This window comes from Neltuma alba, unplaced genomic scaffold, assembly GCF_004799145.2.
Source record: "Neltuma alba isolate B1F8T4 unplaced genomic scaffold, ASM479914v2 tig00010560_pilon, whole genome shotgun sequence".
Taxonomy (NCBI): Eukaryota; Viridiplantae; Streptophyta; class Magnoliopsida; order Fabales; family Fabaceae; genus Neltuma; species Neltuma alba.
The window spans coordinates 808,664-952,842 of NW_021635427.1; the positions used below are offsets into that span (position 1 = coordinate 808,664).

At 33.9% G+C, this 144,179-nt stretch overlaps 7 protein-coding genes and 3 pseudogenes across 11 annotated transcripts in view; 6 read left to right on the top strand and 4 right to left on the bottom strand.

Annotated features, from left to right (window-relative positions):
* Positions 1-10,267: 10,267 nt before the first annotated feature.
* Positions 10,268-17,708, top strand: LOC114757081 (disease resistance protein TAO1-like; annotated as a pseudogene).
* Positions 17,709-23,245: 5,537 nt separating this feature from the next.
* On the top strand, positions 23,246-28,161 carry LOC114757098 (ribonucleoside-diphosphate reductase large subunit). Its single transcript, XM_028946084.1, has 17 exons — positions 23,246-23,671; positions 23,961-24,022; positions 24,111-24,198; positions 24,337-24,600; positions 24,745-24,985; positions 25,062-25,138; positions 25,268-25,438; positions 25,544-25,636; positions 25,720-25,869; positions 25,985-26,071; positions 26,242-26,406; positions 26,494-26,613; positions 26,751-26,953; positions 27,041-27,190; positions 27,268-27,415; positions 27,555-27,638; positions 27,717-28,161. Exons 1-17 carry the CDS (start codon positions 23,444-23,446, stop codon positions 27,822-27,824), a joined length of 2,439 nt encoding a protein of 812 aa, XP_028801917.1. The 5' UTR covers positions 23,246-23,443; the 3' UTR covers positions 27,825-28,161.
* A 1,414-nt stretch (positions 28,162-29,575) lies between these two features.
* On the top strand, positions 29,576-35,636 carry LOC114757110 (uncharacterized). 2 transcript variants are annotated; one of them, XM_028946097.1, is made up of 8 exons: positions 29,576-30,082; positions 31,331-31,390; positions 31,575-31,823; positions 32,019-32,095; positions 32,559-32,635; positions 33,309-33,441; positions 33,534-33,744; positions 35,236-35,636. In XM_028946097.1, exons 1-7 carry the CDS (start codon positions 29,599-29,601, stop codon positions 33,687-33,689), a joined length of 1,236 nt encoding a protein of 411 aa, XP_028801930.1. In that variant the 5' UTR covers positions 29,576-29,598; the 3' UTR covers positions 33,690-33,744; positions 35,236-35,636. The 2 variants fall into 2 exon arrangements, with proteins under 2 accessions (XP_028801930.1, XP_028801931.1); XM_028946098.1 differs by lacking the exon at positions 31,331-31,390.
* A 9,694-nt stretch (positions 35,637-45,330) lies between these two features.
* On the top strand, positions 45,331-45,893 carry LOC114757082 (uncharacterized). The gene is made up of 2 exons (XM_028946074.1): positions 45,331-45,522; positions 45,753-45,893. Exons 1-2 carry the CDS (start codon positions 45,331-45,333, stop codon positions 45,891-45,893), a joined length of 333 nt encoding a protein of 110 aa, XP_028801907.1.
* An 18,188-nt stretch (positions 45,894-64,081) lies between these two features.
* LOC114757107 (ATP-dependent zinc metalloprotease FTSH 12, chloroplastic) lies at positions 64,082-80,843 on the top strand. Of its 3 annotated transcripts, XR_003741535.1 has the most exons (20): positions 64,082-64,669; positions 65,341-65,525; positions 65,913-66,139; positions 66,889-67,166; positions 68,285-68,362; positions 68,676-68,918; positions 69,106-69,246; positions 69,348-69,515; positions 71,780-71,892; positions 73,467-73,683; positions 74,636-74,707; positions 76,515-76,634; positions 76,718-76,834; positions 76,924-77,100; positions 78,132-78,251; positions 78,340-78,414; positions 79,011-79,118; positions 79,446-79,526; positions 80,298-80,509; positions 80,595-80,843. XR_003741535.1 is itself a non-coding variant. In XM_028946091.1 (19 exons), exons 1-19 carry the CDS (start codon positions 64,256-64,258, stop codon positions 80,373-80,375), a joined length of 3,012 nt encoding a protein of 1,003 aa, XP_028801924.1. In that variant the 5' UTR covers positions 64,082-64,255; the 3' UTR covers positions 80,376-80,843. The 3 variants fall into 3 exon arrangements, 2 of the variants coding, with proteins under 2 accessions (XP_028801924.1, XP_028801925.1); XM_028946091.1 differs by having other exon boundaries at positions 80,298-80,843; XM_028946092.1 differs by having other exon boundaries at positions 66,892-67,166; positions 80,298-80,843.
* A 12,917-nt stretch (positions 80,844-93,760) lies between these two features.
* LOC114757095 (uncharacterized) lies at positions 93,761-94,928 on the bottom strand. Of its 2 annotated transcripts, none has more exons than XM_028946082.1 (2): positions 94,498-94,925; positions 93,761-94,023 (listed from the first exon to the last, which is right to left on the bottom strand). In XM_028946082.1, the coding sequence occupies exons 1-2, from the start codon at positions 94,782-94,784 to the stop codon at positions 94,014-94,016; spliced, it is 297 nt and encodes a 98-aa protein (XP_028801915.1). In that variant the 5' UTR covers positions 94,785-94,925; the 3' UTR covers positions 93,761-94,013. The 2 variants fall into 2 exon arrangements, with proteins under 2 accessions (XP_028801915.1, XP_028801914.1); XM_028946081.1 differs by having other exon boundaries at positions 93,762-94,016; positions 94,498-94,928.
* Positions 94,929-95,578: 650 nt separating this feature from the next.
* On the bottom strand, positions 95,579-96,418 carry LOC114757096 (histone H4-like; annotated as a pseudogene).
* A 6,069-nt stretch (positions 96,419-102,487) lies between these two features.
* Positions 102,488-107,836, top strand: LOC114757094 (DEAD-box ATP-dependent RNA helicase 36). The gene is given in 13 exon segments (XM_028946080.1): positions 102,488-102,618; positions 102,920-102,990; positions 103,382-103,888; positions 103,891-103,959; positions 103,962-104,131; positions 104,921-105,043; positions 105,046-105,117; positions 105,120-105,247; positions 105,402-105,605; positions 105,683-105,764; positions 106,671-106,678; positions 106,680-106,767; positions 107,232-107,836. Coding segments are annotated over 11 exon segments (1,479 nt in total). The 5' UTR covers positions 102,488-102,618; positions 102,920-102,990; positions 103,382-103,509; the 3' UTR covers positions 107,388-107,836.
* Positions 107,837-109,776: 1,940 nt separating this feature from the next.
* Positions 109,777-115,198, bottom strand: LOC114757084 (peptidyl-prolyl cis-trans isomerase CYP59-like; annotated as a pseudogene).
* A 16,643-nt stretch (positions 115,199-131,841) lies between these two features.
* LOC114757097 (phospholipid-transporting ATPase 3) overlaps positions 131,842-144,179 on the bottom strand; it is a 22,047-nt gene continuing 9,709 nt past the window's right edge. The window contains exons 4-27 of the mRNA XM_028946083.1: positions 143,977-144,058; positions 143,391-143,501; positions 142,303-142,380; positions 142,115-142,211; positions 141,349-141,455; positions 141,035-141,100; positions 140,422-140,543; positions 140,167-140,257; positions 140,000-140,077; positions 139,799-139,915; positions 138,650-138,796; positions 138,203-138,307; positions 137,970-138,112; positions 136,203-136,304; positions 136,050-136,113; positions 135,749-135,961; positions 134,916-135,081; positions 134,717-134,796; positions 134,387-134,626; positions 134,046-134,267; positions 133,790-133,957; positions 133,237-133,587; positions 132,976-133,082; positions 131,842-132,466 (exon numbers count right to left, since the gene is read on the bottom strand). Coding sequence (XP_028801916.1) covers positions 132,163-132,466; positions 132,976-133,082; positions 133,237-133,587; positions 133,790-133,957; positions 134,046-134,267; positions 134,387-134,626; positions 134,717-134,796; positions 134,916-135,081; positions 135,749-135,961; positions 136,050-136,113; positions 136,203-136,304; positions 137,970-138,112; positions 138,203-138,307; positions 138,650-138,796; positions 139,799-139,915; positions 140,000-140,077; positions 140,167-140,257; positions 140,422-140,543; positions 141,035-141,100; positions 141,349-141,455; positions 142,115-142,211; positions 142,303-142,380; positions 143,391-143,501; positions 143,977-144,058 — 3,361 coding nt within the window. The 3' untranslated portion in view covers positions 131,842-132,162. The remainder of the gene's footprint in view (positions 132,467-132,975; positions 133,083-133,236; positions 133,588-133,789; positions 133,958-134,045; positions 134,268-134,386; positions 134,627-134,716; positions 134,797-134,915; positions 135,082-135,748; positions 135,962-136,049; positions 136,114-136,202; positions 136,305-137,969; positions 138,113-138,202; positions 138,308-138,649; positions 138,797-139,798; positions 139,916-139,999; positions 140,078-140,166; positions 140,258-140,421; positions 140,544-141,034; positions 141,101-141,348; positions 141,456-142,114; positions 142,212-142,302; positions 142,381-143,390; positions 143,502-143,976; positions 144,059-144,179) is intronic.

Below are 144,179 nucleotides of genomic sequence, written 5' to 3' on the forward strand. Positions count from 1 at the left end.
TTGACCACGAGACAAGGCATCCTCCCAGGAATTGACATTGTCCACTGGCACTCTTTCTGTCTATCTTGTAACCTCCATGATCAGCATTTGAGTATCCCATTAGATATTCTGCTCTTTTCTTCGGATACCAGATTCCCAAATTTTGTGTTCTGACAAGATATCTGAGAATTCTCTTGACGGCTTCTTCATGTGATTCCTTGGGGACTGATTGGTATCTTACACACACTCTCACATTAAATTGAATGTCTGGTCTGCTAGCTGTTAGATAGAGTAATGACCCTATCATTCCTCTATATTTAGTCAGATTCACGTCCTTGCCCTTCTTGTCTGCGTCAAGTGAGATGGTTGAGCTCATAGGAGTCTTCACACTTTTAGCGTTTTCTAATCCATATTTCTTTAGTAACTCCTTAGGATACTTCGTTTGGGATATGAATATGCCATTTCTCTTTTGTTTGATTTGCAATCCCAGAAAGAAGTTCAATTCTCCCATCATTGACATCTTGAACTCTCCTTGTATTAACTTGGCAAACTCTTGACAGAGATCCTTATTAGTAGCTCCGAATATAATATCATCCACATAAATTTGAACAATTAGGAGTTCCTTTCTACTTCTTTTGATGAAAAGTGTAGTGTCTACTTTGCCTCTTTCAAAACCTTTTTCTATCAGGAAATTGTTAAGCTGTTCATACCAAGCTCTAGGAGCTTGTTTTAAACCATATAAAGCCTTTTTCAGTTTATAAACATGATTAGGAAAATTAGAATCTTCAAAACCATGAGGTTGTTCGATAAAAACTTCTTCCAAAATATAACTGTTCAAAAATAGACTTTTAACATCCATTTGATATAATTTGAAATCTTTTATTCAAGCAAAGGCCAAGAGTACTCGTATGGCTTCCAATCTAGCTACTGGAGCATATGTTTCCTCATAATCAATACCTTCTTCCTGATTATAGCCTTTAGCTACCAGTCTGGCTTTGTTCCTGATGATTTGTGCAGGCTCATCGAGCTTATTTTTGAATACCACTTGGTGCCTATGACCGGATGATCATTCGGTCTGGGTACTAGTTCCCAAACTTGATTTCTTTCAAATTAGTTCAGCTCTTTCTGCATTGCTACTATCCAGAATTCATCGAATAGAGCCTCGTCAACATTGACTGGTTCAATATGTGAAATGAATACAGAAAAGCACATTTCATTGAACACTTGTTGCCGAGTTTTGACCCCTTCATTGACTTCACCAATGACTTGTTCCAAAGAATGATTTCTATTATGTCTCTAAACTTTAGGCTGTTCTAAATTTTCTTGAGAAAGAGGTTCATTTGAATCAATCTTGTTCTCTAAAGACTCTTCTGAAAGTGCTTTGTTTGAAGATTTGTTCAAATTCAATTTTTCAAAATTTTGAATGACCTCAGTATCATCATCTAGAGGTTTTGAAATCGATTCAGTTTCAGCAGACACAACATGTATTGACTCTTCAATAGTGAATGTATGTTTGTTGAAAACTATATAAGCTTTGCTATGATTAGAGTAACCAAGAAATAAACCTTCATCAGCTTTAGGATCGAGTTTACCAAGATTTTCCTTGTTATTGTTGTGGATGTAGCACTTATTCCTGAAGATCTTTAGATGAGTCAGGTTAGGCTTCCTTCCTTTATATAGTTCATACGGAGTTTTCCCGAGCAGTGTTTTGATGTAAGATCTATTGGAGATGTAGCAAGCCGTGCTCATTGTTTCGACCCAGAATACTCGTCAAATCCCTTTCTCATTCAGCATTGCTCTTGCCATTTTCGTGAGCACTCTGTTCTTTCTTTCCACAACTCTATTTTATTGAGGAGTTCTTGATGCTGAGAAGTTGTGATCAATCCCATGCTCATCACAATAGTATGTGAATTTGTTGTTCTCGAATTCTCCTCCATGGTCAGACCTGATTGACACAATAGAAATACCTTTCTCATTTTGGACCTTTTTGGCAAAAATAATAAATGCATTAAATGTTTCATCTTTAGACGAAAGAAACAGAGTCCAAGTGAATCTTGAATAGTCATCAACTATCACAAGAGTATACAGGTTTCCACCAAAACTTTTGACTCTTGATGAACCAACCAAATCCATATGAAGCATTTCGAGTGGCCTTTCAGTTAAGACTATCTTCTTTGATTTAAACAAGGACTTTGTTTGTTTACCCTTCTAACAAGCATTGCAAATAATATCATGTCCATATTGAATTTTAGGTAAACTAATGACCAAGTCCTTTTTTGTTAATTTTGAAAGTTGATTCATGTTAACATGTGCAAGTCGTTTATGCCAAAGCCAACTTTCCTCCTTTTTGCTAATAAAACAATTTTCAGAAAGTTTCAAATTAATTTGAATAGTATAACAATTACCGTCCCTTGAAGCTCTTAGCTTTACGTTCAATTCCTCCTTCTTCAGTGGTAAGTCATCTTTGCTTATCACTAGACATTTCTCTGAATCGAAGATCACCCAGTTGTTTTTATTGGTACTCTGACTGACACTGAGCAGATTGTGACATAAGCCTTCTACATAGTACACATCTTCAACCTTTATCCCTTTATCGCTTCCTATTTCTCCGATTCCAGCAATTCTTCCATATTGATTGCCATCAAAGCTCACTTTGCTTCCTTCTCTTAGTTTGAGTGATGTGAACTTCTAGGTATCACCCGTCATATGTCTTGAGCAACCACTGTCGATGTACCATTTGTTTGTTCTAGGTGCTTTGAGACACTCCTGCAATAGCACAATCATGTTTTAGGTACCCATATCTTCTTGGGTCCTTTTTGGTTAGTATAGATTGTCCTAGGCACATAAGTACTCTTGGGCACCCATTTTAATGTCCCACAGGTTCCTTTCTTCTTGTGATGACAAGAAGAAGTTGTGTGACCTTTACGGTTACAATATGAACATAATACAAAAGGATTAAAGGAATGAACAGCATTTCTAAAGAAGGTAAGATACGACCAACCACCACTTTTCTTCTTTCATTTCCTCTTATCTTGAATAGGATCATATCGTATTCCAGTTTTATCCACTGAACACTGTTGGGCTCCCAAAATCACTTTGAGCATTTCATTGCCTTTAGTGAATTTCTCCAAGGTTCTTGTGAGGTCCTCAATCTTTCTTCTGTTTTGCTCACATTCTATACATACTGGAGGTGGAGTTGTGCTATCTTTCTGCTTCACTTGCTATTCCTCCAAAAACTTTTTTTTCCTTGGAGCTTACCAACTCCTTTGCAATTCTTACTAATTCTGAATGTAATGCATTGTATTCAGATTGTAATTCATCATAGGAGGGTTCATAAGTGATTACCTCATCTGTCTCTGAATCTTCATCTTCCTGAGCCACAAGATAGATGTTGGTTGTTTCTTCGTCATCGCTCTCTTCTTCCTCTAAGGAGCTATCTTCCCAAATTGACGTGACAAAGGCTTTCTTCTTTCTGAACTTCTCTTTCTTCTTTTCTTTATCTTTCATCTTGGACAGCTGAGGACACTCTACTTTGATGTGTCCCAGCTTTTTGCATTTAAAGCAGATGATTGGATCTTTTGGCTCATTTTGAGATATGGAGGTTTTACGTTTTAATTGAAACCTCCTTCCGGCTTTGTTTCTGTAGAATTTCTTGAACCTTCTAACTATAAGACCCATTTCATCATCTTCCAAGTCCTCTTCGTCTTCATCTTTACTCTCTTGGGTTCTGTGAGCAATGCCTTTGCAATTCTTCTTGTTCATTTTCTTTTTGTATTTCTGTTTGCTTTCCTACTCTACTAGACTCCCAAACAGAGCTATGATAGAGCCAATTCATTCTCTCTTCATTTCCTCGATAGTTGTTACTTTCAGCCCCCATTCTTTCGTGAGAACACTTAAGATTTTTCTCACTTGGTCCTCTTGACTATACTTCTTTCTAAGTGCAGTGAGATGATTGATGAGGTGTGAAAATCTAACTTCGTCCTAGATGCTTTCTCCGTCCTTCATTATGAACAATTCAAACTTCATGGGGAGGGTGTTGATTCTACTCTGTTTTATACTGGTTGTTCCTTTGTGAGCAATCTCTAGTGCCTCTCATATTTCTTTTACAGTTTCTAGATTGGAAATTCGAAAATACTCTTTTTAGCTAAGTGCATAGGTCAGTATATTGATAGCTTTATCATTTAATGTCACTAGCCTTTTGTCTTCTTCATCAAACTCCCTCGAACTCTTACGAAATTGTTGACCGTATTCAGTTTTCATTAGAACATAGTTGCCATGTTCGATCACATCCCAAAAACCATACTCGATAGCTTTGATAAAGATCTTCATCCTCATCTTCCAGAAGGTGTAGTTTTCTTCGTTGAAACCAGGAGGCTTTGATGTTGAACATCCTTTGGGTAGCACACTGTCTGCAAAATTTGCCATGGATCTCTCTTCAGACTGTTAAGTCTTTACTGAAGAGACCTGCTCTGATACCAAATGTTAGTAGCAGTCTCACCCAAGAGGGGGTGAATTGGGTGAGTTATAAAAATTTTAAACAGATTGAAACAATGAAATTAATAAAAACAGAAAGCTTAGAGTTAGAAAGATTTCCCCGCAGATCAAAGACACCCGATTTATACTAGTCCGGTCTTAACCACTTGACCTACGTCCAGTCCTCAGAACACCTCTAAGATTTTCACTATGATCCAAGATTAACTGGGCTCTTGGTGCCTCAATACAGGAATTGATTTTCTCAATCACCCCCTTACTACCCGTAAAGTTACAATCCCATTCAAGAGTCCACACTCTTGAGTTACACTCAGAAAGTGATTAAAGATGATGTATTAGTCTCTCTCACAAAGTAAATGAATGTGAAACACTGAGGCTCGGTGAAGAGAAAAACAGAGTATTGAATGCAATAGTAGGAGTTTTTGTAGAAGGTAGTTCGCGTATTCAATCTCGTATTCAATGCTTCTTCGCGCCTTTTATAGTTGGAAAAGTTTAATAACCATTAGACGGAAGAGCTTTTAGCCATTGAGAGTTCGGTTACGTGTTTTCCTAGTTGCAACAGTAGTCGCCATTAATGCTTCTAACATGGTAGGTTACAGGCTACTTAAATAACTGTTGAGCTTGCTTCATATTCTGTATCAATACTTCAATCCAATAAGTTTTTCATTCAAAATGAAACTCAGAAAGATCACTGATCAAATGATAATAATATTTATATGATAGATGAGAAGGGAATTAATCAAACATCAGATCTAATAACTATGAACTGAATATCCTTGATCGAAGTCATGATCAATAACTGGTTTATCGATTGCGTTATCGATTAATTAAGATGAACGATTTTGAAACAAATAACTATGTTTATCGATCAAGTTATGGATTAACTCATGATCGATCAAGTGACCGATAAATAAAAAGAGTGACTTGAGAAAGATTATCTAAAAAAAGGCTCAGGGTCACTTATGATTTTAAATCCCTTAAAATAGAGAATTAAGATAAACAGTAAGGCTGAGAAAAGCCCGAAGAGAAATATACAGAAGATTTTTGAATTTCACTGTAGCTTCTTGTTACTGAAAGAACTGGATCATTGATCAAATAAGTGATCAAAAACTGTTTGATCGATCAAATTATCGATAAAGATAAGCAAGAGAGAATTTGATTTTCAAGGTACATTGATCGAATACTTTATCGATAAATGGATGACAGAAAATTTGATCGATAAAAAAAGGTTTAACAAAGATTTTCACAAAGAACACAAGTCCCATGATGATCGAGTAAGTGATTGATTAAAGATTAATTGATCAAGTGATCGATAAAAATATAGTTGAGAAACTTAGTTTTAAAATGCTAGGAAAAAGTTTGATCGATCACGTTATGTGAAAATAGGACATTCAGAAGAATGGATGATCGATCATTTTATCGATAAATCAATGATCGATCAAGTGATAGAAGAGGTGCTTAACATAGTTTAAACCAGTAAAAGGGTAATGATCGATCATTTGATCGATAAACCATTGGTTGATCAAGTGATTAATAAAGTATTTTTCAAAACACTTAAAAAGAAGGAAAATATCGATAAACAGGTAAGTTATTATGCAATGATAGAACAAGTTATTGATAAAGCTGTGGTCGATAAATAGTGATTGAGACAAAACACAACGAGACTAAGAAGCTTTACCATTTTTCTGTCTTCTCATCGATGACTTATTTATTGATCATGTGATCGATAAATACTTACCAAAAATTGTGTCCCATTATCTGTTAGTTATTCGATTATTAGATTATTGATAAATTGATCGATAATTTTCTACAGAACAGTGTTAACAATGATCGATCAATTGATCAATCAACACATACAAATTAATTTATCTATCAAGTTATCGATTAACATTTCTGTTAAGTTATTTGTTTACACGGGAATTTTATCTATCATGTGATTGATAACCCTTGATCGATCAGGTGATCGATCAACTTACTAAAACATAGATTCCTTAATTTGTTATCATCAAAACCTTAAATCTAACATATTGCATTGATTTCAAAGAACCAATGGGTACTTTCATTTTCAGTTAGTTATTGATACTTGTTAGCCATTATAGTCATTGCTATGCTATTGTCAATGTCTTTTTGTGCTTTTTGTAGTATACTCTGTTTTGTAATTTCTGGTTTTTATGAGTCTTGCTGGTACATGTCTTTGGTATTAACAATTAAAGTAAAGGAAAATAATAAGTACACTTACTCGGGTGACAAGTGAAGTTAGGAAATTCATGTTAAGAATTAGTTATATTTACAAGTTGATTGTAGTAATTTCATGTTTACTAGTGTAAAAAGTGAAGTTAAGCAATTTTATAACAGCATTTAGTGTATATACAAAACAATGGTGGTAAATTCATATTTATTGATGTAACAATCAAAGTTAGACCATTTATAACAAACATCAATGCATTTACACGTTGATTGTAACAACTGAAGTTATGCTTTGTTTTGAGTTTTTAATGTTCTGCATGTGCAAAACTATTCATGGTACCTGTTGTTGTGCTATAGTAATAACTTAATTCATTGAGGTTGGAGTTATTATGGTTGCATATGTTGAGGATTGTTTTTTATTCTTAACTCAGGAAATTTTTTTTGGTAGACTCGTGATTCCAATTGAGACACATCACATTACTAGGCCAAATTTTCTTCACTATGATGAATGCACATATACTATCTTTCTACAACTATCATTGACTACTTGTCGTCCTGGAAGGCCTAGAACTCCGAGGATTAAATCTCAATTCCAGCAGAAGAAAGTGTATCATTACTCAAGATATGGTGAAACTAGTCATACTAAAAAGACTTGTACAAATCCAAATACTGCATGACTTTATTGTTGGACATAGTCTTTTTTAGTGTCATATATAGATGCTTTTATTTATATATATATATATGTATCCCAAATGTATTTCTGGAACGGTTAGGGAAACACCTATGACAACCCATTTAGGTATTTTGGGGTTGGTTGGAATTCATTTTGTATAGTGCCATGGATAGAGATAAAAACTTTCATAATGGTACTTGGAGATAAGTTATCCCAAGTATTGTAGTGAAATTGGATGCTAAGTATGTAAATGTATGAGCGCATTAGTCTACTTACAAATGGACATATTTCTGTTCTTAATCTACATATCTTTGTTGCAAATTCACAAATTTCAATTGAAAATAGTTCCTTCTAGACTTGTTAATTATCATGTTCAACTTTTTCAATTAAATTAGCCAACTTGCAAATTGACGTGTTTTTATTTTTAATGTATGCATCCTCATTGCAAATATGCAAATTCCAGTTGTGAATAGTCTCTTCCAAACGATTAACTTTTCTAATTAAATTAACCTACTTGCAAATAGACGTATTTCTATTGTTAATTTATATATCCTTATTGTAAATTTGCAAGTTTCAGTTGTGAATAATTCCTCCCACACTTGAAAATTTATCAAGAATATTTTCAATTAAATTATCTCACTTAAAAATAGATGTATTTCTATTATTAACTTATGTATTCTTGTTGCGAATTCTCAAATTTCAATTGTGAATAATTTCTCCTACACTTAAAACTTATCAAGAACTTTTTCAATTAAATTAATTCACTTGAAAATGGACGTATTTCTATTATTAATTTATGTATTTTTATTGCAAATTCTCACATTTCAATTGTGAATAATTCCTACCACACTTGAAAATTATCAAGAACTTTTCCAATTAAAATAACTTACTTGAAAATAGACGTATTTTTATTATTAATTTATGTATTCTTGTTGTAAATTCTCAAATTCTAGTTGTGAATAATTTCCCCCATACTTGCAAATTATCAAGAACTTTTCCAATTAAATTAACTTACTTGCAAACAGTCATATTTTTGTTGTTAATTTATGTATCTTTGTTGCAAATTCACCAATTCAATGTGTGAATAGTTCCTCCCACACTTGTAAATTATCATGAACTTTTCTAATTAAATTAACCCATTTGTAAATGGATGTGTTCCAATTGTGAATTTCTATATCGTTATTACAAATTTGGGAATTACACTTGTGAATAAATTGAGACAGTGAAGCCTCTTGTTCAAGACTTGTAGGGGCGACGGTGAAAGCTCTCCTTACCAGAATAGTAGCGATGGTGAAGGCTCTCCTTACTAGAGCAGCGAAAATGGCGAAGGGTCTCAGTAGCAACGATGGACGAAGCCTCTCATTGAACACGAGAGAATACTAATAAATATGACTATACCCTTCATCAGATATGAGAGAAAGTGAATTGAGAATGCTGAGAGAACAGAGCACAGAGAACCCAAACCAGTTTTTATGCGATAGAGGAAATTTGGTTTCTATTGTGAGAGACTGAGAGTAAAACCCTATAGACCCTTTTCTTTTCTTCTTCAAACATTAACGGTAACCTGGATATTTTGCTTCTCAATTTAATTTCAGTTTGCCTCCAAAAGCCTGCAGTGAAGTTTCAAGGTGTGTTTGGATTAGTGGTGAAAGAAGTTACTTTTTTCCAATATGATTTTTACAAAAGTCAGATTAAGTAAAAGTAAGGTAGTGTGATGTGATTTATGTTTGGATTGACTTTTATAAAAAAAGTCAGTTTGAGAAGTTAAAAATTGCTTGGATAATTAATAAGAAAGTAAGTTTAAATATAAAATAACTGAAAATAAAATGAATTTTGGTAAGTGATACATATCTAATATTATATGTCTATAATCTGACAATTGCAACAGAAATATTGAAAATGAAATTATTAAAAACAAACAATTAATTTATTAGGAAGAAATTAAAAAAATACTAAAAATATTCCCTCCAGTTCAAAATATAAAACAAACTTTCTTGGAGGGGCTTTTTTTTTATAAGATAAAATTTATTTTTATCTAAGTATTTAATGAGTTTTTATTTTTCAGTTTTACCCATTATATATTCTCCTTACTTCTTGATTCATTTATTGCATCTTTTACTTATTCTCTTCATTAATGAGGACATATTTAAAAAAATGTATGCCTTACATATTTATTATTTTAAATTGATTTTAACTAATTTTAGATAAATATAAATAGATAAATTTTATATTATTTTTTGAACCGGATGGAATACTTGATTAAATATATTTAATGGATAAAAATATATATAAATTAAAATATATACGTAGAGTATTAGTCGAATTGAACGGTTACTTAGCACCCCTGTCTTTTTTTTTTTTTCCAGCCACAAATAGAGACCATTATGCATGTAGTAAGAGGATAAATGGGCAGGTAAAAAATTTAAAACGTAATTAATGTTGGAACGCTTTGTCTCACCACACCGCGTCATGGAAGCCTAAGGAGGGAGTTTCATTCTAAAAGCTCATTTGGTCTCAAAAGTTCGATTCCCGAAATATGATCCCAAACAATATTTTAACCCAAAAAGTCACATAGAGAGGCTCGTTTGGGCCTCCAACCGTGATCCCGGACACATCCTCAAAATTGTTTGGGCCTGAATTAAAATTACGTTACTGCAGAGGTCCTTCAATGAAATTTGCCCCAAAAAGAAAAAACTATTCAGTACAGTCAATGGGAAGACGCTTCTTGACTAAGAAGCTGATGTTCGTTACGTGTATGATGCCCCACGCACAGAACAACTGCAGATTGTCATTTGAATTTGAATTTGAAGTTTGAAGGGTTAAATTCTAGTCCATTTCTCTCCTAACTGTATAGGGCGCAGAGAATCCAAAATTGCCTTCAATCCTATCAAACCTGCTCGCCAGTCAGAAGCCGATTCCCTGAGAAACTTGCCAGAATTTCACAGAAAAGTATCACAGTTCTTATAGTTCCGGGAGTACTCTCGTTCTTTCTCTTCCAAAGCCATACTGACTCGTCAATCGTCACCCACAAATGTCACGGGAAGGCGACGTCGATTCATCAACTCCAGCAGCCTTCAGGCGCCGCTGGGATGTGATCCTGAGCTTTAGAAGTACTGATAATTGTGGTTGCTTGACCGAACCCCTCTACAATGCCCTCCAATCAAACGGCGTTCGGGTTTTTCTCGACGACGTTGGATTGGATCGCCGTGACCAGATAGACCCGAGTCCGCTCGGAGCTATCGATGACTCGGCCGCTTCGATCATCATCGTCTCTCCTAACTACGCTTCTTCTCACTGGTGTTTGGAGAAGCTCGCTAAGATTTGTGACTGCAGGAGACTGATTCTGCCGGTGTTCTTCGACGTCGATCCGCATGATGTCCGGAAACAAGGGGGTCCATTCAAAGATTCTTTCGAGGATCATAAAGCCAAAAGGACTGAAGAAGAGGTACTAAGGTGGAGGGAAGCTATGGAGAAAGTAGGTGGAACTGCTGGTTGCGTTCTTCCGAATCCCAGGTCTTCTCTAGTACTGACTATTCATGTGTACAGAACAGTAGGTAGTTGTAAATAACACTTACATCTATTTACAGCTACCCACTATTCTCTACACTTTTTTTTTTTTTTTGGGCACCACTCTGCCTTTATTGATGATTTGCTGTATTTCTGCTAAAGAGAAAAGGAAGATGACCAAATTCGAGTTCTAGTGAAAAGGATTCTGAGAGAACTGAGTAATACTCCGGAGGATGTGGCTGAATTTACCGTGGACTGGATGCTCGTATTGAGAAATTGTCGGAATTGTTAGACTTGAGATCCAACGGCATAAGAGTGTTGGGATTGTATGGGATGGGTGGGGTTGGTAAGACAACCCTTGCAAAGGCTCTTTAACAGGCTCGTTGTGCATTTTGAGCATCGCAGCTTCATTTCAAGTGTTAGAGAAGTTTCATCGAAAGACGGAGGTTTAATTGCTCTAAGAAACAAAATTATCAGAGACATTTCCTCTCAAGCAGTTGTCGGTGATAATATTTTTGCTTTCAGAAGAACAGTTGATCAACATCGAGTTCTGATATTCCTGGATGATGTGGATGATGTGAAGCAACTCGATACTCTAATAGGAAAAAGAGAATGGTTTTGTCAGGGAAGCCGTATAGTAATCACCTCAAGGGATACACGTGCTTTGCCTGAGACTCATGTTAATGTCTTGTACGAGGTTAAGGTATTGGATGACTCTTCTTCATTTGAACTATTCTGTTACCATGCAATGAGAAGAAATGAACCTGCAGACAAAACTCTTTTGAAGTTGTCGAAGGAAATTGTGTCTCTCACGGGAGGGTTGCCTTTGGCTCTGGAAGTATTTGGTTCAATGTTGTTTGGGAAGAGAAAGGAAGAGGAATGGACTGATGCTGTGAAGAAGTTGAAGCTGACTCGACCAGGGAACGTGCATAATGTGTTGAGGATCAGTTATGAGGGATTAAATGAACAAGAGAAATGTATCTTCCTTGACATTGCTTGTCTGTTCGTTCAGATGTGGATGAAGCGGGAAGATGTGATTGATGTACTGAGAGGTTGTAGATTTAATGGAGAGGAAGCAATCAAAGTTCTCTCAAAAAAATGTCTGATCAAATCAGAGAGGAGGACACCATTTGGATGCATGATCAAATTAGAGACATGGGAAGGCAAATTGTTGTAGATGAAAACCCTGTTGATCCGGGTATGCGTAGCAGATTGTGGGATCGACCTCAAATTCTTGCTGTTTTGAGGAATTTGAAGGTAAGTATCCTCAAAGTGGTCTTATTGTTCGATTCTGTTTGTTTGATTTGAAGTGCTTCACCTCTCCGTTATAATCGTTATTAGGACAACAAAATTGATTGATTTTCCGTCTATTATTTAGCATTTTAAAGATATTGTTTGATTCTAACAAATTTTAAAAGCATTGTATATAATTATGTTTTAGCCTAAATTGAATGATGGTGGTTAATATAGATGACTACATTGCTGTTAATGAGTCGTTAGAAAAAGAATTTAAAATTAAATGGTGATCACAATCTTTTAAAAGTATATTTTGGTAAAATAAAAGTTTATGCGGTCGTGCTGCTGGTCTAATGGGGGCAGGAAAAGAGTGACTTGGATATAAAATAAACAAATAAATAATTTATTTATTTGTTTTCCTCATCTGAGTCACTCTCTTGGACCTAGTTTTATAGGGGAGTAATGATAGATTATACTCTCTGCTCCTAAATATAAAACTTATTTTGTAGTGTAATTTACACTACAAAATAAGTCTTATATTTAGGATGGGAGGAGTATTATTTAATCATATTGACTTAACCTTACTTAGGGCCTGTTTGGTTTGAGGGGAAGGTAGGGGAGGGTGGGGTAAGGAAGGAGAGGGGAGGTTTTATCCTCACCTTATTTGGTTTGATTAAAAAGGAGGGAAGAGAGGGATATTTAATGATTCCTTGTTTGGTTTAAGAAGGAAAGGGGAGGGATAGTAATAATCAATTTACCATTTTATCCTTATATATTAGTTTATACTTTTTTATTGATATATTATATAAATTAATTTACATCTTAATTTAAATCATATAATTTAATAAAAATTCAGTCTTATGATGTTAATATGTGCATTAAAAAAATTGATACAATATTTTTTTTAATTCTAATTAGTATAATAATATATTTGAAACAATCAAATTAACAAATTTTATATGCTCTAAAAAAATTGAAATTTTATTCTCTTTAGGCTATGCCTTTTTTCAGCTTTAAAATATATTTAATAAATAATATATTTATAAAAAACAATTAATTTTATAATATTATAATTTTTTATTTTTATAATAATTTATATTAATTTTTATTATAATATATTTTTTAACTATAATATTTTTTATTTTTTATTTTTTACTTAGGATAATATATTTTTTATTTAAAATAAATATTATAATAGCATATTTTATAGGTGGTTGTGGAATATAAAAAAATCATAAGGATATAATGGTCCAAAAATTTAACTCCACTCCAAAAACTTCCAATTTAGAGGAGAGCTAAAATGGAAGGAGGGAAGGGAGGGGAGGGAACATTTTGGCTTTCCTTCCCTCTAAAATTTTTAATCAAATGAGAGTAGGGCTTCATTTTCCCTCCCCTCCCCTCCAACCAAACACACCCTTAAGGTTCGCTAGAATATTGTGATTTACAATACCGTAACACGTCATCTCTTTCCATGCTGTGGATATATAAGACCAATGGAATTGCTTGGCATTCAATTCAAACACGTATACGACATAAAAACAGCTGCTTCTTAGTAGATTTGGCGATTTACAGCATCTTTTCGACGCCTCTCACCCTCTGATTAGAATATCAATTTCCTATATATGTTGTTAAATATTTTGTTGTTCTGGAAACTGCAGAGAACAAGTAGAATTCATGGGATGGTCCTAGACTTCGAGAAAGGAGCTGCTAAATATAATAAAGGTGATGAAGCAAGTTCTGGGGAAAAGCTTCGATCTGGTTCCAGTTTTGCAAGTGCCGTGAGATTCCTTAAACAAATGCACAGGAAATATTTTCAACGGGTTGAGAGGGACATGGAGGCTGGAGTGCTTCACACCAAGGCCTTTAAATCAATGGCGAACTTGATGCTGCTTCAAATCAACAATTTGAGATTGGAAGGGAAGTTTAAATCTTTCCCCGCAGAATTGAGGTGGCTACAATGGCAAGGATGTCCTTTAAAATGCTTGCCTTCTGATTTTTGGCCCCGAGAATTGGCTGTCCTTGATCTCACACACAGCTATATTGAAAATTTGTGGGATCGGAAAGGCTACAAGGTATTCTTCAACCTTCGTGCTACAATTATCATGTTCATCATCTCATTATTATTGTTTTTATCTTTTTTCTGGCGCCTCGCATCATCAGATTATTACTTCTAAGTGTATGAATAACTAAAGCACGGACAATGGAGATGTGCGACAAAATTGTTGTACTGAAATTATTTATCCCAAAAAAAAAAAAAAACTTTACATGCCTTAGTTTAGGCAAAACTTTTTTTCCTGACCATTTGTTCAAAAAAAAAAAAACCTAGGTGGAAGTTTTAGATAGTTATTGGTAGGTATTTCAGTGAAATTTATATAGATATTTTGACCCCTCGATCGACACTGTACAATCGGATTTTTTAATATGTATACATGTTTGTATGTGAAAGTTTGTCCACATGTACTTTTTTTTATCAGAAAACCTATAAGACTCAACTAAATTTCAATACTGCCTCTAGTTCTTACTATAAGACCCAATTGATTAATTTGGAAAGATTATAAAAGTTACTAAATTACTACCTCCGGTCCTAATTATAAGAGGTAGTTGACTAATTTGAAGAGATTAAGGAAATAAGTTAAGTTAATTATTTGTAATAAATATATGTTGTCTTTCCTACAATATCTTTACTAATCAAGTATATTGGCTATACCCACCATTGTTAGAAGGACTACTTTGGGAAAAAATGTATAAATATGGGAGACAAAATGGATTAGGGTTTTATATTTAAGACCAAAATAAAAGTCAAATAAGGTTTTATATTAAAGACTGGAGGTAGTACTTAACTATAGTATATGTTACGTGATCTCTCTAAAATACTTATATATCAATTTATAATTAAGGTAGATTAGTTTGGATAAAAATGATAGATATAAATACTTTGAAGTAGTTTGGTAATTTTTTTAATCTTTTTAAATCAGTCAATTTGGTCTTATGTTAAGGACTAAAAGCAGTATTTCTTCTTATTTTTCATTCTATTTTAGTTTATTTGGAGATCAGAATATCAGTTGTGTTTAAGGTTTATCCTTTTTGGACCAGAGTGAATTCTATCTGTTTTCTTTCTTCTTTTATTAAAGCATGAACTGAAGCTTGTTAAATGTGGCGTGAAAATCAGCATATGACTAAAAAGGCACTAATATAAATGGGAAAATCCCCCAAAAAAAAACTGTTGAATTTCAAAGTTTTAAATCAGTATTGGTTCCCACACTCGTAAAGAAAATGACTACACTCAAAAAGCAAATGACAACACATTTTTGTAATAATTCTTGGTTTGGAATTTTAAAATTCACCAGTTATTTTTTTGGGATTTGCCTAATATAAATTCTATATATCATAATAACTAATTTTGTTGGCACGCAGGTACTAGAGAACATATTGGTCATTAACCTCTCCAACTGCTACCACCTGGAGGCTCTCCCTGACCTGTCTGGCTGCCGAGGTTTAGAGAAGATCATTCTAGTGAACTGCATCAAACTAAGTAGGGTTCACGAATCAGTTGGCAGTCTGATCACACTTCGTCATTTGAATATGACACTTTGTAAAGAACTTACTGGGCTACCCAATGATGTATCAGCGTTGGAAAATCTAGAGAGCCTCTGTCTCTCCGACTGCTTGAAGTTGAAATCGTTACCAAGAAACATGGCCAACCTGAAATCACTAAGAAAACTCCTTGCTGATGGTGCGGCTATAGAAGAGCTCCCCCAAACTATTCTTCACCTTGAGAAACTTGAAACTCTTGTTTTAAATGGTTGCCATCACTTAAAAGGCTACCCGACAACATAGGACTCTTGGTTTCTCTACAAGAGCTGTCTCTCAACAAATCTGGATTAGAAGAACTGCCCAACTCTGTTGGGCGTTTGAAAAACCTTGAAAAGCTTGGCTTGATGCATTGCAAATCTCTCACTGGGATTCCTAATTCTATTGGAAATCTCGTATCACTTTCAGAGCTTTGGCTTTTTGGTAGTGCTATTAGAGAGATTCCTTCTTCGATTGGATCATTGTCTTATCTAAAAGAACTCTCAGTAGGAAATTGCAAGTTTCTGAATAAATTGCCTGAGTCAGTTAAGTCTTTGGTTTCCATTGTTGAGCTTCAGCTAGATGGGGCAGCTATCACAGATTTACCAGATGAGATTGGAAATATGACATTACTTAAAAAGCTTGAAATGAGAAATTGTCAGATGAAATATCTACCTATCGATTGGCAACCTCACAGCCCTCACAACCTGGAACATTTTTAAAGGTAACATTATAGAACTCCCTGAGTCTGTGGGAAGGCTCGAGAATCTAGTCCATTTAAGGTTGGACAAATGTACAATGCTCAGAAGGCTTCCACATTCTATAGGACATTTGAAGTCCTTGTATCATCTTCGGATGGAGGAAACGGGTCTGACAGAATTACCTCAAAGCTTTGGCATGCTTACCAGTTTAAGGACGTTGAAAATGGCCAAGAAGTCCGAAAGTAACATGCTTCAAGATTCTTTTGTGATATCATCTTTTTTCTGCAATATGATATTTCTGTGTGATCTGGATGCTTGTGGTTGGAGAATATCTGGGAAAATTCCTGATAATTTTGAGAACTTGTCCTCTTTAGAGACTTTGAATCTGAGCCAAAACAAATTCTACAGCCTTCCTTCCAGCATGGCGGGCCTTTCCTTTCTCAAAGAACTTCATATTCAAAATTGCATCGAGCTGGTTTCACTTCCTGCTCTTCCCTCAAGCTTGACGAAGCTGAATGCTGCAAACTGTTGTGCCTTACAAAGCATTCATGATCTCTCAGATTTAAGGAGTTTGAAGGATCTGAACCTCACAAATTGTGTACAATTGGTGGATATTCTTGGCCTTGAACGCTTACAGTCTCTGAGGTGGTTGTACTTGGGTGGATGCCTTAAATGCTCCTCCACAGTCCGCAAAAGGCTTTCTAAGGTTCATTCTTTCCCTCTCTTTCCCTCTCCCATCATCAGTGAATAAGTAAACGAAGATTGGAAGTACCGATACATTCATGTTTATTTTTGGTATAAACCAGATCAATGTCTTTTTTATCATTTTTATTCCGTAGTAGTCAACTGATCCCCTTGTATGACAGGTCACACTGAGGAATTTATTGAACTTGAGCTTGCCAGGAACAAGATTACCCAAATGGTTTTCGGGACAGACTGTAAGCTTGTCAAAGCCCAAGTACCGTGAACTAACGGGTGTAATCATTGGTATCATTCTTTCAATCAACCATGATGTACCTCGTGAAGCACGAAATGATCTTCCTGGAGTGGTTGATATCAAAGTAGATGTCTTCAAACTCGGCAAAAATACATGCACTTCAGTATTGGATTTGCGGGGGTTGCCAAAAACCAATGAAGAACACATGTACCTTTGCAGGTACCCAGATTACCATCATCTCTTATCTTTCATGCGAGATGGTGACACATTACGTGTGACTCGGTTAAACCCACCTGTGGATAAGGGGTTAGAGTTGAAAAAATGTGGGTTTCATTTGATCTTTGAAGGCGATGACGATTACGGTGGAACTGAAGAATGTGTCCAGAAACTTACAATCTGTGTCAGAAAAATTGGCAAAGTTTTTTAACACTTGCGAAGAAGAAGGTAACTCCGCAGATGGAATTGAGAGTGAAGATGATGATGGGTAGCAGAAGCAATTAGAGACTCAAGAAAGGGAAGAGAGAATATCATCATCTAATCCCAATAAATCCAATTTCCTCTCTTTTGTTTGCTGTTTTTCTTCTTGTTGAGCTGGTTGGTGCTAAAATTTGTCTTCATATATGATTTATAGAAGATTGTTAGCTTTCAGCATCTGAAATTATTTTTGCATGGGGTATAAAATGGCACCGTCAGATTATCCCAAGAAAAAGAGGCACAATGAAGGATCAAACCGTTTTTTTGCTACGGCTATAATCCACGCTCGTGAACGTGCTTGTCACTGCCCTTCCTTATGTGAGGCCTTGTAAGAGTTATTATTATTACTATTTTATTCTTTAACACCATTAGTTTCATTTAACGGAAAATGCTTACCCAAAAAATTTAAATAGTAATTTTGCTATTTAATGCTGACAATGTGTAACACCTCACATAATTATATCAATATACGCCATAAAATATTTAATTTAAAAGTCCATACATATTTTTAATACTGCAATTAAGTCAAAATTTCAAAACATTTCTAACATAACTTAACAATATAAACTATTAGTCTTATAGTCATGGCAAATAAAAATATAACATAGCATGTGCTTGAGGAGCACAAAAGCCTTCACGGCTCACTCCATTGGTGCCTTCTCTTGATTCCTACTAGATCCTTCGCCTGAAAATTGTTAATATAGGGGGTGAGATCAAACGTCTCAGTAACTACTGAAATTCTAACCTATACAAGCAAATCATATATGATAAACCAAAAATCTGTTTATATGTGTGTATATAAATATATTAAAAATCACGGATTTGAGACATCCAATTCAATTTCATTTTTTTTTCCAACAATATACCAATATCATTTTTTTAATATGTCCAAAAATAATGCAATATGCTGCCTCCCTTATATCACCGTCCACCCTTATACCGCTGACTGGAGCCATAGGCTAACACATAGTCCGATAGGAACTAATCCATTTTACTGAATTATTCCAAGCTCACCGATACTAGAGATATATCCGGCCAAAGATATAAAGCTCAAGCTCGGACTATGGCTCCCCTCCTTTGTGAATAGGGAGGTGTCACATGTCCCACAGCTCCAATAAATTCCCGGCCAAAGAAAAACATGGAAGAAGGGGCCCTGACAAGTGTCATCCACTGTGCACCGAGTGATGGCATACCATGTGGTAATTTTATATCCATGCAATCTCCTTCTATCCTTAGCCCAACAATGCATGTCAGATGCCAACAATGTTACATCATAAATACTTCCTCATATATTAAAAATAAGATAGCAATAAAACTTATATACCATTTAATAGCAATTCATGATAATTTCATAGCTATTAATATATTTAAATATTGATCATAATTACTAGCAACAAATCTTAATAAAATCATGTAGCATACCAAAACATTTATTTTACAAAAATCATAATATTATATTTCAGGAATATAATAATTAGTAAATCCACAATATAATCATACACAATTCACATGTACAAGAAAGAATTTTCAGAGTTACCTGGTACTCTTTAGCTTACAAATATTCACACAAAGATTACTCCAAAATCCTCAAGTCTACAAAATTGCACATAAACATAAACTCAAAACTACTCCAAAGCTACTCTAAAATTCTAAGACTACCCTCTAAACCAAAATTACATAAATATATTAACTCTCTCAAATCTAGGCATTTATAATAGATATTATTTTGAAAAATAATTTACATATAAGGCTATTTAAACTTAACAAAAGTATATATATATTTTTAATTATAAACAAACTGTAGCTTTATTTAATTTCACAAAATTCTCAATTTATAATTTTTCAAGCCTTCAAAAATTATTTCAAAAATATATATTTAACTTATTCAATATTTAAACTGATTAAAATCTCAATAATATATTAAATAACTCAAATAAATTATTTAACTCAAATTTAATCGGTAAAAACATATTACAAGTCTAAATAACAAACTTTTCAACTAAAATCTTAGTTTAAAATTCTCAAAATAATCATTCAACAAAAATAAACCGATTAAAATTCCTTAATAATGTATCTTTAAATTTCTACGGTCATATATTGTCAAAACTCCATATTTACTCTATACCCAAACAGTCAAATTTTCTCTAAACATGATAATGAAACTAATAATATGAAGATATAAATATATAGGAAATATTCATAAAGAAAATATGATAACAAGAAGTAGTTTTGTGTACCTAAATGATCTCCAAAACCGTCAGGTACTCTGCAATTTATCTTTCTCTCTCTTTTCCTCTCCGCTTCTCACTCTCTTCTCTCTTCCTCCTCCGTCTCCTCTCCCCCTCTTTTATCCTATTTTCCCTTCACCATCTAACTACCCCATCCCCCATTTTTCCTTCTTCAATTTAATGCCCACCCCTTATTTCTTCCTCCATTTACTTCTTGCGCCTCTTCTTTCTTTCTTCTTGACTAATTGCCCAGCTTTTCCACCGAAAAAGCTGGGTATTGTTTTTTTTTTTTTTACAGTACGTTACACAATGGATGACACAATGGATGATCTAAAATTTAATATAATCATATTTGTAAATGGTTAAGTTTATAACGCAGTATTTTTAATGTTGGCAAAAAAATTATATGGTTTGTTAATATTTTATTAGATATTCGACTCATTAAATGCCCAACTTTTAAAATTTTAAAATGGTCGTATTAAAAATTAAAATTTAAAGCATGTTCTTTCAATATTTGACCGTGGAGTCTTTGCTTAGATTTAATGAGTCAGCATTTTTTATTAAGTGAGAGGATGGTGTTAAAATTAAGAAATTAAAAATATACTTTTTTTAAATTAAAAACTAAATTTTAAAGTTTAAAGTATGTTTTTAATCTTTTAATTTGGTCATTTAATTTTAAAAACTATATACTTGACTCTTTAACCCTAAAATCTTTTTAAAAAAATGATGATATTAAGATATTGAAAGTTAATAAAATATTCCTAAATGCTAACATATTAAGTTTAATATTCAAAATAACCATGGCTGTTACAAAAAAAATCATTATTTAATACTAATGATTTTAAGGTTGAAGAATTTAAAGCATATTTTTTAAAATTAAAAAACTAAACTGAAATGTTGTATATAGGTAAATGACCAAAATATATACTTTTGTCAAACTTAAAGTGCCAAATAAAAGTCTGAATTATGAAACGTATAATTTAACCTTTTAAAATTATGAACTATATATTTGTTTATTTGTACGAAGTAAACTGGAAGTTATTACACGATGTAGAATTAAATTTTACATTGCATTAATCTTTTGTTTGATCTGGAGAATGGGGAGATAGGATGATTTTAATGAGTTTAATTTTTAAAAAATAGTAAGGTTATAAAATTTTAAAAAATAGTTACAAACTACAGGGATTGAGTCATGACAAAATCAAATTTCAAAAACGGAGTTACAAAGTGGATGAAACTATAAGGATTAAGAATTAAATACTTAATTTTTTCTTTTTATTTTTTGTTTCATTTTATTAACTCTAGGAATTCTAACTCATTCACACTCTAATTTCTAAAATTGACTTGCAATCTTATTCTCATTCTTGTCTTTGGACTTTCATTTAGGAGCACATTCTATGCTCATCACAATAATAAACACCTAAGTTGATCATTCATATCGATTTTGAATGGTTCAGATTGAATTTAATTATTTATATATTTTGATTAATTTTTTATTTTAATAGGTACAAAATTCAAAATAAAGATAATCTTATAACTAACACTTCTTTAAAAAGTAAATTTCTTATTAAAAATTTTTTATATTAAAATTTTTAAATCTGAATTATCCATGTCAAATTTTGGATGGTTTAGATTGCATCTACTTATCAATGTAATGAGCATTAAATGAGGAACCTAGTGATTATTAGTGCTCTCTTGTTGACTTTGTCATCCACTTTGCTTTGTTTTTCAACTTTTCTATTTTCTCTACTTTTCTATGTAATATGTATAACTATATCAATTGGACCAGAGTCTTTTGTATATATCTCTTTTATTTATAAAGGACCTTCAGAGCTTTAAAACATGTTCAAAATCACCTCATTTGGATAAGTGTGACTCAACATATGAATTTTTAGAGTGGAGGCAAAAAATATGAAACCGATAGCGGCAAGACAGAGCAAGTTTATTTTCAAACTAAACTGAGTTACCAATAGGAGTTGGGTTTAACAGAAGGAACTAGTCCCTCATAACGCGGTGAACTAAAGTTCGAATCTCTGCTAGGAAATGTGCTCACATCTAGTACTCAACAGTATCTCAAATAGGATTGCCTCCAATAGGAGAATATCTATGCTTTAGCAAAAAAAAAAAAACTGAGTTGGCATGATCAAAGTTCTAATTATTATTGGCAAAGTATATTTTTAACTTTTTTTAACTTTACACAATATTTCAATTTTTTTTAATTTTAATAATATATTTTTGGTTCTTCAATCCCAAACTGTTAACAAAAATGATATTACTGAGATATTAAATATTAATAAAACATTCTTAAATGTTAATATATGATTTTAATTTTCAAAATAATTATGACTATTATAAAAGACTAAAAGATATTTTTCTAAATTAATGGACTAAATTAAAATACTATATAAAGTTAAAAAAGCAAATATATATTTTTGCTTTTATCATATAAATTACGTAAAGGACTTCTAAATTTTAAAATGAGATAAGAGCCAACTCATTCTAATCTTTATTAGTTGACACAAGGTTCGATTTTATTTTTGCTCTCGCTTATAGTAGGCAAACCCAGACTAAATTAGTTGGTTTAACTCAAAAACCGATAAACCAGCAGGTAACAAGTATGGTTGAGCATGTAGACCGGAGTCTAGTTGACCCAAGAGTGACCTATTGTAAACCATACCAACCTAGGATCAATTTGCCTGATTTGGTGGGTAAATTCATTTGCTTTTTTTTTTAAAGCTATTTTGAGCCAAAAATTTTTTAGTTTTAAAGATTAATAGATTGTAGGTAGGAATATTCTATTATCATATAGGTATTTTGATATTTTGCTAGGATTAATGTATAGTGATTTTTTTAATATGATACTATGGTGTTAATTTGTCAAAAGAATTGTAAAGAAAACTTAAAATTTTTTTTATAAGTATATGATTATTTTATTTTTAATTTAAAGTAATAAATTAGTATTTGGCCTTTAGATGTTATCATGAAAATTTAAATCGTTTTTAATTTTTTTCATTTCTCACTAGTTTGATTTTCAAATCGATTCCGATCTGATTTACTGAGTGGAACAATTTAGTAGCTAGTCCAGTTTCAATACTCATGCTTTTACCTGTGGAGTCGCGGTTGCCCTTTCAGCGCCTTCCTGTAATTTTTTTCCCTTTAATTATTTATTTAACTTTTTTAAATTAGTGTCCCATCCCACTGCGGAGCCGGACAGTGCCAGCTCGCCCCATTTACCCGCCACCGCAATCCACACGATAAAAAGGCACGGCTCCTCCAATTCGAAACCACGGACAATCTGGCGGGAAAATGTCAAATTGCAAACTTCCACAGGAAGCTTAATCAATTAGTCAACCCTAATTTCCAAATTTGAAACCCACGCCTCACCCGCCATTATCTACTATATATTGGGGCCTAATCTGATCACTTCTTCAGAGAAACGCTTATCTGCGGTTTGTGAAAGATGTACGTCGTGAAGAGAGATGGGCGTCAAGAAGCAGTCCATTTCGATAAGATAACCGCCCGATTGAAGAAGCTCAGTTATGGACTGAGCACCGAGCACTGTGATCCCGTCATGGTGGCGCAAAAAGTATGTGCTGGTGTCTATACGGGTGTAACCACTAGCCAACTGGATGAATTGGCTGCTGAAACGGCCGCTGCGATGACTGCCAATCACCCTGACTACGCTTGTGTGAGTTTTTCTTGTCCTTCCTTATGGTTTAGGTGTTTGATTTTAGATCTTTTGGGGAGTATGTTTTGATTGACAGGAGACTTACGTTCAATTCGATGTCATTAGTTCCTTGATTTTGATGATGGGATTTGCCTGGATCACTTTTAATTGATATGTAATCCTTGTTCTGTGGGGCGGTATACTGAATAAGGACTTGACGATAGGCTTTTCTGACGGAACATTGGTTTAAAAGGTTCGCATCGCTGCTTGTTTATTCTTGCATGTTTGCTCTCCATGATCATATATGCAGTTGGCTGCTAGGATTGCCGTTTCTAATCTCCACAAGAACACTCAAAAGTCATTTTCAGAGACGTAAGTATCTCTGGAAATGGTATACATGTTTAGTTTATTCAGGCTTGCAGATCTGTTGTTTACTGTAGTGTCAATCTGGTGGTTCCAGGGTCAAAGTCATGTATAGTCATTTCAATGAGAGATCTGGTTTGAAGGCTCCTCTTATAGCTGATGATGTCTATGAATTAATTATGAAGGTATCTTTTCTTATCTCTGCTCGTTTATATGCAGTATGTATTGTTGGTTGGGATGTGCAATTTAAGCTTGTTCCTGGTTGTTAATATCTTAATTCAGATCATGTTCTAACATAAGTGATGTTTCCTTTCTGGTTGCAGAATGCTGCTCGTTTAGACAGTGAGATTATCTATGACAGAGACTTTGACTATGATTATTTTGGTTTCAAAACCCTTGAGAGGTCCTATCTACTAAAGGTTCAAGGGAAGGTTGTGGAAAGGCCTCAGCACATGCTGATGAGGGTAGCTGTTGGAATTCACAAGGATGACATAGAGTCTGCTGTCCGAACATACCATTTGATGTCTCAGCGATCGTTTACTCATGCATCTCCTACTCTTTTCAATGCTGGAACTCCAAGACCTCAAGTATGATTAGTACTTATCCTTCTGCCACCCGTCAATTCATTTTATCTCATTGTTTTGTGAACCTTTGGTCTGTCCTTTTTTATGCCATTTACTTTATTGAGTATGGCAATAACTTGTTAAAATTGGCTTTGTGTGTTTTTTCAGTTGAGTAGTTGCTTCCTTCTGTGCATGAAAGATGATAGCATAGAAGGTATATTTGATACTTTGACAGAGTGTGCTGTCATCAGCAAGTCAGCTGGAGGAATTGGGCTCTCTGTTCACAATATTCGAGCCACAGGCAGTTATATTCGTGGAACTAATGGGACATCCAATGGTATTGTTCCTATGCTTCGTGTGTTCAATGATACTGCTCGTTATGTTGATCAAGGGGGAGGCAAGAGGAAAGGTATTTTCTATGACACACAAATTTTTTCGCAACGTTCTTGTAAAATGCCTTTCCTTTATAAACCTTGCACTTGTAGGTGCATTTGCTGTGTACCTGGAGCCATGGCATGCTGATATATTTGAGTTTTTGGAGTTACGAAAAAATCATGGAAAGGTATGAATGACCTAAGAAGAAATCGGACGGTATTCTTTCATTTCTATCAAGGAAAAACGGTCCTGGTAGTTTATCCTACAAATGCTGCTTCAAATATCTATTATTTATGAACCGGTGCTATCATTACAGGAAGAGCACCGTGCTCGAGATTTGTTCTATGCTCTATGGGTACCTGATCTCTTCATGGAAAGAGTTCAGAGTAATGGACAATGGTCATTGTTTTGTCCCAATGAAGCACCCGGTTTGGCAGATTGCTGGGGTGAAGAATTTGAGAAGCTATATCTTGATTATGAAAGAAAGGTAAGTTCACTCTTGGTTTGTGTAGGATATTTATTGTATGCTTTGACTGCCCCTTTCCAGTTTATTGCTGTGATGCTTATCATACGTGCTTTTGTCTTAACACAGGGAAAAGCAAAAAAGGTTGTTCAGGCTCAGAATCTCTGGTTTGAAATCCTAAAATCCCAAATTGAAACTGGAACCCCTTATATGCTTTTTAAGGTGGTCTGCCATGACTTGTTAAATTTCAACTACAGTATTTTGCTTTGATCCCTCTTGCTGAGAGTCATTTATTTTTTTTCTAGGACTCCTGCAATAGGAAAAGTAACCAGCAAAATCTAGGGACAATTAAGTCTTCAAACTTGTGTACTGAGATAATTCAGTATACCAGTCCAATAGAGACTGCTGTCTGCAATCTGGCGTCAATTGCCCTGCCTCGTTTTGTAAGAGAGAAGGTGGGGAATTCTAGCATTCTTTACACGTGAGACTGGTTTTTATTTGGTTTTTTTTTTTTTTTTTTTCAAAACAAGGTTTCTTCCAATATGGAATTCATTATCTTGCTTACTGTAGGGTGTTCCGATGGAGTCTCATCCATCTAAGCTTGTTGGTAGCACAAGCTGCAGGAATCGATATTTTGACTTTGATAAACTGGCAGAGGTACCATTTACTGTTAACCAAATCACTTCTTCCTAAAGTTCTTTGATGGAGTTGAGCTGGGTGCTTTTTAGTGGCAAACCAGAAAAGAGAAAAAAACCTATGTACTTTTCTTGTACTGACGCGTCTTTACATGACTTTAAATGGTTGCATGGGCTTTTGGCTGATGTCAGGTTACTGCAGTGGTGACAACCAATCTTAATAAAATAATTGATGTTAATTACTATCCAGTTGAAACTGCAAGGAAATCAAACTTGCGTCACAGACCTATTGGTATAGGAGTACAGGGTCTTGCTGATACTTTCATACTGCTCGGCATGGCATTTGATTCACCAGAGGTAAATCATTTCCTTGAGGCTGTTTGTTGTCTCCATTTTAAGTTAGATGTACCTTGATTTGATAGTTTACTTGGATATGGGATGCAGGCTCAGCAGTTGAACAAGGAGATTTTTGCAACAGTATATTATCATGCTTTAAAAACTTCATCTGAATTGGCTGCAAAGGAGGGTCCCTATGAAACATATAGTGGGAGTCCTATGAGCAAGGTTTGTGTTTGTATATCTATATATAATTCAGAAATCACTTTTCAATCTCGTTATAAAGTCATGAGTGAAAGCCGAACCTGCTTTGATAGAAAGTTATTTAGTTTCAAGTGTTTTGAATTATTTTTGTATCTGAACAGGGGATTCTTCAGCCAGACATGTGGGGTGAGATACCCTTAAAGCTTTGGGATTGGGATGCACTCAGGGATATGATATCAAAGAATGGAGTGAGAAATTCACTTCTTGTAGCCCCTATGCCAACAGCATCTACCAGCCAGATTCTTGGAAACAATGAGTGTTTTGAGCCATATACTTCTAATATCTACAGTCGAAGAGTTATAAGGTTTGTGTTGTCAATTCCCCCAGTTGTTGTGTCTAGTTTTATTAATGTCCAGTCTTGCCTTCTAAATCCTGTTTGTTTATTTCTCAGTGGTGAATTTGTTGTGGTGAACAAGCACCTTCTTCATGACTTGACTGAGATGGGACTGTGGTCTCCTACGATCAAGAATAAGATCATATATGAGAATGGTTCAGTTCAGAATATCCCAGAAATACCCAATGAGCTGAAACTCATATACAAGTATGGGATTTGCATTGTTTTAACCAACCTAAATGTGGTGATGATGCATTATTACTGACGTAATTTGTATGGTGCAGAACTGTTTGGGAGATCAAGCAAAGGACATTGGTTGATATGGCTGTTGATCGTGGGTGCTACATAGATCAGAGTCAAAGTTTAAACATTCACATGGATCAACCTAACTTTGGAAAGCTTACTTCCTTGCACTTCTATGCATGGTCCAAGGTATGTAATTCTATTTTTCAAGTTTTGAAATCTGGATCAGACTGAGAAAATTTTCCTGAGTTCATGAGTCTTGGGTTGATTGCCTTTTTTTTAAAAAAAAAAAAAATTATTGTTATTGACATCTGCCTGGGTTTGATAGGGTTTGAAGACCGGAATGTACTACCTCCGATCACGAGCTGCAGCAGATGCCATCAAGTTCACTGTGGATACATCTGCTCTCAAGGTACGAGAAGTTCATTATAATCTATATTTTCATGTTCTTAGTGTTCACATTGATAAGAGATTTCTGCTGCAAATGCAGGACAATCCAAAGGTGGAGGAGAAAGAAGAGGAAGATGATGGTACCAAGATGGCACAAATGGTATGTTCTTTGACAAACCGTGCAGGGTGTTTAGCTTGTGGAAGTTAAGAATGATCCTATATTGGAATGACATCGCCTGAACAACATTAGGCTTTTACCTTTTGATCATTACAATACAGAAGAATGACAGTAAGCCCGAGAATCTACGTGATTTGATTCACTAGTCAAATACTACGTGCTTGTCTGAAGCTTAAGATGATTTCTTTAGCTTTGTATATATCAGTTTCGCTTGTTACTTATATATGATAGATGTTTAATGTTATTTTCTCCATAGTTGTATCTAAATAGTAAATAAAATTCTGCGCGCTAAACAAATGTATCAGAACGTTATCTGTAAAACTGGTGCTTTTGCATGTGATATACGGTTGATGCTGTTTATATTTTAGTAGTTCGTCGTTAATTAATAATAAAATTCCTACACATAGTTTTAATAGATTTTAAGTTGAATATGTTTAGTGTATTTTGATTAAACAATAAGATATGGGCATGAATTTATTGTTATTCGTTTAAGGAGAGAAAATTGAATATACATACATAAGCAGAATGGCAGGTTTCTTTTTAACCAACGAATCGAAGGTTGAAAAATCGATTGAGGATCTGGGTTTAAACCAACTCTATTAAAGTAGATAAAAATTGATGAATTTGGATGCAATAAGTTTTCTTATCATAATTCTTTATAATTGTAAATCTTCTCTTTTACTGTCTAGCTTAGTTATTTCAAAAATCATTTGAATTTAATTATTAAAATTCAAAGTTTGTTATGGTACTCAAATAAAAAATTTTAAATGCACAAATTTTGGGTGAGATTTTAAATCTCAAATTCAAATTTAAAATTATTTATCCAAACATTTAAATCTTTTGAAGGGGGGATTTATAATGAGTTGAATTATTAGAAGTGTCAAATTTTGACATTGCAGGAAAAAATATTCCAGGATGCTCATTGCTTGGCGATGAGAAAATGTTTTAAGAGCAAAAATGATATTTAACTGCTGGCCCAAAAAAACTGATGTTTGATCCATGTTTGCAAGCAGTTTAATTTAATTTGACATTTAATTTAGTCATAGATATAAGATCTTAATTTATTTTGTTTTTTATATTTATTTATTTATAATAGTTAAACATGTTAAATGTTTTATTAAATTGTGGTTCTAGTTAATATTATCTTCGGTCTTAATTATAAGGGTCAGTTGACTAATTTGAGGAGATTAAGAAAGTAAGTTGAGTTAGTTATTTGTTCTAAATAAATGTTATCTTTTTTAAAATATCTTTGTTAATAAGTGTATTGACTAAAACTATCATTGTTAAAAGGGTTACTTTGAAAAAAAATGTATGAATATGAGAGACAAAGTGAATTAAGATCTTATATTTAGGATCAAAATAAAAGTCAAATAGGATTTTATATTAAGAATCGGAGGTAATATATTCAATTAGTAAGGGTGTTTTAAGTACAACAATACATATTTATTACAAATAATTAATTTAACTAATTTTTTTAATCTATTTAAATTAATCAACTAGCTTTTATATAAGAGCTAGTTAATTAATTTGAGTAGATTAAATAACTTAATTAAATTAATTATTTGTAATAAATATGTATTGTCTTTATTAAAATATCTTAACTAATCAATTGTGTTTGTTAAAATTATCATTATTACAAGAATTACTTTAAAAAAAGTGGATTGGGGTTTTATATTTATGATTGAAATAAAAATCAAATAAATTCTTATATTAAAAAGTGAAAATAATATATATATATATATATATTTATGTATATAAAACGGAAATTGACTTTAGCGGTGAGATATTGCTTTTCTAACATGTTATGGCTCTCCCTCTGCACCACGCTTCTTCCCCCACCATCGAAATTTTCTCTCATTCTTTCATCTCACAGCCGTTTTCCCACGGATTTTCTTCTTGTTTCCATCGAACCATCTTTCCTGTGAGTAGGAAGCTTTTGTATGCGAGGCCATACATCCCCCACCAGAACCAACAGGCAATCAGAGCTTTGCGAGAATGGCGGGAATACGAGGAGGCAGTGAAGCGTAAAGACCTCGCGACGGCTCTGAGATTCTTGAAATCCATCGAAAACGAAAATCCAGTTGAGCTATTTGATGGTTCTACTCCTCCTTCCGCTGCTGACTCCTTTGAGTCTCGGTTCCGTGAGCTACAATTATTTGGGCCCCAAAGGGATTGGGAGGTCCTGGACACGTGTTTGAATGCGGATAACATGAAGCTAGTGGCTAATGCCTATAAGTTGTTGAAGGATAGGGGTTTTCTGCCTAATTTTGGAAAATGCAGGAATATTGGTGAGTTGTTTTTGTTCTAATTTTCTGTTTTTTGGGCAGTTATTTGGACCTGGAATTGTGGAAAATTAAGTCACTTTATTCTATAGTCTTTGCATTCTCATCTCAAGTTTATGAATCATGGTTCAAGTTAAAATGGCGCCTGGTGGAGCACTTGCGTAGGCTGCTGAAATATTTGTCAGAAATGTTTACAAATTTCTTTTCCCCTCCGTTTGTGATTTAAAATTCCGATTCAATTTCCCTAGTTTAATTTTACTATTCAGTTCCAGTGCTTCATTTACTCACATTCTCTTATCAGTCTGATTTGGTGCTTGGAAGTAGGAACTTGGCGTAGGTAACAGCTGCACAAAGGGCATTCAGCTTATCACTTTCTTTTGAGGAGTAAGATCATTAGCAGGACATCGTCAAACATACATCTTTTGAATAATCAGACTAAATATACTAAAAAGGAGGCGATAGGCAATCTCTTAGACTGCCTCTTGCACTTTTGTTTGACAACCAACTCGTTCCCTCTGTTTCTAATTAAGACATGCTGCACTGTCTTTGTATCCAAGATACATTTCCCGTTATCCTATTAATGGTGTTAGGAGGTTGATGGTGCAAAAATTATATGTTGCTTGTGTTCACTGTAGATGTCAGTGAAACCCCAGGTTTCTTCCCTTCTCCGGTAGCTTAAAATCAACTCCTTCTTGGAATATAAATCAACAAATTAAGCTGAATTTATCATGCGAAGTAATCAGAAAAGTTATAGTAAGATTTTTGTGGCAAAGTAAGTCTCCAAATGCTTGGAAATTATACCCAAAAGGTAAAAAACAATTCTCACAAAAAGAGTAAATAACAATGAAAAGAAAATATGATCCACCATGGAAAAATACAACCAGAATTTCTGACTACAAAGGCAAAACTTTCCTTGCTGAACACTGCCACGTTGTTTCAAATATTAACCATCTCTCTACAGGGCACTATAATATGCATAAACCTTGAACCAGAAACAACTTCAGTGATGAAAAAATACCTGTTATATATTTATCATTTGCTGTATCTCCTCCTGTGCTATGACATATGACGGCTGTTATACTATATTTTGCGGTGAGCTGCGACATAAATACTTGATGGCCTGAGGATAGCGAAGTAAATTGATTTATATTAATAAAGTCTGCTCTAACTAGTCAGCTGGTACAGAGTTTGCTTCTGATGGCCAGTGTTTCTTACTTTTTCTTTTTCCTTCTTTTGAATTTTCATCTTGTATAGTTCTAGAGGGCCCAAGGAACATTACACCTGATGTTGTGAAGTCCTCAACTGGTTTAGAAGGTGCACATGAATTTCTGACCAACAGATATTTTCCCCAAGCTGTAAATGGCTCTAATTCTCACTTCAGCAGCCGTTATTAATTGTATCATATTTGAATAAATAGTAGTTACTGAAGTTGTTCCTGCCAGTGCTTATCTTATGACCTCCAATTTAGTCTCACCATGTTCTCTCTACTTCTGTTTAGTGTCTAAACTTGCTCCAAAGAAGTGGGGTCTTTCAGGAACTTCAAGTGCTGTTTTGATAGCCTTTTTTGGTGGGGCATCCTTTCTCATTTCTCAAGGGATTGACGTAAGACCCAACCTTGCGGCAATATTAGGTCTAGCCTTTATAGATTCTATCTTCCTCGGTGGTACTTGTTTAGCACAAATCTCAAGCTATTGGCCGCCATATAGGCGCCGCATCCTAATTCATGAAGCAGGACATCTCTTGACAGGTAAATTATATTCCTCCGGGTCCTAAATGTTAACACCCATGTTCTGGTGTAATTTATACTACAGATGGGTCTTATATTTAGGACCAAAGGGGTACTTTCTCTATTATGGGTTCTACTTGTGACATGGTATGTGATGATAAGTTTTCTCAGTCATGTATATAACATCTTACAAGAATTGATCTGGTGCTATCACAGCATACTTGATGGGTTGCCCAATTCGTGGGGTGATTTTAGACCCAATAGTTGCGATGCAAATGGGCATTCAGGGACAGGTACTATACTCTTATATTATGGTGTATTAATATGTAATTTTATCGGTTCTTGTTTGGCTTACCCTTGGCAATTTTGAGGTGCCATTAAATCTAGGTTTCGCTTTTAGTGCCATACTTTCCACAAGTTTTATTTCCATACAAGGTTCTTATTTCATACTTTGGATATTCTGTGTTTGGTTTCATTTTCTTCTTTTGCTCCTCACCTTAAGCATCCTCTTTCTTGCCTTGGCAAGGCAATTTTTTTTTTTTTTGGGTGAAAAAGGGCAAAACAACTTTGATAGTAAAGTTTCCAAATTGTAACGTATTTTGATATTTATCACTTTTCACAGATCCATGCTAGTCGATTTTATCTCCTACATTTCTCCTGTAATAAATTTTCTCTCATCCACTTCCTCTCATTTCCATTTATATATCTTCACTAGGCTTTACGTGCCTTTTTCATTCAATGAAAATATTTTAACAGGCGGGAACTCAGTTTTGGGATGAGAAGGTTGCCAATGACCTTGCTGAAGGACGACTTGATGGAACTGCCTTTGATAGGTGGGTAAAACATTTACAGTTGCAGAGCTTTTATGTTGAACTAAGCAGTTTCATGCCAAGTCCTATTGAGTGAAGATTTTATTTATTTATTTTTATTTTATGGGTAGTTAACTGGTTATGCGGGTTATTTGGTTATGAATGAAAACTGAGTAAAATTTCGTTTATCATCTATCAAGCAACGGGATCTTAGTTTTCTGGCACTTGAGCTCTGGCCCTTCTCTTAGTTAGGATTGGAAAATGCAATTTCCTATCCATCTTTTGTTCCATTCAAAACTAACTTATCTGTTATATCTCCATCTAGTTGCATGATACTATATATTTGTTAAACCATTCAAGGTGAAGGAGCCCCGTGACTAGGCTTGCTGTGTGTGGATGGAGAAAAATGAGCCAAATCTCTTGGTGTGTGTTTTTAGATTTAGAAGTTTGTTTTCTGTGACTAGAATTCAATTAATAATCTTGGTCATAGCCAGACTAGGCATTGGATCCTTGTCTAACAGGCTATTTTGTCTTGAAAGTGCAAATAGCATATTCTTTTTGAAAACTGTCTGGTGGAAATAAAGAAGGAAATGTGCAATGCTTATCTGGAATATAGAAGCTGTTAACTTGAGTCTTATTATTCAGTTCTTTTCAGCTTTTCAAGTGATGCTGATGGTTTGCACAACCAATTGTTTAGGTACTGCGTGGTGCTTTTTGCAGGCATTGCAGCTGAAGCTCTCGTCTATGGAGAGGCAGAGGGTGGAGAAAATGACGAGAATCTATTTAGAGGCATCTGTCTTCTACTTGATCCTCCATTATCTGTAGCTGAGGTCCCTCTATAAATCAGATGCACTTGTCTTGATTGTCCTGTTTTATCTTTGCCATACTGAAATACTAAATTTCATGTTGCTGCACTGAGCAGATGTCTAATCGAGCAAGATGGTCGGTTTTGCAATCTTACAATCTTCTCAAGTGGCATAAATCCACACATCGAGCTGTTGTTAAAGCCCTGGAAAGTGGTGCAAGTCTTAGCGTTGTAATTAGGAGAATCGAGGAGACTATATATTCGGGCAAATGATGAACCACAGAAGTGCATAGTTAATAAACTTTATTTTCTCCAAGTTGCTGACCAGGTAGCATCCCTGCTTCTAGTATTTAATTTACCTTTCATAGTTTGATTTAAACAAATAAATAATCATGTGAATGTTAAAACGTAGAACAATTTTATTGTCAAATGTCCGATTCATTTTGTTCTTGGATATTTTCCAGTCTTTTAGGCTATTACAAGAATTATGCCTGAAGTTTCAGTTACGAGATATTAGCCTCAAAAATATTTTCAATTGTCAAATACTATGAAAAATGTTCAAGAATTAAGGAGAGCATATTTGGGATGATTAAATTGTGGGAAAAGTAATTTGGAGGTCCTTGTATTTTTACTCAGTTTTGAATTGGGTCCTTAGACTTTTTTTCTTTTTTATCAAGTCCTTTAATTTTTAACTGTTAGATCTATTAGTCCTTGCATTAAATAAAAACAAACACTGTTAAGATTTTCTGTTAAATCACGGTATGTCTCTTTCCACCATACCCAAGCTCTCAGACCAAGCTTTCTTCCGTCATTCGCTCAATCCTCAACTTATCCTTTCCCACTATTCAATCTTCTGATATAACAAGGTGTAGGATTTGATTGCATTTCCCCCCTCCTTAATTCAAAACCACTTATATTACAAAGTGTCACTATGAATTTTGACGTTTTGGGAATATCTTACACCATACCCATGCGATATGTGTTTATTGTTCCCAAAACCTCTACATCAGGTGCTTGCCATTTTCATTTTCGGGGTTAGGAGTAACGTGATTTCTTGTGAGACTCGCTAATTATCAAGACCCATTTACCCCAATTTCAAAGTGAGAAAGTGTTACATGTGGGAAGGAATAATAAGGGTAGGAGAATGACGAGGAAGGAGAAGATATTGGGGACTGAGCAAGGGAGGGAGGAAAGCTTGGTCTGAGTGCTTGTTAATGGCGGAAGAGGCAGACCCTGAACATATTTCAGTGCTTTCTAATGAAAAATTTTAACTGTGCTTGCTTTTATTTGACAGTAGGGACTAAAAGGCTTACCAGTTGAAAATTAAAGGATTCAATAAAAAGAAAATAAAATCTAAAGACCCAATTCAAAACTGACTAAAGGCATAAGGACCTCCAAGTTACTTTTCCCTTAAATTGTTCATCGTTTTAATATGTAAAACATTAACCGTTTACTCCCTATATTTCACATTGATTTTCAGTAAGTCCCGACATTCTAAATTTTTTCTATATGCTCTCAAAATTTTGCTGTTTTCAAAGTTCTCCTTAAACTAGAGATATTTAAAAAATGCTTTCTATCGTAGGTGATCCACGTGGGAAGACGAAATTGGTTAAATATTGATTGGGCAAAACCACAAGTGGTTGCCAAAGCTAATTAATGCAGAATATTTATGTTAAAATTAAAACTGAAGTTCCTATAAGATGGTTACGTGTCGAGACTCACTTTAGGTCACCAGAGGATAAAGTAATTACGGGGACATGACAGTGGCTAAACTGTAAATTATGTTTTCAGACTGCTATGTTTACTCTCTCTTTTGCAGGATAGATGCAATGGAAGGAAGCTTGTTTTCTCGTCCATGTACACTATTCCATACTTAGCTGTTAGGAATTAGATACCATGATACGAGACCAAACTGTGAATAAATTTTGCATCAGCTGGTGACCATTTTGTCCCAGAATCACGCCTCAGGTGGTCCCAAGTTGTTTTTTTTTGTTTAGAAATGGACACCCAGTAATCCTACTTAGAATACCCAGTTTTCTCTGTACTAGAGTTATGGATATAAGTTTGGAATTCGTTTGTAAATTATTAAAGTTTGGACAAATGTTTCCCAGGGATCTTTCTGTTGCTTCCCTGGAAGTCCAGTTACAGACTTTTTAGGAACTGTAAGCTCAATTTGTTCCTAATGATTAAAGTGAATGTTTTATTTAAAATGATGGAAAATGATGGCTGTGTGAATTGGGGATTGATTGGCTCAGAAACTGAAAAATATACTTGAAGCATCATCTACAATTGAAGTTCTATACTTAAATTTTGAAAAGGGTTATGAGGAAGGATTAAGTTTTACTTTTTCGAGGGTAAAATCGGGAACTATCTTGAAGTTTGAACTAGTCAACTATTTTTTATTTTTGAAAATTTTAAATTATTTTCCTAAGGTATACTTTTTACATCAATACTTTATAAATCAGAGGGAAATATGCAAGATATGTGTGTATTATGAAACTATAAAAGTAATTATGTCATAATGTAAATATTACGGCTCATGATTTTTTTCTCTTAAATTGTGAAACATTTATTAATTTTGTTAAACTATATTTTTGAATACCAATAACAACATTTTTGCTCAATTGAACCGAAGGCAGCCTCTCACCTTACACGTTACCATCCAATTTTTATATACTAATAAAATGATATCTAATACTCTTCTATTTTTTAATGTAAGACTTAATTAATTAATTTAAGTATATTAAAAATGTTAGTTAAATTAATTAATATGATTTTTTTTAAATGCCCTAATTATTTTTTTTAATTTTCTTCTTCTTTCTTCTACTATATTATTATCAAGGGAATACTAATAGGATTAGTTTGGGAAAAGGAGATAAAGACGCTGATGGTGGAGAGAGAGCTCATGATTATGAGAGATATGACGGTTTGAAGACTGACCGGTGGAGTGGAGGCTAGGGCCTGAGGGAGGAGGTGGTTAGTGCCACATCACCCAAGTAACAACGTTACGGAATGACCAGCACTAAAACTGAGCACATAATAAAGATTGGATAAAAAAGGGGGGAAAAAAAGGATTGTCAAATTAAATTTCCCAAGTAGTTAAAACTATTTAAATTCGTCATGAAATTCGAGTAATCATTTCTAAGATTACCCTATTAACTACATTGAACCCCAACATTACTTCCTTTAGTCTACAATTAAAGTCACTTTAACGATTCATTAAATCTAAAAAGTAGTAGTTAATTGAATACTTTTCAATTTTATTCATATTAAAAGAGGTTGCGAAGGAAAGAGAAAAATAGAAGGACTTGTAATTAAGCACTGATTGCACAAAAAAAATTATAAATAAGTATTAATTACTCTTCAAGTGACATATTTTGGACAAAATCATCCTTTTAGAAGCAGATTATGTATCATGAACAGGAGGGAGTATTAATTTATACTCTTTCTTAATACCTTTATCAAATATAAGCATATACGAAAAAATATTTAATGCTTGTTGAAACTATCACAGGTTTTTATAAAAAAAAAACCAAAAATACTTTCTACAAAGTCTCTTATAATAAGAACAAGAGGGAGTGCAGACCAATTTCGATCCCCTTACCTTGTTTAAAAATTTCATCAAAAATGTGCTTCGCATGATTCCTTGCAAGGCTAATTGTTATTCGGAGATACTATTGTGGTTTGAGCTTGTTTGAAGAGCATTTTCCGTGCTTGTTCCCCTATCTTTTCCAAAAACCCATGCTGCTTTGGAAGTTTTGAGCAGAAAAAAAATCCGGCCAGTAATCAAGCAGATTATTCTGGAATACACTAAGCTGCGTTGACACACACACACATATGTACAGGAGTATTAACAAGGAGCAAGAAGTAATATATAAAGTATTTAAGAATAAATAATATGAGTAAAAGAGAGTTTACATCACTACTTTGCAGAGGAGGCACTGGTGAACAATATAATGGAGACACTCCACCATTCAACTGAGGCCAAAGTCCATGAACCGTGACCTTATCTTGGTGTTTGGGCAATGGAGGATCTGGATTGCAATTTCTTGGCTTATTTCGTTGAATATTGCAGAAAGCGGCTGGCCATTGCAAGGCCAACACAAAATAATCGAATCCCGGATTGAGTTGGACGGCACTTGTGAGCTGGTTTGAATCCTTGGTAGTGTAGTTGATGAAGTGGTATAAAACTAAGGCCACCGCTAACCCAACACCAAATATCAAAACTTGCTTTAAGATGCTCATCATGATTTGCTTGCCTTTTCTTGCTTGATATTTGGTGCTAGCTGTGAGGGTTTTACATATATGGCCATTTTCAGAATCATGTGCAGGCCTTTTTTTTTTCTTTTTTCTTTTTTTTAATGTATATATATTTCTAGTACAGATATCAAGATGTAATATTGGTTAAAGGCTTAGTACTGTTCAGAATTTTATGAATGATAGGGAACTTGGAATAATTTAAAATGGCCGACAATCTAATCTCTTGTAATAAATAAAGAAGACCAAGACCGATCGATATCCCTTGATGTTTTTAATATTGGGATCATCATATAGTGACACAATTATCAAATGAGAAACACTTGCGTCACTTGCTCTCTTTCTATTATTCAGATTCTCACTTCCACATCATGTGATGGCATTCTTTTCTTTTTAATTTTTAATTTGTTGAACAAATTTCAAGATGCAATATATGAATGCTAAAAAACTTGGAATAATTTATAATGCTCAATACTCTAGTCTCTTTAATTATAATTAAAAAAACCAAGAAGACCAAGACTAGATCTCTAATTTATAAGATTATTGTACGGCGTCTAATCACTAATGATGTGGACACTACTAATTAGCCTCAACTTTAAAAATGTTAAGGTTTCAGCAAATGTTGTTAACGTGTCTGCAATCTGATTGTCAATAATAAAAAAAATAGACGTCAGTATTCGTTTCCAAGTTTGATTGTCATGTTTTTTGTTTTTTCCTCCCTAACTTCTGTGAGTATATAATAAAGTATGTCTCGACTTCATTCAATGGAGTCAATGCAAAATAAATTAAATATTTTTTTAGTTTGGCAGAGCTGGTTAAAAAAAAAAAGTTTGGCAAAAGGTTTTTGGTGCTTTTTAAATTTGATGAGAATGTGACCGATTTAATTACAACCCCCCAAAAACAATAAATTCGAATGTGAGACCGTTTTCTCCTTCATTCATTTTACAAATCGATTGCTTTTTTTTTTTTTTAAACTTTCATATGAAATCGTAAAATTTAACTTTTTCGGATTTGTTGACAATCACACAAACACATACACAACACAAACACATATATACATATTTAACAATGCTTATTTATCAATTTATATTTTATTATTGTTTATTTTCGGATTATGTTTATGATTTAGTGAGGGCGGCAAAAGCCTAGCTATAAGCTAAATTGAGATATGAAAAGTTCATTGATACTAAATGTGAGATAAGTAAAGTAAAGTGGTGATAATGAGATGTAAAATGAGAGTTATGATATGAAGATATCAACTAAGTGAAGTGCAGTGACACTCTCATCTTCTTTTATAGTTCTTCTATATTTGTAGATTTTAACGTGAAAATTTGTTATGACAAGTCGCACTACTTACAAACGACACAACTCATTTTTGAGATTTTTTTTCAAGGCATGGAAAAGCATACCTACTTTTATGTCGTAGATTAATTTTAAAACTCAAGTAAAGTCATCGCTTCAGACTAATGTTAATATGTCTAATTACTCAATGAAATTTGATCTTGTTTTGGTTTTGGTTTCTGAAATTTGAAATTAGTGGTTTTGATTTGTCTTAGAGATCAAAAACACGATTATAGTGACCAAAATTTTTTAGGTGGACTAAATAAAGTTAAATTTCAAGAATCAAAACCAAAATGAGGTTAAACTTTAGGAACTAAAAATGATAGTATTAACCTTATTTTTTCAATAAAAAATTCTTCATATTATTATCAAGTGTTGAGCTATTTAAATATACTTGCATCATTCTATATCAAATTGATATCATGCGAGGAAAATCATGTGGTGAAGACATGGGTGGCAGTTCTATGTCAAACATAGACATCACTATTATTAAATGACAGTCCTCAAATCCTAAATATAAGACCCAATCTGTAATATAATTTATATTAGAAATTGGGTTTAAAATTACACTATAAATTGGGTCTTATATTTATGATCGGAGGAGTACTTTGTTATAGGAATCAAACACTCAAGACTTGAATAAGATGGTACTTGAAGACTAAGAAACATGTGTGTCGTTCATCCAGCTGTCTTATGGTCTCGTGAATGAAAACTTGACGGCGCCCAAACTGTTAGGGGGCGAGAAATCAATAGGAGTCGTTTGCTTAGGATAAAGATTCAGATATAACAAAAATAAATCTTCGCAACTGGAAAATAGACTTACAGGCCATAAAGCTTAAGAAGCTGCAAGTCAACAATCGAAGAGAGCCTTCCCTTGCTTCTCGACACACAGACGAATCTCAAGAAGCAGCTTTTGAACTATGATAGCTTTTGGATTATGACCCGTGATGCCCTTAACTGCTTTTTCTATGTTTGCCTTCCCAAGTAGAATAGTTCCATCTGGTTTGATCGCTGAAACAAATTAAAATGAAATCCAATTACTTGCCGTAATAAATAATCATTCCATACATCCCTTGCACATTAAATAATACCCAACCATTTTCTTTCCCCTTACCTCCTTTATTGACAAGTCCATCAAAGATGCCTTTAGAATGTTGTTTGGCAAGACCAGTAGTTATTCCGAGATACTGTTGTGGATTGAACTTGTTTGAAGAGCATGTTCCGTGCTTGTTCCACTCCCTTAGCCAAAAACCCTTGCTGCTTTGGAAGCTTTGAGCAGAAACCAAATCCGGCCAGTAATCAAGCAGATCTTGCTTGAATGCTTTAAGCTGCATTGAAGCGCATATATATATATATATATATTAATTGGGAAGAGGAAGAAAGTAACAAAAGAAATATTTATTTAAGAGAGTTTACATCAGCATCTTGCATGGTCGGCGCCGGCGAACAATATAATGGAGGGTTCGCATTATTCAACTGAGGCCAAAGTCCATGAATGGTAAACTTATCTTGGTGTTTGGGAAGTGGAGGATCTGGATTGCACTTTCTCTGCTGAGCTTGAAGTTTGCAGAAAGCGGCTGGTAATTGCAAGGCCAACAAAAAGTAATCATAACCTGGTTTGGGGTTGGGGTTGATGAAGTGATACAAAAGTAAGGCAGCCACTAACCCAACACCAAAGATCAGAACTTGTGTTAAGCTAATCATCATCACGATTGATTGCCTTTTCTTGCTCACCCTTCCTGGCACCTAGAAGGGTTTTATTTAAAGCCGTCTTCGACATCATGTGGTGGGAAATTTTTTTTAATATATTACTACCTCCGGTTGTAAATATAAGAGTTAGTTGACCAATTTGAATAGATTAAAAAAAGAAGTTAAGTTACGTATTTGTAGTAAATATGTATTATTTTTTTAAAAATATTCTTGCTAATCAAGTATATTAGCTAGAACTACTATTATTAGAAGGACTATCTTGGAAAAAAAAATATGAAAGACAAAGTGGATTGAAGTCTTATATCTAGAATCAAAATAAAATCAAATAAAACCTTATATTAAAAACCGGAAGTAGTATTTGTCTTGAACAAAATCGAGATGTGGCATTGGTAAAAAACGTAATATAACTTGTGAGAATCATATCAATAATGCTATGAAACTTGTAATATCCTAAATTAATTTTTAGGATTTATGTTTAAAAAATAGTGAAAAATAAATAAATAATAATATTTTATTATTATAATAAAATAATAATATTTTAATATATTAAAAAAAAGGACAGCTTTCCACCCAATTCGGTGGAAAGTTGAGCCCTTGATTAAGAAAGAAGACTTGGGGGGAGAAGGAAGACCTGGGGAGGAAGAGTCAATGCAAAGAGAAAAACTTGACGAAGGGTGGTTGGAATTAATTGGAGAATAAAAGAGAATAGGAAGCAAAAGATGAGAGTGCGTGAGAGAAGGAGGAAAAGAGAGAAAGAGTGTGGGAGAGAACAGAGCCACGGTCATTTTAAATGAGAGGACAAACTTTGAAGATAATTTAGGTATATAATATTACTTCCTTTCATTAAACTTTCTTTATGAATATTTCCTATATATTTTAGACTTCCTAATGACAGTATACTATAGTGTTAGAGAAAATTTTGAGACTTATATAATATAAATATGGAGTTTTAGTAAAAGATGATCATAGAAATTTAGAGGTAAATGAATTGTTAATTTTAATCGGTTAAATTTGCCTATTTGTTGGTTTTTAATACTTAAATTAATTATAATCTTCAAATATAAATTCAGATTCCCCTTTATAACTAAATAAAGACGCTTGCATTATTCTTTCATCTTCTTGACAGGGCCTCCAAGAAATGAAGCCACCCCATTCCTTCATCCATAAAAGCTTCAACAGTGATCTCGTCAAGTATCACACTCTCAACTGGTATTTTTAAGCAGAAATGACTTTTGTAAGCAGAAATTCAATAGTAGAATTTCTTAATATAAGCAGAAAATTCGCAGCATTTCGGCCTGACTCATCATAAGTTGGAGTGATGAATCCTGACTCTCAAACCCGAGCCTTGTAACAATTTTTAATTAAAAATAAAATCATCCTATAAATTTAATTTTGTAAAATAATATTTTATACTACCTTCAGCTCTCAATATAATGGTTCATTTGACTTTTATTTTGGTTCTAATATAAGACCTCAATTCATTTTGTCTTTCATATTTATTCATTTTTTTTTCAAGGTAGTCCTTATAATAATAGTAGTTCTAGTCAATACACTTGATTAGTAAGGATATTTTAGAAAAGACAACATATAATTATTATAAATAACTTAACTAATTTTTTAATCTACTCAAATTAGTCAACTAATTCTAATATTAAGGATTAGAAGTAGCATGTAGTCATTTCTAATGTTATACTTGACGTCTGAAATCAGAAAAATATTAAATTAATCATAACCGATATAACTAAAATTCAACATGGTTTGGCTATTGATGTTTGAACTACCACTATCTTTGCTCAATTCAATGACTAGATTGGTTTTTAAATTCTTGTTTCTACAGAATAATAAGCTAACTGTCTTTGATCAACCCCCACAGCTAAAGATGCAAAAATTTAGATTACTATACAAAGGCCATATTACTTTCCTGCAAGGCCATATTAATTGACTTGAAAGCATTTTTGCCCGCTCAATGAGGTCCTGGAAGGGAAATTCTCTGTCCTCAAACCTGGTGGGCAGATTAACAGCCTCTGCATATTTTGGTGATAAGATGCACTAAGCCCATGATCGAGTGGCAGGGGATCCAACATCACATTGAAGCCTCCTATCCAACCATAGGCGAACGACCTCCAGTGCCCTACTCTCTACCGCTTCTTATAATGTCCCAACTTTTCAAATGTTTTTTTCCTATTGGTTACTATTCTACATAAAATAAGTAATATTTTGACATCTTATCGACTGACTGATTTGCTAATTCAAGTTTTACTTAGGATTTTGGTTTTCCATGAGGTTTGGTATCCCCCTATAGGATTTGAGTTTTTGTACAGAGATGCAATGGCTATTTTATGCCTAAGACTGATTAGATTTTGTAGAGGGTATTGGGCTTACATGCCGTATTTTACAAAACTAAAGATTATTTATTTTATATAAAATCTAATAATTAATAGAAAAGAATATTTAAGAAGAAGAAACTTAGATTATAGCCATTTATAACATCTGCTTGGTTGAGAAAATTTATGACACAAAAATTTGGGAAAATTTTTAAAAACAACAGTAAATAATTATTTTTTTTTTACCGGAAGCAATAGTAAATAATTAAGTGGTTAAGTACATCAATAATTTCATAAATTAATCGGTAGTTGTAAATAAAAGTAATAAACAATTAGATTCTTTGCTTGACTGGAGCTTCACCTCTTTTCTTTTGAACGATCAAAACAGCGCAAGTTTTGGCAGGCATTGTTACAATATTTTTGTGTTTTATTTAGATGAAAATAAATGAATAATTAAAGATTAAGTTTAGAAACATGGAAGATTAGTCTATATACTGTTTAAGATGATTACCCAAAAAAAATTGCAAAACTCATTATTAAAAGTGTTAAGAATGAGTACTAAGATAAATACGGAAAATATGCAAAGAAAAGTGACAAAAAATTAACTCCAAAAATATTTTACAGGCAAAATTACATCACAAAATACTTCAAAAAATTGGACACACGCAACAAAATATTTTAAGATACTGTATAAATCATGAAATACGTTAGGATACTGATAGCTTTTAAAAAAATACTTTAAGTATTAGATGCACATTATCCTTATGCTGTATTTTGTTCTACATATACCTTAGCCCAATTGAGAAATATAGCCGTTAGAAACACAAACAAGCCGTTTTTTAAGATTGTCATATATAGACCTTTTTTTTTCCAGATTGTTAACGCGTTAACCGTGAAGTTAACAGGTTATGCATTGCATCATAAGAGGTTTTGTTTGTTTAAGCAGCTCCATGACATATTAGGCAGTGTGATTGACGCGTCAATTGTTTTACAGAAGCAAAACACTTCAATAAAGAAAATGAAAGCAAATCAAGCCTCTAGAAGTTAATTAATATGTTAAGTATTACTCTGATCCTAAATGTAAGACTCATCTTGCAGTATAAATTCTACTACAAAATAAATTTTATACTTAAAGATCAGAAAAGCATAAGAATTGATGGGTTAAAATCATTTAGTGCATATTTGGTTAAGTAATAGGAGCTCAAATAAACCCGTTTGAATCCAAATAAGTGATTATATAGTCTATTTATTTTGTTTGGTTAAAGTTTTTGAAATATGGATAAATTGTGTTTCAATCCTGATTGCACATTTCAGCATAAACTATCACGAGTAGATTTTACGATTGAAGAATCTCGATAGAGGTTGAGTAATGAAAAATTCTCCTATCTAACACTGTTAATAATAATAATTATTAAATTAAAAATAGATTTAAATAATAAAAAATACTTATAAGAATTATATTAAATTCTATTTCCCTTATCTAACCCTGTTGCTTTTTGGTAATTGTATATTTAGAAGTAATTTCAATATATGAAATTCAAGTATAATCAACATTCTCAAAACACTTATATATAAAAAAAAGTGTCAAAACAAAAATTACGATTAACTAACATTACTTTAACAAATGTTACTTATAAAAATAAGGGTTAAGGTGCACCCAGCACCCCCATGTATTTACCCAGGTGCACCCAGTGGCCTGAAGTAATTTGTGGTGCAAATTTGCCTTCAAAGTAATTAAATTGGTGCACTGGTATCCCACCTTAACAGAGCTGTTATGTTGATCGTGAAACTGATGAGTCAGCACAAATTTGACCCAAAAAATCTGACGTGGCATGCCTCCTAAGCGGGTGACGTGGCTTTTGTTTTTAATTCCTTTGTTTTCTCTCAATATTATCTCTGGAAAAAACTTGTTAGTCTCAGAAAATTTCCAGCATTTACCGAACAGAGGAAAGAAAGTAGCAGCAGATGGAAACCTTCACTAGGGTTTCTTCTTTCTTGGCCGATTAAGTATGTGATACTGAAAAAGATTGTGAAGGTTGTAGTGATATCAAAATCGAGGGGGATCGGTTCCTACATGCTCTTTTGTATTGGCATTTGGCTGGAAAATGAAAGTAGGCTTTTCTTCTCCATGTTTCATCTTCAGCAAATCGTAATCCCTGTGGTGTGAAATTTTCTTCTCCGACCTAATCGTCTTCAGCAAATCCGATTCAGTGGCCTCACCCGTTGAAATCTGAGAAATATTGCTCATCTATTTGTGCCTCCCTTCTGCATTTGAATATGTGATGGGTGAATCAAACTCAGATTCGACGGTGACGAGTAAAAGAAGGATCGGTTTGGTCAGACAAGTTGGAATAGAGACTGAGTATGAAGGGCGTCGAAGGTTCTGTTTTTGTGGTACGGTAGCTCCTCGATGGACAGCATGGAGTGAGAAGAACCCGGGCAGAAGGTTTTACGGTTGCCGAAAATACAACCAAGTAAGTTAAATTGATAGTAAGTTGATCTAGAAATTGGTTGATGCTTGTGCATTTGGTAGTAGAGGGGTTTGCGGTTGCTGAATATATTTATGTTGAATGTTGACATGCTTGTATGTTGTTGGAAAATTATAATTATTATTGACGTGGAACTTATCAAATTCATTAGCTTCAAAAGCAAACATGAAAGACATACTGAAGGAATTGCTTGTTTGGATGGTTGAACTTGACAGGGAGGAGGCTGCAGCTATTTTAGTTGGCATGATAATGAAATGGGTCAGAGACCTGTTGAAGTGATAACTGAGCTATTGAATCATATAGATTCATTATATGATGAGAATTTGAGGCTGAAAAGAAGAGTCGAGGGTGAATGATTAGGAGCAGAGGTGGGTCTTACATATCAAGAACTGACAAAGATGGCGAGAAGGCAAGCTAAGTTTGAAATTGCAGCTGAAAATGGGAAGAAGAAGATGAAAGTACTCCAATTTGCTTTGTGGCTGTCATGGCTTTGTTTTATTTGCTTTTTAGTTTTTGAGAACGTGTTGATGTAGATGTCGATTTGTGATATAAGACCAAAAAGACTGAACCTTCTTTATATGTTGAAGTTTAATATAGATATGGGAATCTCTGATGTCAGTTAAATGAGAAAGTAATCGTGCCATCTGTGTCCTTAGTTGCTGCCATATTCTCCTCCTCACACTGTGTCATTTTTCTCAACAATGTAAGAGATAAATGAATCAGATATTCATTTTTCTCAACAATGTTTTAGTATTTTATTTTTATGTCATTTTCTGACGTAATAATATTAACTAACTCTGGGTATTTGATTTTTGATATAGTAAAGTTTTGTTGAAGCTTGTAAAAATTATATATATTTATATATTAAATATTTATATATCAAATCAAAATATATATTAAACCAAAATAATATACCAAAATGTCCACAAGATGGCATTCTTAATTGCGCTTTTATCTCAGAGTGACGTTTTACTCTTCGATCAAAAATTGATTATTCACGAGGAAAAGCAAGTTTTTTCAAACATATGTATCCAATGTTTTAGTCATAAGAAATATAGCATGTATACTTGACTGCACCTGTAAGTTAGATGCCAAAGAATGCCTGATTCAATATGTGAACAGAAGTGCTCCATTTACAAAAAGAGCAGCACGGAAAAGAGCCCTCTGTTGGACGAAAAATATATATTAAACCAAAATATTATACTAAAATGGTCACAAGATGGTCTTACACGTTGTTCCAAAATTTACAATCTTGAACATTGTTCAAATAATATACATTACACCAAAATAGAAGGACACATGATTCTCAGGTCCTGCGCATTGTTCCAGTGCAAACAAGTCTTGAACATTGTTTAAACAACACACATATATATATCAGATCTTGTACGTCGATCAGCACAAAATATATATATCAGATCAAAATATTTGACACAGTATGGTCTATATGCCATCTTCTCTTGACTTAGCCTTTAGGTTAACAATCATTCTTGTTCGTTGTGCTTCCAGCTGTGAAGAAGTAAGGCATGGTTGACCCATCCATGTCAAACCTGGTGGGTCGATTGGCAGGTTACTTGGATTTGAGCCAGTAGCCCCATCACCGATGAATTCAATCCTCCTCTCTCCAGCATTTGATGTTTGGACGCTGCTCCTCCTTAAGTCCCTTTCATTTGGAATAGGAAACCGTATTTGGGGATCAACATTATGATCCATGTCATTTTGAGCATTCCCTTCCTCCAATACAAGTTCACCTTGCATTCCAGGCTGGACAAATGAAAATAACAATAGTCAGATGCTAGAGAAGCTGATAGACCACGGTCAAATGGAGTTGCTGCTGAGGCCAAGAAGAACAATAATAATAATAACGGGCAAGCTTGCATGAGAACAAAAAAAAACAATTTAATCCCCATGCCACAGTCAACTAATAAAAACGGGCAAACTTCCATAACTAATAATAATAATTAAGGACAATTTAGATAAAAACAAAAAAAAAACGTACATTGTACACAACCCTTCCAGTGTCTAACTCAAATGTAATCCCCATGCCACACTCAACTCTATTCTTGTGGGAACTTTTTATTGGAAGCTTTTGTTTGATTTCTTGTGAGTGTGCTTCTTGAGTAGCTTGACTCTGCTGGCTAGTATCCTTCTTAGGTCTTCCTCTTTTTGTTGTTGTTGTATTTCTACTTGTTGATGGAGGACGCTGTAAAAAAAATAAATCAAACATTATGCATTGCAAAGTTTTGTTACTAGATAGGTAAAAATAAAAAAATAGAAAACAAATGAGATCTTTACATCCTTGCATGTAGACTTGTTGTGACCCTCTTGCCTACATATACTACATCTACCACCTGACCTCCGCAACCTTTCAATTGTTGGGGTAGACGTTTCAGCTTGCTTTTGTGTAGCTTTTTGTTGAGCAATCCCTTTCTTTTTCCTCCTGGTTGCTTCTTCGGTTCTTATTCGTTTCAATGTTGGTCTTCCAGGTAACTTTCGCACTTGTGGGGGGTGCATGGGTTGGGAATTCTCAAAGTTCCAGAATCTTTTCCCCCTCACAGGTTGAAATTTTGTCTCATAGCTCACTAGGAATGAACTTTTATGGTAGTAATGTGAATGTGATGACTGGGCTCTATTTTTGCATGATAAAATGCACATATCGCATGTTGACATGGAATCCCAGTCAAATCCCAAGCTCTACAAGTACATAATTCCTTACTTAAAAACACAGTATGTCTATCTAATCCTTCAGTTATTTCATAACCATCATCCCCATTAAATACAACCTTACAACCCACTGCCAAGTGCCTATTTGTCTCGAATAATTCAATACACTTTGGACTAAACTCATTCTTCCATTTTTGTGCAATTTTATCACTTTCGGCCCATTTAATCATCATTTTCTCTCTTATTCCTTCAAACATGCGTATAACAGGAAGATACCTATACTCATATATCCAAGCATTCAAGCTTTCACTGTAGTTATTGTCCACAATCCAAGACTTACATCTACTAGAGAAATATACTCTTACCCAAGACTGTACACCATAAGATAGGGCTGACCGTGCTGCATCTTCACTCAACTCTCCCAATTGTTTCAAGTTGTCTCTAAACTGTTCTTCATAGGTACTCCATGCGCAGGAGAAGAATTTTTTCTGAAGCTCACGTCCCCTCCAACGTTTGGACCAATTAGCGTAAATATGTCTAGCACAAAATCTGTGCTCAGACTTAGGTAGTATCTCTTGAGCAGCTAAGTGTAACCCCTGTGATGACAAAACGAAAAAAAAAAAGAAATTAAACAGAAATACAATCTTTTGCATCAACAGAAAAAATTAATATTAAAACACTTGAACAGTTAGATGCTGGAAAATAACAACTACCTTTTGCATATCAGACATTAATGTCAATTTCTCACCATCCTCAAGATCTAATGATTGTTTCAGCCATTGTAAAAAGCATCTCCAATTAACTTTGTTTTCTTGTTGAGTCAATCCAAATGCCAATGGATATAAACAATCATTAGCATCAATACCAGTTGCGGTGAGGAGGATGCCTTTGGATTTACCTTTCAAAAAGGTTCTATCTAAGCCAATATATGGTCTACAACCCGCCTTCCATCCAACCTTCAAAACAAATAAGATTCAATCACAATTAATCCGACAAAATTAATTGAAAAATAAATAGATATTGCCAAAGGTCATCTTACCTTACAAGCATTAAAGCATATATACATCCTATTAAATTCTCTTCTTCCATTTTCCAAAGCTTCTCTGCTCACCTCAACATTAACATCTGAGCCCGGGTTAGAAGTTCTCAACTCATTACAGTAAGCTTCTAAATTCCAAAACTCATCCTTGTAGCTTCCTTCCATTTCATCCATTATCAATCTCTTTGCTCGCTTGCATTTGTGGATGCTCACATGCAGTTTAAGCTCTGTTTCTACATCCTTCTTCATATCATTAGCTTTATATTTTGGCCTTTCTTGAATCTTATTTTTAAAGTAGCTAGCTAACCACTTTGCACTAGCTCTTCGATTCTTATAAACTCGAAGACATCTATGCTCATAACAAAGAGTCTTTACTTTCAATCCAGGCTTGTTCCACTCTTTTGAAGCATAAAACATGAAAGGACATCCCTTTCCACATGTAGCTCTTATTCTTGTTGAGTCACTCTTAGTGAGTTTTATATTAACACCTTCTGTTATTGCATATTGGTTAATGGCCCTCTTAACTTCTTCAGCATTGGCAAACGTCATACCCAACATGAAGAATGGTCGCTTCTGTGATTCAGAAGTCTCAAATTCTTCATTTACTATTTCTTCCTCCTCACCTTCAGAGTCAGATTCTTCATATAGTGACTCATCCTCCTCACTTTTAGATTCCTCCACAACATAGCGATCAAATGAAGCATCTATTACAACACACACAGAGAAAAAATCATAATGCTGCACACTTTTCAAATCGTATATATCCATATGAAGCTGATATAGGTTGCAACAAAAACCCCCCTCGGTCATTATTACTATATGATTTCTCATTATTACAGTTGCTAGAGAAACAAAAACCTTCACATGCAAAACAGAGATCACAAAGACGTATGAGCTTTGAAACTAGTTTAGCTTCAAGGTATGCATAAGCTTTGAAACCAGTTCAGCTTCAAGGTGCTAACAGCGCAATCAATTTGTTTACTGACATCGTCTTAGTCAAAATCAAACTTGACTAAAAACTAAATCTTGACATGCAAAACAGAGATCACAAAGACCCATACAAACTGGTTTAGCTTCAAGGTATACATAAGCTCGAAACCAATTCAGCTTCAAGGTGCTAATTTCATAATCAGATTTGTTTACTGATATCATCTTAACCAAAATCGACTAAAAACTAAAGCTTCACATGCAAAATGCAAAACAGAGATCATAAAGACGCATAAGCTTTGAAACTGGTTTAGCTTCAAGGTACGCATAAGCTTCAAAAGTGATTCAGCTTCAAGTTAGATTTGTTTACTGACATCATCTTAATCAAAATTAACTAAAAATTGAAGCTTACCCAATTGGCGAAACTGCTTCTTGGTCCCCACTTCGACATCGTCTTCGTCGAACTCTGACTCCACCGACTCAGCCTCTAAGTCCTTCGGCCCCGCCGCCACATCATCTCCGTCAACCTCCAACTCATCTAACCCCCTTGCCACATCGGCATCGTCCCCCTCCATGTCATCCAGGTCCATTACCACATCATCCTGCCTCCACTCCACATCATCCCGAAGATTCGCATCTTCTCCCATGCTTCGCTTAAAAAAAGCTCCCCTCTCACTCCAGCCAAATGCAAGTACAAAAGAGCATGTAGCAACCGATCCCCCTCGATTTCGATATCACTACAACCTTCACAATCTTTTTCAGTATCACATAGTTTTTTTTTTACCAGACAATATCACATAGTTAATCGGCCAAGAAAGAAGAAACCCTAATGAAGTTTTCCGTTTGCCGCTACTTTCTTTCCTCTGTTCGGTAAATGCTGGAAATTTTCTGAGACTAACAAGTTTTTTCCAGAGATAATATTGAGAGAAAACAGACGAATTAAAAACAAAAGCCACGTCACCCGCTTAGGAGGCATGCCACGTCAGATTTTTTGGGTCAAACTTGTGCTGACTGTAACATCCAGACTTTTAGGCCTAGAAGTTCCAAAAATAGCCTAAATTAAATAGGTTACTAGACTCCTGTGAGCAGAAGTCCCAAAGACGAGAAAGGAAGTTAAAGTAGTTTCAGGAACTAAATTGCAAAGTAAAAGTTTTTAGGGGCTCGAGTATAATTAAGGTTAAAGGCTCCAGTAAAGTCTCGAAGGCCCAAAAAGAGAAAAGAGGCTAGATACAGGCCAATGGGTAAGTTAGAAACCTCAAAGAGATGGTTCTATAAGGTTAGGCTTAAACAGGGGTAAAACCGTAAATTCAAAAAGTAATGACCAGTAAGGGCAAAAATGGAAGAGTGTACAGAAAATTCTAAGAAAATCCCAGAAAATGGGAAATAATATTCTAAGACTCTTCTATGAAGAGAAAAGATGAAAATACCCCTGAGGCAGCTTAAATGGAATTTATGAGGTTGTGACTGGTAAAAAGTATACCGTTTGAGGTAATTATTTGAAATAGCAAGAGATCTCAAAAGTGTATACAAAAATGAGGTTAAATGGTTGAAAGGTTGTACTAATTTATAAAATTAGTCCCGCAATCAAAAGGCCAATAGAGTGGCTTTAAGAAATTAAAGAGCCGGTTTTGCCGATAAAAGGGTATTTTAGTAAATGAATTTTATGCAAGGCTTAAAGGAAGTGTTATGGGCTAAGAAAATTCATAGATACTCTCTAGAATTAAAGAGAATTTATGGATTGACAGAAAATAATTACAGAGGCCAGAGCACTGTAATTAGAGAAAAGAAGTTAAACCCGGAGTAAAAGTGCACCGATAAAGTATTAATCAGAGTCTTGCACTTTACTTGGGCCACAAGTCGCCACTTGTCAAGCCTTTAATGGATGGTAATTAAAGCTTTTCATGTGTCAAGCTACCAATGGAGAGGATCTTGACTTTGGAATTTAATTACATTATGATTCAAGTTAATTAAGAGAGAGGATTAAGATTAAGTAGGCTAATGACACTTGGCATAACATTAATGATGGTTGGTGGGATATTTTGTACACATTAATGAGCTTCTTCTCCCCCTAATTGCTGATGGAATTTCGTCCAAGTGAGAGGAAGAGGGAAAAGAGAGGGTTTTCAAGGAGAACCAAGGAAAAGCTATCAACTTTGGTCATCAATCAAGGATTCAAGGTGAGATCTTGGTTCTAGATGTGTTCTTGTCTTGTTTTCTTTCTCTTTTAAGGTTGAAAAATCTGTCTTCTCTCCTTTTTGATGGCTGGTCGAAATGGTTGATGAGTGGGGAAGGGAGTTTGGTTGTTAGATCTTGCTAGAACACCTCAAAGTATGGTAGATCCAAGTGGATCTATGTGAAAATTGGAAGAATTACGTGCTGATTTGATGGCTTTTTTGAATTAGTTACTGTTCATATCTGGTTCTAAAATTTGGCATGCTTAAAGTACACTCTGTGAGCTTTAAATCCATGGGTAGAACACTTCATTTGGATATGTGTACGATTTATGGTGATTTTTCAAAGTTAGGGTTTGAAATCTGGAAACAGTGTTAAGCTTTTGGAAGGGTGTCGAGTTCCGTACAATTCTGGTACTGTTCGGCGTAGAATTGGTTCCTAAAACTATTTTTCCTAATAATCTTTCAGTGAGACTTGGAAGCACTCAATTTGGATTTTTATAGATTTAATTATGAATTTTCAAAGTTGAGCAAAAATTCTGGAGATTCTGCGTGAACAGTACCCGCGAACCAAAATTTCCAGATTTGATATTCTTGAATCTAAAGCCATCTAAAGTGGTCCTAATTGATAGGAAATAGATCATAAGGATGTAAAATGATAAGATTTATATTAGAAAAGTTATAAAGAAAACCCTAAGACTAAGAGAAAGGGATTGAGGTTCAAGAAAGCTAGTCTTGAACTTTATGTAATCTAATGGTCCTAATAGATTGTGTCATCATTATGGTTATGTTTAGGACCTTTGGAACATCCAAGAGGATGTTTAGTGATGTTGACCGAATGCCCACATGGTTGGAAAGTCAAGGGAGTCAAAGGAAAAGTAAGAGGAAAGCTTGAGGTGCAAGGTAGTGAACTTACCCTTTATGTGCTTGACATGGTATGCTTATGTGTTGGTTTGTATTTGTTGTTTGAATGATGTTGTGACATGATGATTGTTGCTGGAAATGCTGTTTTTAATATGTTCCCATGGCCATGCATTTTTATACCAAGCATAAAGCATGATGGCATGTCACTAGTTAACTTAAATTTATGAAAAACTACATACCATACACTAGCATCCATCTTGTGCATGTATGTGGTAATGTTTGCTATTGAGATTCTCCCGAATCTCACCCCCTCCCTAACCAACCATTTAGGTCAAATCAATGATGGGCACTAAGGGCATGAGAAGCAAGGGGAAGAAGTGGAGAATTATTAATGCTAATGATTGATATTATTATTCAATGTATAATTCTCCTATGTTGTAAGTTATGTTATGAATGCCATCAATTCAATGTATGTGCTTAGGATGTTTATGGCATGAATGAAAGTATATGAGCATGAATGGGAAAAAGTAAGCCCATGTTAGGTATGCCAAAGAAATAAAAAGAATTAAAGTAAAGAGATATTAAGGGATAAAACGTAGGTCCTGAAGCAGTTAATTTCAAGCTTCAGTTCGACCTATCATATGAATGAGTTAACCTACGGAATTTGGTACACTTATAATGCATATCCCAAGCTTTAAAATGAGTGGTAAATCACATCATTTGGATGTGTATACAATGAGATATGAATTTTCGAAGTTAAGGCATAGAATCTGGAAAGTCCAGATTTTACCAAACAAATAGTAATCTTAATCCAATAAACTGTACGTTTTCAGTGAGGATGAGTTCAGTTGAATATTTTTCCCTTAAAGAGCATTGAAAGAGCTTTCCGTAGAATTTTGGAACACCTCCATACGATTTTTCTAGAATTAGTTATGATTTTTCAAAGTTGAACCTGTAATCTGAAAACTGGACAGTGAACAGTAATTTTCCAAAAATTAACGTCCAAATTGAAATTTTTAAGCTTAAGACCATCCAAAGTGGTCTGGAATGGTTCTAAATGAATGCTAAGGTATTATATAAGTAAGGTGTGACACTGACTCATCAATTTCACGGTCAACGTAACAGCTCTGTTAAGGTAGGATACCAGTGCACCAATTTAATTACTTTAAGGGCAAATTTGCACCACAAATTACTTCAGGCCACTGGGTGCACCTGAGTAAATACATGGGGGTATTGGGTGCACCTTAACCCTAAAAATAATGATTATCTAAAATTACAGTTGTTTACTACTTATCCAAACGAACACTTAGAAGATGAAATCAAATTGTTCATAAAACTTGTTAATGTGTTAGATAAGATTGGTTAATGAGCCAAACACATTGGACTACAAAACTAGCTTTTCATAGGGAAAATTGGACCGAAATCCCACAATAGACAAAATACTATAAAAAGGTCCCTGGAAATATGATAATTGCTTTAGAGTCCCAAAAAGACTTGACTACAATAATGAAAAAGTGAAAAAAAAAAACCTTGTTGCCCCTAGTAATAAAAAAAATGCTAAAAAGATAATTGTTAATATAGGCTGTAACAGTTGTTAATGTAGGCCATGATAGTTGTCAATATTGCTCCTTTACTTGTCAATTTATCTGCTGATATAAGTTTAGAAAAATATAATTTAGGGTTACATAATGACATATTGACATATTCTGTGGACTAATACTTTTTGTCAAAAATATTAAACATAAAATAAGAAAAGCATCCCGTGGTTAGATCCATGTTTGAATCTAGGTTATTCCTCCAGAGCTCTACGAGTTGATCTACCAGCTCACGTAGAGTTTAGAATACTAGAGTCTAAACTTGAGTGGCACTGCAGAGCACTACACAAGAGAGAATATGAGAGAGAGAGAGGAGAGAATAGGAAAACTTAACTATTGGGGTGAGTTGAATTGATAGATGAAAGCCTCTATATATAGCTTTGGCTAGGCATATTTTAGGAAGACAAAATATCCACTAAACCCATTACTTTGAATTTAGATTCGAATATTCAAATATTTCTTAACTGAAGTGATTATGAATTTAAATTTAAATCTAGAATCAACCTTAATCAATTCTAAATATATATATATAATATATTTAATTTGAATAATATAAATTAATTTAATTTATATCATAATTGATTGGATTTAATTCAAATTGTTTGACCAAGTCAAACATATAGCAATTTTGCTTGGATATTTGATTAGAATATTCTCTTAATATCTAATCAAATAATTTGGCTCATCAAGGGTGAATCCAAACCCAAAAATCTAACATCTTCCACTCACACTCGGTGAGCTAACCATTGTGCGATTATCACATCTCTCTTGCTTTATACTTTGTGTATGTCATGATCATGTTGGCATGACATCTTTAATTCTGGATGCTTGTATACTAGAAGTCCTTTATATAGGATTAGCACATAAAGACATTCTGGATGTACTTGGAAGTTTACATATTGCTTCAAATGCCCTAGATTCACCCATACACATCACCTATGGCATTCTAATCCCTCTCGAGTTAACTATTGATTAACTTATATTGCCTCTTCATGTGCTTAGTATCCACACTTACAAGTTACTCAAACAATTAGTAAGGAACCGGTCACAGAGACTAGCACAGTTGTGTACTTTAGGGTAAACCTTCCTTCTAACTGGTTATCAATTGGGTCTAACCTAGTCGCTTTCCTGGTATTGACCTTTTAGATTGAATCATTCATAACCATAAGGTACAAGCTATAATAGCTGTCACTAAATTAGCCCCTCATGATGCTGTCTAAGTCTTAAGAATATTATGAAAGGATTTTTTTCCCCTTTCTATGACTCACATTGTGATGGAATGAGGATCTTCCACTCACAATTCTTGTTGTGGTTCTTATAAGCACATGTAGTATGAATTGCATGGTATAGTATTTGTCTTAACTTTGTTAAGAACATATGTCAATTTTAATTTATTGATACCTTCCAGACTTAAGTTCTAGGTATGCATAATATCAAAACTGAAACTCTTCAACACAAATCCAATGATGTCTTATAAGAGAAGAGTTCTTTGCATGGGTGCAGGTTTCATGGATCACATCTATACATGACTCGATCTAATGTTTGTGTGGATCCATTATTTGGTCCATTGTGGATCTTATCTCAGACCTTATCTGTGGTGACACATGTGCTATGATACTTCTCGACATTGTTTTTGTAGTATAGTGATCATGCGGTGTCTCATCTCCTTTGTTTCTCATGAACACAAAAGACAGTTGCTAGTGTAAGAAAGCCAACCTTAACTTGTATGACATACTAGATATTATATATTAATTTGTTCACACTCAACATACATTATGGTAATACATTTCTTTTATTCCTTAATAAAAGAAGCTAAAGACCTTATATTCTACACAAACCCAAAGTCTTTGATCATCTCACTAACAAATCCTTAATAGGGTTGTGTAAGAGGATCAATCAATTTTTTGTGGGTAGAATGGTATTAAACTGTTATTACCTTTTGGTAATCCTATCTCTCACCAAGAGATAATTTATACCTATGTATTTAGTCCTCATTATGTTAATGAGAATTATTAGCACAAGGTATGCCTGGCTATCATAACATATCAGAACATGACCTTCTAATTCACTATTAATTCCTAATCACTCTAGGAACTTCTTAAGCCATATGGCTTTTTGAGTGGTGGTAGAACATACTCTATGTTCTGATTCCATAAAAGATAAAGATACTTGTGTTTAGTTTTTCAGCTTTATTATTTAGTAGGGACACTTTTCCTGAATTAAATGTTACTTGTATAGGTCTTTAGCTCAATCATCATTGTAAGTTGTTACCTTGATGTATAACTTATGATCCATGGTTCTTTTTAGGCATCTCATATCCTTTTCACAGTTTCCTATTACTTGTTTACTGGAACTGACTAAAGATTGACTCATAAGTCCACTTTTATCACAATGTCATGTAAATTTGAGTTACCAACTAAATTTGAGTATGAGACTCTTTCTTGCATTCTATGTTGAATTCTTTTATGGGATGGATAACCTTACTTAGGTTATATCCTTTAACTCCAAGGGCGTTCATAGTTTTGCAGTATATCATGTTGAGACGCTAAAGGGTTCCATTTGTGCAAGTCTTATGTGATAAAAACAGTAGTCCCCTTATGCGATCTCTACTTATCTTTTTTCTCAAAATATTTTCTACTCCATTATGTTCTTTGTATTAAAGTGTAAGGACCACCTATCCTTGGTTTATTTTAACCGCCTTTAAACTTCTTTGGTTAGAGGCATGTCTTCACAGTAAGGGGATAACATTAAAAAAAACAAATCTTATACCATATGATGTGCATGCTATTGCTTTTCTTTGATCACTTTGAAATTATATGATGTTATCGTTCTGTGAAACCTCATGTATGACCATATAGATGATTGTTTTAATAATCTTTTTTCTCCTTTTCTCTTTCTAATGAAACCGTTAAGTTACTTCATATAGAGTACATTATCTAGTTTTTATTTAGAGAAGTGATCTTTACATCTACTTGACGTAATTTCAAACTTGAGCTTAGGTACTATAGCCAAATCTAACCTTATGGAGTTAAAACTTATAACAGGTGAATACGTCTTATCAATTTGTACCTCGTTGTGTGTACTTTTTAGTTGCCAATTGTATCTTAGGATTATCAATTGATACTGTCACCTTTTATTCAAGAACACATTTGTTCCAATTTCCTTTCGGCTAGGTGTTTGATCAAATGATTCTTTTACTCGATTGGAATTAATTTCCTCTTGTATGGCCTTCTGTCATTTTTCTTTAGCATATCTTCTTAGAGCCTTTTGGATAGTTCTTGCACTTTGGATGTCGTCTTTTGGATTGACAATGAGAGCTACTCCTTAAGGATTTTGATCATTTTACTTTTTTATAGTGGGGTTTATTGCACAGTACTCTTTTTTTGTGTTTGGGTGAAGTCTTCTAGTATCTTTTTGTTGTGATTGTGACTCCTCGTATTTTCTTGTAACATCTTACCTCTTTTTATTTACCTCTTGTATTTTCTTATTGTGAAAATAGCTCAACCCTCCCACTTGGATAAGTGACTTGAGAAATACTTGCTGGTTCCTCTTTATCGTTATTCTCCTAAAAAGATTCGGTGTGAATGAAGTTCTCTTTGCTAAAGAATTTAGTTCCTAAAAACGTTATGTCTCTTTGAGTTTGTTTCAGTCACTGAGATGTCATCATTTTTACTAATGAAGACATACTCTAATTGGTTGTTTGGAGTATTTGATAAAGATATATTATTTTATATTCTAAATATATTATTTTATATTCTAACTCTAATTCTTTATACTACAAAAGGAATTATGGATGCATGTTATTGACCCATGGTCTTATGGCACTTAAACCTTATTTATAGCATTTTCATAATTCAAAAAAGAGGGCATCGTTGCGACTGATTCTGAGAAAACTTAGCTGGTCATGAAAGTTGTAATTACTAGCTTATTTCTCTAATGTAAGACTAGTTGTTCTACTTGTGCTATCATTGGTCCAACCATGTTAAGAAGAATTCTTTTTCTCCTTCTAGCAATTCCATCTTGTTTTGGAGTGCCTTGGATTCTTAATTGCTTGATAATTCTTTTTATTTATAGAACATCTAAAACTTAATTAGACTAGTATTTTACAACCTTTATTAGATTTCATGTCTTTTGACCTTATGGTTTAACTGAGTTTCAATGAAGTTAAGAAATTTTTTGAACCACTCTTAGAGCTTTAGGTTTATGCAAGGTCATATGAACACGCCACACATTTGTGAGAAATCGATGATAAAAGTGACATGATATTATGCTTTGTGTCTTTTCCTCACACTCATAAGACCGTGAATGCCAAAGCGAACCAATTGCAGAGGATGTTCAAAGTTGCTTACTTTTCAGAAATACTTTTTGAATGTTTTACTAGGCTATATTTACATGGGGACGTGTTTTCCTTTTCGGCACATTGCTTAGCAAATCCTCTTTTGCTTGTTTGATTATTTTCTCTGGATCAATGTGACTTTAGTTAAGTATAACATGACAAGAAATTAGAATTATTATTTCCAAGACTATTGAAATCATATTTCAAAAGCCTGTCCCATTGTTGATTGGTTCTTAACTAAAGAAGAGATACAAGATTTTATCAGTTGTATGGAGCATGAAGTAGATTAGATAGTACTATGGTGGTTCTCTTTGCAGAGTTAACATAAAATTTCCAATCCCTTTGACTTCTACTCTTGTACCATTTTTAGTCAAGAGCCATTTGCCCTTTTGATGACATCTACGAAAATCTGTGAAAGCTCTGCTTTTGTGGTCTGTTGCCCTTAAATCTATGATCTATAAAGGATTATATTTGGCTATGAGAATAGTGTCAGATGCACATGCGAAATACAAGGAGATCTTGCGCATTTTTGCTACTCAAAGTGATCCTTGCCAATGTGCCTTTTCCCTCAATAAGACTTTTACTTGATCTTTATTAGATCTAGTCTCTTTATAGGCTTATTGCCTTTATTAGCGTTAGGTTTGGAGGACAAGTCTTCTACCTCTTTAGTTAAGAATGTATGGCTAGTAGATTTCCTATCCTCTAACCTTTTAGTCTCAAGCTTAATATAGTGAACCACATCAAAAGTCCCACTCTTTTATTGTGAGTAAGGTTTATTTTTATGTGCTTCCACTTACTAGGAGAAACCTTTTGACAACATGTACTTGCTGTGTATTGGAAAGAACATGTTCTCAGTCTTCTTTGACATTTTACCTCATGTATTGCACCTACTGGATACATTAGGTCTTATGAGCATCAAGATTTGACTAAATGCCTTGTGAGAAGAGTGTCAACAATTTCGTCTCTCAAGGCCATCCTCATAGCCTTTGTCACATTGCTCAAATTGGCATGTTATGTTGTCATACTTTGCATTAAGTATGGTAATCTAAGTAATATTTTTTCCCTCTTTTAGTTAGCCATGAGCTTTATGTATCCTTTGAGGTGCTTCAGCTTTCTAGTGCCTAAAAATAGTATTTAAGACATCTATGACGTCTTATTTCTCATGAATAAAAGAGATTTTACAGTATCTCAAATTACTTTTATCTCTTATTGAACTTGACTCATTAGCTAAGCTCAATCAAATGGACTTGGTTGTCATAACTCAATAACATAGATGATTATACATTAGGGTATACAATTTGTACTTGTTTAAGTAAGATAAAGATTAATTAGATGATAAATTCATTAGTTTTATGTTCAAGAGTCAACTATGTTGGCTCCCATCCCATTCATGCTAGTTAGCTTATCACCTTTTTAATGGTAATCTTACTTAAACACATTCCTCTCTTGGATTTCTAGATATTACGGTCCAGAAACTTGCACTCAATTAAAGCAATTATAAGAAAAATAATAATTCAATATTTTATTATAATTGCATGAATGTTCAAAACAGATAAAATTTGTTTAATTCAACTCTAGGGTAGGAATTTAACACAAAGTACAACCAAAAGAATATTCATACATAAAAAACAATGTCTCATTATTGTTTTATTAAGAGTGGGATTGACTTAACTGTATTGCATTGACTTACATGCCAATTTTTCATGCCTTACTTCTTGTATTTAGCTTTTCCTGATGCTTTATCTAGCATATTAGCGTAAAACTCGATATCCAGTTCATCGGATGTGTTTGTAGCGTACCTCCCACTAGTTTCTTTTAAGATGATTATTCAAATCTCTTCTGGTTACATCCCTTATCACAACACTTGTGAAAAGGGTTGATGTTCCTTTTCAATCTCGATCTTCTTTAATATATTGAAGGTTCTGGAGGATTTATTTGCTTAGTAAAATTTTCTTATTTAGGTTGTCGCAAAAATTAATTATTTCTTATCTCTCTAAGTTCCTAGTGTTTTTTTTGGTAAAATTTAAATACATCTAAAACACTTTTAATTATGAAAAACCTTTTAGTATAAATATTAGCCTTTTGTTTTATCTCAGAAATTCTCTTAAGTTATCTAAAACCAATTATGAATTTAAATTCGATTATGAAGGTTTAAGTATTTTGTATGTGTACAATGACTTTATTTTACTTTAGAATAGGTCCAAACATGCTTCAAATATAAGCCAATTGCATATCAAAATAAAGTTCTTGAATTTAGAAATTTTTAGAGACAAATCGAATTTCAATTGGAGGTCCCATGCACCCACAAGTGCTTTTCAAAAGCTCTTGGACACTAAAAATTTAAGAAAAATGGATAAAATATTTATTTTGACTATTGGAAATAAAAATGGACTCTACTTACCACTAAGGAGAGTCATAGAATTTTTTTTTAAATCAATCAAACTTTGACTGTTGACTTGTCCAGGGTCAATTGTTGATCGTTGACTGGCAAAGGCCCTTGTGGGTGACATAATTGTCTTTAACTTCCAGTCGGGTCAGCCCAACCCAGCTGAAGATCCAATGGATCCTCTCAACCTGCTAATTTTGAATAGCCATATCTCCCTTGTTTTAGCTCTATTTTTCACGTTCTTGGTGTCGTTGGATTTGTCTCTTTGAGCACTATACATTTATGTCCTTTGTGCTCTTAGAAGGATCCATTTTTTTCTTTTTCAAAAGCCATTTTGAGTTCCTTTTATGACAATTGCAAAGGATTAAAGTTGCATTCTTATATATTTAAACAGGTTCAAGGACTCCTTTTGTACACCATATCCACAAAACAGATCAATCAGCAAATATATGTATTTACAACACACCTAGAATAGAGCCACCCATAACTCAGCACACAAACAAAACAAATTTCAATATATACATCACATATATATAAGGCTTTAATACAAGAAAGAGAAAAAGAATGCATAGCTAAATGAAGATTCAAAAAAATATCCACTTCCCTTATTTAAAAAAAAACTTTATCAAAGAAAAAACAATAACACAGCCTCAAGATCAGTGTGGCTCTAATGCCAATTTCAGAAATACTAAATATAAAATAAGAAATGCATATTGGGTTGGATTCATGTTTAGATCTAAGTTATTCCTTCAGAGCTCTACGAGTTGATCTACCAGCTCATATAGAGTTTAGACTACTAGAGTCTAAACTTGAGTGGCACAGCAAAGCACCACATAAGAAAGAATATTAGAGAGAGAGAAAAAGAGGAGAGAGAAGAAGAACTCAATTATTGGACTGAGTTAAACTAATGGATGGAGGTCTTTATATATAGCTTTGGTTAGGGGTATCTTTTGGAGGCAAAATATCCACTAACTCTATTAGTTTAAATTTGAATTTGAATATTCAAATATCTTTTAATTGATAAGATTCTGAATTTTAATTTAAATCCAGAATCAACCTTAATCAATTCTAAATATATATATCTATAATATATATTTAATCTGGATAATATAAATTAATTTAATTTATATCATAACTGACTGTATTTAATTCAAATTGTTTAACTAAGTCAAATATATCGCAATCTTGCTTGGATATTTGATTAAAATATTTTTTTTAATATCCAATTAAACAATTCCGCATATCAAGGATGGAACCAAGCCAAAAAATCTGATATTTTTTGATGATAATGTGGTATAATATCAGTATTAAAAGTTAATTATCACTTATAGTGTGAAGAGTTAATTAATAAGAAGTGATTTTATAATTTTACACAAGTAATAATTGACTTTTAATAACAATATTATACCATATTATCATAAAAAAGTATTAGTCCATAGATATGTTAATATTACCTGTCACTGTGTAACTTGAAATAAATTTTTTTCAAATATATATTATCAGATAAATTGACAAGTAAAGCAGTAATATTAACAGCCATCATGATCTATATTGACAACTTTCTTTTTAACATTTTTTATTACTAGGGACAACAATTTTTTTTTTTTACTTTTTCATTATTGTAGTCAACTCTTTTTAGGACTCTAAAGCAATTATCAGATTTTGAAAGTTTTTCTTATAATATTTTATCTATTGTGAGACATCAATGCAACACATTATATGTTTTCCACGGGGAAGGTGAAAACTTGAATGCACGCGCTAGGCACAAGAATTAATGTGTTATTTTTTTTTTGGAACTCCCACAAGTTGATATATTAAAATAGAGAGTTCAAATATTACAAATAGTAAGATAGCTTATATTAACTACATTAAATGAAAAAACTATTTTAAGGAATTTCATCAATATAATAAGAAGAAAGATTATAAATAAAAGAGAACTTCAAGAATTAATGTGTTGAACATTTGATGAAAAGTAAAATAACATTCTAAAACATAATTAACATTTTACATAAAAAGCTTAACACTTTAAACCGATTATATAACAGTGAAAACCAAATTGTTTAACACATAGTTAACACGTTAATTACAAAATTAATTTGTTACGCCACATGAATGATTTAATTAAAAAAGGGCTTTAGAGTAGAACGATAAAACATATTATTAAAAATAAGGTTAATATACAAATTTATCTCGAAAGCTTTCAGTTAGGGCATTGGTATTTGAGGACAATATTATTACGATTTTAAATTTTTGAGGGAAATTTACATATTAAAAAAACTTCTAAATGTTTAGTGTATCTGAATAAAAATTTTTGAAACAAATTGATACATTATCCTTAAAAATATGAATTTAGATTATAACTATGTTGATAAAAAAAAGTTTTAACAAGCTCATATTATTAAAAATTATTATAAAAGTTAACTCGTGTCAAAAGAAACTCCAAGTTAACTTGAAAATGGTGCATATGAGTAATTGTCTGTGCGGTTGTCTTCATTGTTGGTCATCACTCCCTCCCTCAGACCCTCGCCCGTATGTGCGCATAAAACCCCTTAAAACCCCCATAATCCCATTCTGAAATGAAAAAAGAAACCGGGAACTGCACCATTCTCGAACTGGGACAGATTCGGACATCCTTTAACTGATACTTCTGTCTGTGCAAGTGCTTACCCATGCAAATTTCTGCTTCCGTGAACTGTATTGATAATATAGCCTCTCCCATTTCCAACAAGGAAGTCTGCAATGGACCTTGCCCTCCCGTGCAGACCAAACCCACTTCATTTTTCATCATCAGCACTTCTTGGAACCTATCAAAATTCCAAGTTCTTTAGGTTAACCGCATTGCACGGACCGAAAATTTCCCGTAAGAAATCCAAGCTTCGAGCTTCAGCTTCGTCAAATCCAGGTGGGACCGGCGGGTTTCCTTGGTCTGACATTAGTCGATCGTTTCAGAATGGTTCGAAGAGGTTTTGGCTGAAATTTGGCGATGCGGTGAGGAACGAAACGGGTTTTGACTTGGAAGATGCAAATAGGAAGGTGGTTGAGTTTACGGAGCAAGTTAAGGATGAAGCCAATAAAAGTAGAGCCGAATTGGAAAGGTTTAGGACTGAGGGGGTACCTGCGTTTGTCCATTGGAATCGTTGGGAACGTTGGAAGGTAATTTATCCGTTATATGCTGGAAAAAGATTTTCAGCCCCTCCAAAGTTGCTTCTTATTATTAGTAGAGAAGTGTTGCACTCAGTTTTATAGCAAAGAAAGAAAAAGGGAAAAGAACGGGAGTGTTGCCTTCATGTGGAAAATGTCTGCAGCGAAAAAAGAATGGACTGTCTTTAATGCTGTTGCATTGCACCTCCCTCGTAATAGCGTTCCAACGTTTAATTGCAACGTTTAATTGTATCAGAAGCTGACTTAATTCCTAAAGGCTTGTCCATGATAACAATCAAGCTGACTTAATTACATTGTATATCCTTCACGACAATAGCTGCTAGTGTTGAACAAGATGGTTTGCCGTTTTGATGAAAAGTGCTTTTGGTTTTAATGGTTCCATATGGGCTTGTTTTCTGGTGTTTTCTTTCACTAAAATGTAAATGAAAATTATTCAAATGAGATCATGTTCGTTTGATTAGTGATGCTGGGTTAATGGCTATATGGCGTTCATTTATTTATTTCTCCATTTCTGAAATTTTATTTGAAAGAGAAGTAATGGCAATTTTGGTTTAGCAACTGTTGCTGAATCTGTGCAATTAGGTTCAGTTATTCTATGTCTTTTATTTATTGCTTTATTCTTCCATTTAAAAACTAAACAATGTAGCTTGCTGTTGTTCCAGGATCTCAAGAATTGGGAAGCTAAACGAATTGGTGTTCTTGTTCTTTATGCCCTTGTTGTGGCATTTTCTTGTAGAGGAATATATGTAGCAGTTCGAGCTCCTTATCTGAATCGCCAAAGAAAAGAATTAACAGAAGCTTACATGGAAGCATTAATTCCAGAGCCATCCCCCATTAACATTCGAAGGTATGTTGATTCTCTTTTATTTTCAGATGCATTGGTTAGAAGTTACACGCATGGACACACGCCATAACTTTTTGATGTTAGGTCCCTTAATGGAACATGGCCTAGGCCTTGGGCTTTCAAGAGGATGTAACTTTTGTAATGAACCATAAATGTTATATAGCAAACTTATCTGGTTCTACCCATTGAAATTATATCCCAGTTACACGTTGTTGCCTGTTAAGATGCTCTTTTTACTTGGGTTTTCCTTCTACCAGATAGCCATCAAAGTTTATCCTTTTTAAACCTTTCAGAAGCTCTGAAGCCATTTCAGATACTCAACTTTGTAACATGTTAAGCTCTTTTATCCCGGATGATTTTTTTTTTTTTTTTTTAATTCTTGAATTGCAGATTCAAGAAGGGGATGTGGAGGAAGACAACACCCAAAGGCCTTAAAATGAAAAAATTCATTGAAAGACCTGATGGAACAGTCGTTCATGATAGTTCCTATGTTGGAGAGGATGCATGGGATGATGATCGAGATATGCCTGGGGAAGATTTAAAACAAATTATTGAAAATGATAAGAGATTAGATAAAGAAAAGAAGAAAGAACTGACAAAGGGCTTGGAAGTTTCAGGTAATCTAGTATGCTTCTGACAGAATATATGGATACTAGTAAAAATTGGCTCAAGACTATGCATTAAATTTATTCTATCTGGGTTGTTCTAATAGCATACAATTTCGGTGCTTTAGCTGTTTTGAACTTTTTCTAACTGATTATAAGAATTTCTATTTTTGAAAAGGTATGGTTGTTTGATGCTAGATGATCTCAAGAAATGCTTATGCTCTGGGAGAAATCACCATTGTGTTTCTCACAGTTTCGTTTTTCATGGAAAATATACTTTGTTACTTGTACTTTTTACTAATCAAATAAATTAGAGAAAAAAGGATGTGTCTTTGCCATAATATTTCTTTTCTTACAAGAAATATTACATGATCACTGTACACCCTTGGGGAGCTTACCACTTGTCATTACAGTGATGCAAAAAGATTCAACAATGCCCTATTTCATGTAAATTATTGACTATATTTGAGCTTGACCAAACCCAACTACCTATCCCTATCTGATTATGTTTCCATCCCTAACATAGTAGCTCAAAGTTTTTCACTTAATATTTCTGACGTTGGTTTCCTTTCTTTTCCTACAACTACAACTGCATATCATTTATAATCCTGGTTTCTTGACATTACTGACACTGCTCTTGGTTTTATAATGGTATTGATAAGATGGTGACATGAAGTAATTATGTAGGGAATTCGGTTTAATCTTTACATGTTTGTGGCGCATTCATCCTCTTGATTTCCAACGTGATATGGTTTTCATAGCAGGTGAAGTTCAAACTGGGGGCACATGGCGTGAGAGACTCCATAAATGGAGGGAGATCCTAGCAAAAGAACGCATTGCAGAGCAATTAGGTTCTGTAAATGCAAAATATGTAGTTGAATTTGACATGAAAGAGGTTGAAAATAGTCTTCGCAAAGATGTGGTAGAGAAGGCCGCGGCCTCAAAGGGAACTAGAGCACTATGGATATCTAAGAGATGGTGGCGTTATCGTCCTAAACTTCCTTACACATATTTTCTTGACAAACTTGATAGTTCTGAGGTGAGGTGCTGTATCATCTCGATAGTACAGATATTATCACCTATAATTGAACTTTTCCAGTTTTGATTAGGTATTGTGCATAAGGATTTATTAAAATCTAATGGTGAGTGTTGGTAGTGGTGTCGAACTACGAGAGAGCTTAGCCTATTAACTGTGTTGGTGTTGTTATTTCAAGTTGGCTGATAGATTACCAGTCAAATGAATTCTATTGATTAGCTGGAATGATCAACCGCTAAAAGGGCTGATTCTAGCACTAATAATTTATTGAATTGTAAATCTTTATATTACCATTAGCATGGGTAAAATGACTATCTAACCCAGGCAGAACTTGATGGAAAATGTAAATTAATGTGATGTACTCTTCATCTTTTTCACTAAAGGATTTATATAGGCAGTATTATGTTTTGGCATTAATGCTTTTCTGCGATCTTGTCTGGTAACATTACAAAAGAATAGAAATCCCACATAAAAAATGATAAGAAAAATGAAAGGGTATATAAGTTTGTGGCAATCTCAACCAAATAGCTTAATCTATTTTGGTGAAATCGACTTAGACCAAACATAACCCCATACAAAAATTACTATGGTATCATGCAAGATTCAGGGTCCTAAAAAAAATATCAGAGCTAAGGGCTCTGAGATTTAAAAGTAAAATCCTAAGCATTGAAGAAAAATGTTGTGTCTTGAGGCCTTTGACTTAGAGCACAAGCCCATGCAAGAGGAGTCTTAGAGAATGAAATGGACAAGCCCAAGCACAAGACTATACAAAAATCAACGAACATCACAGAAAATACGACTGCGGAGTCAAATTAGATTTGTTTATGGCTGTCTTCATTGAATTTAGGGGGTGTTTGGTAACCTTGAAAAGTGCTTCTCAGAAGCACTTTTCCGCAAAACGAGACAAACTCCTCTATATATTTACTTCGTAGACCGTAAAAACACTTTTAAAACCACGGTTTAGTTTCTATCCAAACACCCCCTTAAACTAAATGATTTTATATTGGTCCTATTATTAAATCATTAATATAATGTGCAGTCCAGATGAGTTAAACTCGTTAAATTTCATGCATGTCTTTGACAAACTAATGTCAGTTTGTGAAGTATACTCTTGTGGACAGGTTGCAGCTGTTGTTTTTACTGAAGACTTAAAGAGATTGTATGTGACCATGAAAGAAGGTTTCCCATTGGAATATATCGTAAGTTTCCCTCTGAATTGTTTTATTTCTGATTAGACATCTCTCTTTGGGATCATGATCTACACAGCATGAACATTATAGAAAAAGGGCCTGGCACACATGCAACTGGTGGTATATTCTCAAATTAGACATGAAACAATACAGCACTAGGTGGCCCTATAAATTGCTTGCAGACAGTCCAAATTGTCATGTTGCCATGCTGTTGTCCGGTATTCATGTCAATACCTGTGTTTCGTAATAATTGTTTAATGTGTTATTTGTTTTTTCCCCCCTTTTTTTTGGGGTTTATATTAATGCAACTCTTTTCATATAGGTTGATATCCCTCTTGATCCTTATTTATTTGAGATGATCTCCAATTCTGGAGTTGAAGTAGATCTCCTTCAGAGGCAGCAGATCCATTATTTTATGAAGGTTTTGATTGCATTATTGCCTGGAATTCTGATTCTTTGGCTTATAAGGGAGTCTGTGATGCTCTTACATGTTACTTCCAAGCGCTTTCTATACAAAAAGTATAACCAGCTTTTTGATATGGCTTATGCAGAAAATTTCATTCTGGTAAGCTTTTGATCTCCAACAATTTTTAGACCATAGATAGCAGCTGCAAATTACTGCATTTTGCAAAACTTTGTGTGAGAAGAGTTGTATTTTTTTAAAATATATTTTTAGCCACAAATATTTTGCTTTTGATACTATAATAACATGAAGCCTGGTTATCCGTCTTGCTCCATATATTGATTGTCAGCCAGTTGGGGATGCTGGTGACACCAAATCTATGTACAAGGAAGTTGTGCTAGGGGGTGATGTTTGGGATCTCCTTGATGAATTGATGATCTATATGGGAAACCCTATGCAGTTTTATGAAAGGGGTGTGCAGTTTGTGCGGGTAAAATATTTAATTTTATATATCCATAGTTAACGTCCTCAAAGCATTCCTTCACATGATATGTAATCAGATAAGTAGTTTAATGGGGAAGAATATTTCAGGGTGTTCTCCTCTCTGGACCTCCAGGAACAGGAAAAACACTTTTTGCCAGAACACTTGCAAAAGAAAGTGGACTGCCTTTTGTTTTTGCATCTGGTGCTGAGTTCACAGATAGTGAAAAAAGTGGAGCAGCTAGGATCAATGAGATGTTTGCCATAGCCAGGAGAAATGTAAGAATCATCTACTTCCAATATCAATACAACATCAAATGTGAATTTTTTTAAATTGTCGATTTTGTTCTATACTTTCTGTTAGACATGCTTGTGCTAGGTATGCTTGATCCATTTTCCTATTTGTTACAATGTTTAGTAGTTGCGATGAGAATTTGAATGCATTCCTTATTCTCTAAAATATCTATGTTTATATATCTATAAAATCTCATACAAACTGCACTGTTTGTAAGTCATGTATGACAGTGCAGCTTTTCTCTGTAAGTTACTATTTACAAGCCACATGAATACTGTGACTTGCACTGGGCTCCATGCCTCTCTTTATCATATCGCTATTTTTTTTTTAAAAAATATTTTCTCTCTTTTACTGATTGAATTGGAATTTTGAATTTCCCTTTTAAAATTTTGTTCAAATCAATGTATCATTCAATCAATGATTTTCTATCAGGTTATTATTTATTTCATGCATTGCCCAGGAAAAAGGATCTTAGGTAACATTCATTATCTCTTGTTCAGTGTCCACACCATTACAGCCTTGTCCCAGAGGGGAAACAGAGGACTTGTCTTATCTGTTCCTAATACATAGTTTCTTAAGATTTTGGACGCAACAACTTAATTTTATTCGCTTGCGATTAGGGTACATATATGTAGAAGCTGCTAGGTTTAGCCGCAAGTCAGCTATTCCCTAGAATCTTACTAGGATTATGAAAATATAATAACTGCATATCAATTCTACTCTGGCCGAAAATACAAGGCCCCCTAATATAAAATGGTTAAATAATAAATAACACTAGCAGCATGGAAAACGGCACCTCCAACAATATGGAGTAAAATGGCACACTTACCCTCAAGTTAGCGAATGGATGTTGATCATTCCCAGCTTCAAACTTAGCTCCTCAAATCTGTCTCTGGCGAGCACTTTTATTAAAATTTCTGCCACTCGTGCTCTAGTGCATGTATGGGTGAGATCTATGACTCCTGCGTCAATTTGATCCTTTATACATGCTTAGTTTGATCATGCAATATAGGATTTTGTGCAATTCTTATAGCAGTCTTTTTATCAAACCTTGTCTTCACTGGTTATCAACCTTAATTCTGTGTTCCATGTGACAAATTTACATTCAGCTTCAGCTGAATTTCTTGCTACTACAGTCTGTTTCTTGCTTTTCCAAGTTTATATATTACCTCAGACATAAGTATAATAACCTATTGTGGACTTTCTATCAACGACACATCCTACACAATCAATGTGTGTAAAGAGTAACATTCCGTTCTCTGTTGTCAACAAAGAGTAAACCCTTTGCAGGTGCCTTTTTGAGGCACCTCAGTATTCTGTACATTGCGTCCATATGTTCCTTACGAGGGTCTTGTGTATATTGACTCACAACCCCTATTGCAAAGCTAATGTCTGGTATGGTATGGGGTGAACAAATGAGCCTCCCAACTAGCCTTTGATATCTTTTTCAACTGGAGATGTTCCTTCCTCTGATATCTTCCTTTATCAATTGGACGTACCAGGTGGTGATAATTTAGGGTCATAGTGCCGAACAGTAGCTATTGCTACATGTGATTTTCAGCTTTGATACCATGAAGATTTTTGGAGGCAGAACAACTTAGTTTTGTTCACTTGAGATTAGGGTACATATAGGTAGCAGGTTTAGCCACAAGTCATATATTTTCTAGAATCTTCCTAAAATCATAGAAATAAATGAAAATATAATAACTGCATATCAATTCTGGTCTGGCGAAAAATACAAGGCCCACAAAAATAAAATAATTAAATAATAAATAACCCAAGCAGCATAGAAAATGATGCCTCCAACAATAGGGAGTAAAATGGTGCACTCCAACAGTTTCTAATCCAAAACGCTGCTTGTAGACATTTAGCATGCATAAAAACATATTTTCATGTCTTGGCCTCCTATTTGTCTTGCAACTTTTTTGGCTTTTCTTTGGTCCTACTTCTACATGAACCTCAAACTGGTCTAGCATTAGGGGAAGTACTATAATACCTGGGTTTCTGTTGGAATGAGAATTCTATTTATCCTTTATTTTATTGGATCACATGTGAGCACTTGTGGAAAGCATGCATGCAATTAGATGACTGGTTCTTAGTTCTATTCTTGGGTCCCAGATGCATGAAAATCAGCTTGCTTTTCCTCATTGAGAAGCAATTATTTTTCCTAACTATTTTTCTTGCGTGAATAGTGCTTGACAATTAAAACTTGGTTGACATGGCTAATATTATCATTATTTTTGTGTAGGCTCCTTGTTTTGTATTTGTTGATGAAATAGATGCTATTGCTGGAAGGCATGCAAGAAAGGATCCACGAAGAAGGGCAACATTTGAGGCTCTGATTGCACAGCTTGATGGGGAGTAAGTTATTACTTTCATGAGGATGTTATATGGATTTTGGAATTTAAGTCATGAAAATTTATGTTGCGACAATTTAGAGTTTGTTGGTAAGTTAGAGACCTTCAATTGTGTGGCCTAGGCATAGTTTTGGGTAATTACTGAAGAGTCACGAAGTGCCAATGGTGAGTCCGACAAGATTCAAGATGAACAATTTTTGTGTTAACCAGGAATTTGCAAAAGACAACTTTGAGCTTTTTCTTTCTTGCAGAGTGGCTTCTTTAGTGAGGATACGCTGTGAGTCAGTAGTCTTATTTTTTTTAATATGAAAGATAGGATAATATAGAGTCATTTGAGAAAGGGTAGAGGAAGACTGAAGAGAACATTTAATAAAGTTATTGAGCAGGATCTTTTGGTTAATAATCTATCCAAATATTGGATTGTTGATAGAGCACAATAGCATCCCGTGATTGTGTAGCCGACTCCACCAAGTGGGATAAGGTTTTGTCATTGTATAAAAGGTGGGAGCACCATAGAAGGTGTGCTATGTTAGCACTGTTGTAGGTGAAACTGGATTCTATTCGCTGGTGTGTTTGAAATACAAAGCTGTAGTGGATATATATGAGAAGCAAGACAATCATGCACAAGACAGATGTGAGAGCAGATATTCTATTCCCTAAACTTACACTAGAAATATTACAGTGAATGAACAAGCATATTTACAATAAATGACAATTAAAATTGACCACAACTGTTATACTAGGTTATTTACAAAATAGATTTTTCATTAAGTTGTATCAACTTCTACGTGTCATGCCTAGTCTATTTTTCTTTTATTTTCTTTCTTTCTTTTTCTTTTTTCGTTCCCATACCTTAGTAGACAATGTTGAAAATTCTTCCTTCCAAAATCCGATTTGATTGTATGAGAAGAAAATTAAACTATGCAGTAATATGTTTGGTTGCAAGAGATGAATTACGGAGGTAGAGTGACTGGTAATTAGCAAGATGAAAGTATGATTGTGATAAGGGTAAATTATAAGGTTGAAGTTTGATATGACAGCCTTAACTGCTAGGATTACTACCTTATGATTACTAATACCTTGTCTTTTAGGTAACTTAATAATTCATGAGAATAGATATGATTGTTGCCCAGAATTCCGTATGAACTGCTGGACCCTTGAAACAATTTGATGGAATTCAAACCAAACTTATTTAGCAAAAGCTGTTGTCATGCATTTTCTTGCATTCTCTGTCATTTTTCATTTCCTACTTTTTGAAATTTGTCCGTCCTCTTCAGTTTTTGTTAGGATTCTATCTTCCCATTATTGTTATCTTATAAAAAATATGTACAGATTCGTACTATCATAAAAGAAATATAGTTTCAAATGCTCCCATAATAAATACCACCCACGTCATCCCTGAAAGCCTTAATCTGTAGGGGAGTTTTGTTCTAGCAAGTTTTTACTTTATTGTTAGGTACTTTATTTCATCACACAATTTTTTTATGCTCTGGTCATAGGATTTGTAACAAACTGTTCTATCAGGAACTTCTTTCTTCCTTACTGATTATTTTTGTGGTCCTCAATTCATGATGCTAGGAAGGAAAAAACAGGTGTTGATCGTCTATCCCTCAGACAAGCTGTTATTTTCATCTGTGCAACAAATAGACCGGATGAACTAGATCTTGAATTTGTTCGTCCGGGACGTATTGATCGTCGTCTTTACATTGGTTTGCCTGATGCAAAGCAAAGGGTACAGATTTTTGGGGTGCATAGTGCAAAAAAGCAACTAGCAGAGGATGTGGACTTTGGAAAGGTATATATCGTTGAACTATCCTCTATAGAAGTTTATACAATCACTCGGTCAAAACACACAATTTTATAATGAATAATGAAACACATGGACAGAGTACTTAAAGTCAAAAGTATAATAATTAGTTGGAGTTAGGTATCATTGCTGCTGTCCTGTGGAATTATTATATATATGCAATGCTGCTGCCTGGCACAATGTGAGAATGATAAAGAACTATTTGCAAAACAGGCTGCATTCTACTTTTTCTACTTGCTTAAGCTATCACCTGCCAAAATTAATGAAGGATTGGAGGATTAAAGACAGGGAAAAACAGGGCCTCTGATTTATTATTGATCCCTAATTAATCTGAATACAAAAGGCCTTTATATAGGCAAATACATATGCTAATGGGCTAAACTTAGAATCTAATCTGATCCTAATATCTCTGATTTATTCTTCTAAAATAGATGGGATATGATAAGATATTAATATAGGATACACAAAATATCAAACCTGACATAAATAAGCATATAAATAATGATTAATTAATCCTAAACTTGCTGCTCTCAACAATTAATATGGCTTTGCTCCAACAAAGAATAATGGGCAATAGTGTATATGTACCATTTGCGTTATAATTTCTCAAGGATTTTTGAGTACTGCCTCGATTCTGATATCATTATGAACCAAATAATGGTATCAATGTCTGTTTGACTTCTCCGTTTTTCAAAAATGAAATATGGCTTATCATTTTATGGGAAATGCTAATATATAGGATGAACTTTTTTATTAATTTCATGTCTCCCGATGCTCATTTAGCTTGTATTGGTATATATATTCTGTCCCTCTTAATGTGTGATAAATCTAGTTTCCTCAGTTGGCTATGTACTTGGACTTTCCCTGGGAAGTTTGTCTATAGATGAGACTTGATCTGTTTTGTGCTGACTGTTACTGCTCTCTCCTTTCTAATTGACAGCTTGTCTTTCGCACAGTTGGATTCTCCGGAGCAGATATAAGAAACCTTGTGAATGAAGCAGCGATAATGTCTGTAAGTCCTATTTTTACATTTTGTTGAAGAGAATAATGATCGACTTCCGCATAACATGTAAAGTCTCTCAGTTAACTGTTAGTTTCAACCGTGTTGGCTCTTTGGCCACAAAAAAAGGGTGGAAAAAAAAATTTGTTGGCTCTGGTTTACTCCAGCCACGTCTTGATGCAACTTGGTGGAATGGATTATATGGAAGGGATAAATTACTTATATTTAGATAAAAGGGAAATAGAATTTCTTATTTTACTTTGTTTCTGTTTTAATTTAAATATCTTATCTGCTGGTTCTAGTTCTTCCATAGAAAAATGTTCTGTGAAATGTACATGTATATTTTTTCCACTATATGTATTCTATATACAGATGAAGCATTTTTAAATGTAGTTAGAGCATTTTCTAACATCCGCCTGAGTGGTCTTCTCCTCCTAATTACTTTGGGGTTGTTTGGATAAAACTAAACCATGGTTTGGAGAATAGCTTCAAGAGAATAGATTCTTGGGAGAATAGATTTTGTGAAGAATGGATTTTGTGAAAAAGTGATTTTGATAAAGTGAAAGTATTTGGATAGTTGCTATCAGAAGTACTTTTTATATGAGCAAATTACTAAAAAAGACATAAATTAATATGATAACTACACAAAAGATGGATTTTATAATATATTTTAATTTGAAAGAATAAAATTGTCAATAATATATTTTTTACCGACATAATTAATGACATATAAGATAATGTAATTAATAAATAATTAATGTGTATATATATTTGTAAAATATAAGATTAAATATGTTCATAAAAAAATAATTGAGAGGTATTAAAATCATATTATTGTTGAGATCTACTTTGACAGGCATAATCATACTCTTCAATTTGAACCAGAAGGAAAATGGATTCACTTTTTCCGAAACCATGGTTTTGGTCCCAAACCATGGTTTGTTAATTTTACCTCCTGTTTGGCAACTTTTTTACCCAAACCATGGTTTGGGATGTTACCCAAACAGGCCCTTTATCAGACATGTCAACTATGAAAACATAGTTATTTCGAATAAGATAGATAGTTCTTTCCACTTTCTGATTGCAAGCCAATGCCTTTCTCTTTCATTGCATTTTAGTCATATTTTTAAGCATTCTGTTGTTGCTGTTTGCCCATCCCACAGCTAACAACACCCACTTTCCTCTAATAACCCTCTCGCCTATTGTCTCACCTCATCGTTCCTGTGTCCAAGGAATTGCCTTAATAACATGGTCAATCTTTCCTTGGTTTTCATAGATATCCTCTTGCAGATGATTCACTATTATTCGCATGTCCATATGTCTGACTGTAATATAGCTAGAAGTCAAAAGTCACCTTGCTTCTTTGACCATGGATGAGGTCAGGTACAATTTTGTGAATTTGTGGAAAAATTTTGCAAAATATTACCCCTTTATAGCTAACCTATACTGCAAGGTGGGCGCATATTGGAACATGTGGCTGCACTGCTTGCATTCTCTTTCATATGCCTTTCTCATTTTATTATTATTTTTTGCTGTTATTGGTTGACTTAAAAATATTAGTTTTAAACTTAAAAGAAACTTCAAAATATATATGCAACTTTAGAAACCACTTAGCTTTGCAAGTTTGGTTTCTTGGTGACTGGATTATTATTTAATGATCTGGATATATCATGTTAGGTACGCTTATAAAATTTGATTGCATTGAAGCCTTGTGTAGCATTTCAAAATGTTTTTTCTCCAGTAGTAAACCATAATACAACATTAATCTAAACCTTTAGTTGTTTACTTTGTTAATCATGCAAATCTTTTTTGCCTGCAGGTTAGGAAGGGTCATTCCAAAATATGCCAGCAAGACATTGTTGATGTATTAGATAAACAACTGCTTGAGGGTATGGGTGTCCTTCTCACTGAGGAAGAGCAACAGAAAATCGAACAGAGTGTATGTGGATTGTTTTTTGTCTTCCTATTGTGTCCTTTGTCTTGGGAAAATCATTTGGTACTGAAGTTGCCGCCATAATGCAGATATCTATTGAAAAGAAGAGACTGCTTGCTGTCCATGAAGCTGGTCATGTTGTGTTAGCTCACTTATTTCCTCGATTCGATTGGCATGCCTTTTCACAGCTCCTTCCTGGTGGCAAGGTGTGACTTCTGATTACAGAAAAATGCAGTGTGATTCTATTTGTTTGATTTTTTTTTAATTTATGAGGCATTTTTGCCCCCTTGACCAGGAAACTGCAATATCTGTATTCTTCCCGCGAGAAGATATGGTGGACCAAGGTTACACAACCTTTGGCTATTTGAAAATGCAAATGGTAGTTGCTCATGGTGGTCGTTGTGCTGAACGGGTCGTCTTTGGTGATGACATAACTGACGGGGGAAGAGATGATCTAGAAAAGATAACAAAGGTAATCAACACATGAGGAGATTTTGCTACCTAGAACTCATTATAAATTCTTCAGTATTGCAAAAGTAGTTGGGATTTAATTGCTACTTTGAGTTTTGTAGATGAACACTGAAAATTTGATATTTTATTTGATAGTTTGTATACAGATTATATAGAATGAAGGAGGGGTAATCGCAGTGGAGATTACAAAAGATATTCCTAATATTCATCTACCCAAGATAAAAATAACAGCATATTTACAATAAATATAATTTATTTATTTACATGTTAACCACAGGTTTAATAATTTTGTTCAATGGCATTTAAATGTTTTTTCTTTTTGGTGTTAAGCCAGTGGTTACTTTGGAGGTCACTTTGCTCGCTCCCTCCCTCCCTCTGTTTGTGTGTGTGTGTGTGTGTGTGTACATCTGTCCGTCTGTGTCTGATATTTTATCTTACTTAGTTTCCTTCCTATCTCACTTAGTGGCATAAAGTTACTTCTTATTGTGGTAGTCTTCCCCGCTATATGGATTCATTTATTCAAAATAAAATTAGAAAGGAGTGAAGGACTAATGAAAAGAGAAGCAATATTATGGTTGTCCTTTCATCTTATTTATAGAACTAATCTAATTCATATACATGCGTTCATATCCCTTCGGTTAGGTGAATGAATCAGACTTCATTCTAGATCTGACAACTTACTATGCATTATTATATTACAGCTGCAGCATCACTTGGAAAATTTTTTGCTTCCCAATTTTTTGGGAGTAGATTGTGTATCTTAAATACACTTATGTACAAAGCTTGTCTGTATCTTATTTTTTTATAACTTGTTCAGGACTTTTCTCATGAAAGACCCTTCAAGTTTTTTTTGGCTCGTTTGGTAGGAAATAGGAAGAATTTTTTTCCCCAGTTGTCTTTCCCCTTGCTTTTATCCCCCAAAACAAAGGCCTTGTGCTTCTGGGATCTGCATTTTTCTGTGGTGCATATTAAATCTTAGTATTTATACGTGTATTTTAATCTAAATTACTCTTGCTTAAAATTGGTTTCCAGATTGCTCGGGAGATGGTAATCAGCCCTCAAAATAAAAGGTTGGGGTTAATGGCTTTGACAAAAAGGGTTGGCTTAGTTGATCGACCAGACAATCCAGATGGCGAGTTGATAAGATATAGGGTATTTTTATCTTTGAAGTCACATATATGGACATTTTTTGCATCTATAATGTAAAAGCGATTCATTTTCCCTCTTCATGGATGTGTAGTGGGATGACCCGCAAGTAATTCCTGCCAACATGACATTAGAGGTGTCTGAGCTCTTTACTCGGGAGTTGACAAGGGTAATTATGATTTCCTGGCTTTTAATCTTTGTGAGAAACTCTAGGCAGCATTACCTACTTCAATTCTTTAATGTGATCAACTTCCTATTTCAGAGGACATGACATTAACATATTTGCTTAGAAGGTAGTTAAAGGAAGAGAATTACTGGGAAGACGTAGGATTTGTATTAAACTGCAACATATTTGGGGTAACCCTTGAAAGATTCCCTTCTACTGAAAAAGCTGATTTCCTCAATGACGTAATTATTAATTGTCATGAAGAAAACTTCAATATCAGAGGAGCAAGATGACATTTGATTTGAGCAATGATAAGTAACAACTAAATCGTTTATTGCACTCTTATGTACGGTGTCTGTTTCATGGTTTAATTGGTACTGTTTGTTGAACTCTTGTGGTTTTATGTTTGGAGCTCTCGGTTGCTATTTCTGTTCTGAGTTTATGCTATCCTTCAACAAGTTTCTTGCTCTATAGAAAAAAAAGTAATAAAATTTTAAATGAGAATGTTGAGTAACTGATATATGGTGTTCTCTTCCTATGTGGTTACATTATATTAGTAATTATCTTTTAACAAGTTATGGGCTTGACTGTCCTCACAGTACATAGAAGAGACAGAAGAACTTGCAATGAAAGCTTTGAGAGACAACAGGCACATACTGGACTTGGTTGCAAAGGAGCTATTAGAGAAGTCAAGAATAACTGGATTGGTGAGTTCTGCTTAAGTTTCTGTTGTCATCTGCTTATTTACCAAATATCCAGGAAAAAAATTGACAAAAAATTTCTAAAATGAAGAAATTACCCAAATTCTTCATGTCCATTCACAAGTTTTTGAGCCTATTTTTCCTTGTATCAGAGTCTTGTCAATCAAAATATTTTGGTAGTACATTTTATAATAAAACGGACGCTGAAGTATATTCACTTTTTTTTTGGGGGGGGGGGGGATCTTTTGGCTTTAATTTCTGCCGCTTTTTCATATACGTATATGAATGTTGTGTTTCCATTTTTGAATAACTTCTGTTAGTTTTGTTCCTTAGGAGGTTGAAGAAAAAATGAAGGACTTGTCTCCGGTAATGTTTGAGGATTTTGTGAAGCCGTTCCAGATAAACTTGGAAGAGGTGAGTTCCGCCCTATGCTTAGTTGTTTGAAGGGGGTACCCCCTTAGGACTCATTGAGATACATGTTTGCTAATATCAGTCAGACCATCAATATATTTGTATGTTTGATTAGATTCGCTTTGTAGTTAATGCCTGTTTATAACTTGACTTTCATTTCAATTAATTTTTAACTATTATAAATAAAAGGTCCAAACATAGAAGTAATCACAGATTATGCAACTTAGGTGTAAAGAATAAAAGGTAGAACTATAAATATGGATCATTATAATAATTTGCACTAGCGGACCAAACAATATGTGGCTATCAAGTTCAAATTGCAATTGAATACTAGTTCTCTGCGATTATTTGGTCCTCCAATGTGGAAAACTTATTTGGTGGGTACTTATTTATAATTCTCCCAAGCCAAAAAATTTATCTGAGTCATCGAATTTTTGTCCCTACCTAGTTGTGGCAGCTGGCTAGCTGGCGTTTTTGCATTAGCAAACTATGATGTAAAAGCATTGTACAGTTTCGTGGCTTGTCCGGAAACATTCTTGATTTTCATATCTAGAAATTATCTATTTGGATTTGGCGCTGCTCTAATTTTCTTTCATGGACATTTGAGATTAAATAACCATACCTATTCCCGTTTGTCTCTAAGTTTATGCAGTAGTAATCCAAATTGACCATTTGTAGCTATTTTCCCCTGACAACTTTTTTGGACCTATTCTTTTCTCTCCCTTTTCTCTTAATGAACACCTGGAGTAACTCAGGTATCTTACTCTATTGTAGAAGGGTCCATTGCCTCATAATGACAGACTTCGATATCAGTCACTGGACATATATCCTGCTCCACTCCACAGATGCTGACACATTTGAATGCCAAAATCATACACTTCCAACAGTTTCTGAAAGGAAAGAAGCCATTGAATTTGGTGATGTGTTGGTTTCTCCATAGAAGGCGGCATGCCTCCCTCACTTCTTGGCAGGAATAGGGTGTAAAGGTGAATATATAAGAGCTTTGCATAAATTTGCTCATATTGCTCCCTAGAAAGCAGGTGAAATATTTGTGATGTTTATGCAAATCAGGTACAGTATTGAAGGCCTTGGAAAAATTTTGTCATTCAGAGAGCCTTGGTAGAATTGAAATAAGCCCAGGGGCGAACTTTCTTTTGCCAGTCTTGTGAATCTCCATTTTCAACAGGTCTTGTATTTGAAATTCTCAGTTTTCAAATTTTGAGGGGCAAAAAATTTGTATTTAATTTGATTGCTTGAATTCCTTCGGCATCTAGTCGAATCTTCTGAGAAGAAATGAAGTTGAATTCGTTAGCGAAGTAATTAACTACAATTTTTATCAGCGTTTTCTAAGAAAGTCGTATATATGATTGCGATCTTAATCTTAATATGACAATGAAAATGATACGAGTGAGTATCAAGTTTGAACAAGGGATTGTAAATCTTGTGATTTCCTATGTCCAGTATTTAATATAAGAGTGAGTTGGAGATTTAATTTAGTTTTAAATATAAGACTTGAATTCATTTTGTTTTCAATATTTATTCGTTTTGTCCATAGGTAATTCTCACGATAATTGTACATGTTAAGGAGTTTTTATCAAATGATAGTTTAAATGCATATGATTTTTTTTACAAGATTCTTTTTTTAAAAAGACAAATGCATGTTAAAGGTATTTTAAGAAAAATGATATTCAATTTTTTTAATATACTAGAAGAATATTTATTTATTATAAATAAATAACTTAACTGTTATAAATAAAGAAGAAATATAAAGAAGAATCACACAGAAGAAGAGAGGATCAACAAGAAAGAGTATTTCTCATTCCATTCAAGAGTACTCAATACATTATACATGGTCTCTATTTATAGACACAGTTTTACACCCTTGATAGAATTTACAGATTACATAATAATATGAGATAATTATGGGATACAGAGATAATAGGAGATATTAGAGATAATGAGAGATATATGGACATCCACAAAGATATCATTATATTCATAATACTCCCCCTTAGATGTCCAATATATATGAATGTGTCTCGTTGAAAAACTTCAACTAGTAAAAACCCTGTGGAACAAAAACCTAGCGAAAGAAAAAGAGTACATCATTCATTGATACACTATGCAATACTGCCTCATTAAAAACCTTGCTAGAAAAACCCAGTGGGACAAAACCATAGATAAGGAAAAAAGAGTACAGCATGTATCAACTCCCCTTTTTGACAACATTAGTTGACATCTTCGAGCCTCCAAAATCTAATATAATGAACAACCCTTCCAAATATTGTACTGAGATAAAAACGTCAAATATGAATTTCATGATCTTCTGAAAATCATGAGACGAATAGTCCTTTTATGGTTTATCCACACATGGATCATACTATGATCTCTTGACATGAGGATCAAACAAGAATACTTTATTTATATAGTCATTAAGATTAGTCTTGGATACTTTCAAATAAAATAATATTACCTCCACGGTATCTTTAAAGTAGTGAAGAATATTTTTAACTTCATTCCAACATCTTCATATTAATAAAGAACTATATCACGCTAATGAGCAAATGATAGCTCAAATTCTGTATAGCTAGATAGATATATAAATGCTTCAGTGACACTAAGATATGGTACTTCTGGACCAAGTGTTTATACATTACCTTCTGGAGGTCTAAATCGATCTTTAGTCTATATCTAAAGATTTTACAACTACCGAAACATATAATGGATGTGACTTATCCATATGTATTCTTTCGAAAGCTTTCATTTCAAACTTTTTTCTTTAAGTAATTCGCAACTTTTAAAAACTCATCAGGAGTTTTGATACTATCATCATAAATAATATTGATAACAAACTCATTTTGAATCTTTTCACAAACAGACAAGTTGGAATATGTTTACATCATTACTTCAGTCGATATTAACCACATATGCCTCATATAGAGACTTACTTGAATAGTGTTTTTGAGAATATAATTGTATACTTCTAAAAACTTAAATCTTTCAAGGATTTTCATTCATTATGATTCATATCTATTCATGTATTGGATCCTTTGAATTTATACAAGGATTTGAATCCTTAAGGGATTCATATAAAATTTCATTATAAAGTGAGTCATACGTTATAGTTATATATTTCTAAGACGCACATGAAAAAATTTCATTTATTACCAGACTGCCAGATTGATAAGACATGTAATTTAATCCACCACAAGACTTTATTTCTCTTTATATTGTACAAATGCCTATTTATATAATACTAGCATTACACTTCAAGTGCATAGGCCAGGGATACACAAATCCTTGTTACATTACATCTTTTTTTTTTTTTTTCTGTTGGCCAACTATTTTTCTGTCTGTATCTCATGACAGATTTATATATAAGATCCTCATTTGATCACATGATATCATCAATAAAATTATTGTCGACAATTTTATTCCTTTATCGGTCCCCTTTTCTTTTATGATATAACATATTGAGATCTCTTTATTGCTTTCAGACACTTAAACTTCTTCAAGGGTCAAACAATTGTGTCTTAATTTCTTTTGCAATTCATACCTCCTTAGTATGATCATCATGATCATTTGCTCCTTTTTCTTTTTTTTGGGAACCGATCATAATCTCATGCTTTTAGCATGTTTTCAAAAATAAGAGCACTTTTAGCTGGAATATAAGAATTAAGAATTCTTATTTTGATCAGTAGTTAGATCTGGCAGATATTAATAATATTTTATGAATGCAATACTTTATAAACTTCTAGTTCATACTACTATATTTGAGGATCTACATTTAATAGTAAAAATGCATTCTATGTATTCTCTTTTCCAGCTATACATTTTCTCCCCCTCATATTGGGAACATATAATGTAGATATCCTAAATCCATAAATCTCTTTTAGAAACATTATTTTGTTTCATTTAGAGACAAATAAGAATAAGGAGATTTTATTCAACAGTGATCCCAACTTATTTTTAATATCCATCTATGTGCGCTATTGCGGTGGAATAATAGATATCACACATTTTAAGATGAAAAATGTCTGGCTCCTGACCAAAAGCCAATTATAATGGGAGAATTCACAATACATTGTTGGCTTGATGCATTTATGTGCAAAAATATATAAAATCAATTATCCTAACACTCAAATGGGAATTCTGTTCTCATAAACTCTAATCTAGCTACTTATGGAGGTTTTTATAATGCATATAATCATCAGCAACGTGAGGAACAATCATTAGCAATCTCAATGAGAATCATATTGATTTCATAATCAAGAGCTTATGCACTCAATGTAATTATCTGAACATATTTGTGAACTTCAAGTTGCAAGTTGATCATAAACACCAGTGACCATTTTATAGATGCATCTTTCACTTACAGAGTATTACTTTGGTCCACATGGTGTCCAAATGGGCTCATATATAAAGTTGATACATTATAAATCTGTACAGATCTGATTTTGAGCATAGCTAGTGATGTTCTCTTTGAGAACAAACAACACATAAAAATTCTTGAATTATATATCATTTTTAAAGAATCTTCTGGTTCTTTAATAAATGACAGTGCACATTTTTCATGATATTTTGCATCATTATGATCCGGGATGATCTGACTGATCATGCCAAACTATAAATACATAAACTTCTGGTTTATTATAAAATTATTCTCAATTATTAGTAAACTTCTTGTTACCATGTCATATTATTCATTTTTCACCTTAATATTTCATAAGGAATATGCTATCAATTATAGACTTTATCTTCAGGATAATAAATCATAATATAGATCTTCTAGAACGTTATTTTTAATCTTTTACCTAATGGTAAAAACTTGTGCACTCATGGAAGGTTGAACGCTATTGACTCTTCTGAAGCTTTTTTTTTTTCAAAAGAATATGAGATATAAGAAATGGCATTAATATTAATAATAACAAATTCCATTCAACGTAATTCTCACTTGTATTTCAACAATCTCCCCCTCAAGTGTGAGTCATATAAATAAATTTTCTTATTTCTATATTTCAAGTAGAGTGAATAGCATATAGTAAGCTAATAACATATTTTTAACTTGAAAATCCAAATGCTTTCTAATTTAGATATAATAATGAATTTTAATCTAGTTATGCTATCACCTTAAGACCCTTTAATAAACAAATATTCTAATATATGTAGTTGTTCAATAACTAACATATATTGTTTTTTTCACTATATGATATATTTTACTTGTTATGTTGTTTTAAAGTATATGTTTGTTTTTTTTTTCAAAACATAAAATTTTCTCGAGATTTCATTATTCAAAAACTTCACTTCTTTATATATATTATGTAATGCTTCAAAACTTATTCATAAATTTATAAATCCAACAAAAATTTGAAAAGATCTATAAGGACTAAAATCAAACTATATAGTTATGAAGATTTAAATCATAAGCTTTCAATGCTATTTATAAGTCATTAGTCTTCAAGACTTTATATAGTAAATATATATATTTTAAAAATCATTTGTGTCCCTTAATATGTGAACCATAAGCCTTCGAGGCTTTAAAAACATCATAAGTTATTATTTTCATGCGATTCAATAACATGAGTGTAATGGCTACTGGCCATTTAGTAATAGAAAATTATAATATTAATAAATATTAAATTGAATGTCAAGAATATATGTGAATAAGATAAAAATAAAACTTAAATTTTAAATTAATTAAATATAACATAAAATAAAGAGAAAAAGGTAAACTCTTACCAACACATCCTTCACTATATAGTCATTAGTTTTCTGGGCTACATTATTTATAATTCTAATTGTCATATTTTTTTTTTTATAAACAAACCATATAATGATCCTTCTCATAATCAAAACTATATGACTTCGGACCATTTAATAAAGAAAATAAAGATACATGGCATTTAGCTATTTAATTTCAAAATAAAAAAATAAAAATAAAGATATATGGTTTCTGACCATAAGATAAAAATTTGATGTTATATAACTTCTAGCCAATTAATAAAATAACAAAAAATTAAATATTTATGACTTCTGGTTAGAATATATAACATAAAAATTATATAGATGCGAGCCATTTAAAAAGATATAGAAAAATTATATATATATATATATATATAGCTTCTGGCCATAAAATAGGAAATTCAATGTGATATATATAAATAAAGATAAATTAAATATATATGTGGCTTCTGGCCATAAAATAGAAAATACAAATTACATGGCTTCTAGCCTATTAATGAGATAAAAAAAATTCAAATACATATAGCTTCCGACCATAAGATAGAAAATCAAAGTTATATGGCAATTAGCCATTTAATAAGATAAAGAAAAAATTAATATATATATGTGACTTTTGGTCATAAAATAGAAAATTTAAATTATATGACTTCTAGCTTTAATAAGATAACAATAATCAAATATATATGGCTTCTAGCTATAAGATGAAAAATTTATACCTAAATACTTCTAATTATTTAATAAGATAAAATATCAAATATATATGGCTTCAAGCCATTTTAAAAAAAAAAAGAGAATTAACCATATATATATATGGCTTCTAGCCATAAGATAAAAACTCAAAGTTGTATAGCTTCTGGCTATAATATAGAAAATCAAAATCATATGGCTTTTAGCCATTTAATTTGAAAAGAATGGAAAATCAGAGTTATATAGCTTCTGGTCATTTAATCTCAATGAGATGAAAACTTAGAGTTATATGGCTTTTGGCCATTTAACTTTATATAGTAGCTCTTTAAGGATACTGCTAGTATCCATTGGAACTTCAAGTGCCATCGAAGTAATGACATCAGGTCAATAAGGAATAGAGGGGGAGAAAAAAAATCCTCTCATCATAATTAATTCGGAAGATATAATATCTATATCAAAATTAAATTATAACACTAAAAAGTAAAACAAAATCTCTAATTATAGCCATGGAACATGATGTTTAAAACAACGGTAGATAATCCTTTTAATTCCATATAATGGCTTAGTTATCCTAGATAAATTGAATAGGATTATGGATACTCTGAAACACTATATATGTGATGCTCGAGATGTTTTTATTTGAACAAAGCAAAAAATACTCTACAAAAATAATAGAGATGATGCTCTAAAATTATGCTGGGGTAGAAAGGTATATCATACGCACCTTGGTTAGAGTTTCGTGCTGATAACATGTTATAAATAAAGAAGAAATATAAAGAAGAATCATAGAGAGGAAGAGAGGATCAACAAAAAAGGGTATTTCTCATTCCATTCAAGAGTACTCAATACATTATACATGGCCTTTATTTATAGGCACAGCTTTACATCTTTGATAGAATCTACAGATTACATAATAATACGAGATAATTATGGGATACAGAGATAATAGGAGATATTAGAGATTATAGGAGATATAAGAGATAATGGGACATATATGGACATCCACAAAGATATTATTATATTCATAACATTAACTAATTTTTTAATATTTAAAAACTAGTTATTTAACTCATATTAAAAATTAGAGGTAGTATTTCTTACTGTACCAATAAGTTGAATTGATTTTTTAGGAGCAAAATTGTATTATGTAGAATCTAAGTGAAAGAAAATAAATGGGAAATGTATTTAGAAAATGAGAAATTGAATCCTTATGCACTATCATACTAACTAATTTGAGGGTTTTTTTTTTTCACTTATAATTTTCATGAGTCATTAAAAGCGGTAACCCATGGTATGACTGAACAACAGGAGCTCACACTTTTAAATATTTAAAGGTTAAAGTGTAAATTTGTCTCATTAAGGTTTTGGATCATGAATGAAGTGGATAACTTGGGGGGAAAAAAAGTAAATTACATGTAAACCTACCAGCTCAACATATTTGGTTGGTTAATGGTCAAATTTAACATAAATAACATCTAGGAAAATATCACTACAATTTGGAAATTTCTAAACATTCAGTGCTCATGAGTAAAAACTTTCGAGATAAATTTACACTTTAATTCCATAAAGAAAACAATGTGGATGATACATGAACTTACCAACTTAACATATTAGATCAACTAACACTTAAACTTAATCTAGATAATGACTAGGGTAACATTGCTATGATTTGGAAACTTTCAGGCTGACGTTGAGTTAAAAAAAAAAAAAAGTCTAGATACTCAGTATTCTTGAGTAAAAACTTCTGAAATAAGTTTGCACTTTAATCCAATATTTAAGAAGCCCATATTTTACGTACACACACCCTTGAAAAGAATGAAGTTGGCAAAAAAATGAGGATGAAAAATAGCAATTACTAAGCAGAGCAAGATATCTTTGATAATGTTATGAAAAGGCAGTATATACTAGCTCAGTGTAAAAAATAGTTGAAGATTTAATTTGATTATAAATATAACATTTTAATTCATTTTTTTAATATTTATTTATTTTTCTTTAAAGTGGTCCTCATGATAATTACACATGTTAAATAATTTCTATTTTAATGCATATGATTAATAATGGTATTTTAAAAAAGATAACACCTATTTATTACAAATAATTTACTTAACTAATTTTTTTAACATTTTTAAATTAGTTATATAACTTTTATATTAAAAATTATAGTACTCCCTCCGTCCCATGTTATAAATAATAACTAACACCTATTTATTACAAATAATTTACTTAACTAATTTTTTTAACATTTTTAAATTAGTTATTTAACTTTTATATGAAAAATTAGTACTCCCTCCATCCCATTTTATAAACAACAATTACCATTTCCACCTTGTCCCTAAATATAAGTAATATTTGTAAGTTGTTTTAAATTTTTATAGCGAATTCCCTATTTTTCCATCATTAATTACTTAATTTAATACTCAATATATTTATTATCTTATTTTCCAAATCATTGTCTCTCCATCACACATTCTCTCTCTTCCATAATTCTCTTTATTATAATAATTTTTTTTATTCTCTCTTATACTCTCTCTCCCTTATAAATAAGAGCATTTTAGTGAAAGAATTTCTAGTTTTTACACATTTTGTTTTTAACTAATTTTAACTAATATTTTAATTACTCTAATATTACTTATAAAAAAGACGGAGGGAATATAGTTTAACATATTTAATTGCCTATCCCTTTATTATTCGTATCCAAAATGAATAAATAACTACTGCCTATGGGTTACGAAAATCAATCCCTGCAACGCGAACAGCATTTCCACGAGTCATACAAAGCGAAGATCATTTCAATCATTTGATGCGCGTTTTTCGTTTTTGACCAGACATGTGCGTTAAACCTGGTGAAAAAGCTTAGGTTAAAATCCGTCCAACGTTGCAAAATATTTTGTTAAATACACTCAACAACTTAAAGTATTTTGCAGTACATTTATCATCTTGAGATATTTTTTCTAGTACATCCAACATTATAAAATATTGTGATATAATTTTTTACAGGATTAATTTTTTCAGAAACAATTATGCTTTTAAAGTATTATTTTATAAACAGTTCTAATTTCATCATTAACTCAAAAGGTATGTTAGATGAATGTATATTAAACACCATAAAGTATTTTTTTAATATTTTTTTAAAACCCTGAATGCACTTAAAAAAATACTTTAGGATGTTAAATAACCACAAAATATTTTAAAATATTAAACATATCTGAAAAAATACTTTAAAGTACTTGATGCACCATAAAATACTTTAAAATATTAGACGCAGCTAACAAAAATACTTCAAAATGTTGCACAATCCTTAACCCAAAAAGCTTTCATATGCGGCTTAATTCTCTCACCAACCTTATATAAAATGCAAATAACTGAATTAGATAAATCCAAAAATTAGTTAAAAAATAAATGTCAAAAATGTTTTTTTTTTGGGGGAAAAAATACCTTATTTACAGAAAAATAGGGAAGTGATCTTGGTTCATATAGTGATATTGCATGTAATCAATAAACGCAAAAATGAAGCAAGCTAGTTAAAACATGTAACCAATAAAAGCAAAAATTAAGGAAGTTAGTTAAAATGCAGACATCCTTTAGGTATATCTCATAAATATGATCACGCTTACCTCAAAAACTGTTTTACGGACGTAGCAGCTATGAATTACCATTGACAAATGGATAAAATAAAACTAGGTAGAGGATTGATCAATGGCGGTCATCAAAAAGAAGAAATTAGTCATGATATTATGGGTTGAGAAACCAAAATGAGCAATCAAGTTCCAATACATATTTACATAATTATACATATAAACGGCTCCGAAGCTTTAAATGTTCTCGAAAAAAATTTTCCGCATGAGATGGGTCCTATCGAACTCACGAAGGCACTTTTGATTGGAGACGTCGATCCAGCCACAATCAGCTCTAACAACAAAAACACATTGATCAGCCAAACTGGGGATGATGGTCCGCCTACTACACATGAAAGTCAAATAGTTTGCAAAAATTTCGAGTAAGTAATTTACAAACAAAAATTGAAAGACAGAAATTGCACAAGATAACACCAAGAGCATCCTATTAGCTGCCAAGATTCACATGAAAGGAGGTAAGAATACGTCTGCACCAAAGTTAAGCAAACGAAAAAGATCCAAGTAGCTAGGGCATGACTCAAATTTATGAAGTATATACATACACATCTAGGGTATTATCTGGGCAAAAACATTCTTTTACTCTCATGTCTTTTAATCAATGATCATAACCAAGTTAAAAACGAAATATGATTGGTGACTTGAAAATGACACTTTTTATATATTCATTGTCTCCAACTAATGTCAACTGTCCTTTTTATCAATGCAGTTCGGTTAATCATCTTTTATAATAAAAAACGGAGGAAGTACCTAATAGAAATAGATCTCCCGATGCATCTCTCAGATTATCAACAAGCGAAGAAGCTGAAAAAATGACTGGCTCAATTCAAACTTGAAAGATAAGTATTTTTAGCAGAGACAAATTTTGATATAATTAATTTCCCATCATAAGCCAGTCGTGGGAGATGAGAGCAGAGAGATCTAAAGTATACCAGTCCCGAATAGGATTAAGTCAGAATTTTGACTGACAAACAGGTTGAACTAGAATTAGAGTGTCTTATGAAGACAATAGGATGGATGTTATGAAACATCATAGACTAGCAGGACTATTTACTTCCTAAGGTCTGCTGCCCAAACCAAGAACCATTATTATGAAGCTAAGCTCAAAATAAACTGATAGTTTTGTAATATGCATCAGAAGAAAGCAACAAGAAAGATCTTATGCTACCAGAGAATTCAGGAGATAAAATATTCCTAGATTTCATTGTGATAACAAACAGAGGCAAGCACTTCACCTGGCAGTGCCATCGTGGCAGTGTCATGCAAATATATCATTCTTGGCCAGAACTGAAGAGAAATAAAAGAATGCACTATCAACATATGAAGCACCATTCTAAGAGAAATAGAGAATTAGATATCCCAACAAAGTTTCTATATCATTCAAAATTCAGCAGGAAAGTGTTCAGATTGTAAGGGGAACAAATATACAATCTTGTGGGGTTAAATATAATTTGCAATTAAATCATTTCTTTCAAAAGGAAAAGCAATTCAGAAATTTAATTCATGCAAAAGAAGCATTGCTGATGCTGCAGATATTCCTTAACAACCACTACACACGATATCATATGCTATCCTTAATGTACAGCAACTGCTACTTAGAAGTTAGAAGTTGCAAACTAAACATAGCAAAGAAATCAATAGCATTCTACTAACTCGACAACAAGTTGCATTGTTGTCAACTGCTGTGGCATGTAAATATAAAAATAGAAGCAAACATATCATCCCCGGGTGCAATTTTCTCTAAAGTGAGGGGATGCATTTGCACACCTCACTTATGCGTAGCTTGCAACCAACCAAACCCATTTGTTAAATGTTCTCGAATAAACCTTTCTGCATGAGATGGGTACTTATTCCTAATGTACTCATGAAGGCATTTCCGATAGGAGAAGTCAATCTGGCTACCGTTAGTTCTTACAACAAAAAGACACTTTGAGTGGCTAAACACGGGATGACGTCCAACCTGGAACATGAGAAGCCCAATATTCAGCAAAAATCTACAGCAGGCAATTTACAAACAATAAGAATTGAAAGAGAGCATTAGTAAGTCTCTTGAAAAGAATGCATTAGACAGCACCAAGATTATCCTATCTCATCAGAATCACGTCTATATCATTAACTACATTGCTATTTAGTAATATACGCAAGAAATGGTTCTGCACCAAAGAAAATCAAATAAGGATGATCCACCTAATTAGGGATAGCGGGACTTGAACTTATGAAGTACTCCTTTGGTCCTATTTATAGGGATTTTTTTGGTCCCATTTATAGGGCACTTAGAGAAATTTTTTATATAGATATACAATTTTACCCTTAATTTATTGTTATGTTGACTTTGTTTACATTAGGAATAATATATATTAAATATGGATAAAGTTGGAAAGGTGTTGAATTTTAAATGAAAGTTAATGAAATTTAAAGTTTTTCTTAGTCTGTATGAAATATGTTGAAAGTGACTTATAAATAGGATTAGAGGAGTATATACTTATGCATCTTGGGTCTTTTCTAGGAAGGAATATACTCTCACTCTCATGTCATTTAATCAAATGTCATAACTAAGACTTACGAACAAAATATGATTGGTAACCCAAAAATGACCAGATTCGAAAGTATGGGTAAGCAAGAATATCTTCATGTTCATACTATTCCAGCACAGAGAATTTACTTTACACAATGTATTCATGAACAGCACAGTATATCAATGCATTGATGTGATAGCAAGGTGAGCCAGATAAAGTCAAAGATAAATTGCTGCCCAAGACAGAACTAAAATAGGTAAAACCAACATACCCTTTACTTATGGCAATGCATTTCAGGAAGCACAAGCTAGCATTTCAAACATTTTGTTTGGTTCCACTGAAGAGGAGGAAAATAAGAGTGCAGCTACTTATATCGGCTGATTAAATTGTAATATGGCAAGATAGTGATTTTACATTCATCTTTAAACATTTTGTCTAGTATAAGTGTTGAACAAGAATTATAGAGGATCACAAAAAAGGTTTTCTTGAGCTGTCAATTCATCACATGTAATTGGCAGGAAAATAATGCTTAATAAAAATAAGTCACTAAAAGTGTCTCTTGTAGGTTATCAGCAGCCAAAGAAGCTTAAAAAAATGACTGGATTTAATTGAAAATGAGAGGATTTTCAACAGATCCATAATTTGATATGGTTTTCTGTCACAAGCAATTGGACCTAGTAGCGTAACAAAGGAGTAACAGACCCAAAACCAACAGTATTCCAGTCCCTAATAGAATTGTCAGAATTTCGACCCAAAATGAGGAAGTTATCAATGTTGACTAGTTCTGAGAACTGTTTTAAGATTTAATTTCCATGTGGCTGGTTGCTTTAATTAGATTCTTGTTCTAATGAGGCTGGATATTCACGTGGGTGGATGCTTTGCTTAGAATGTGTTTGTTGTAATATCATGTGGCTGGTTAAATGTGGTTCAGTCTTGAATGCTACGTGGCTGTTATGGATATAATGTTCTTTGCTGTTAAATTAGATTCTTATTCCTTATTTCCCTTTGCTACTATTATGTCCTCCCTGTCAATCATCAAGAAACTCAAGCCTTCTCCATTTTAATGTAGCCGGAACTTCCATGTGGCTGCACATGTCCACTTGTGTTGACAATTGTTGTCATTTTGCTGTCGGATTGATGCGTGCCTCTTCCATTTTCTAAGTTTCAGAATTGGCTTCTCCTTTGCAGGTGTATATTCTATGACTCTAGCAAGTGCGAATGTGATGATACATTATATAGTTTCTATGTTTCAATCTTAACTTTTCAAGTATCAGAATTTGCATCGCTGTGGTTTAAGTATGTGATATGGTATATTTGAGGCAAAGGAATTTTTTTTTTTTTGGTTGGATTTAATTTTTGGTTTTGGGGGGGGGGGGGGTTAACAGCTGGTCTGATGGTGAAGCCCAGCACACTGGACCAGCCACAGATTAGAATGTCCAGCCCAATCATATTTCCACATTACTAACCCATTCTAGCAATCCACACCAGGAAAACATACAAATAATTTGCAATTATATTGTTTCCAATGAAAAGCAATGCTCATACAAAAGAAGCATGTTAATCCCGCATATTCCTTTACAAGCATACCTTGCAGATGCAAAAAAAAACAAGATAAATAAATTGATAGCAACACTACCATGAAATCAAGATAGTTATGAGGTCAAATAAAGAACAAAGTTGTTGAAGAAGCCATACTGGTAAATACTCCAAAGACGCAGCACATGTTAATGTGAACAAATGATGGAGACACAGAATTTATCACAGAAAAATTGTATCTGCGTACAGAGTCTCACAGGCAGGCAGGCATTGTTTTCAGCAGTTATTATAGAGGATTTGATGCTCTCACAGCAATGTCATGCTTGTCTGTCCATATATTTATCAGATCTTCTGCTGAGGATAGCCAAATCATGATTTTACTCTTCCCTTCATCAAATGTGGTCCAGTTAGTTTGGTCACACAGTAAGGTATAAAAGAACTTTACCCTACATATGTAAATAGATCTCTATCACTCAATCAAGAGAGCTCAGAGGCAAATGATACTATAATGTTTAGTTCCCTGTCAAGAGCCAATTAGTCTCATAAGGAATTTCCTAAAAGAGAATATTAACTTTGGATCTTGCGTCTCCTTTCTCTCACAAGAGCGGGAGAGTCTCTTCTCTTCTTCTTTCTGTTATCTTCCATGGCTACTGCTTCCTTGTACTGGTTATGTTACGCAACTATGAGTGCCTATTACGACAATATGTTCAGCATTATTCCATATTTCTCGTGCATTTAGTTTGATCATATGCGGATAGTACTCGAAAATGTGTTTCGGATTCTCAGCGGCAATACGACGAGCAGTTGGAGTACAACAAGCAGTAACAAATTTCATATAATGAATAAGGGTCAGAAACCGACCTTCCTGAGAACAGGATATCCTTCGCAAGCCCAACGATGGGATCAATGTCCTTGACGATCTCCTTTGCCTTCTCCTTCCATTCATCATCAGCGAGGACATCCGGTAGCTTGGAGATTTGAGCAGCATCGCTTGCTTTCTCATCTGTTTGTCCCGACAGCGGGACGGTGGGGCCACTGCAGAATAAGTGGTGAGGAGTCACATGCACGGAGATTCCCGCTACAAAAGGGCGAAAGTTTTGGAGCCGAAAGCGACGAAGCAGAACGTCTCGAAGTAGAGGACCAGCCATTTCACATCTGCTGGTCGCGCGATACTGACGGAAATGATAATTATGAGTGTGTTAGGATTTGGTGGTTCTAACTCTGATGGCAAATCAGTGGACGCTCTTGGCAGAGGCAGGAACTAGGAAGCAGGAACTACGAATATACGGGGATGAAGGCCTGTTTGGTTGGGGTCTTTCGAGGGAAGAGAGAAGGAAGTATCAACTGTGTTTGTTGTGGATAAAATGAGGAGAGGAGCGGGAAAATTTTTTATTTTCCGCTTCTCTCGCTCTCCCCTGTTTTGCCCTTTTTATGGGGATAAAAAAGTTTAGAAAAAATTAATTAAAAAATAAGTTTTACAAATTTTATTTTGAAAATTATCATTATACATTCTTTAAATTGTTTATAATTTTTTTCTATTATTTTTTTTTGTTTGATTATAATTTTTACCAAAACGTAATATAATACTTATTAATTTTATTTTTAATCCTAAATATAAAATCTTAATTATTTTATTTTTATATTTATTTATTTTTTTAAGATAAATAAAATGATAATTTTAAACCAATAAATTTAATTTAAAAAAGATATTTAAAAAAAAACGATATCTATTTGCTATAAATAAATAATTTAGTTAATTTTTTAATCCACGTATCGTACTCATGTTCAGACTGAATACCGATGCCAGCTTATTAATATTCCGATCTTCATCTTCAGCCTGAAGGCTTTTTTTTTTTTTTGAGAGGAATCAGAGTTTCTTCATCATATAGTCAAGCAACTGAATCGAGAGCAAAATTCCAATAGACATTGTTGATTAGAGTTCAACAAATCCATAGCAGATATCCAAACGGCGAACAATACCCAATTCAGACATGATTTACAATGCTAGCAAATAATACACTAGAAAACCCTAAGCAAAAGGGAAATCAACCACCGAAACCAAAGAGTCCTGCCCTGCCTCTAAAGTGCGTAGACGATATCGATGGCAGTGACCGTCTTCCTCCGAGCGTGCTCAGTGTAAGTAACAGCATTGCGAATCACGTTCTCGAGGAAAATCTTCAACACACCACGAGTTTCCTCGTAGATGAGACCGCTAATCCTCTTGACGCCTCCTCTTCTTTTTATTTTTTTTCTTGGTGAAATTGACGCCTCCTTTCTGGCCAAACGACGAATCGCCGGCTTCGTGATACCCTGAAAATTGTCACGCAGCACTTTCCTGTGCCTCTTGGCTCTCCTTTTCCCAGTCCCTTTCCTCCTTCGCCACGACCCGACATCTTTCACTCCCAAATACTCTAACTCTCAGGAACGATATTTGCTAGGACCTTCGAAACGCGGTAGCCCTGAAAACTTTTTTCTCCCCATCGTTCTCTCAGCAGCTCTATTCCGCTCGGTTTGCCATTTTTATCATTTTGTGCTTTTGCACTTCTCCTGCCTCTTCCCCTGTTTTTCCCCCTCCCCTCTTTCTTCCCTTTATGAGGTAAAAAAATGTTTTAAAAAATTAAGTTCTCTTCAGCCGCTCTGCTCCGCTCGGTTTGCCGTTTTTGCTTCGCATCTCCTCCTCCAGCAGCCGCCGCCTACGACACTATCTCCTCCAGCAGCTCCTGACACCTACTCCTCAAGCCGCTTCCGCCACCTGCTCCTCTAGCCGTCGCTGGCGCCTTCTTTCAGTTAAGTGGCTGTTCTTCATTCTTGTTCTTCATGTTATGGCTTCATTCGGTCCTTACTGTGAGTGCTGAGAAATTATATAATCTGATTTAAAAACTCGTATATTCAAAGTAGTGTATTTTGGTGTGATGAAATTGTTAAAAATGAGGTTTCGGAGGAAGCTCTTTGCGGGCAAAGTAGTCATTTTCTATGCTCCAAATTGGCTTTTGATCAATCATATGACATTTTGGAACTGGCTGGGGGCAATTCCTCTCCTTGAATCCAAAAGGCAACGAAAAAAATTCACTTGCTATGCTATCATTTGTCTCAGTGGTAGTCCTCTAAAAAAATTCTGCTGAATAAGAAAGAAGGTTTCCCACTTTCCCCAGCGGTTTTCCTTCCCTCTTGCGTTTGAGCATCTGTGGCATGGATCACTTCTTCTGGACTTCATGAATCACGACATGAGATTGGGATTTACTGCTCCAAGGCTTTGTTTTTATCCTCCTCTATCTCTAAATCTGTTCCATCTGATATTATATGGGAGGACACCTTACATGACCTTTTTTTGTCTAGGAAAGTAGGTGTTTACTTTATTCCTTGTAGGTTCTTTTTATTTTCAGTCTATTCTCGTTTTGTAACCTCTGTAAACGTTTTATCTTTTGGTAATGCATTTTATCTTTTTATGAAAAAAATTTATTATAATCCTTAATGTAAGATTTATTTAACTAATTTAATTAGATTAAAAAGTTGGGAAAATTGCAAATAAAGACCGTGGAATATATAAAATCGCAATTTGGGTCTTTGAATTTATATAATTGCTGTCAGAGACCCGGTCCCAAATAAGAATTATGAAATGTTAGGTAAAAGACAAAAACGCCTTCTGCTTCTCCTTGTCTTTTTTCACTCTATCATATCCTTCTCTTTCCTTTTATTTCCCCTCGATCCTTCTCTCCGTGTTTCTTTTTCCTCCTCCTATCTCATTCTCCTTCCTTCTCCTTATTCTCCAGTCCCACTTCCTTGTCCTTAACCCCATCTCTCCCAACTTCTCTCATTTCTCTTTTCCCTCTGTCATCTTTTTGTTCCTTTTCCAAAGCAAGTGAATAACAGGACTTAGAAGAATGATGCCCAAGGGAAACAATAATTAAGCTCAACAAGACTCCCGTTAAGATTTGTTGAAACCTAGCTTCAGGAAGGAATTGAGTTCCAGTTTGTCACCGAGTTCTGCGTTGAAGTCGAAGATGGTTTGCAGCGACGACGGCAAGTGTGTGATGATTGCTTGGTGTTCAGACAACGCCCAACAAATCTGGATTTTTTATTCTTCATTTCTATTTTAATTTTCAGCTTCTGTTCATAATTGAAAATAACAAGTTTGATAAGTTGTTGAAAATAACAAGTTGACAAGTTCTGATATCCAATTCACGACAAGTTCAGTAATACGAATAACAAGTTTAGGAAGGAAAATAACAACTTCTGATAAGCAATTCATAGAAATCAAGTTTCTGTGTTTAAGATGACAGCATTTTCAGATTTTTTAGTTAGATGACAAGTTCTGATACATAATTCATGACAGTTCAATAAGGCGAATGACAAGTTTAGTAAGGCGAATGACAACTTCTGATAAGCAATTCATAGAAATTTGAGTTTCTCTGTTTTTTAAATGACAGGTTCCCATTAGGTTTTCATACTTTTTCTGTTTAAATAACTGAATTTCCACATTGATTTATGAAAATGACAGGTTCACAAGAGAAAATGATAAGTTTCCATAAGATTTTCATACTTTTTTTCCCTAGAAATACAGTTTGTACATTTTTGACAGCAACCACTTTGATAAACACGGAATGACAAGTTCACAATAAAAAATGACAAGTTAAGTATGACAAATGACAAGTTCCTATAACGTTTTCATACATTTTCATACTTTTCTGCTGGATGAATACAATTTGCACATTTCTGCATCAGCACCAACTTCTGATAATTGCAAAAAAGCTCTAAATTGTGGAAATCAAATATGATGATTGTATTTCGGTGGATAAATCGATCAAGGTGTGGGATGTGAGAAACAAACGAGCCTTAAATACAGTGCTAAATGAATAAAGTTCTCACCTTATATGTAGAATTTGATGGTTTCTTGTTCATATGATATGACAATTTACATTTGGAAATTTCATGGTTGAGGATGCACTTGTGAGTGGATATGATCATCATAGTGCATTTGCCGTTGGTGTTGATATAAGCATGCTTCTTGAGGGGCTTATGAGAGTTCTGGTGCTATAATTTTATACATTAGGAGGAAATGAGAGGTGAAATTGATGATAAAGATGTTAATAAGAAGTGGTTACTGTCAGAAATCTAACACATTGTTATTTCAACAAAAAATTTACAATTGTATAAAAACGTGATGGGACTTGTCATTTTACATACTTAATTATCATTCGCTATTATGGGCTTGTAATTACTGTTTATTAGAAGTGTTTGTTGTCAGAAATCTGCACATTGTTATTTAACAGAAAAATGTACAATTGTATGGAAACGTTATGGAACTCGTCATTTTACATACTTAACTTGTCATTCGCTATTGTAGACTTGTCATTTACTGTTTATCAGAAGTGGTTGCTATCAGCAATGTGTAAATTGTGATCCTAGCAGAAAAGGTATGAAAATGTATGAAAACTGTCATTTGCCATACTTAACTGGTTATTTTCCATTATGAACTTGTTATTTCGTGTTTATCAAAAGTGGGTGCTGTTAGAAATGTGCAAATTATAATTTCAACAGAAAAGTATGAAAATGTATGAAAACATTATGGGAACTTGTCATTTGCCATATTAACTTGTCATTTTTCATTATAAACTTGTCATTTCATATTTATCAGAAGTTGTTCCGTCAGAAATATGCAAATTGCAATTCCAGCCAAAAACAGTATGAAAATGTATGAAAATCTTTATGGAAACTTGTCATTCTATTGTAAACCTGTCATTTGATAATCAATGTGAAAATCCAATCATTTTAACAGAAAAAAGTATGAAACCTAATGAGAAACTATCATTTAACACAGAAACTCAAATTTCTATGAATTGCTTATCAGAAGTTGTCATTCGCCTTACTAAACTTGTCATTCGCCTACTGAACTTGTCATGAATTATGTATCAGAACTTGTGATCTGCTAAAGAAATCTGAAAAAGCTGTCATCTTAACTAACACAGAAACTCGAATTTCTATGAATTGCCTTATCAGAAGTTGTTATTTGCCTTCCTAAACTTTGGTATTCGCATTACTGAACTTGTCGTGAAGGGGTATCAGAATTGTCAATTTGTTATTTTCAACAACTTATCACTTGGTTCAGTCATCATTTTCATATTACTGTCAAAACAAACAAGAAATTGCATTGACTTTTATAAGATTCAAAGTCTAAAATGCTTTCTAAGATTCTAGCATAGCATCTATCAACGTAAAAACAAGATAAGAAGCACCTCAAAGAGAGTCTTTAGCTCAGAATCTTAAACAATGCTGTTATATTTCTAACAAAAATTTGTTCTAGAAGAATGTTCAACAAAAGAAAGTTCCCTTTAAAAAGTCCGAAGCAACTAGGATCTTTATCTGGACCATTGGCCCCTTTTCCTATAGTTAGATGTCATCGCCTTCCAGCTCCATACCTCGCCACTGCCAAACAGATCAAAATCTTCCAGGTTATCACCAGTTTTGGTAAATATTGAACTCGAGTCATCAAAACACCAGAAGATGGACCGTCTTCATCAAGAAGGAGATTTCTAATGGTGTTAGCTCAATTTCTTCAAGAGATTGTATGGTTCATCATCAAGAAGAGGGAGACGAGTCAGAGTGAAGAAAAGAGGAGACGACTTGGAAAGTGAAGAAAGAAAGAAAGTTAGGGCATGTAGACAAGGGACTGCCAAAAAACAGAAGGGCGTTTTTGTCTTTTACCTAACATTTCATATTCTTATTTGGGACCGGGTCTCTGACAGCAATTATATAAAATTAAGGACCCAAATTGCGATTTATTTTTATATTCCACGGTCTTTATTTGCAATTTTCCCTAAAAAGTTAGGTAACTTAATTAATTATGAGAATATGACATTTTTTTTTTTTTCCCTAAACATCATAACATTTTTCTTAGTATCTTCTCTTTATCTCCTAGTTGATATAGTTGAAAAAGTATCATATGAATAATTTAAAAAAATTGATGATAATATATAAGAAACAAAATCAACTTAACCAATTAAGTTATATATTAAGGATCAGATAAGTATTGTTTATAATCTGTTAGTTAACTTGGCTGTATACTTGGTAGGTGATACAAAGGTTGTTTGTATGATTTCATATGCCACGAGTTTTGATTCATTTTGATTGGGAGTTTAGTGACAAGTAAGTCATTTTGCTCTTTTGATTTAGTAAAGAATCAGCATCTTGATTGCATTACCTTTGTCTGTTGACCCCTACTATTTATGTGTTGTTGTTGTTTGTTGAAAGCATTAATTAGCCAATAAGTGAGCTTTATCCGGTGATCCACTATTTATGTTGTTATTGTTTTGTTGTGAAAGCAATGTACTATCATAAATTCTTTCAAACTCCGGCGGCAGCTTTGGCTGCTGAAAGCAGTAGCTTGTGGTGAGGCACTTAATTAGTTGATAAGTGGACCTAATAGACTTGTTGTTTGGTACGTATGAACAAGTCCTAGTTTTTCAAATGGAAGATCTTTATGAACCATTTGTTCGTTGCTGTTTTTTTATAATGTTATTAACGGTTACATTCTCTACATGCCCTGACTTTTGATGAGATAATTGAAAATGACTTCTTACAGGGGGAAAAAAGAAGAAGAAGGAAAGTAACAAAATTTGCTTTGATAATTTGCCAAAGAAGTTATTCATTTGATCATACTCCTTCCGTTCCTTATTATAAGAGACATTTGATACTTATAGCATGTTCCCATATATAAGAGACACTTTAAAAGTTGTCTCTATTTTTTTGTATTGATTTCTTATTTTATCCCTATTTATTTTGTCTCCAACTCATACTCTCTCTCCCTCCCACTTTCTTTCTTTTAATAATTTAATTGTTCTCTATCATACTCTCTTTCTTTATTAATGGGTATTGTTGGAAAAAACATTATATTTTTACATATTAATTGTCCTCAATTAATTTTAACTGTTTTTTTATAACGTAATTTGATTATTTGTCTCATATAATAAGGAATGGAGGAATTAGTAAATATATTACCCATTATTATGTATTATAGTTACATTTATTCAATTGTGACAGTTGGAAAAAAATTATTAATTTTGATAATATAAAATCGTAATTAAACATTTCACAAAATAAGAAACAAATAAAAAAAAGAGAGTAAACTTATATAAAAATATTTTCCCTCCCTTGCGAATAACATTAAAACCTCTCCCCTTCGTTTTCTTTAATTAAAACCCCTTCCATCCCTTTCTTCCATCTTATCTCTATTAAAATCTCTCCTTTCTTTTCTTTAAGTGAACAGGATGAGATTTTTGTCTTATGTCTTGTTTTCTTTTAAAAAAAAACTATAATTTTTTGTATAAATTTTTTATGTCATAATGTTTAGTTTTTATTGGGTTTCTAAGGATAAAAATTTTGTTAAAAAATATTATGTAAAAAGTTTAATTATATATTATATAGTGTAAAAAATGTATAAAAACAATACTGTAAAAGAAATTATAAAAGAAATATTATATAATTATTTTATAAATTATTTTATTGAGAAAAAAGCTTTTTTAAGATAACATGACAAATTGAGAGCTGAAAATTATTATAAAATAAAAATAATTATTATTAATAAGTGAATTAAATAATTAAATATATTATTAATAAATAAGTTTTTTTAAAAAAAAACTTCCGTCTTGTAGTTTTCTTATTTTGAAATTATTTTTGTCTCGTCCCGTCCTGAATTGATCAGGACTGGGACGGGACAATCAGAATAGGATAAGTTAAAACCCTTACTCAGTTAAACGCATACTAGTAATTCTATTAAATAATTTACAATTTTGAGACTCAATAATAAATATTTTTTTTCTCCGTGTTGGAGTACTTATCACCTATCGAGCGTCATTTGTTTTTGCGCTATTGTTTAGTTTGCATTTGCTAGTTCTGCTGTGCCCCGCCGTCTGTTCCTCCTGTCCCAGCTCCAACCTTTTCCCACTGTTGCCTTGCTTGCCTTCACCGTCGTCCACACTTCTCCAGGTTTCATCATCGTCCCTTTTGTGCTTCAGTGTTTTCCTATTCACCTGCCCTCACGTTTCTTGTATGCTGTTTTTTTTCTTTTACTTTTTTGCCCCCTAAAATCTGCTTCTTGTGCTTTTCTTTTTTTATCTACAGATTTTTCTTCTTCAAATATGTTTCAAATCTGCTTCTTTTTATGTGCGCGGGCTTCTTTTAATTAGATTTCTGCTCCATCCATGCTATGTTTTGCTTGAAATATGCTTTTTTTTGTTCTTTTGGGTTTCCTGGTGCAGTATCTCATTGACGTAAAAATCTAATATAGAAAGGTGGCTTTGAATTAGCTCAAAGATTGGCCGAATATTTCTTACTGAATATTGAGTCGAGGAGAAACAGGTATTCAAGAATGTGCTATTGTTTTTGCTCGTATTTATGATGGAACGTCTTGCTCTTTAATGTGTTGGCTTTGGAAATTATTTGAAGCACTGAGTGCATGGATTTTCTGATTATGGGCTTATACTTGACAATTATAGCGGTCTTGAGCTTAGACTTTCTTGACAAAACGTAGATACTTTACCTCAGACATTATAAAAAGCATGAGAATCCAGCATGAAATGAAACCAACTTTGACTTAACTTTTTGCTGTTACATCTGGGGAAGTAAATACTATAAAATTTAAATGTTAAACTTGATGAACAGTATCAATGTTAGTGCTAGTGAAGCATGGAAGATAATCAATATTTTAGAACATTAGTGTTGTATTTATTATTCACATGTATGTCTTCAGGTACGAAGAAGACCATGACCTTGCATCGATGAGCCAAATAGTGTATACTGAGCTTGTGATATTAATACAGTTTCTCAAGGAAAGCTCAGCAATAATATATTAGCTTACCCAGCAATTGTGTTATCAAAATGGACCAACAAGTTCTCGTGGATGAAAACTTTCCACTCTTCTCCAAGTCTCATAAATCCTCAAAAGACCACGTGCCAGCTGCCTCATCTGCTACAGCCTCCACCGCTGTTGCCACCAAAGACATTAACTTTGATAGCCAACACCTTGGAAAGTCAGATGACACAGATCTTGATTTCAATCCTACAACTTTTGGGGAGCTTGGACTTGCAGAATGGGCTGTGAAGACTTGCAAAGAGCTTGCAATGTGCAAGCCTCGACAGGTCCAGTTACATTGCATCCCAAAGGTTCTAGATGGCTGCCATGTGCTTGGCATGATGAGACAGAAGTGGGAAGACTGCAGCATTTGCTAACCAATTCTTCACCGATTGGGTGAGCATCCTTTGGGGTTTTTGCTTTGGTTTTGACGCCAACTAGGGAGTTGGCATATCAACTAGCAGAGCAATTTAGGGCATGGGTTCATGCTTGCACGTGCGGATAGCTGTGGTGGTTGGAGGGATGGATATGTTGCAACAAGCCAAGACTTTAACATCCAGGCCACACGTTGTGATTGCCACACCGGGAAGGATCAAGGTTTTGCTTGAGGATAATCCTGATATTCCTCCAGTGTTTTCTAGAACTAAGGTGATAATGATTTTTCCCCTGTTGTTGAGTTTCAAGCTTTGTTCTTGCTACTATGTCTTCATGGTCATTTCAGTGCCACTCTAATAAATGTTGTTTTATTGATGGTTGGAGAGAAAATTGGAGAGAAATGGAAAAATGTAGTGAGTAAGGACTAACCTTCGTGAGTCTCTTAATTGTAAGGACACAATATAACATATTTTTGATTAGTAGTTACAAAAAAACTTCCCTTAATATTTATAGTAAATTACAAACCAGTCCTAATCATTTAGAATCAAATCCGAATCAATCATAATCAGGTCATATCATGATCAACACTATCTCAAGCTAGAGTGTACGGGTCATATGTGGAACTTTGGGGAGTAATTAATTGCCCCACTTATATTTGGACGAAATGTGGTGAAAAAGTGACTAGTTTCACAATGGCACTAACGCCATATGGAATATATCTGGGCCGTATACTTTTTCTCCTTTGGGTTTTCTCCAAAATTTTCTCTGCTTTTGAAGAGAAAACTTTGGGGAGAAAACATGTGGATCCCTTGTAATTTTGTGTGTTCTTCCTTTCTTCTTTATTTTCCCTGTATATAAACAGGAGAATATATTTTACCTCATGTTTCCTTCTCTATTTTTGCATCACCCACTACGTATTTCCATCCAAACATAGGGTTAGTGTGTCCTACAGTAGGTTTGAGAAGTGACAACTGGGAACTTACATGAACTGATAAAAGCTGAAGTTTCATATGTTTTATCTAATTACTTTTTTACTGAAGTTTTCAACTTGTGCCTCTCCAGTTCCTTGTCTTGGATGAAGCAGATCGAGTTCTTGATGTTGGCTTTCAGGAGGATTTGAAATTGATCTTCAATGTTTACCAGAAAGTCGGCAAAAACCTTTTTTTTTCTGCAACTACAACAAGTATAATCTACAGAAGCTGCGTGAGCGTTACCAAGACAAACTCTATGTCTATGAGGCCTATGAAGGCCTGAAAAACAGTTGAGACGCTTGAGCAAACAAATTATATTTGTCCCCAACAAAGTGAAGGAGGTTTATTTAATGCATTTATTGTCCCAAATGGAAGATATGGGCATTCGCTCTGCCATGGTTTTTTTCTCTACATGCAGGTATTATTTCTAAATGAAATGCTGCTTGAATTTTTGACACTTTTCTTATGGCATTGTGCTTTGTAATTGCCCTTTTTGAGTTCATAATCATGTGATAAAGGCTGTACATCTCGATTAGCTATAACTATTCTGTTTTATCGTTAAAAAATTGCAGAGATTGCCATCGATTAAGTTTAATGCTAGAAGTACTTGACCAAGAAGCTGCAGCTCTCTATTCATTCAAATCCCAGACTCAGAGACTTGAAGCACTGAATCAATTTAAATCAGGAAAGGTTTCTATACTGCTTGCAACTGATGTTGCCAGCCGAGGATTGGACATTCCTACGGTTGATCTAGTCATCAATTATGATGTCCCAAGGTAACCTTTCTTGCTCAATTTCAATTTTTGTTGGCTACTTAACGCTTGATAGCACTGATCTTAAAGATGCACTGCAGGTTTCCAAGGGATTATGTCCATCGTGTTGGTCGGACAGCAAGAGCAGGTAGAGGAGGACTGGCAATGAGTATTGTTACCCAGGTAAAACAAAGTTAGAAGCAATATTAAAACTTGCTTTTCTCTTTCTTCTGCTTGTGGTGCAACATTTTTGGGTACTGTATTCATGATTTATCACATTTAAATGTCTATTCTGTTTGCATCATTACATACATGTTTCGGTGCAATCCACTTCTCCCCCCCCCCCCCCCCAAAAAAAAAAAGCAACAACAACAATAACTATGGTAATGTGCAATGTAGATGGTTTGGTGCTAGGATGGGAGAAAGAGCCAAAACTTTTGTGGACAAATCTTGCCACTGCATATTTTATGACATAATGTGCTTTGTTTTGCTTCTGCTCAGCTAGTGGTTTGTATAGACCGGTTTCAACGGCAGATGCAGGCGTTGGTTGGCAATCTTATCTTTAGTTTTTTTCTTTCTTCTCTGGAGAAGAGGGCCCCAGGGGGATTGTTGGGAAAAAATAGAGCTTAAAATGTATAACATACCATTGTTCTACATCACTGACAAATAGTTCAAAATATGCATCAGGAAAATTTGGATTGATGGAAGAGCTTATTTCTGTAATTTTTTTTGGGCACATAACATTTGGTTACACTTTCGGTAGTTATAAAACATCACTTTCAGCCCTCAAGCTTGACATAGTTCTTGGATCATCATATGATTTAGTGGTTAGATCAAAAAAATCAGTTATGGTTGTCCAAAAATGAAGTAGGGGGAACAAATATTACCTATTTTGATCCTTCTATTCTTTTGCTATAATGTACATATGTTCTCTGCTATTTCACAAATGCTCAATTTATTTGTGGATTTCGTACTCTTTTAAAGATAGCTTGTAAAGTAATTCAAATTATATTTTTACACTTACTGTTAATGGAGGTATTTTTTGAGTCTTATCTTTGCATCTGATTTTTTTTTCCTTGGCATTTACAGAATGACATTCATCATTCATGAAGTAGAAGCTCTTCTTGAAAGGCAACTGGAGTTGGTTGAATACAAGGAGAATGAGGTGCTTTCTCTGATGAAAAAGGTATGGTACCTTCGGGTTTATTTTTTGTTCTGGTGATTGAATATCTAATGATTGCTTGAAAGTTCCATTTTCATATTTGAGGTTGTCGCTCTCCTTGATGAGTTATTTGAATTTAGACCAGACTGGGCGGTTCACCCACTAACCTGGTGAACAACCTGACCATTCTGTAGTTGAGAGAGTCAAACGAGTGGACATGTAATTGACTAAGTCAAAAAAATATATGGTTTTTTTTATTTTTATTAATATCTACTAAACATATTAATATCCTTGTTATTTTAACTGCTTTCATTTTTATAAGAATAGTTACTGAGTTCGATGAGATAAATCTAAAGCCTTTGTCTCGGCTACTGTAATGGAAAGCCCTTTGGCTACTGTGAGGTGAATGATGATGGTTAATATGTATAATTACAACACTCATTTGTGGCTTTTGTTTAGTTGATTTTGTTTTCTTTGATGTTTTGCAGGTTTTCAGTGCTAAAAATGTTGCCGAAATGAAAATGTTGGATGATGGCTTTGAGGAGAAAGCAGAAGAAGAGCGGAAAAAGCAGAAACTGAAAATGCTAGCAGAAAAAGGATTATTAAGGAAAAGGAGCAAAAGAGGAAAAGAAACAAAGGCATGAAGGACGAAGGGAAAAAAAGTAGAGGCAGTGGAAGCATTACCAGATAAAAAAGGATCACTGATAACAAGAGCAAGAAGAAGCTTGGGTAGGAGGAAAATACTGGATGCTGAAAAAGAGCAGAAGCAGAAACTGAGAATGCACCGTTCAACGTGACTTGAGGAAATTATAGGGGTTTTTTTATCGAACGACAGATATATTATTGGGGTTTTAAGAGGTGAACTTGGTATGACAATCATAGGGTAAAGTCGTGCAAAGTTCGCTGTGCAAAAAATTTTGTAGAATCATTTTTCAAAGTAGGTTATTAGAGTTCATTATCAGGCTCCCTTTGTCATTAAAAGAAGGAATTTTTCATGAAAATTGATTGTAAAAAAATAATTTGAACTTACAGTTAATTAGGCTTCTTCATATTTAACTGCATTGAATTTTCAGGAGTTGCTATGGTCAGAAAATGCATATGTGAAGGATTATCGTAATGTGCGATGCTAGTAAACACCTGAACTTCCCTAGAGCTACCCATTCATATACATAATTTCCAGTCTTCGATCTCTTTTGCTTGATTTCCGAACAATTTCTGGCAACGGTGGTGATCGCATGAAATTGATGGACAACCGTTGAGTTGTTGCGGACGGTGGTGGCCGTGCCTCATGTGCTCGGGCCTTTTTTTTTTTTTTTTTTTTTAAAAAAAAAAATAATTAACGTGTATTCTGGTCTTTTCAAATATAAATACATTAAATGCAATTTTCATCACACTTCCATTGACATTCCAAACACTTTAAAATCTCAGTTAGGCTCTGATTGGTTGAAAGGTTGTTGAGAGAGAAGGAGGAGAGGGGATAAGATAAATATGTTTGGTTGGGAAAAATAAAAGGGAGAAGGAACAAATGTCTTTTAGTGCTCCCCTCTTCTCTTTATGCTCCTCTCCAAATTTGAAATTTTTTGGAAGGGGGAGAAATATTATGTTTTAATATTGAGTAAACTACCTATACTAACCTTTCAATAGTCTAAGTTTGTCCCTCTTATTAGAAATCTTTTTTCATCATTTTCTTTTCAGCCACTTATAATATTTTGTTAATGATAATATAATATTATAATTATATAATATATACATCTCTTTAACATGTGTATATTATAAATGTATATCATAGCATGTATATTATATCTCACATAGGTCTAAACATGCATATATATTAATATACATATCATAACGTGTGTATTTAATTATATAATATATTAATATGTATCAATTCATATAAATACAAAATTAATGAGATAGAATGTTAAACTTTTTATCATATTTCCTAATTTTTTTTAGTTTATTCTAATTTTTTTAAATCACATGTAAGTGAGGTATTGGTTTTTTTGAAATTGATAAGTTAAAAAATAATAATTTTGATATAAATATTATAATAAAAGAATAAAACAGTCTAAATATAAAAATAAGAACATATTTGTCAATTTATAATTACTTCCCCTCCTCTTCTCTTATAAACCAAACAAGAAATCTCTCTTCTCTTTCCCTCCCTCTAACAAACAAAAAACCTATGACCTCCCTTCCCCTCCTCTCCTTCCTTGAATTAACCTCCCCTCCCCTTCCTTCTATTGAACCAAACAAAACCTTAGCCATTTCCATTTCCACTTACTTCATAAACTCTTCATTCTCTGTATCTAATCTGGGTTTTTAATCACTCAATTGTTCTCAATTTGGTATCTCCTAAAGTACCATGTATTTTGTCCCCCAAAATACGGTAGTCATTTTCTTTAATATCACTTGCCGTTTAAGCAAAATGAACATTAGCACTTGGAGCACCTGCAGAGGAAAATAAACATACAACGTCATGGATTATGATAAAAGGAGGCTAGAAGGTCATCTCCTGTCACTACGATGTCTCCTATGCCGATCAGCGTCAAACTTCCACATCTTTTCTTCTGTGGCCACGTTCTTCCCTTCGACGTCTATAATCTTCTTCGTCATCTGCATTCCTTTTCTTTGTCTGGACTCGTTCTTCGCATCTTGCCTGCCTCGGTCTTCCAGTTTCGCCCTATGATCTCTGTCATCCTTTCTCCTCCTGTCTTCATGGTCATCTTCACCTGAACCCCTTCCTTCTCTTCTCACTATCTCTGTTGTACTCCTTGTCCTTGTCATCCCTTCTCTCGACATGGCCAGTATCCATTTTTCGCCTATGATCTCCACCAGCCCGTCTCTCTGTATGGCGATCATCCTCATATCTCCTCCTAGAGTCTCGATCATCTTTCCGACCATAACCATCATCATCTCTATGTCTATCTATATACTTTCCCCATCTTCCTCTCTGCACGGGAATCCACATCTCTTGCACCTCTTTCATATCTTCCTTGTTTCTATCACCATATCTATCTCTGCTGCCTGAGCCTACCATCTCTTGATCCCTGTGACCCATATGCATACTTTTTCTCTCAACTGGCTCATCCTTGTCGTGCCTTCTGTGTCCCTTTCCTTGCGTTGGACTCTTTCACCATCTCCATCAAAAACCATTTCATACCTGCACCATGAAGCAACAGTCACGCATTTGAATACACAAACAGAGACCAGCACAACCAATAGTGAGTCAAACCTGCATCCATCACACCACCACGTTGAGCATTGGTCGTCCTTCAAGATGTATTTTGCCGTTGGTTATTCTTACCATCCTCAGTGCAATCTTTGGCAATATGGTTTGTAGAACCACATTTGAAGCAGCCATTACCTACAGCCACATGATTTCATGTCAAGATTATGATAAGAATATTTATATCCAAATACGCATAGTGAAATACCAACCCAAAAAAAAAAAAAGAAAAAAACTAAAGACATTCAGCATAACACCTTGAGAACGGCCAGATTATACACAATAATATTTCTTATCCTTACCTTTACCAAGTTTGATCTTTGCGCCTATATTGTGACCATAGTTTGGCCACACTCTGACTGAAATCCACATGTATCCTTCGATCATCAATCAAAGCATTATCCATCTGCAGTTTTGGGGGGAGAAGAAAACAAGGATAGGAAATAACATTTTGTTTGGTGAAAAGAAAAATCATAGAAATACATCATCATTAAAGACACGTCTTGAAAGCAAATTGATCATGATGCCCCCCCCCCCCCCCCCCCCCAAAGGCAAAAAAAAAAAAAAAAAAAAAACACACACACACACAAAAAACCAAAGAAAATTATTTAACAAATAATACACAATTAAAATAAGGACCTATACCCCGATACCGTAAAATTGCAATTCCGGTGTGATGGATACCTATCTGTTGAAACTTTTTCTACACAACTCGGTTTCCCGGAAACCTAGTAATGCTTTAATTTCCCACCCCCCCCCCCCCCCAAAAAAAAAAAAAAGAAAAAAAAACAAACAAAAAAAAACTAAAGGCGGAGCTTTGTTTCATGGAAACCCAGTTGTGCAAGTAAAAATAAAAAGTACAATAGATGTAAGTATCTATCACACTGATTTGCGGGTTTATAAGTATCTGGAATCTGGATGATAGTTTTGATAGCATGGTAAATTGGTATATAATTTCTGTGTCACATTCTCGAAAATTTGCCCATCTTAAAATCAGGATAGGTAAAAACAAAAAACAAAACTACCAGTCCAGTAAAAATCTAAAAGCACAATTCAAATTCAGATAGAATATCACTGAAAGCTAAGACAACCATGCAGAAAAAAGCATTGCAAAAATGATTTTTCTTCAAAAAAGAATAAAATGCAAGATGCCATGTGAGAGAGAACCTTGAGCAAATTCATAGACTATGTAGAATCTAACTAAGCCAACCAAGTAAATAGACAAAAAGCCAATATAGCCAACCGCAATATCAAAACATTAAATGCCATGGAGCAAAACACTGGTCATTAATTTACAGAAACATAGAAGAAAGACATCTTAATACAAACCTTAAAATATGCTTGTTCACATGCCTGCTTGTCCTCAAACTCTGCCGTCATAAGAAGTAAGTAAGATGTTGCTTGATTATATTAAAGTAATCACTAATTCTCCATTTATCTACAATCAGAGTAGATTTGTGCAGTTTAAACTAAATAATAGAGTGCCCTAGCAAAAACGATTTTGAATGCAATGTGAGCATATCTAATGGAAAATAAGTAAGAATCTTGGCAGCTAAGACGTACAATAATTCATTTACAAGTAAGGTTTTTGTTTGCTCATTAGAAGTGTCTGTCAAATAACCATGAAGCTCTTTCTTAGATTACCAACGACAAAAAAAACAAAATCTGGGAAAGCATCACAATGGACTTCCTTGAAGGCCTTCCTAAATCTGGAGAGAAGGACACCATATGAGGTATCATTGATAGAATGAGCAAATATGCTCATTTCTTGCCATTTTTCTCGCCCAACAAAGCTGCCACCCTTGCACAGCACTTAATGGATCACATTTATAAACTACATGGTGCACCAACTGAGATTATAAGTAATAGAGACCTTGTGTTCATTAGCAACTTGGAAGGAATTTTAAGGGATTTAGTCAATTAGAAGCTATCTTCAGCCTATCACCCATGGACCAATGGACAATCCAAATGGTGCTTGGAGACATACCTAAGGTGTATGTGTAGGGAGACACCTAAAGATGGAGTAAATGGCTTTCACATGCCAACTGGTGATACAACACTACTTTCCACACAGCAACAGAAGCAACTCCTTATGAGCTATTGTAGGCAAAAGCCTCCACCACATGCTCCTTATTTACCAAAAGAAGCTATTGTTGAGGCTGTAAATAGAAGTTTCTCAGCAAGGGAAGTAATCTTACAAAAAGCTGATGCAAAGGGAACTGATAGATATTTTGAAGTAGGTTAGTGAGAGTTTTTGAAATTTATATACAAATTTCTGCTGCTACAAGAAGCTCACAGAAACTTGCACCAAGGTCTTTAAGGCTCTATGGAGTTAAGGAAAAGGTTGTTCCAGTAGGTTCTAAGCTGGAACTTCCTCAAGAATCAAGGATAAATCCTGTTTTTGATGTATCCCTCCTTAAACTTTGTCCATATCCATCAGTTAAGCAACAGCATCAACCTACTGCGTGGCTGACACACACGTGACAAGAAACTATTCTGAATAAAAGGGTTGGGAGAAGCAAAGGAAGGATCATAACAGAGGTTCTGGTGGAATGGAACAGCTTACCAGATGAAGAGGCTACAAGGGTTCCCTTATATCAGTTTCAGCAACAGGTTCTAAACCCTTGAGGACAAGGGTGGTTTTTTGGGGGAGGGAGTATTGTTATGTAAAGACGAGTGAATCTAGGAATTAGCTATGTCAGTTATAAGTTAATTATGTTCAATTGTGTGCCAGTGACCATTAGCCTAGGTTAAAACATAAATAAGGGGGAGGACTCATGATACAAGTTATGTGTTGCCTATAGACAGATTAATCAGACTTGAATTCTTCTTCTAACCTTCTCTGATTCTCTCTCAATCTCCTACTCTCTCTTTTCACAAACATCAGACGGGGGGGATGCTTCTTGTGTTAATTGAACATCCTACCTTTTCTTTTAGATCCTTTCAGAAGGATTTCCGGCCTTCAATTGCTATAAATTAGATCTCAATCCCCCACTCTCCCTCCCTCCCTCCCTCTCTCTCTCTCTCTCTCTCTCTCTCTGTGTGATCCTATATCGTATATCTCATGACAACATTTTAAGGCCGTACAAGAGAGGCGGGTGGGGAATGGTTAAATTACAAGGACAAAAAAGAAAGAAGGCACAACATCAAAAATATGGAAGTGAAAATTTTTCAGTAAGATTCAACACAAGGATGTAATTGTACTCAGTGATGCAACTAAAGCATGAGAGCAGAAAATACTTACAGTGTGCTTTCCATCAAGGTAATCAAGAGTATCACGCAGAGTGATGTAGAACTGTAAAAGTTAAATTGAATCAATGATTATTCAAAAGCAATTTTCTACAGTAGGTTAAAGATAAGAGCAAAAACTAATTCAAGATTTTCTCCTTCTCTTATAAGATTGACAGAACATTTGAAGTAAACTAATCTTGTACCTGGGAGGCATTCAGGTTCTCTCCGGCACTAGCCATGGCAACTGTACCAGTCTTCGAATGTTTTAAATCAATATGTATCTCATCACTAAAAAAGCGAGCTTGATCACCATAGAGAAATCTGAAAGAAAGAGTGATGTTAGAAATATTAGATCAAACTTCAAAGTGCAATAGAATTATAAAGTTATAAGTTCAGGTTTCATACTTGTATACAGAATCACCACCACTCCCAATTCCAGTTGGATCACCAGTCTGAGCAGTGAAATCTTTCTGAACCGTGTGAAATAGACACCCATTATAGTACTTAATCCTAGGCCAAGTCCAGAGTAACAAAGAATTAGTTATGATGCTAGACCAAGTATGAACGTCCATACGAATCCAGCTTAACAAGGTACAATATATAGACACTCATTATTTTAGTTTTATTTCATTTCATTTTTTGTGCACCACCTTTCAACTTAAGGAAGAGGTTAAGTTTATCAATCTAAATAGGTTAAGATGTTAGAGTTTTGCAATAGTGGAGTGAGAAGTGTAGAGTTGCAAAAAGCTTACAGTATGATATATATGTTCAATTCTTCCAAGTCAGACTTGACTTCTTGCCACTCTAATTATAATTTTGAATCACAATATTAAATTTCTATTCCCAACACCAGAAAAATTTATTGAAACAAGATGTTTGAAGGCCTCGTGAGAGATGAGAAGGAAAACGCTTTCATGTAATTTGATTATTGGAAAACACTCATATATCTCTTATTTTTATGTGCGGATTGAATCAATCTATAGGAGTTATAGGGAAACAGTCATACGGCTCATAGCCAGCCATCATTGAACTAGATATCAAGTAACCATATCGCATGTTCATAACACGCCAATACGCAGCTCAATAGAGCAAGAATAAAGCGACCATAATACGGTCTCTTATGTGCTCTATTCAATCCTCTAACGACCAAAAAGCATGATCTGAGCTTGCAATATGTATCAAATGAAGAATTTGTCATATGAATAAGCACTCTGAAATGCACATACTATGTTATGAGCAGCAGTATTTGGAAGGATGGAAGTCTTAGGCACCATAGCCTCGTGTAAATCGTTGTGCAGGAGTAGTAAAACAAACAACATAAAACTGTTGGGGCTCATTTGGGGGATCGGAAAGATACTAAAATGCCTCAAACTAGTGTTATATCTCATATCTAAGCGAGCTAGTATCTTTGAACATCTCCATTGTTAAATTCATAACGTGATAAATGGTTAACAAAGAAGCAGGGTTCCGGGTTTTGAACTAAACATTGATGCCTTAAAATCAGTGGGAGAAGAGTTGAATAGCCAAACCCAAAAATAGATTGTAATTTATATCAGAAAAAATTATTAAAAAATAAAAGAAATGTAATGATGGAATGTTTAGACTCACTTGCAAAGCTTCAAGAAATTTTTACTCGTCAAGGGGCATTTATCGGTGTACAAATCCAACACTATGTCTCCTAAGCTAGTGACGATTAGAACCGACATCTTCCCGTACTTGAGCGAAAACGGAGAAGCGTTCCGAGTTCCGCGTTGGTTACAAGGTGAAATTTTACCACTGGAGGGCGCCTTCGTACACGATTAACCGAGAGAGAAGGAGAGCTGCCGTCGAACTGGTTTAACGAAGACCGTGAGGGAAACGGCTTCTCTCCTCTACCTTCCCGTCCGGCGCTGCCCTCAAAGCTGCCGTTTCGCTGGGTAATGGGGAGGACGACGGAAGCTGATTACCGCTGACACTCACGCGACCTGAGAGAAGGACGAGGGACGAATCAGCTAATAATTCAAATCACTCCGTTTGATGGGAAAAAAATTGGAAGGAAAAGGGGAAAAAAGGAATAGAGGAGAGAAAAGAGAGAGCAGTGAAACTTCATTACTTTTTTTCTGGACTGAAGCAGTGAAAACTTCATTTCGGATCGACGAGAAAAAATGAGGGGGGAAAAAAAAAGGTAGGCAAAACAAACAGCTGAATGTCTTAAATACCCTTCTATATAAAATATATTATATTCTTTTGTTTTTTAAACAAAAGATTTAACTAGTATAGTGCATGTGCAATACACAGATATGAATTGGTAGTTTTCTTTTATATAAGATAAAAAATTAATTATCACAAAATAATTAGTTGAATATTATATTACTATTTCAAGTAATGATTTCAATTTAATTTAAAATAAAATATCATGAAGCTTTTGAAATCTACAGTTAAGGTAGATCATTATCAATATTTTTAGAAATATGCTATATATGTAAGTATATAAATGGATGTTCCTTTAAAAAGATTGAATTCATGGAGACAAAAGGGTTAATGGATTGAAACTCAAATATTTGATTCTATTCAATAATTACACAGATAATGTCATGGTCAATAATATTATATTGGATAAATATGATATCTGATTCTGTATTGTAAAAGTAGGCTATTTAATACAAGAAAAATTAATGGAGACAAAATGGTTAATAAGTTAAAATATTTTGAAAACTACACAAAAATGTACTCCCATAAGTTGAAAGTAGTTGCCATGGTTAATTAATTCAGGAATTGATAATATAAACTTAAAATAATATAAAACTACCAAAACATTATCAAAATATCCATATTCAATGTAAAAATGGAGCCTCGTGACCACCGCCATAAAAAATAATAAAATAAGACTTCCAATATAATCTTATGAGAGTGATAGCCCTGTCATCTTAGTTATCCATGTGGAAAAAAAAGGAGGAGTGTGCACAGCAACATTTATGGTTATTCAGATAACTGTGATAATTGAGTAACTATCATAGCCCCCATAACCCTCCCCTACCATACACAAACATCAGATGCACACTGGTTGTTTTCTCCTGAAATCCGCATACCCCGTGGAGTTAAGATTGAATTAGGTATTTAATATAAAACATAAAATGTGTTGATTATCATAATGATAATTAGAAAATTCACTATTTGAGATCATTAATAATAGAAAAAAGTCAAATAAAATATAAAATAGGTTCATTGTTCAATATACTAGGAAATTTAGTAGTTTGTATTGTTAAAATTATATACTAACATTAAAGAAAATATCTTGACTAATATATTTAAGTTTGTATTTTATTTTATTTTGATTAAGCTAATCCATAAAAGACATCGATTGTTTTCCTTAAAAATTAATATTTTATTTTATTTTAAAATAAATTTTAATTCTCAATAGTAGAAGTAAAATAATTTTTCATTTGAATTAGATTTAAAAAAATTATTAATAAAAAATAATAAACATTTCAGGTATAAATAATAGTTTAAATTTAGGGCGTGGAATATTATTTTCAATATACTAGTAGATCAGGTGAAATTAAATTTCAAGCATAATTAATTTTAAATAATACCATCAAATTTCAAATTTTGAACATACATCATGCCTCGCATATATGCCACGATTTTCAGGATAAGAGAAGTTATACAATTTTATTTATTTTCCTTAATTTAAAATATTTGCATATAAAGGGTATTTTCATTTTTACAAAAAATTGAAAAATAAGGCTCATTATTGGAGATAATTGCAATAAATTCTGTAATATATTGGAATTAATTGAATTAATCAAAAAATTATAAAAAAAAAAGTAGATTTATCTACCATTAACAAAAATCATTATTTTGCAAAAATAAATAGAAAGACATGAAATGTGCACTCAAATAAATATGATCGAACTAATCTCCAAGAAAAATGCATAAATAGAGAGATCATGGGTAGAAATGAGGCGTTAACAAAAATAAAAAATAAAAAATTTATCTGCAAACAATTCAACTAAAATATAAATAAACAATACATTCCTAGAATTCAACTAAAACCATTTAAATAAAAAAATACTGCATTATGAGAGATAACTAACTGATTCTACCACAAAAAGATAGGTAGTGGGAATAAGGAGGAACATGCATTATGGTAGTGAATAACGTCTAAATAAAGAGTTGGACATAAAATTTTGGCTTTAGACAAAAAGAAAAAAATCCATTTATTTACATTCTGGTGAAGCCAAGTGACAGTCCGTTAGTAAGTCATGCTTTATACTCTACTTTTATATAGTTTAGATCTAGGGTGTGGGATATTATTTTCAATATACTAATAGACCAGCTGAAATTAAATTTCAAGCATAATTAATTTTAAATAATACCGTCAAATTTCAAATTTTGAACATATATCATGCCTCGTATATATGCCACGATTTTCGGGATAAGAGAAGTTATATAATTTTATTTATTTTTCTTAATTTAAAATATTTGCATATAAAGGGTATTTTCGTTTTTACAAAAAATTGAAAAAATAAGGCTCATTATTGGAGATAATTACAATAAATTGTGTAATAAATTGGAATTAATTGAATTGATTAAAAAATTATAAAAAAAAGTAGATTTATCTACCATTAAGAAAAAATCGTTATTTGCAAAAATAAATAGAAAGACATGAAATGTGCAATCAAATAAATATGATCGAACTAATTCCCAAGGAAAACGCATAAATAGAGAGATCATGGGTAGAAATGTGACTTTAACAAAAATAAAAAATAAAAAATTTATCTGCAAACAATTTAACTAAAATATAAATAAACAATACGTTCCAAGAATTCAACTAAAACCATTTAAATAAAAAAATATTACATTATAAGAGATAACTAACTGATTCTACCACAAAAAGAGATAGGTAATGGGAATAAAGAGGAACATGCATTATGGTGGTGAATAATGCATATATAGAGAGTTGGACATAAAATTTTGGCTTTAGAGAAAAAGAAAAAAATTCATTTATCTACATTTTGGTGAAGCCAAGTGACAGTCTGTTAGTAAGTCATGCTTTATACTCTACTTTTATATAGTAATAGATTGACTAATAATTTGAGTAAATTACAGATGTTACTAAAATTAGTTAATAGTTAATATAATATTTTCTTAAAAACACTATAATTATCTTTCTTAATTCTCTCACTCCCTCTTCTACTTAATTATTGTTAAAATAATATTAATAGGGCTAGTTTAAAAAAAAAAATAAACACGTGAAATAGGTATTACATATATAACCAATATTAATTCTTAAATTATGTCTTACATTAAGAACTGGAAGAATATTTAAAATCAAATTAAATAATACAATGAAAAATATATTAACATTAGTATTACCAAATAATTTAAATTAAACTATTTTATAAAGATATATTTTTCATGTAATCATAGAAATAATTTAGAAAAAATTATTATTTTATGAGTTAAAAAAGATAAAAATAGATAATTTTTTAAATTAGACATAATAAAATGAGATGTATAAATTATACATTGTCCGGCATTATTAATAAATATTAAAAATATAATGTAAAAATGAAAGAGGGAGCCATGAATGGAAAATGAGTTTCCTTTTTATTTTCTAAGTTAAAGTATAAAATATAAATTTAGTTTTTTAACTTTACACAATATTTTAATTTAGTCCGTTAATTTTAAAAAGTATATTTTTTTGTCCGTTAACCCAAAACTCATTAGGTTCTAATGATGATTTTTTAAACCTAATATATTAATATTTGAAAATATTTTATCAACATTTAAGATCTCAATGTCATCATCTTGTATAAAAGTTAGAGGACTAAATGTGTATTTAACTTTGAGCCTCATTGTCTTCCCAAAGTTTTCTTCTCTCTCTTATTTTCTCTCTATCTAAATGAGGGGTAAGTCAATCTCTCTCTGTCTCCCTTGGACTTACCATTTCTACTACTACTATTATTACTGTATTATTAAAAAGTAATTTCATCTTATTTTTAATTTGATTTTTTTATTTTTTTTTATATTTTTATAATTTCTTCAATTATAGCTTCAATTCTTATATTTATGATATATTTATTAGGCTAACGTGAATATTGATTAAATGATATGTAAGTGTTGCAGTATACAAGATAAGTACTTTTTGAAAAACAAAATAATAGAATAAAATTTATTTTTTTACAAACATAAAAATAAAAAGTAATTATACCCGTAACTGCGTCCTTTCATTTATATATAATTTATAATTCAATTAATTTTGATTTTATTTAAATTCTTATAGCAAAATTAATCCAAACATGCGCTATGTAAATATTTGTAGTAAAATTAATTCAAACTGAAGTTTTAGTTTATTAATACTATTTCTCATATAAATTAATAATATATACTAATACTTACAATTCAAAAAAAAGGTTAATGTGCATCTAGCAATTCGAGGTATTTTTTCATGTGCGTTTAATATTTTAAAATAATTTGTAGTATATTCAGTACCCTAAAGTATTTTTTAGGTGCATCTAACATCTTGAAGTATTTATTTGTCTTGGTGCTAGATGCACCAAAAATTATTTTTGAGCGCTAGAACCACCTAAAATAATATTTTGTGGTACTAGATAAATAATTTCAGATGTTAGATATACCATAAAATACTTTAAGATACTATATGCACTCAAGAAAATATTTCAAGTGTTGGATACACCTTAACCTTAAAAAAAATTATAATTACCTCATAAAGAGTACAAAATTTTAATTAAAAATAAGATAATATTATATGTTTGTTTTTGTTCTCAATTTTCTTATTCTCATAGCAATTTTATAAAATTATTTTTAGAATAAATTTTAAAAATAAAAATTTGTTTGAAACAATTGTTTTTAAAACCAACTTAGATAAAAAAAAAAAGAATTATTTGATTCATTTATTTTATATAAGTGGCATTGACATTATTTTTTATAAAATTAATATCTTATTATATTTGATAAGCAAATTTAATAAAAAATTAACTATAATAAAAATTAATTTTTATTGACAAAAATAACATCTTTTATAGTTAAAAAATACATATGTTTTTGTTATACATAATTCAATCTATGAGACTATGACGATTATCCGTAAAATCGATCAATTGTAGAATGCAAAACATGAAACAAGCATATAATTAAAGATTGCACAAGCTGTAGAGTTTTTGAATACCGAAGCTCAAGGTGATCCTTTTTGAGACCAGAAGAGACATGAGCTGTGAGTAGAATTGGAAAAGTGTCTCGCTCAAGAAGAGATGATGGGGCTTCAAAGATCTCGATGTAACTGGTATCACGATGGTGACAAGAATACCAAGTACTTCCATACTGTGACAAATGTTCGAAAACGAAGAAGGAAACTTGAAGCCTTGCAGGATGAGAATGGGATATGGGTCTATGATTATGAGTTCGTTACACAGATGGGGATAAAGTACTTCCAAGAGCTTTTTACTTCCCCTTTCCATCTGAAACATTAACTTTGGAAGCCAGTTCCCCACTATCTCCTCTGAAGACACACGTGAGTTGGGGCTAAGGCCGACCCAACAAGAGGTTAGGCAGGCACTCTTCAGTATGGGAGCCTTGAAGGCTCCAAGCCCAGACGGCTTAAACCCCCTCTTTTTCCAAAGCCAATGGGAGCACGTGGGTCACTCAGTGTTTAGTGTAAAACCCTTAACCTTAAAAACATTATAACTCATCATAAAAATCACTACTATGGTAAAAAGGAAATCTGTTAAATGAACTACCATAGTAGGAAGAAATTTGCATAATTTTGAATTCACATTTAAACCGTTGCATGCAATTGAAATCATTCATTTACATCTACTGGGCCTCCGAGCCTCCGGCCCAGGTAACAAAACACATCACATCAGCCTATCTAAAAGATTCTCAACAAAATAATCCAGAGTTTCATAAGACACTATCAATGGCCTCCGGCCAACCAAAATAAGGAGATACATTCTCTCTAGTTTACAACAAGGCCGGGTAACAAATATTTCAAAAGCAGTCCTAAATGTGGCAATATATACTAGCCATACATATACAAATACTAGAGGCCTAAAGCTAACCAAGCTCAAGCCTCTGCGTCTCTTCCCGATGGCCCACGCCCGGAACCTTCACCTAAAAACATTGTAAACCACGGGGTGAGACAAAGTCCTAGTAACCAACCTTTCCAATACTAGGTACTACTAAATAGGTGCTCGTGAGGTGTCAAGTGGGGCAGTTCACAAATAATATATAATGATAGCCACAACAATTCATGCAAGTGCAATGATGCAATCCATCAACCAAATCCCTCACTTTGGGGGATTTTCAGGAGCCGAAGCCGGCCTATCCCTCACTATGGGGGACGTAAGGAGCCATAAAAGGCCTATCCCTCACTCTGGGGGACGTAGGGAGCCAAAAGGCCTATCCCTCACTATGGGGGACGTACTAAGCCAACCATCATGCATTAATGGAGGCCTTACCACGTGGTAGTAACTATCAAAAACTCTCACCAATTCCCAAATCATGCATCATGCCCAAATCATAATCAAATAGTAATTGAACATCTCATAAGTAACTTCATTCAGTGGCATATCTATCACAATTTCAAGATTTTATTTATCATCAATCAAAACCCCACAAGACGGTTTTCCCTTTTTATATACAACATATAGTTTGAACACAATTACTACTTGGAGCACAAAACACAAATCTACTCACAATACCACAGAAGCAAGTACTAAGGATTGGAAAGTGGTTACCTCTCGCCTGAGCAAGGAATAACAAACCGACAATATGGCCCCGTGCACCACCAAGACTCACAACCGGTCTACACAAGCACACAAACACAAAACCATCATATATTAGCTTTCAAACTAATAATGTGGCCAAAACAATACTTGGGACACAAAATTCCTATCTCTCATCACAACTCTACCCAACTCAAAGGGTATAACTATCAAGGCAACACTCCAAAGTCATACCAATCCATTAACACCTTAATTCCTTTCCAAACATCAATTAAAATTCATAACCTCAAGGACCCACTATAGGAATTCTACACCCAAACATCTATTTGAGCAATTAAGGTTCCAACAACAAATCTAAACCGATTAAACATCCAATTTAACCCTCCTTAACATAACCCCAATCACAAAACTCAGAATCAACCTCTACATTGTCATCCTCAATCCCAAATCACCTATTTCCATAAACCCTAACTCCAAAAATAATTCAAGATTCTTTAAATCCAAGAAAACTACACCGATTAAATACTTAAACTAACCCAAAGCAATCAATTAAACTCAAAACAATCGGTCAAAAACCTCAGTTTCATCACAACCTAGAAAATCCTAGGGTTCCACCAAAAATCCTCAGAAATCCCAAGAAAGAAAGTAGATTAGAGGTTAAAATCACTTACTTGAGGTAATGGATCCTTAGAAATGCCTCCTCCAAGCCAGAAATTCGAAACCCTAGCAGAGCTCCTCTCTCCACCTTCAGATTTTCTAATTTTCGCACCCCACGACTCTCCCGCGATTATATAGATTCGGCACCCTTCGCCGCGGCGAACTAATCCCGAGAGGGATTACTCGCCTGAAAACCCGACTTCGCCGCTGTGAACCCCAATCTTCGCCGCGGCAAAAGCTTCCCGAGAGGAAACTCTCGCTCGCCCAGAAAACATTCGCCGCGGCATACCCCTACCTTCGCCGCGGCGAAACCTTCCCGAAAGGGAAGCCTCGCTCACCGAATAACTTCGCCGCGGCGTCCCCAAGACTTCGCCGCGGCCAAACCTTCCCGAAACACAAAGCCTACCTGGAACCCCGGTGCGCCGCGGCGAACATACCCTGAGAGGGGTACGTTCACCTATTCCTCCAACAAACCTCAAATTCAACCCAAACACCAAGATCAAGATTAAATTGCTAATCTATCCTCAAAATCAACCAAAAGAGGCTATTAAAACCCGATAAAACTCAGGATGTTACATTTAGGTTGGTGCAGGAGATTTTTGCTTTACCAAAAAGGATTAAGGCCATCAACGGCACTAGTATTGCATTGATTCCTAGGATTGATGTCCCACAATCCTTCTGAGATTTCCAGGCCTATTAGTTTATGCAACATCATCTACAAAATCGTAACAAAAGTGCTAGCTTCAAGACTTAAGGGGGTAATGCCTAAGATCATTGCTCCTAATTAGTGGAGTTTTGTTCTGGGTTGTCAAGTCTCTGATAACATTATCCTGGCCTAGGAGGTGATTTACTCGATGACAAATATGAAGAAGAAGAAGGGTTTGATGGCCATTAAAATTGACTTGGAGAGAGCTTATGACAGGATTAACTGGGCTTTTGTGATCAATTGTTTGAGGGAGTTAAACTTTCCTTCTAATTTCATTGATTTAATCTACCACTGCTTGACTTTTGTTGAAATGCCGATCTTATGGAATGGCTCAAGGGGCCCTAGCTTTAACCCAGGCAGGGAGATAAGTCAAGGGGATCCCATCTCACCTTATCTTTTTGTAATTGCAATTGAGAAGCTAGCACACCTCATTCGACATGAAGTATCGCTAGGCTCTTGGCATCCGTTTTGCTTAAAAAAGAATGGGACGGCGGTATCTCATCTCTTCTATGCAGATGACTTGATTCTCTTTGCAGAAGCTAGCTTAGATCAGGCTGGCTTAATAAAGGCCTGTTTGGATGACTTCTACGCTGCTTCAGGAGAAAAGGTCAGCAATGCTAAATCAAAAATTTTCTTTTACTCAAATGTACACCATTCTAGGCGGGAGGAAATCAGTCACTTTCTGGAATTTACCACTACATTTGATTTGGGCAAGTATTTGGGAGTTCCCCTTCATCACCAAAGAGTGTCAAAAAGCACTTTTCAGTATGTCCTAAATAAAATGGATAGCAGACTAACAAGCCAGAAGGCAAGCACCTTATCGTTGGCTGGCCGTCACACACTCGTGTCCTCTGTTGTGGCCGCCATCCCGTCCTATGCAATGCAGACTACACTCCTACCAGTTAATATATGCAACGAGACTGATAAAAGGAATCGTAGCTTCCTATGGGGTAGTAAAAGCGCAGCCAGGAGAGTTCACTTGGGAGCCTGGGATGATGTCTGCCGGAATAAAGACGAAGGTGTCTGGCTTACGTTGTGCTCGGAAACAAAATTCAGCCTATATGATGAAACTTGGTTGGAATTTGATCTCTCGAAAAGGCGCACTGTGGGTGAAGTTTGTAAAGGAAAAGTATAAATGTGGGGAAGATGTTATTCCTTAAGTGAAGAACCATAAGTATGAATCACAAGTGTGGAAAGGTATAAGATCAGCTTGGAAGAATACGCTTCAAGACATAGGATGGAATCTGGGTGATGGCATTAAAATCAGTTTTTGGGAGGACCGCTGGGTCCCCCATCATGAAAAACTAAGCTCTTACGCAACCAGAGCGATTGACGAGCGAATGAAGGAAGATAAAGTTGCGGAGTTTATATCCTCTAATGGTGAATGGCTGTGGGAGAAGTTTGTCTCTCCTCCCTGGAACAGTGGTACATGCAATTTCTCGGTTAGACCCAATGACTTTGAGTGGGAGGGAGGATCAACCCAGATGGTGGAACTCGTCCGGCGGAGACTTTTCCCTAAAGTCGGCATACGTATCGTTATGTGAACAAGGGGGCGCTGCTCGCAAGGCGTTTTGGAGGAAGCTTTGGAAGCTACCAATGCCTCAACGTTATAAACATTTCTTCTGGTTGTGCGGAAGAGGTCGTATTCTCACAAACCTTGCTCGCTCAACTAGAGGCTTCCAAGTCAGCAACTGCTGTGGTATCTGTGATGGTAGGAAGGAGGATATACTACAAGCGCTTAGAGACTGCACCATTGCCTCTAGGTGCTGTTTGGATATACTCCCAACCTCGTGTCGTGTTCGTTTTTTTGGGGTGCAAGATCCTTTCCAATGGATAGAGTTGAACATTCGTCTTGGGTTTAAAGTCATGGGGTTCCCTTGGCGCATCTGGTTTGCGGTACTTATTCGCCATATCTAGTTAAACCGAAATGCATGAGTCTTCCAGAACAGAGCTGTCGGCTTCAAGCAAGTCGTCTCTCATGCACGGGCGGTTCTTTCCTGCCTGATCTAGGACCCAACTGAAATAGAAAAATTCTCACAGACAAATGGAGCATGGCAGCCTCCCTTTGTTGGTTGCATTAAAAGCAATGTTGATGGGGCTACTGTCCAGCACACAAAGGATTCCGCCTGTGCCGGAATTTCCTGGGATCATGATGGCTCAATGCTCGATGGATTTATGTTCAGAATGTCTAAGGGGACGAGCCTTCACGCTAAACTCTGGGCAGTGCTCTGGGGCCTTAAACGTGCTTGGGACCTGCAGTGGAAAAAGATTGTCGTCGAAAATGATTGTAGAGAAGTGGTGGAGCTCTTAACCAGTAGCTGGGTAGAAGATCATCAGGAAGGTGGCCTTCTTTCTGAAATCCAACAACGGGTTGAGCAAGAGTGGGAAGCAAGTGTTATTTGGTGCTGCAGATCCGCGAACAAAGTCGCTGACGGCATGGCTAAAAGTGCTTTGAGTATGGCTGAAGGAACTATTTTCTCAATACCATCCTCCTGAATTTATATCCAGTACTATGCGTATGGACCTTGCTTTATAGTCGCCTTTCTTTGTAATCGAAAAAAAAAAGAAAGATTGCATAAGCTGTGTCATTTACTTCTTCCGTTTGTTCCTAATTATTAGAGTTAGTGAAGAGATTTATTTTAGTTTAAAATATAGTATCTTAATTTATTTTGTTTCTTAAATTTATAATTTTTCCTAACTGCTTTTATTGATTGCCCATATTGAAAAGGTTTTTCATCAAAAAAGTAGTTTATTAAAAGATACACTTTCAATAATTAAACAAAATTCTTAATATTTCAAAATTAGTTATTTGTCTTTTACATTTAAAATTGAATGGAGTATTTAATTTCTCAAGATCTTACTAATGGTAACATTGACTCAAACCTCATATTAAGGCTTTGTTGGGAATCACGGTAGAAACCTCCAAAAGCAACTTTTCAATTACGATTTACAAAATACAAAGTAAATATATGAGAAGAGTTTTATTTTGATATATATAAAAATATTTATAACCACTTAAAATAAGCATGTGCAAATAATACCTAAATTCACGCACATCATGGCACGTTTTTTTTCCCCCCTCCTTCCTCTTTTAACAATTTAATCCTTTTGAGGGGGCTCACATACCCACCCTCATTACTCGCACCCACCCTTTTTTCAATTTTTGGCGTAGAACCCACAACTTTCTTCCTAAGAACGTCTGAAGTATCATTGAATTATTGAATCAAGAGGCTCTGTTAGTTGAAAACTAGGTAGGCATGGTTTATAAGTTACCCCAGTCTCACATTGGGTAAGAATAAATCTTCTCTCTTTGTTTCAAATTCTATCCCCAGTATGCTTCATCTTTTTTTCTTTTCTTCGGCCAATTTTTCCCTCATACACTATTAATCAACATAAAAATATGTATTGCATAACCCTTTTCCTATTGTTACTGTATTATACCGTGGATGCCAGTTAGACCAGATACATGCAAAGTTCTTAAAAAATTTCTGAGGTTTGCTTAAATTTTGGAAAATATGAATAATAATCTTCAAAAACAACTCATTTTACATACTATATGTTATAATAGAGTCATAAAGAAAGTAGAATAGAGAAGAGACGGAGACAAGAAAGTGAGAAAATTATATTGTGTTCATTTACTTGCTTCATGTACTTCATAACACAAATGACATGTCTTATTTATAGGCATAGTCTTACAAATAGATTACACTTATACTTAAATGATAGATAGTAGATAATAAATTACATGAATATGAGTGGAGGTGAATTACAAGATTAAAGACATAGTGGAAGAATAATAGATTAGTAAAAGAGTAATGTCTAGCAGGAGTTGATAAACCTGAAGCGGAAGAGGAGATGGACATCCATGCTTATGATATTCATAACACTCCCCCTTAGATGTTTATTATGCAAGAATGTGCCTCATTAAAATACTTCAACTAGGAAAAACCCAGTAGAACAAAAACCTAGCAGAAGTAAAAGAATACATATTCATTGATACACTATCCAATAGTGCCTCATTAAAAAGCTTGCTAAGAAAATCCAGTGGCAAAAAATCATAAACAAAGAAAAAAGAGTACAGTGTATTAACCCTCTTTTTTGATAATAATAATTGATATCCTTGAATTTACAACATTTAATATTATGAACAAGCTTTTAAATATCGTAGCAAAAAGTGAATTGATGAACAAATTTACTAGATTTTCATTTGAATGGATTTGCTAGATATTAATTTCAACATAATTCTGAATATCATGACGCAAATACTCCGTTCGGGATTACCAATATGTGGCTCAAACAAGAATCTCTAATCTGCATAGCCAACAAGATTAATCTTGGTTATATTCAGATAAAATAATTCCATTTTCATAGTACTCTTAAGGTAACAAAAAATATGTTCAACTCTATTCCAATTTCTTTGTATTGGTGAAGAACTATACCGTACTAGTAAGTTAACAACAAATAATATGGCAAGTTGTGCATGGCTTACAAGACACAAAAAAATGCACTAATTGCACTAAGATATGGTACTTCTAAACTTGTGATATAATACTTCTTATAGATGCATCTATCAAATTTATCAAATACTTGTATAGTCTACATGCTATCTGAATGGGCCCATTATGTATGAGTTTGATGTATTTTTAGAAAAGTATAGATCTGTATCAAATCATAACTAGTAATATTCTCATAATTAATTTTCTCTTAGAACAAGCAGCACATAAGAATTCTGAAACTATATAATATGTTGGCCATTATGAAGAATCTTCTTGTTCTTCAATGGATATCAATACATAATGCTTAATAATTTGTTGCATCATATATACAATTCAAGATGACCAAAAAATTCATACCAACAATAAATTAGATCAATAAACTTCTAGTTTTGTTATATCATGTTTCGTAATTAGCGGTAAACTTTTTAATTTCTATGACATATGATTAATTTTATATGATATCCATTTGTGAGATTAATTGAGCTGTGTGAAAAAGTATGAGTTAGAATTCTATCCAAAATCCACTTGCACTTGCATTCCAACAATCTCCCCCTTAAGTGTGAGTCATTCAAACTCTTATTCATGTATTTCAAAACAGTATGACTAGTATATAATATGATGTTAGTGGCAGCCCCACCCAAGAAGAGGGTGAATTGGGTGAGTTATAAAAATATCGCAAATTAAAAGCAGTAAGCTTAAATGGAAACAGAGAGCTTAAGTTAGAGAGATTTCACCGAGAGAGTAGACACAGAATTTATACCGGTTTGGTCACAACCACTTGACCTACATCCAGTCCTCAAAACATCTCTGAGTATTTCACTAAGTTTCAAGATTAATCGAGCTCTTGGTGCCACAGTACAGCAATTGATTCGCTCAATCACTCTCCCTTACTATCCGTGAGGTTACAATCCCACTCAAGAGTCCACACTCTTGAGTTTCACTCAGAAAGTAATTAAAGATGATAGATAAAGCTTTCTCGCATAGTAAATAAATGAAAAACACTAAAGCTCAGTATAAGCAAGAACAGAGTATTGAATGCAACAGTAAATTATTGACAGAAGGTAGCTCGCATATTCAATCCATGCATTCAATGCTTCTTCGCGCCTTTTATAGTTGCAAAGGTTTAATAACCGTTAGACGGAAGAGCTTCTAGCCGTTGGAAGCTATTAATGCTTCTGACATGGTAGGTTACAGGCTATTAAACAACCATTGGATAACCGTTGAGTTCTTCTTTGTAATCTGCAATAATACGTCAATCAAATAAATTTTTCTTGCAGATTAAGGCTTAGGATCATAACTGATTAAATAATAAAAATGAACATTTAGTGTTTGAAAGTGGATTCAATCAGTTGTTAAATATGTTTAAATAGGAGCTGGACACGGTTCATCGAAGTAATGATCGATGACTGGTTGATCGATCAAATTATCGATTAATCAAATAGAAAGAATTTGACACAGGCAAGTTTATTTATCGAACAAGTTATGGATTAATGATTTATCGATCAAGTAATCGATAAACGAAAATAGTAACTTCATAAAAGCATCTAGAGAAAAGGCTCAAGGTCACTTTTGATTTTGAATCCTTTAAAATAGAGAATTAAGATAAACAAGAAGGCTGAGAAAAGCTTAAAGGGAAATAATCAACATATTTTGAGAATCACGGTAACTTGTTGAAGTTTAACTGGAAAGAGACAATGATTGATCAAGTGATTGAAAAATATTTGATCAATCATGTTATCGATAAAGCTGAGTAGAGTAAAATAGATTTTCAACGAGTAATAATCGAGTACTTTATCGATAAATGAAAGATAGATACTTTGAACGATAAAGATGTTTAACAAAGATTTTCTCAAAGTGCACAAAACATATGATGATCGATTAAGTGATCAAAAAAGGATTGATCGATCAAGTTATCAATAAAGATAGTGGAAAGGCTAAGTTTTGATTTGCTAGGAAAACGTTTTGATCGAACACGTTATGTGAAAATAGAACATTCAGAGGTTTGAGTGATCGATCAATTTATCGATGCATAGATTATCGATCATGTGATCGAAAAAGATAGCTTAACACAGTAGCATAGTAAGATAATGATGATCGATCATTTGATCGATAAACTACTGATTGATCAAGTGATCAATAAAAAGGCTTTGTTTGCACACTTGAACAAAACGATAAACAAGTAAGTTATAATGCAATGACAGAACAAGTTATTGAAAAACCTTTGATCGATAAATTGTGATTAAGACAAATACAAAGTGCGTAGAGAGCTGTACCATTTATCTGTCTTTTCATCGATGACTTATTTATCGATCATGTGATCGATAAATACTTACCAAACTTATGTCTCATTATCTGACAGTTATTCGATTATTAGATTATTGATCAATTGATCGATAATTTTCTGTAGGCTTTTATACACAACTGTGTTAACAATGATCAATCAATTAATCGATCAACACATTATCTATCAAGTTATTGATTAATATTTCTGCTAAATTACTTGTTTGTATAGGAAGGTTATCTATAAAATAATCAATAAACCCTTGATCGATCAGATGATCGATCAACTTACTGAAACACATATTCCTAAATTTGTTATCATCAAAACCTTAAATCTAACATATGACAATAACCTATCTTTTGCTTTAAAACCCAAGTACTTCCTAGTTCATATAATTATGGATTTTAATCCAATTAAGCTATCACTTTTAGGCTTTTTTGTCCTTCTATAAAAAAATCTATATTAGTTTTTCAGGAGCTATATTAATATTGTCACATATAATTCTTTAAGAACTATAAATTTGAGAGGGATGTGAAGAAAAATTCATTTCAATTTATCATTAACATAATAATGAATGATTATGAGTATCAAATATTTAACTTGCAATATATATAAAGAAAACACAACGTAGAAAAATCTTTGAAACAAACTTTTGAAAATAAAATGCAAATTGAACATACCATTCAAAACTTCTCAACACTAATAATCAATTCTTATAATAATTCTCACAAATTACAATAAATTTAAAGACTGATAAAATTCAAATACTCTTTGGTCTTAATTATAAAACCTCATTTATAATTTACAAATGAGATCTTATAATTAGAACCGGAGGTAGTATTATATAGCCTTCTAGACATATGATTATATCTTCTATTTTTATAAATACTTTGGACATTTTTCTTCACAAGTTGTTACCTTGGGCATCTTTCATAATATCTCATAGTTTTTTTGGTTTCATAATCATTTTTAAAATTCTATGAATTTATATATATTTTTCTATATGACTTCTGGTCATATTATAACACTTGCTTATAAGTTTATTGACCGAAGAGGTATTACTCTTTCCTCTGTTATGGTTCAATAGCCAAGACCAAAAAAATTATTACCCTCCAACTATCAATTCCACTGACATAATGTGGTTATGTTCTTTATCCTCTTTATCAATTCCTCCAAATATTAGTTTTTAGGATCATAGCAAATATCTTTCAAAACTACCATACTCTTTTATGTCATTTGATATTTGAACCATTAGCCTTCTAAACTTTGATATTTGTAATTATTATATTATCAGGTTGTCACAATCTTATCATGTCATTCATTACAATCACAAGATGGTCTTTTATCCAAAGATCATTATCATCAAAAAATTGGGGATATTATGGTTTCTGGCCATCTCATAAAAAACAGAGTATTGTGGTTATTGGCTTTTCAATAAAATTAAAATATCAATAAATATCTAATTGATTATTACAAACATATATATAACAATAAAATTTGAATAACTCAACTGTGATGAATGGTAAATCTTCAACATGATGAATATCAAATCTTCAATTACCCATGAATCGATGAAATAGATGCATTCTTAGAAATTGTAAGTTCTTCATTATCAGCATAAATCTTACCAAGCCATTCGAAGTAAACTACCTTCATTTGATGAACAAAAATTAACACGTATCAACAAGATGTAATGAACTCATTCAGTAGAATATCATACTGATAATGTGTTTTATAAAAAGAAAAATACAATGAACATTTCACATAAATTTTGTTAACAACCGGAAAAATAATTGACATTTCAAAGAAAATCGATCTCTACATTTAAAAAAAAAAAAGTCGCATTTCTACAAAAAGGATATAATTTGACCTCGAATTTTTACAAATCGTGTAATGTACACCTAAGAAATCCTGCCAACCTGCTCTGCTTCAACTTCCCAAGAGGAAGATATCCCCCTAACTGAAAATAATCAAGATACTATAGCACATGCATTCTATAACAGTTACTCCTAAAACTGGCTCTCATACTGGGAAGCCAAACTTAAAAAAAGAAAGTAATTTTACAAATCATCCTACTCTCAAATCAGTTATCATTTTTTCTGGACTTTGGGCTTTGACCTGGCACTAGCTCGTCTGGCAACATCCCATGCCTTTTGTGGGGCATAGACACCTAACTGTGCAGCGAAAAAGGACTCGTACCCAGGCGAATCAAAAGCAAACCCTGTGTGCTTCGAGATCTCGCGAGGGAGTTGAGATATGGCATAGCTTCTTGCCTCTGCTGGTGTAAGCTGGTCCTCTATCTCCAGCAGCCGTGCCCTGCCAGTACCCTCCCCTTCGTGCCGATGCATTTCCTGAACAATCTGATAGTCATAGGGGAAGAACCACCTTTGAACCCTGAAACCAGACGAACCAAATTAGAAAACGACCGCCAAAGGAAGAAAACACAGCAGGAACAAAACTATCATACCATCAAGTGATTAAAACTGTTCATCTCTTTCAAATGCTTTACAAGATCTCTTGCCCCAAAGGAATAAAACCAAAAATAAGATGTGGTAACTTGTAAAGCGCAAACCATAAATGACACACAGGAAAGGTCATATAGTACCAGCAATTCTCTGATCAGCTATACCAAAGTAGGGTAAAGATATACTAGGGAAAACTGTCTAACTCATGAATTACAGATCCTTTTGCTGTTTCAACGTTTTAAACCCTACTTTGATATTAGATATAAGGGTTGCATCCAATTGACAATGCAGAACTGGCCTATCATTGTGCATCATTCTGTACACTCTCATGAAACCTGGCTTGGGCCACACTAACAACATAAGGTCTCCAACCATTGACATGCATATGTAATAGGCGTGAATTTGAAATGCCAACAGCTCTTCAAATCTGAATCTTACCCTTGATAAACAAAGTCACCAAAAAGTGCGACAACGGGTACTAAAATAATTGAGAGGTAGAAATAGATCGTACTCATCAAGACATATATGACAAAATAAGTATTCCCCTGCAAATAATGGAATAAAACGGGTTAAGGTTTACAAGGAAAGTATTGCAGTCTATTTTTCAATACAAACAGGCAAAAAAGAAAGTGTTAAATAAAGACTGACCAAAAGGGGGATAAAAAGATTGGTAAACAAAGAGGGAGAGAATTGATTCACCTGTCCAATGATGGCGCAATATATGAAAGCAAAAATAAACCATGCTAATATACTTCCACCAACGCTGATAGTGTGCCACTTTGTAATTGAATTACAAATCATAAGAAGCCGCAAGTTCACAGTTATTACAACACATGTGAACGCCATTGTACTGACATCCCAAACTCCAAATGTTAGGCCAGCTGAATTTTTAGCACTTAAACTTGCTGCACTAACAAAATAGTACAATATTAGAGACTGGTAAACCGAAAAAAAGGCCCATATTGCCACAACCCTCCATTTGAAGAAGACATTTCTTATCCCCTCCATGTACAACTCAGGGTACTTCACGGAAAGAGATGCACTGACATCCTGGAAAAGAAAAAAGTCAAGTAACAAATATATCATCCATGAAGATCCGAGATATGATAGTGTGCAAGGGCAGAGATATGATCTTCAAATATCAAAAATAGGAGAACGATGAGAAAATAACATATAGGTGAGAATTCCCTCACCAAACACATTCTAGGAAAACAAAAAGTTCAGTTCTACATGAAAGAAGTTAATGCAGTACCTTGTCAAACAGTCCAACAATGATCACTGGTAGTGCTGTGAAGATCACATTATACAATGACTGAAACCAATCATCATAGAACCTCTGACCAGAAAACCCAGTTTGAAAAGTAAACCAGAACTGAGTGAGAGTGAATGTGAGATTCTTGTAAAAGAAGTACGTCACCACCTGGAATCACAAAGCCAACCATGCTGAAAGTTACAACAATTAAAAAAAAAAAAAAATTACACAGATATAATCTGCAAGAACACAACACCTTGCATATTCGAAGATATGACCACCGGCCATGAACAAGTAATAAATCTGCAAGGTAACGAAACTGTGCAATGGCAAAATCACTAGCCATTACTGCTTGCATCCCCTCTAGCCCACTTATGCCAACACCAACATGAGCAGCCTGAATCATGCTGACATCATTGGCTCCATCACCAATACTAAGTGTTATTTTCCGGGCACCCTTTTTGACCAAACTTGTGACCTAAATGCATTGACGTTGGCATAAAATAAGCATTCTCCCTTAACATAACTCTACAAGGATCACCAAGATGATGGAGAGTTAAAGTACAAGCAATTTTGCATTCAGCACATTTGTTTTACCTGTGCTTTCTGTAAAGGAGAAACTCGGCAGCAAACAACTGCATGACAATTTAAACTCAAATTCAGCAGCATCACTCTTAAACTAGGATCTAATGCATACATTAGACATTTCCCATCAATTACAAGAGCTAATTTAGGTCCAGATAGAGATGAAAGGTAGCTCTGTGCTTCCTCAAGGCACTTCTTCAGCTCTTTTTTCACTTCTTCCTTAGTGACACGTGCAATTTCCACTTGGTCACCCTACAAAAAATAGACAAACATTGCATCCAAAACATTCAGCAACATTAATGTTGTTTCTTCAAAACATGGGAGCTAAATAATGCAGCTTACCCTTTCCTCCGCTTCTCTAATCACATCTGTTTCAGAACTTATGACAAATTGCTTCATCTCATTGTTTATTAGATTGCATGCTGCAGTCATAGGAGGGCAATACAAGGAAGAATATGAGTTATAGCTTAATAACCAAATATTTTTCGGCACAAAAAGATTAAGGATAAAGATAAACAAGCTCTTTTTTAAAGCAAGTCACCATAGGCAATATTTATGGCTGTTTCAATCTTATCTCCTGTGAGAACCCAAATTTTAATGCCGGCCCTTTGAAGAGTCTCTATAGTATTTGGTACTCCTTCTTGAAGCTTGTCTTCTATGGCAGTGCAACCAATCAAAACGAGACCATGTTCTATAAGTTCTGCCACCTGTATTATTTCCAGAGGTACAAGTTAGAATAACAGAGTAGACATCACTGCACAAGAAAATTAAAATGACTTGTAAATATTGTAATCAGAAAAGTTCAAGCTCCTCTTCAACATTTTTGCCTGCTGCAAGACCTCAACAAAAGTCCATCTGTCTTCATATTCTAAACCAGTTAGTTACAGGAAATTATGAAAAAATATGGCAGAAATCAAAGCCATTTTTCAATTTAAATGCATTTACAGTTCAACATAGGATGCAATTTCCTTTATATTACTATAGTTAGATGCTATGGAGTACAGATGTTTTTAACAAAAAATAAATTTACTGTCATCATGACAGGGATTCCAGTCTGTTTCTGCATTTTTTTTTTTTGTGGCAATTTTTTTTCAAGGCTCATAGTGTTCAAACCCCGCTCATTCATGTCAACCCCCCCCCCCCAAAAAAAAAAGGCCCAAAAAAAGGTCCCAGCACAACTGTACCCATGTCATTAATGTACCTTCCACCACAAATGCTATTGACAAAGAGATAAAGCAAAGGGAAGAAAAGCAGCCACCACATACAATGTTTACCAAGAAAGCCATCAAAAGAGTAGTTAAAATCACTGAAAAATATATAACATTTCATGATTAATATGCAGATGTAAGATGCAAAAGTAAAATAAAAATGTACCTCATCTAACTTCTTTTCACGATCACGAAGAGATGACTTGGCTTGGATGAACTTCTCATTCCAGCTTTCATACACATCAGGGGGCAACTCTTTGTAGGCTAAGCATAAAGTACGCAGTCCAGCAGACCCAAATTGTTCCAAATGATCCCTAGTCACTTTCTTTATGTCATTATAACCATCAGCCAATCTCTCATAGATTACACTGTCAGCACCCTGGGAAAATAAAGTTCCTGAGAAGGTGTCATCTTGGCCAACAGCTGTGTGATCACAATCCTGAACAGAAGCCTCAAGAAACAATTACCTTACAGTATAGCACAAGTCTCCCATCTGGATAACGACATACAACAGACTGACGCTTCCTTGTACTATTAATGGAACAAGGGTAACAAAATAGTGTCAAAACCAAAAATCTAAACCTTAAGGCTGAGCACAGGTAAGAAGGATGAACGAATACCTGTTAAACTCAAGCACATTCAAAATCTCATAAGACACATCCTGAATTTTACCCATCTTTTCAACATGAGATTCACGAACATATATTGAGGTAGGTGTGCGCCTGAAACAGAAGAATATTCATTACGGTCAAATCAAGCTGCATTAGCCACCAAATCTAGCATCTCTGTAGACGAACTTTTGGAAGAAACAGGCATAAAAACCATATTAGATGTATAAATAAATCATGCTGGCATCAAGCTTCTCAAATTAAGGCTCCTCCCATAAAGGAGTAGGATGAGATATCTTCAATAACAAAGACAACAGCATAAGCTTCAATGAAGCTCATAATTGTATAATATCCTGAACAATAGACTTGTCCAAATAATAAGCCCATGACAGCAAAAGACTCATCTAAAAATTAGCAAGATTCTATGCATTATATTCTTCTATGTTTGGCATATGCGTTATACTTGACCAAACATGCACCTATTCTCAAACACATGCAAAGTTCAAATACGTTGTTTCCACTATACCTTTCTTCCCCCAAGTAAAGTGTCTCAAGCGTATAATTCCTAAGAGTGGAAGTCAAAACATAGATAACAATAAATATTAAATAAATCAATATACTAAGAAAGTGAGTGGTTATAATAGGTGTTCCAAAAACCAGATCGGAACAGCCAGTTTAGACTGGAAACTAGTGAACTGACTAATCGTCCAGTCCAGTTCACCTATTGAACCATGGGAAAACCAACCCAGCATAACCCAGTGAAGAGGGGGAGAGGAGGAGGAGGAAGGAGGAAGAAAGTTGGATACGAAGGGAGGAGGAGGAGGTAAGGACGAGGAAAAAAAGACAGTCACCACCATTTTACTTCACCGTCGTTCACACTTCATTCTCCTCTAGTAAGAGTCGTCCAGATCTATATAGAGAGAAACCATGGAAGCCGCTGGAAGTTCAAGAATCAAGACCATGTTGAAGAAAGAACGGGTAACACACAATGAAAAGGAATGAAGAATTGAATACGAAGGCACTGCTGGAGAGTTCAAGAATCAAGGCAAAAAGAAGAGTCTGCCAGTGACTTAGCCTTTAGTGTGTTGAACACTCATAAAGCGCAAGAGAGGATTGGCCAAAAAAAAAAAAAAATAGAAAGAACGTGTCACAATAAGGGATTTAAAAAGGAAACCATGGCAATAACCTTATAGCCTAGTAGCATGTAAGCTTGCCCTGTAAATAGGAGCTACTTGTAACCTCAGGCACCTCAGGTCATTAGTGCCTACCCTTTTAATTAAAAAAATAAAAAATAAAAAAGGAAACCATAAGAATAAAGAACTTTCATACATAAACAATGTGCCACAGCCACTAACCCTTAAATATGAGTGGTGAGTTTGCATATCTTGAATAAGATTAAATATGATCTTTTTCATGTTTAAATATGAATATTTTATACATTTTAATTAAATTATATTATTTCAATCATTATTAGACTCTAAATTCACCCCAATCTAATCCACTAATCCTTGAATCATTGCCTCTCCCGATTCAGTAACAGGTCCACTTTTTTGAACCTTGCTTATAATAAACACAAAAAACAAATTCAAGGAACACCACTATCTAATTCTTTCAATAGTTTTACCATTTATCTCCAAAAAAGTGGAATGACAAAAATGAAAATGTCTCGTGTAGCATTACTAATGGCCCAACGGTTCAATAGGAGTTGTATGCAAACCACACAGGTAGACAAAAGGACAAATTAAGCAGACAACTATGACATGGGTAAATAATTTGAACCTGTAAAAGAAGAAACCGAAGTTCTTTGCAGCAATAACCAAAGCAGCCTCATCAGGTGATGCAGCCTGATATCTGATCTTTTCAGGGGACTCATCACCCTCAGGAAGTACAGTATGACATATAGCAAGACATCTGAAAAATTCCTACAGAGTGGACAAAGAATACTACCATATCAAACTTCAGGATCTATAAAAACCGAAGCCTGGATTGAAAACATCCAGGAAATGATCTACCTTGCAACTATCAGGATTAGGCTCATTCCTCCAGGCTCCACGCATAAGCCTTGTATCATCAAAATTAAAACCCTTTTCTTGCACAGCATTGGTTGACCTATTTTCCTGTGGAGAAGGTTTAAACTTGGGTTAATATAATCATTCGCCCCCCAAGTTTGTCCTCATTTTGGTTTTAGTCCCTCAAGTTTCAAATCACAGATTTTGGTCTCTCAAAGGGTAAAATGATTCAAGTTTTTATTGGACTATAGAGACCAATGTTTTAAATGAAAAAAATAAAAAAAAAAACTTGAGAAACTAAAACCTACGGTTTGAAATTTGAGGGACCAAACTAAAATAAGGGTAAATTTAAAAGACCAAAATTTGTATTAATCCGTTTAAACTTTACAATCCTGATCCCCTAAACTAACACAAGTATGATATCAATCATTCAAAGAACATGTGTACCACCTGCATTCTAATGCCATTGCGTTCAGCCATTCCTCTCTCAATTTCAGTGATGCCATTTCCATAGATCTCCCCTCCAATTGAACACTTGAAGAATTCCATCAAGTTCCTTGTCAGGGTCCCAGTTTTGTCAGAGAAGATGTATTCCACCTAATAAATCAGGAGTGAAACCGGATGGCATCAATAACCCAAAACTTTGACAAGCTATATACATAGTCGCTTAGTAAATTAACATATTTCAGTCATATGTCTCCTCTTACTAATACACAACATTTTGTGACATTACATTTAATATCTATAATTGCACCCAAAAAACAGCAACAAAAGGGAAGGAAGACAGGAGATAAAAGGCAACGAGACTCAAACATGATGATCTCCTCGCCGTCAAAGTTACAGATACAGCAGCAACAATCAGGACACGAGACCATACTGGATGCGACATGATTATATCAGGCATTATTTTCAGATAATACTGATCATATAAAGTTGTATCCATGTCAAGATTCTGAAAAGCAGTGTGCTATTGACCTAAGCAGGAAGATCCAAGAATACTTCACATCAATTATGCCATAAGGCAGTGCTAATGAAACTCACAACAGCCTGATTCTTTGGAGATACCCCTTAGGAAAAGATGTGAGAGTGAAATTCCCTCCAAAGGCGTATAATAAGAAAAGGAACTTCACATAGTAACCAGCAAGTTGAATTATGAGCGTGAAGGAGGGATGAAAAAAGATGTTCATCATTATGCCAGTTCCAAATCCCTTCTGATATTTGAAAGAGTTGGCTCAAGGCAGTTGAAGTATCATTACTTGATGAAGATTAGTATGCAAGGAAGACAGTTAACGGTTTTAATGGCAATGTGTTTGACTTGTCAAAGATATAGCTGCTTAATGCTCACAAAACAAAACTATTTTTCTTGGTTTTTACTGTTTTGGTTTTTAGAGATATTTATTTCTATAATTCATTTGTGGGAGTTCTTTTCTTTCTTCAACGTGTTTTCCTTCATTTTTATGATTTCCGGCAGTTTTTTCCTTTGACAATGAGCTTTTCTTCATTTTTTATTTATTTTCCCATTCATCTCTATAGTATCCGTTCATCATCAATGTCTTTAATGTCAGGTGACAAGAAAAAAATCCTAACGTAGCAACTTACCTGCCCAAGTTCTTCATTTAGATTGGAAGTTCTAGCCAACGCAGGGGTGTTGGTCTCACTGTGGTACATGCGCAAATCTTTGTTGATAAACTGAGTGCACTGAATAAATTTGATCATCTGACACAAATACCAAAAATGAATTTTCCCTTTATAAAGAAAAACAACGTTATTTGGGTATATATAAATGGCCATGGCACAAACCTCTATTGACACGTAAAGTGAAATGGGGATGATTGTCGAGTATAGAGTGATGAGGGTAAACATCGTCAAAGTAATAACCTGAAGGCATAAGAAGAAAAATTAACAACAAAGGTCAAAACGGGAACAAAACAATAAGGACACTAGTCATGGAATTAAGCATATAGTACCAAAATTCTATTCCCAGGGTTGAACTGCCCAGAACCCTCATCACCTGCATTAAGACGTAAGTAGAAATACTTGTTGTTTACGAAGATGCCACTGCAATTTACATTAATCCAAGACATCACTTAGAAATCAACAAAAACAAATAAATAAACACAAAAATCTAAAGCCCGGTGCCAGTAAAACCAACCACAGCCCCACGCCCAAAAGCATAAACATATATGTAGTTGTGAAAAGAACTATGTTTCCAATTCACACACCTGCCAATGGCTCCAAGTAAACACATTACAAAGAGAGTCGCAAATAGAGCAAGTATGAGCCTGTCAAGCTTCCTCTCCAATGTACTTCTTTTGGAAGGAACATTCATTGTATTCATCATTACCTACATTGTATTCCAAATGCATGAAAACTGTACATCAGCAATGAAAAGGAAGAATACAGCAACTAGAAGAGAACGAAATAACAAAAAATTATCTGGCACAACAAAGACATCCCAACTCCCAAGTAATTTCATATTGCATATTGCGGAGCATGAATTAATCTCCACAAAAGAAAGGAAAAAAGCAGGAGTATTTACTATTACTTTAATCTCCACAAAAGAAAGGAAAAAAGGGGAAGCACCAAAGCAGGAGTATTCACTATTAAGGTAAAGAAAATGCCACCCATCAGAAAATACCAAAAACATTAAATGCCAGATTTGAAACCTCAATAAAAATGACAATTATTACAATATCAAAAAAAAAAAAAAACATACAATCAGTTACACATCTCATCCATTAATGAATTATAACCATTACATGTCTTGAACCATGGACTAGATGTTTAAACAAAAACTTGTTGCATAACATTACCCATCATTTCATAATAACAAACCTTTGTTTCATGTCCGGTAAAAATAACAACCCCAACAATATACTCTGTATTCCTGAGACTGCATCCCTGAAAATGCACAAAATTATAAGAAGTCAACGCCTGTTTGGTTTCATAACCAACAAGGAACAAAAGCATCAGGACTTATCAATAATACAGAATTACATAAAATGCTTCTAAAAATAATCATAAATAGACAAAGAAAATGACATTCACTCGCTCATTAAAGCTGCAGGAATTCAGAAAAGTTTATGAACAAACATGGAACGCACACAAACACAACTTTCAACACAATGAGGGAACAAAGCATAACATACTCGCAACAAAAGTTGGTTAGGACTGAGAGGCAGTGTTTGCTTTTGAATTATAAGATTCCCAGTGAAGGTATACAATGAATTGTTTGGTTGTTCACACTGCACTTCACCTGCAATTAATAATTACAAAAATGCAATTCTGGTCAGAATATGTAACAATAAAAAAGTATCTATTTTGCATCATTTTATAAATAAAAAAGAAATTTTCATTATAAGGAAGAATTTAGACCTAGCTGGAGGATAAGAAATCCCCAAATAAGAAAAAGGGCAGCTCAAAACAGAACACTGCAAATCCTATAAAGCCTAGCAGTAAAACAGCATTCCAATCCCTTCAAATTTAACGTAAAGAGGTTTGCCTAGGAAACACAGTCGCAAAGCACCAAAGGGAAGCCATGTACAAAATGCATATTCCATAAAGACTTGATAAAGAGAATGTGATTTAATCATGCATGGCCATGAAAATTTTTCCTTCTTGATACCATACCCTATCAAAAAAGAAGAAATTTTTACAGCATATTAGGACACACTTAACGTTAGAAGGACTTAATACATAGCACACAAGCTATCTAAATATAAGCAGTATGTTGACTTAATATCTCTGTAACTGGAGCAAAAAAATTCCCTTAGCAAAGAATGCTAAGAAGGAATAACTGAGATGAATAAAAAACGGCTGAAAGGTAGTCACCAAGTACCATGTAACTTCAACACTAAAATCACAACTGTAAAGTCATGGAATAACTCAATGGGACAATCCATAAAAAATACATACCTTTAAACTCAGATGCCTTCTCTGGAGTCAGGTAATCCCAAGTCTTTTCCAATGCTTTCCTAATCTTCAAATTAGTTTCCCCATCCAAATTGGAAGTCTGTCATGCAAACTTAAGATTAACAAGTGCAGTTAACTGCTAAAGAACAGAAGGATGCACCAATTTTTTACATTTAAGAAGAGGAAAAAACCTCAATGTAGCAGACACCATCAGCATTGGTACTGGCCAGGAAAAGCAGATCTGCGGGAAAGAACCCATCCTGCTTAACCTGCAACAATAAACACATTGAACTTAAAGAATGTATAAATAAGAACAAAAAACCAACAGTGACATCACAAACAGAAATACAAATTAAAGATCTTAGATTGTTGGATTAACTCAATTATTGAACAGATTCCATATCAATTTAAACAGAAATAAGTAAACAGAAGAAGAACTTTACAATTCAAAAACATAATATTCCTATCCAAACTAATGTTGACAACTAATCCTCACCCCAAAAAGCATTAACCCAGAAAAAAAAAAAAAATCCATAAACCATTTCTGCTCTTGAGGAGAAATTTTTGTTAAGAAAAAGTTATTCTACAGATTCAGCCACTTCATTTCTGCACACAAATAACAAACTGGATTAACAAGACCTAATCATATTGTTTTGAGAACCCTAACCATGTTGCTGAGCAAAGACACGCACACCAACGGCAGGAGTGGGAAAGAGATAAAAAAGTAGCTGAAGGAGAAAGGCAGAAGTCTATTGCTGAAGCCAATTTCAACTTACAAAATTCAGATGTTATTATCCTCCTAGAATAAGTCATATGTAACCAGCCCAATAGTATACCAACTCCAAACAGATTACAACCCAGAAGTCAAAATTAATTAATATCATATGCTTTTCATTAGCATCTGTCCCTTCAACTAACAACCAGAAGAGATCAACAAACTAAACATCTGATGCACATTACGGAACTATCGTGAGCTACAACATTGTGAAATTAGGCAGAATTATTCTGACAAATTGTAAAGCTGCAACAAGCATTAAGTTACTTAAGCAAAAGGTCAGTCATTACATGAAGAAATCCCTCCAAACGAAAATAAATGTCAACTTAAAATGATACAATACGGTAACATCATTATTTTGAACATAAGGAAGCATGATAGCAGCTCACAAAGATGCTGCAGAAAGTTTAGAACATGCCATCAATTAGCATCATATACTTCTATTTAAATACAAGTTCAAATTGCAAAAGGCATCAAAATTAATCAGGTACAGGTATGACATACCCTGATGACATCTCCAACCTGCAACCTTTTCCAGGGTATGGAAACCCACTTTTGGTCTTGCAAAACATCAATCAAATTGTTGTTTACGGCCAAGTCATTCTGAAAGCGCTTCTGTTGTACAAAAGTTGAGGAAAGTTGATTATTAATAATTAATAAAATGAATATTAATATTAATTAATATATATAAATATAAACCTACTGCCATAATTAAATAATTTAAATATTTTTTAAATAACAAGGCAAAAGTCCAAGCATCAGGAAATCTCATAAAATACTGAAAGAAAATAATTATTAAAAGTCAGGCCGTCATAATCACATTTTGACACAAAAATAACATACCCACATCAATCCTGCAAGGACAGTATGCAAAGCAAGATTGAAATCCCTATTCTACATGAATATTCATTCAAAATTTACCTATGACATCATCAGTTGAATTTCCAATAAAAAATCTTGAAAAGAGACCCTGAATCTCATTCAGTTTCCAACCACTATACTAATGCATCTTATTTATGGAAGGAACCACCCAAGAGACTTCAGGAAAAGAGGACACAAAAACAGTAATAACAATAGATAGCAGTCTCACCCAGTCCTCAAAAGCTTCCTTAATAAGAGAGATAAGAAGCACCAGTGATAGAGGAGCCACATTAGTTATTGGAGACACAGGACTGCATCATCAGAAAACATGTAATTAGACATGCAGATATATACATAATAATGCAACAAAAAACAGATGATATTAAAATAATAAGCACCATATCAATTACTTATTCCTTGATGACAACATCT

What these genes read in the sequence shown, in the direction of transcription:
- LOC114757098 (XM_028946084.1), top strand. Translation starts at nt 23,444, where the DNA reads ATGTACGTCGTGAAGAGAGATGGGCGTCAAGAAGCAGTCCATTTCGAT. An exon ending in ATCACCCTGACTACGCTTGT is followed by an intron (nt 23,672 to 23,960) that starts GTGAGTTTTTCT and finishes TCATATATGCAG; the next exon opens with TTGGCTGCTAGGATTGCCGT. An exon ending in TGGCATTTGATTCACCAGAG is followed by an intron (nt 26,407 to 26,493) that starts GTAAATCATTTC and finishes TATGGGATGCAG; the next exon opens with GCTCAGCAGTTGAACAAGGA.
- LOC114757110 (XM_028946097.1), top strand. Translation starts at nt 29,599, where the DNA reads ATGGCTCTCCCTCTGCACCACGCTTCTTCCCCCACCATCGAAATTTTC. An exon ending in AGCAGGACATCTCTTGACAG is followed by an intron (nt 31,824 to 32,018) that starts GTAAATTATATT and finishes GTGCTATCACAG; the next exon opens with CATACTTGATGGGTTGCCCA. An exon ending in CTCCATTATCTGTAGCTGAG is followed by an intron (nt 33,442 to 33,533) that starts GTCCCTCTATAA and finishes TGCACTGAGCAG; the next exon opens with ATGTCTAATCGAGCAAGATG.
- LOC114757082 (XM_028946074.1), top strand. Translation starts at nt 45,331, where the DNA reads ATGGGTGAATCAAACTCAGATTCGACGGTGACGAGTAAAAGAAGGATC. An exon ending in GTTGCCGAAAATACAACCAA is followed by an intron (nt 45,523 to 45,752) that starts GTAAGTTAAATT and finishes TGAACTTGACAG; the next exon opens with GGAGGAGGCTGCAGCTATTT.
- LOC114757107 (XM_028946091.1), top strand. Translation starts at nt 64,256, where the DNA reads ATGGACCTTGCCCTCCCGTGCAGACCAAACCCACTTCATTTTTCATCA. An exon ending in AGGATGTGGACTTTGGAAAG is followed by an intron (nt 73,684 to 74,635) that starts GTATATATCGTT and finishes TCTAATTGACAG; the next exon opens with CTTGTCTTTCGCACAGTTGG. An exon ending in GCGAGTTGATAAGATATAGG is followed by an intron (nt 78,252 to 78,339) that starts GTATTTTTATCT and finishes ATGGATGTGTAG; the next exon opens with TGGGATGACCCGCAAGTAAT.
- LOC114757095 (XM_028946081.1), bottom strand. Translation starts at nt 94,784, where the DNA reads ATGGCTGGTCCTCTACTTCGAGACGTTCTGCTTCGTCGCTTTCGGCTC. An exon ending in GATATCCTGTTCTCAGGAAG is followed by an intron (nt 94,017 to 94,497) that starts GTCGGTTTCTGA and finishes TGAAGGGAAGAG; the next exon opens with TAAAATCATGATTTGGCTAT.